At 39.1% G+C, this 107,865-nt stretch overlaps 1 protein-coding gene across 9 annotated transcripts; it reads left to right on the forward strand.

The window, feature by feature from the left end:
• Window positions 1-4,818: 4,818 nt before the first annotated feature.
• Window positions 4,819-71,111, forward strand: arap1 (ArfGAP with RhoGAP domain, ankyrin repeat and PH domain 1). 9 transcript variants are annotated; one of them, XM_008425458.3, is made up of 35 exons: window positions 4,822-4,975; window positions 17,237-17,339; window positions 18,148-19,279; window positions 28,382-28,545; window positions 31,985-32,073; window positions 32,158-32,240; window positions 34,624-34,782; window positions 34,975-35,044; window positions 35,142-35,262; window positions 35,361-35,545; window positions 35,712-35,818; window positions 37,604-37,803; window positions 38,564-38,649; window positions 39,323-39,505; window positions 50,438-50,612; window positions 50,993-51,127; window positions 51,303-51,438; window positions 52,865-52,967; window positions 53,393-53,585; window positions 53,712-53,757; window positions 53,910-54,073; window positions 56,610-56,822; window positions 58,338-58,443; window positions 58,527-58,674; window positions 59,051-59,137; window positions 59,648-59,725; window positions 59,882-59,993; window positions 60,705-60,818; window positions 60,906-61,051; window positions 61,143-61,225; window positions 61,829-61,888; window positions 66,583-66,646; window positions 67,293-67,451; window positions 68,643-68,688; window positions 69,953-71,111. In XM_008425458.3, the coding sequence occupies exons 3-34, from the start codon at window positions 18,255-18,257 to the stop codon at window positions 68,661-68,663; spliced, it is 4,815 nt and encodes a 1,604-aa protein (XP_008423680.2). In that variant the 5' UTR covers window positions 4,822-4,975; window positions 17,237-17,339; window positions 18,148-18,254; the 3' UTR covers window positions 68,664-68,688; window positions 69,953-71,111. The 9 variants fall into 9 exon arrangements, with proteins under 9 accessions (XP_017163805.2, XP_008423681.2, XP_008423682.2 ...); XM_017308316.2 differs by lacking the exon at window positions 17,237-17,339 and having other exon boundaries at window positions 4,819-4,975; XM_008425459.3 differs by lacking the exon at window positions 17,237-17,339 and having other exon boundaries at window positions 4,819-4,975; window positions 69,957-71,111.
• Window positions 71,112-107,865: the final 36,754 nt, after the last annotated feature.

The raw sequence follows: 107,865 nt of genomic DNA on the forward strand, positions 1-107,865 counted from the left end.
GATGTTCCTTATTGCAGCATGCCTAGCTGCTGTTCATGACAGCGGGCGTGCAGCCACACTGAACAGAAACCGTTCCGATCTGGTTTTCTATTAAAATAGCTCAGGAAGTGAGAGGAACACAGCAGTTGCCTGTTTATGTGGTGGCTTGGCAATAAATCTTTTGCATCTCTTCCTCTCTGTTTGCTTCCACATTTTTACACCAGTCTCCTCTGCATATGCGCTGCCTTATAAAGTATGAATGATGAAGGGAAGTGTATGCAAGAAATTCAAAAATATCTCAAGCTCAACACCACTGCTATTATTGCTCAATGGCAGAGGCCTCCCGCTCTGCCATTGTAATGTTCATGTGTGTGTGTGTGTGTGTGTGTCAGAAGGAAGAAAGAACGGTTTGCAACTGCACCGCTTTGCTCTGTCGTGTCTCAGTGGTATCCCCGTATTGTCTTCCACCCGCCTCCGCAGCGGGAGGAGACATAGAGGCAGCATGTTGGCCAGAAAACCCTCTGTGGATCTGTATGTGTCACACTACCACCCCCACAGCTACCCGGCCCACCGGGAATGATAGCCTAGTGATGACTCATCGCCACCCCACCTCCTCCTCGTGTCTTCTCCCACTCCCTCTCCTGACATCTCTCGTGTTCACCCCTCACTCTGCTCCTCATCTTCTCGTTCTTTTTCCATCCTTTCACGCGCTCAGCCTTCTCCACTCCCACTCTGCTCTTTTTCCTCCATATTCCTAATCTCAACCATTTGTTCTCCCTCATTTACCCTGTCCTATCTTAGCTCCATTAAGACTCTTTGTGCTCTTGTATTGCATCGTGCGCTTGTCTAGTGTTTTCATTCTTTCTTTATTCACCGTCAGTCTTCTGCATTACTCTCCCAATGCTGCAGCTCAGCTTTTGCCACCTGTTTTCTCCCCCACCCCTTCCACCCCTAACCACAAGCTTCTGCTCCAGCTCCACCTCTGTCCTTTTCCCTGTAGGTTTGAGATGAAATGACTAACACGCTGCCAAATCACGGACTTGTCGCGGAGTAGATGTGTAGTTCATTCAGCCTGGAGGGGGAATAAATCTTGTACGTCTCCTGACTGACAAGAGTCCCTGATTGTGACGTGGGGAGGGGAGCAAATAACAGAGAATCATAATATGAGTGAAGTGTGAGTGACAAGACTGAACAATTTTTTCGCAGTGATGAAAGTAATTATGTCAGACTTATTGTAAAGGTTTCTATTGTCTTGCTAACTATCCTCCCATTTAATGAAGTAAAAGGAATCCTGTTCAATAGTTTAATGATCATTCTGGTACAAACCACCCCTGTGGTTCTTGAGAAGCATTTTTAAAAAGATAATCTGTCAGTGTAGATGGTAAGAGGTTGCCCTCTTCTGGTTTCACTGGGACTCTACAAGTAGCAAATTGGATATAGTCATATGGTGTCTTTATTATAGTCCTTGGCAAAAATATTCATGTCTTCGTGTTTGTTAACTCTAAGTAGCAAAAAATTGTCAAGTGGAAGAAAAATTTTACATGATTTTTGAAACGTTTTTATGAAGAAAAACCAGAAAATCTGTGCATGCATTTGTATGTTGCATCTAAAAACTTTATTCCACAACTTTGTGTTGATCAGTCACATAAACAACATAAAACACATTGAAGATTTTGGGAGTAACACGGAAAATTGCAAAATAAAAGTTTTCTAAAAGTTTAAATAATATGAATACTTGCAAAGTGCTGTATGGTTTTAGCTCTGGTAGACTGTGCATAGCATGTACATCCTGTTAGCAATGCTGACCTGAAATAGACTGGATTAAAATTAAAATCCAAAGTAAATTCCCTCTGTTAAAGCATTTCCCATATCTGGCACATTTCTTGAATATAAATCCAAAAGGACCTTCTGGGGCACTTCATGGGCTAAAAATAGAGTGAGCACCCTATAAACACAGGCTGTAGTCAACGCAACCATTCTGCATTCAGCTCCTGACCCTGAGACCGTTGCTGCATGCCTCATCAAGTCCCATTGCCTTTCTGGTGACTGAAAACGAGGCCTCTAGAGTCAAAAAGGATCTTTAAAGAGAGACCTTGCAATACATGTAATAAACAAAATACACACACTCACACGCACAAATCTAAAGTTAAAAATATCCAAGTCACTAAATTGTGTTTTTATGGTTTGACTGCCTAAAATAGAAAATAATTAACTTGATTTTTAACCACAGGAAAAAAAAAAAAACAAAAAAAAAAAACACGAAACTAAAACAGGAAACTGCAAGCTGTGTTATTGGGTGGGTCTTACAGTAAAATACATAGGATTTACCTAAATAGGACATGAGGAACATTCTGTTATAATTTGACATAATTTATTCACTCTTATTGAAATTAATAATACAATTCAACCATTTAAACATTTCATGTCAGACAGGAGGGGAAGTGGGTAAAAGTTGAGCAAACTATAGCTTGTGAATGATACCAAAGACATTTTATTCCCGTTATCCTGTTATATAGTTTAAAAGCCAATTCTACTGAATACTGCAAACGTGTATGTAAACTTCTAAATTTTATTAAAGTAAAAAATATGTATCCTTCTCATTAACTTGTAGCTAATGGAAACCACATTTTTGGTGGCAACTTAAAACTGGTTAAGTTCTGACTGTAGAACAATTATTTTTAGTACTAGAGAGAGAGAGAGAGAGAGAGAGAGAGAGAGAGAGAACAGACCAATATATATAGGTCTGTTCTCTCTCTCTCAGTGTGAATCTACTGAAGGGATTCACACCTTCAGTGTGAATCCCTTCAGTAGATTCACACTGAAGGTGTGAATCTACTGTTCAAAACTATGAATTAACACGTTAACAAAAATGTGTGAAACAACTGAAAATACACCTTATATTCTAGGTTCTTCAAAGTAGCCACCTTTTGCTTTGATTACTGCTTCGCACACTCTTGGCATTCTCTTGATGAGCTTCAAGAGGTCGTCACCTGAAATGGTCTTCCAACAGTCTTGAAGGAGTTCCCAGAAATGCTTAGCACTTCTGCTATGTAAACTTCCCCCATTGGCCCTTTTGTGCCCCATTGGCCCAAAAGGGCCAATGGGGTGAGCGGTCCAGCTCACCCCAAACCATCTCGATTGGGTTCAGGTCCGGTGACTGTGGAGGCCAGGTCATCTGGCGCAACACCCCATCACTCTCCTTCTTGGTCAAATAGCCCTTACACAGTCTGGAGGTGTGTTTGGGTCATTGTCCTGTTGAAAAATAAATGAGGGTCCAACTAAATGCAAACCGGATGGAATAGCATGCCGCTGCAAGATGCTGTGGTAGCCATGCTGGTTCAGTATGCCTTCAATTTTGAATAAATCCCCAACAGTGTCACCAGCAAAGCACCCCCACACCATCACACCTCCTCCTCCATGCTTCACGGTGGGAACCAGGCATGTAGAGTCCATCCGTTCACCTTTTCACAAAGACACGGTGGTTGGAACCAAAAATCTCAAATTTGGACTCATCAGACCAAAGCACAGATTTCCACTGGTCTAATGTCCATTCCTTGTGTTCTTTAGCCCAAACAAGTGTCTTCTGCTTGTTGCCTGTCCTTAGCAGTGGTTTCCTAGGAGCTATTCTACCATGAAGGCCTGATTCACACAGTCTCCTCTTAACAGTTGTTGCAGAGATGTGTCTGCTGCTTGAACTCTGTGTGGCATTGACCTGGTCTCTAATCTGAGCTGCTGTTAACCTGCAATTTCTGAGGCTGGTAACTCGAATGAACTTATCCTCCACAGCAGAGATGACTCTTGGTCTACCTTTCCTGGGGCGGTCCTCATGTGAGCCAGTTTCTTGTAGCTCTTGATGGTTTTTGCGACTGCACTTGGTGACACTTTCAAAGTTTTCCCAATTTTTCAGACTGACTGACCTTAATTTCTTAAAGTAATGATGGCCACTCGTTTTTCACTACTTAGCTGCTTTTGTCTTGCCATAATACAAATTCTAACACTCTATTCAGTAGGTCTATCAGCTGTGTGTCCACCTGACTTCTGCACAACACAACTGATGGTCCCAACCCCATTTATAAGGCAAGAAATCCCACTTATTAACCTGACAGGGCACACCTGTGAAGTGAAAACCATTTCAGGTGACTACCTCTTGAAACTCATTCCATATGTGTGCAAAGCAGTAATCACAGCAAAAGGTTGCTACTTTGAAGAAACTAGGATATAAGGTGTATTTTCAGTTCTTTTACACTTTTTTGTTTAGTACATATTTCCACATGTGTTAATTCATAGTTTTGATGCCTTCAGTGTGAATCTACAATGTCAATAGTCATGAAAATAAAGGAAACTCATTGAATGAGTAGGTGCGTCCAAACTTTTGGTCTGTACTGTATATATATATATATATATATATATATATATATATATATATATATATATATATATATATATATATATACACACAGTACTTTTAGACCTAATTTTTAGGTTGATTTTACTATATAAATGAGTGAATTCTTACTTGATTGCAATTGTTTATATGTACGAAATGTCTCACTATAAATAGTTGTGTTTGGGACTTTCCAGTTAGCCTAGTTTCCTGATCATGGACTTCTAGTAAAAGATGACAGTATAACAGCACACTGGGCAGTCCAAATGTTCCTCTGAGTCACATGATGGACTTACGGAAGTTTTGTACGTTGTTCTGCATAAATTGGCCTCTAGTTAGCTAGAAATGTACTGGAAAAGTCTAAAAAGTAAAGTTATAGACCTTCAAAATAAAATTTGATGCACTTATTCTAAAAGGTCTACCCGGAAGTGGAATGTTTCCGTGTTTGCAGCTTGCCGTCAGAAGACCGTGAGTTGTCGCCTGAGTTGCTGCTCCGCTGTGAGAAAAATGTTAGGAGCTGTTTGGGACTGCAGTCGTGGCCTCTGAGCCCATTTCGGGGACAAAAGAACAGAATAAATTCGCCGAGTGGAACACCTGTTAATGCTTAAAAAGGTAAGTTGATAAAACCATTTCATGCGTCTATTTTTTTGTTTTGGTCATATAAAAAGTTTTTAGATAAAAAAACAAACAAACCCTTCCAGAGTCCAGTTAACAGAGGAGTAGTTTCCTGTTAAAAATAAACGGGTTGTCTAGGTTACTCTGTGCCACTGACCGGTGTTTTGAACTGTTATGTGTAGACTTTACGCTGGGTTAGTTTGGCAGAAAAGTCACAAATCATTTTATCCGCCGAGTACAGTTCTGCTTTTTGATGTCTCCTTATGAACGAAGAAGAGGAAACCATAATCAGCTTTTATTGACTTCATGGTGACTTGTGAGGCACGTCTAGCTGTTGGATGCAACAAGTTTCTCTCTATTATGTCTCTGCCTGTGTGACTGGACTGTTTACCCCCAGAGGAATTCATTATTCCTAATCTGATTGCATGGTCGTTGTGGCTGTTACTGTTAGAGGTTCTGGAGGATTACGCAAAAATGATTCACGAGTTTTGTGTAAGCAGATGGATTGTTATTTCCAGGCTTTCATCTACAGTTCTGAATCAAGAGTGCAGCCCCATCGCCCCTAACCACAGTGCATGCTTCTGAAGATCTCTCCATCAGCTCATTTCTGCTTTTTGTTTTTAAGCTAGACCAGCATGCACGACATGCAACCCCAGTTTATATAAATTAGCCTTTATCAAGAGAGAAACTGTCTGAGTTTATCAGTTATGATTTTTAGATCGGTGGAAACTGCTGTTTTATATCCTGTTTCTTTCAGATATGTGGACTACTTGTTGTAGTTCAAGAGGCTCAATATAGCATAAAACATTTTTGCATGACATACTAGCTCAGTTGAATATTTAAAAAGCAAATCTGTCATGCTTATATAAAAATATTTATATCTTATCGTCAGTTTTTTTTTTACATTAACCACAAACTTAAGTGGATTTTGTGTGACATACCAACACGTAGTGCGTAATTGTGAAATTGAAAAAAACGATAAATGGTTTTCAAAACTTTTGTTATTTGCAAAAAAAAATCTTAAAAATATGATGCGCATTCATATTCAGGCGCTGTTTTTCTGGCACCTCAACATAAACTCTACTGCCACCAATTGTTTTTAGATGTCAAATTATATATTATAGGCCTGGTTGTAGTTTAACTTCTGTATAAATGTAGCTGTTCTGTAAAAACCTCAGCTATTTTTTTAGAAGATAAAGACCAAAGAATACACCGCACAGGTCAGGTATATCATCTGATGATGGAAAAACTTGACAAGACATGTCTGTCCATCTCAATCGGCACAACGGGCAACTGGCAACAAGACCCATAATGACTGTGGATGTACAGCTCAAGTTGGAAAATTTGTCAACAGAAAAGTGGACAAATTCAAATCTTAATGTGGCAAGAAGAAGAAAGTGAATAAAAATCCCTTTTGCTGTTTACCACATGTCATGTGGCAGTCACAGCAGACGTGCAAAATGGTTTCTGTGGCAAAAAAAAATTTATGCTGCACAAAATCCGTTGTTTCCTCAATGTGCTGTCAAGTGCCTGTTAATCACCTATTTGTTTAAGTCAGCTTTGTGACTGTAGAAAAGACCTAAACATGTAGAACAGCAGGTCTTCCAGACCAGAGTCGAAAACCACTGTTGTAGGTCAAAGCACGCACTTGATAGAATGGCCCAGTCAAAGTCTAGGCCTAAATTCAATTAGCAATCTAGGCCAAGACTTTGAAGTTGCAGTATACTCTCCATCAAGCTACCTGGAACTATTTTGTTAAAAAAAGATGTATAGAAATGTCAGTGTAGATGTGCAAAGCTGGTAGGAACCCAAAAAGAGCAGCTGTAATCACAGCAAAACGTGATTCTATAAAGTATTGAGTTACAGAGACTTAATGCAAATGTAGCCCTCAATTTTAAAGGTTTTTACTCTAAAAACAATCTTTACAAATCTGTGCATCTCTTTTCCTTGTCTTTTATTCTGCTTTTTCACCACATGTGCCACTTTTGTGTGTCTCGAAAAACTCTAAAATGGAAAAGCTTGTGGCTGCAGCAGGACAACATGTAAAAAACAGTGGCTGACATACAGGAAGTGAAGAAAGTCTTTTCTCACTCCGTATTAATAACACTACTTTCTGTGTAGCAGAATCCGACATGATTCTGCTGCTTAAAAAAACAGAACCAGGCATGGTGAGTTTTTAAGTTTATTGCACTTGAGATAAAAATAAACATGAACTAGTGAATCGTTTTATGACAGACTTGTAATGTTAACTACCTAACAGAATTATCACCCCTCTGACTTTTTTTATTTGCGGTAACTGAGAACTGTTGATAAGGAAGGCTATCACACGTTTTATACAGGTGCAAACCTGAGAGCCCCATCAAGCAGTGCTGCAGTTTATGGTGTATTAGGACATGAACTCTTTGTATGGCTTCCTCCTCCATTATATGTTGAGTTGAGCTCAAGACTCGACTTCTTGTTAACTCTTTAAATTATGTCCTTATCTTTCTTCCTTTTAATCTATTTTTCCTTCTGCCATCATCTGTCTCACAAGATTACTTCCTTCTGAATCACGTCATAATGAGGGGAGAGGTGAAAGGAAAGCTGATTATTGTTTCAGAGAAATAGATCACCCTATCCAATTCAACTATTTGAAAATACCTGCTAAATGTAGATTGTTCTATGTAAATTGCATGTACCCACTCATCACACAAAACCAAACAGTGTCAGACTGAGAATGGATTTATTCTTGTGAACAGCTGACAGGTCTGTGGTGCTGGACTGTCGGGTTGAGTTAGAAACATCTTCTGGCATCCTGAAAAGAGACGGACAAGTGCATTTGTTCGCGCACAAGGTTGTTCACTAGAGGATATTGTTCAGATGCGTCGCTGTACTGGCAGGACTGAGTCACTATTCACTCCTAATTGAAAGTGGGCTGAAAGCAGCAGTGTCTCTGTTGATGGGTACATGAGTCACGTCCTTTGTGTGTGCCTGTACTCTGTAGCAGCTCTTCTTGTGGACAGCATCTTGGTAGAAACGTGAAGTCAAATGGCAAGTTGTGGGAAAGGCTGATTACTGGAACTCGGCGTGATGAAGGAGCTGAACTATGCAAAGAATTTCTAGCCAGTCAAGACTCTGTAAACATGACGTAACAAGTTTACCACTAACTAAAATATACTAGCAACCACATAGTGATTGCCCCAAACTGCCCAACCGGTTATTTGCAGTAGAACCAGAATTGCTCCCAGTCAGGAATCTGCAAAGTGGCTGTGCAAAGTCACCTGCAACAAACAGAACTACCAACGTGTTCATGGAGCAACAACTATGGAGAGATGCAGAGTAGAGGTTGGAAAACACCAGGATGCACAAGTGAAACGTTGGCTTTGTGATTGTTTTGTGCCGCTGTGGTATTTGTTGTGGCTGAGATTTGTGTGTTGATGGTCGATCAGTTTAAAACAGGAGTCCGCTATTTATATACTCATGACACTTCAGCTTTATTAGTGTCAATGAGCAATTAATTCACAACAGTTACCTCTAACATGTATCGTCAAGCCAAACGGTGATGGTTGATAATGAAAAGTCTTATAAAAAAAAAACATAAAATAAATGCAATAAAGCCCGTTTGTTTTTATAAAAAAGAAATATATAAGGTGGATATTATTCAGCATCCTAATAGATGTGAGAATAAATGCCATTAGCAGTTGTCTTGGCTACAAACAGCTCATCACTATCAATCCATTTATTTCAGCTAAGGATAGTTTGAAAATCAAGGAATAACTAATGTTTTAGTCACAAGCAGTGGGTTGAAATTAAAGTCAAAGTGAGAGAAAACCTATTTTATTTAAAAGAAATTCTCAATTTTGAGCAGTTATAAAAGGCAAAATATGGAGCTACAAGATAATTAAAGCTTACATTCAGCTGCTAAACAGACAAACCATTTGCAGCTTTAAACTTTTGTCTTTTCCGTGTTGCTTTCTAAACAGCTGACTTTCTTGTAGGCCAGGAAGAAGAGAGGTAGGGCGGGGTGAGCAAAGCTCCAGTCAATCAGGCACTTTCTCTGGCATCAATGAAAAGGATTTGAACCGCAGGAATAGAAGATTCAAGTAGTTTTGAAACTGTAACTTAATAATAACCTTGGTGTACTTTGATAGCAAAAAGCAGTTGATACATTTTAATTCTCTCCTGGTTCCCTGAACTCTGTCCTGCAGTCCTTTTTAACCTCATCACTCTCATCGCCAGCTTGTCTTTGATTTTCCAAGACAACTTCTTCCTTCAAGGAAGTGAGACTTTTGACTTCCGAGAAAGAAGTCAAAAGTTGTCCTTTTGACTTTTAGTACAAGTCAAAGTACATAGTTTTTTTTACTCTGTTTAATTACGCTTGCTATTTCAGTTTTTTATCAAATTTGATTTAATCTTATTATGTTTTTGTCAACAAATGACTGTAAATCATATCAATTAATGCACATTTCAGAGGGATGCATTTTTACATTTCTATCTGTATTCCAACTGTGTGTACAGGAAATTACTACTGCAGCTCAGCATTGATGGGAACAGAATGACTGCTGTGCTTTAGACTATATGGTGTATCAGAATGACACAAGAGAAAAGGAAGAATGAGGAAAATGTGGGTTTAGTTCAACAAGTAGTGTTGCAGTTACATGTTTTCTTAATACTGTGCAATCCTGATTTGCACAAACAGTTTCACTTCAGCCAGTATGTTGCTCGCATTTTAAACCCACAATGCATGTCGAAGACTTCTACTAGAGGGCATCAATCTTTTATCTTAAGCCACTTTTTAATTTCCTGTTTATGTCATCGCTACTGTTGCACAATGTTAGAAGTTGCTTAGTTTGTTAAGGTTAAAGTTATGATCTGGGAGTCATCTCCACATTCAAGGCGGTCAAACGTTTAGTTAAAGATCCACCTGTTTCAATTTTTTACTGTTTTGCACTATTAATCTGATAATTTGATAAATAATAATAATAAAAAAAGCTGCACGTTACTTTTTGATGCAGTAGTATTAGACTTTCCCAGAACTTAATTTTAGAAAAGGAGGATTTTTTGCACCGGTTTTTACAACAAACCAGCCAAATGCTTATAGATTTAGCTGTAAAAGTGGCAATTATGCATAGTGCTAACACTGAGGTAATTATTTAAACAAGCTGTGTTGAGCTATTAAACGTTAATGATCCTCAGCTGCCAGACCTTTTCCTGTAGCTGCCTCTAGGGAAGTTGGGTTTTGATGTTCACACTTTAATCATCTACGAATGACGAACGGTAGTTAGATGGGCTGATAAGGTTTTGCATCCTTTCGCTTTTTATCAGAAACCCGTAAAAGGATGTCGTAGCGTGTTTCTGAGTATTCTCCGAGATTAAATGGTAGAAGGCTGATCAGAATATCTTCTAAGATTCAGACTAACAGTTATTGTGATGAGAGGCACAAAGGAAAGATAAACAAAGCAGGAGACCTATATAAACTCTGCTTCTTGTCTCTGTTATAGCATTCCCTTTACTTCCTGTGCTGTAAGTCGTTAAGATACAGAAAGAGAAGTAACAGCAATTCCTGATAAGTTCAGTTTATTTTAGGAGTTAGCTCATCGTGTAAAGGAACTTGGAGCTAAAGTTAATTTCTAATATTCACCTGATTTTGAATCAATTTGTGATGTTGGATAACCAAAGAGTTTTACAAAGGAAAAACTTTTTAAACTAAAAGTAAATCAAATGCAAATAAGATCAGATGAAGCTGTCTGACTGAGTAAAACCTTTGTTTTACCTTTGCTTGCAAAGTTTTCGTGCATCTGCATCTTCTGTACATTTTGTCACGTTACAACAGCAATTTTTTCCTGTGTTTCATTTGGATTTTATTTGCTACAATAAAAACGACGCATTGTTTTAAAATGTAAAATATTTTAAATTAAGTGTTGTGTGTTTTTCTATTTAACTCTATTTACCCGTGCCTAAAAACAAGCCTTGGTATAGAACTACCATCCGAAGTCACCTAATGAACCATGTGGATTCATGTGGAGTGAATCCACATGGTTCATCAAAATATCCCACCATCTCTTAGAGCAGCACTTTTCAATTTATCACTTGAACATGGAAGAAGCTTGTGAAAACCTACCAAGACGTGTCTAGTCTATGGCAGAGGCCATTACATACTACATTTTTTAGATTTGTAAAAAAAAAAAGATAACCACGTTATTCACTACTTTGTGTTGCTCTGTCACGTAGTCCCCCTGATTCACCGATGCTTCAGGTTTTAATGTGGAAAATGTCAAAGGTCATGAATACTATTGCCAGTCAGTGTATGTTTTAGCTTTCAAATGTGAAGTAATGTTCTGACGTTTCTGCAATTGACTTAATTTTGTGTGATGTAGAACCTATTTATTATTTTCTATGCTTTTATTGTGCTGACGATCATGAAGTTTTTTTTGTATGTTATGTTTGTTTCTAGAAATATGTCACTGATTGTCTGAAGATAAAAATACTCCTAGTATGAACATAAAGTATAAGTAAATATAATAAGACACATTATTTTTTTTGCATAGGTTTTATAAAGAGCAAGTTCAGTATTAGTCAAAGGTTTTGGGTAAACCCAGAAATCTTAACATCTTAGCTTCTGTAGTGGCCAACAGCTCTTTTATTAGTACCGCTGCTCTATATAGTACACTGCTCAAAAAAATAAAGGGAACACTTTAACATTTAAGTGAACACTGAAGTGTTCCCTTTATTTTTTTGAGCATTATATATTTAAACCAAGTGATGTAAATACAAGTGGAACCACTGAAAGCAATAAAATGTATAGCCTAAATCTGCCTTTCACAGTCTTATGAAAATATGTAGGGTTGAATGGCGTAAGAAATTATAAAGACAAAGTTCCAGTGGTGTGTTAAAATGAAACAAGGTCAAGGGTTATTGTGGCTGGGTGAAACCACACTGACACTCTCAGACACCTGCCTTAAAAGACACATAACAAGGAGGCAGGAGAAATGTCAAAAGTTTAAGAAAGTAAAACGTTTCGTTATGAAGATCAGGTTTATTCACAAGGTGTGCTCTTCTTTCCCTTGTCACTGGAATGTAAAAAAATAAAAAAACACCAATGCAAATAGTATCTGAACTGGTTACACTAATAAGCTAACTGAAATGGAGAAACAGAAGACAGAGCATCACAGTTGTGTTTCTTTCTGAGAATTTTAAAAAGGATATGAGACATGAACCACAATTTAATAGGAATCCTGTCTCTCACATAGTATGATTAGGGTAGCGCTTGTTTTAGAGCGTGAGCCTAGTCGAACAGCGGACCCCCACCATGACTCCTTCCTTCTTGTCAGTCTCGTCCTCTATCCCAGGCAACAGAACCGTCCATTGTGAGGGCAGTACAGAGAGTCTGTTTATTGCCAGCTCTGTGTCGGAGGGAGGGGGAGACGTACAGAGGTGGGGAAGAGTCGAAAAATGCAAACAAAAAAAAGGGGAAGTTTTAAAATACTGAGTAAGAGATTAAGAAATGGAAGTCAGTTTGGTTTGGTTAAAAGTTCAACAGCTACTTTAACATGCCGAACATATTTAAGCAATCTGTAGCAAACCCAAATTTCTTCCTTTTGGGAAGTTAAGAAAATCAAGGTAGAATATCAAGAGTTCATACTGTACTCTGACTCCCTCCGGCTTGCAAAACAGCAGTAATGATGTATTAATGTTGAGCTTGAAGTGTGTATTGTTGATTGGTTAAACAGCATACAAAATATTTGCTCGCCTCATCCTTTGTCTTATTTTCAAATATAAGTTTTAAAATGGTTTATTTAGCTTAAGTGCTACTCATTGACCCTTTTAGTCAGTACACATATTAAATTGGTTTTTGACTGAAATATTGAGTCGTCTGATCAAATGGCAACATACTATGATGACTTTTCTTTTTTTTTAAACTTTTCGTATAAAACAAAAAAAAAGCCTTATGTGATTCCTGTCAAAGATCTCTGAGTTTCTGATTGCCTTGGGGCTGTTTTGTACTTGGTTTAACAACTGAAGATTTAAAACAATTTTATAGTGGTGTTTATATGCTTCAATAAATCACATTGACTAGGAAGTCGCTTAGTTATTTTTTATTTGACCAGCGTTCCAAATCTGTCATATTTTATAACAGTTGGTTGACCTAAATAGGGATTATGATGAGCAGTGGCTGGGCAGAAGAGGCAATAGCAAATCTTTATTAAATAATTTACAATTACATTAAAATTTGTGCAGGATTTGATCTTTTTAATTCACATGCATCTCAACTATTCATACAAATATCTTGCTACACATATTAAAACAGTCATGCACTGGTGACATGCAAGAGTATGAAATGGTTTGTGAGATATAAACTGAAAGTGGGAAGAGATGAATGCGATGCCTCAACATCGACATGACCTAATTAACCTACGGTGACAGTGGGCATATTTAGAATCAAAATAATGCAGGAAGTCTGCAGCAAGTAAATATTTCAGAGTTTGAATGACGGCTCAGAATGTCAGTGGCAGCCTGAATCAAGCCACCCAAATCTTTCGGGCAACAAATGTAGCCAAGCTTAATTTTAAAGCCTCGGTAATAACAAACTGAATACTTTACATGCTCATGTTTTAAATCTTGCATTCTTGAAGGAGATTACATATTTTGCGTTATTTTCTTTAATCTTCTAAAGACTTGAGGTACGTGCTTCTTGTCTCGACTTTTTGCTTAGTATCTAAAAAAGAAAAAAAACATTGCCTGGCTGCAAACGTTCAGACATTTAGTAAGAAGGGCAGAGGCCTAGGCATTTGACATTTTTTTTTAGTTTTTCTCACCCAGTAGAAAAGTTCCTAACACTTCTCATTGCGGTTCACAGTCAACACCCACACAATAAGAACAAAACTGTAGGCTGATTAAGAACTTAGACAAACTGCTTGTGTAAAATATATCTAATTCCTGGTCAAAGATGTTAAAATCCGCTTAATAAAATTGCGTTCGTGCTAAAATGTTACTTTTAGACTTTGCATGCTTGGGTGATTGTGAGTAACTCACCAATGTCTGCTGAAGACCAATCATACTGTAATTGATTGCATGAACAGTTTTGAAGTTCCTCAATTCAAAAAATAGGAACTGTGTTTTATCAGAGAGCTGACAGCAAGAGACGCAGTCCCTGTACACTGTGGTCTCTGCTTTAGTAGAGAAAACATTAGACGGGAGAGGACATGTATTAACCCTTTAATGCATGAAGTATGATCCTTTGTGTCAGGATTTTTTTCCCAATTTTTCTTTGGTTTTTTTAAGGCATAAAAAAAAGGTAGGAAAAAAAATTGTAAAAAGAAGTATTTTTTTTTTAGGTGATCAGTTGTAATTTTCTCCAAATACAAAGTTGTTATAAAAATACATCAGTAGTATTGTTCTTTAGGGGTTATCTGATGTCACAATATTTTTTTTTACCTGGAAGAGTCGTCTACAGTAGAAGGAGGGACCGGGTCGGTCGGCATGCTTTTTTGTCTGTCGGCCATATTGGATTTAACAAAAATAATTTCTTGCATTTGCAGCTGATGGCCAGTAGTTGATAGTGTATTTTATGATGCAATAGTGTCCACTTCAGTGGTCTGTGTGCATTTATAACATAAAAATCCACAAGAAGTGCAAGAAAATGGCTTTTAGATAGCTGTCCACTGTAGTGACCACTATGCATGAAAGGGTTAATTTAAACACCATCACACATTGACAAATGTTTATTTCTGACACTGGATAATCCTGGGTTTCACTCATGTTTATTTTCTTCATTGCCAGCTATTCCAGTCCTCACATAGTTTCTGTTTTTAGAATCAATTCACACCCAGGACCTGTTAGAAACAAGAATGGCAGAAATTCTGAGCTCTTTGCATTATCTGGATGACAATTTTTATTCTAGTTCAGTGCTTTTACAGATATACTCACGCTATTGTGAGTGACTTGCCAACTCGCAAGTATAAGCGTTTCCATCGTAAACTAACTTATTTGCCTTTCAAGTTATAGTAAACTAAGTTAGGTTATGTGCAACGCATTCGTGGGGGAAAACAGCCACACTTTTCTGAGTGAGATCCCAAAGTTTTGCTCAAAAACTGAGCTTCCCTGTGTATTGCACTGCAGATATTTATGTCGCTTTAGTTGTGCCACCAGTTTGAGTGCACAGTGAAACTAATCTGAGCGCAAATATCAATGTGTACAAACAATTATTTGTGGTGCGTGCAATTAAAACTCACACATGCTCACTCTAAACGTCCATGTACCTGCACTTGGCCCAATGAAGGCAGTAGTTTGACCCATTTTGCTGGCTAAGATGCAGTACAGCCGACACTAATGCACTGCACATACTGTAAAGAGTGTGGGAACATCATGGATGGCACAAATGCATTTGTGACTGGTTCTGATGCATTCTTACTGAAAAAAACTTAATACATCTATAAAACACATGAAATGCCGCAGCTGCCCAGGCGTCCCTCTCAGCACTGCCATTCAGCGGCAGGCAGCAGCAGGTGCATTATCACACGAGGCTGAGATGACAATCAAGTTAAATGTTGCTTGCAATATTGCAAAAGAAAAACCTCGCTTGCAAAACTGAAGAGACAAATTATTTCTTGTGAAATAATTTTTCGAAAGAAAACGGTTTGAATTTAGTGAAATGTTCAGTTTGAGATGTGAAAAACGTAGAACTAGATCACTTAAAAATTGTAATTACTTTATTTCATTCCATTTCATACCCTCCATTTCACTGTGCTGTTGGAAAGGTGGTGAAATTCGGGTTCTTTTCCACCAAATTGGATCTAGTGCTTAAGTGATGTGAGCTCTACCTCAGACCCTGAAAACTGGTGCTAATGTGGCACCAGTTTGTTGCAGGACCAGTATAAGTGACCGCTTTCGTCAGAAGTGAGAGGGGGGCCTACACGGAACAGCAACCAATGAAAGCATTGTGAGATCCATGTTTGAAACTTCATGTCTAAAATAATAAAACGTATAAACACTATGCTTCAACAGGTAGTCAAATGTTGGATTAACATCAGCATAACACAATCAGACTTCTATGCTGTGTCTTACAGCTGTTGTTTTTTTCTCTCAAGTCATAAGTGACACCTAAGAGGGTCAGTCTGCCACTCACTGCTATACTTACAAGAAATTATTTTATTGTTATGAAATGACATCAAACCTACATAACGCTTTTACTAGGACACTCAAAGGCGCTTTACATGAAATTAGTCATTTCCATTCACATACTGATGATGGCAAGCTACTGGACAGCATTGAGGCTGCCATATTGTGTCTTGAACAGAGGCGGTTGGAGCGGGAATCGAACCTATCTACCACTGTTGTCCCAATAACTATTACCACCATAATAAATGAAGGTGGGGATGTCAGATCATCTTTTCGCTGGAAAACTGGGGTAAATAATATTTTTCTGCAGTTAATGTGTCTTAATGTGCTATAATCCTTCACAAAAATAAAGAATAAAACCGGGAGGACCCAACATTATCTCGGTAAAACTTTAATGACTCAACGATATTGCTGCAACTTAGCTCTCAGGCTCTAGCACCAGCCCTGGTTAAGGATTGGAATCACTTTGTTGGAAAAGCCCTATTTCATTGTTGAGTATCTTTGTGAACATGTGTGAAATCACCAAAACCATCCAGCTGTCTTTTATACTTGTATTCAGTTAAGAGCCCTGTGTGCACGGAGGGGAAACGGTGTCTGTGGTTATGTGTGAAGAAACCAGCAGTTTCCCCTTGTTTCAGTGTGTGTGGCTTTCAGATAAGACACTAAATGCATCAGGTGTTTGTTTATTGACTTGAAAATTTTGGCTTCTTTGTATTGCCATATTTATATTAAATATGAATGTGTTTAATGGGCTGCCACATCAGCCTTGTTAATCAAGGTCACACTTTGATATTATGCACATCATTGATATTCCAGGACTCAGTGCCTGGCAAGGTGAATAAAATCCCAACCGGAGAGAAAGGGAGACATAAAATGCAGAAGAGTACAAAAGAAAAGGGCCTGTGGATGCTGAGAATCAGCCAAGTGTGAGTTATAGAGACGTATAAGGAGAAGTTACCAAGTCAGTGAGAACATTATTTGTATACCAGTTCTTGTGTCATTCACACTTCCTCACATAGTGCTCTGTAGTGACAATGCCAGCATACCGAGTACATGTTGGCTTGTCAGGGGTCATACTTGGTAAGATCACAAATTTTGACGACAGTTTATACATGCATGTGGGCAGACCAGTTTAATCTGACAACCTTATTTGTATCACAGGAAAGGAATGTAGGCGTTACAGTGTGCCTTCCTCAGCTGAAGACGTGCTGATAAAAATGACAGCCCCCGTCGAGGCTTCAACACAACTTCCTCTTTCACGAAAGTGAGACTTATACTATGACAGTTTATCATAATAATCTTTCACAAGACTGTTTGCACTTGATTTTAAATATAATGACCTCTGATGGCAGCTTTTACAATCTTCATTATCCATCATAAATTTACGTTCTGGATTCAACATCGTGTCATCAAGTTGGCAACAAAGTTTGTTTACCAATGCAAAGTTTCAGGAAACGCCATTGCCATCATTTGGTTAAAAACGTGATTCAGGTTTGCCGAAAGGACATGGTTGAATGGAGCATCACTTAACATTTCCTCTAGTAGCACCTGAATTTTAGGGGAACAAAGCAAAAACCCCTGACAGTTTTGTAAATTTATTCCTGAGAAAAAAATTAATTTATTATGGCCATACGATAGCAAGAAACGTATCCAAAGAAAAAAATAGCAACTGATTTAAACAGTCATGTATTTGTCACAATCTGAGGTCACTTTGTAATTGATTTGATGATATGATCAAGGTTGATGACCCTTCTGTTCTCAAGCTTTAACTTTCTGAGGTAGATTCTTGCATATCATGCCAAAACACATCTCTGGGAAATAGAATCGAATCTTACACTTCTTTCTAAAATATATGATGGCTGGACATTCCCAGAGTGTTTATACTTGCATGCAAATAAATGTGTCAGGCATCTGCAAACTATGTCCAGAGATGAATTTGCCTTTGATACATCCACATGCTTTCACCATGTTCATTGATGTAGATAGTAATGGTTTAAGCAAAATAAAAAACCCTGAAGCTGCATAATGTGGTTGGTTGAAATTGACATGTTGATGTTTTCTTTCTTCCGCAGGTTGCAGAGCCATGATCTGAATCGCTACGATCAGTCTTTTCCTCATGAAAGCAAACCAATATGGCATGTTGACCCTCACACATGCTGCAAACACATACTAACAAGCCATGTCTCTGACCGAATCCAGTGCTAACGTGAGTGACTGGCTGAGCATGCTTCGTTTGGAGCAATACGGTGAGGCATTCCAGGAGGCCGGGCTGACAAAGTTGCAAGACTGCCAGAACCTCACGCCAGATCAATTGGACCGGATGGGCATCAACCTGCCAGGTCACCAGAAACGAATCCTGGCAAACCTTAACAAAATGACCGCTAGTTATGTTGCACATGCTAATGTTGTAAAGCCAGAGAGTTCTGAGCAGACCGGTCGTCCTGAAGTTAAAAGGAAAGAGAAGCCTGTGCCTGTTCCCTTGCAAAAAAAAGTAGAAGAAGGGAAAATGGATGGCGAGATAACAAGACCTACACCCAGGGAGAGAGACAAACCAGTCCCCAAGGAGAGACATTTGTGTAATACACAAGACAACAGTAATGGAGAAGGAAAACCGAAACCTGTTCCTGTGCAAAGACACTCTGCTCCTGTAGGAGGAAAGGAGGAAGAGAGGAGTGGAGCACCGGATGAAAAAAGGGCTAAGCCTGTACCAAAAGAGAGGACTAAGTTTCGTTCTAATTCTTCAGTGAACTGTCACCCTACACCCATTGTGTCTGCACTGCCTGATGCATCTTTGCCACCTGTTCCCCCACGCAGCACACCTAACTGCCCCCCACAGCCCTTCGTCTCATCCCCTGCTCAACACTCTGGCTCCTTGAGTTTGGACAGGATCGTTGTGGTGCCACCTCCAGAAGTAAAGTGCAGATCTTCATCCCAGAAATCCACCCCCACCAGCACCTTTGTTTCCACAGAAGCGCCCATCCAAACTCCCAGCATCCAGTCGTCCACACCCCGTTCTAATTCATTACCCATACAGCCGTCTACCCATTCTTTCGGTGAGGATGAAGCCAGGAAAGCTTCTCCCGTCTCCTCAGCCTCCTCTGCCATTGAGGACAAAAGTGTCCCTCCTCTGCCTCCAAAAGCAGGATTTAAAGGCCCACCACCAATCCCACAGCGGGTTCCTCTACAGTCTCCCAAAACTCACAGGTGAGGTTTTCATAACAGCATTAATTTCAGTCTGAAGTGCAGCATTACCATTTACATGTTGGTATTAAGCAGATGTTTCTAGGTGCAACAAGTAAGGGACATTGAGGTTTGAAAGTAGTAAGAAACCATGATTTTAGTACTAAATGACATCTTAAAAGATATAGAGGTATAGAAGAAATATATGATTTTGGGTCTACTAGCTGTTTAGATTAATTAAGAAGAATTCATGGATGGAGTAATAGGAAATAAAATAGGCGGATGACTACATGTGTTAAATACACAGCTGGATCTGAGTTGAAGTAAAATCAGTTTAAAGTATTTGGCACATTCCTTTGTCCTGTTTTGAAAGCCCTGCACCACCTTCCTTTTCCCCCCATCACTTCCTGCATCTGCCTTTCAGAGTGTAGCGTAAAAGAGAAAATGTTAAAAAAAAGCAAACAAAACCCCCCCCCTACATTTTTATTCCTGATATAATCTTTTTTTCATCTACCTTATTCATTTTAAAGTAATTTCTTATCTAATTTTACATGTTGTTTCCAGTATTTCCAGGATGCTCTTGGAGTCAGACCGGTTGCTCAGTAAAATGTATGCAATGCAAAAATAAATAAACCAAAAAATGAATGGTAATCACTTGTTGCTGTTGCTGTTAGATACTGTAATTAAGAGTGGGTATTTAATGTTGTTTGAGCTGTGCTGCCACCTACTGGTGTAATGGAGACAGTGCACCCTTTGTCAGCTTCAGACCGTGCAGAATATTTGAAAATGTTACAGTGTAGTTTATAATACTTCCTGAAAGTAAAATTAAGCACTTCCTATTACCGATTGACTGTAGCACGCCAACGTGGTGTGTTAGTTGAAAGTACACCCAGTTCATTCTCTGATTCAATGTTTCTCCTATTTTTCCAAAGAGTTGTGTTTGTGTGTGTGTGTGTTGGGGGGAATAAACAATGAAAGTTCACAAAGAAAATTCTGTCTTATGTTTTTAGACATTTATGTAATTAGTGTACACTGAGCGGTGTTTACAAATCCATATTTTGCTCTTAAAGCAGAAGAGCAGTTTTTTTTTAAAGTCAGTTTTATAGCATTTTGTTTGCATGTTTTGTGTTGATGGCACATCAGATAAGATAATCCTTTTTTCTGTCACTTCATCTGTAAAGGAAACCTGAACTTAACATTGTTCGTGTGCTTGCGGGTCGCTTCGATTATGACTAACGCACATCTGTGTTTTGAAGGGAAACTAGCTTTAGAAAGCGTGAGGAAGTCACAATGCAGAACAACCAGCAGCAGTTTTTAAACTCTTCTCCTCCCCATCACCCTCTCACAGCAACCCTGGGAGAAAGAGAGAGTGAGAAATATAGATTGACAAATCTAAAGTGTTTCTTTTTTTTTTCTGCTGGGGAGTATCTCTTGACTTATTGCAGCCCTTGTCGGAAAACATTCACACGCTCTCTTGATGGTAATTTCTTTCTTCCTTGTCAGTGTGGGTTTCTGCCCCCTCCCATTTTCTCGTCACCAAGTCATTTCCTCCTGCTTTTTTGATGTGTCTGTGTTTAAGATGGTATCATCATGGAAGAGGACTCCTCACAAGCATGTTGTGGAAGGTAATGTTTATATAAAACATGTTTCTGCATGTGTTGGATCTGTGGTGCGTTCAGGTTGGGGCTGTTTTTTTTTTTGTCGTCTTTTTTTTTGGTCAACAGAAACGTGTTTAGAGTTAGAGTTGTGTCAGTCCGTAAGTTAGTTTTATCTTGAAAAGAGTGTGAAGGTTTTCATGTTTTTTTGGGGGGGAGCTGGGGGGACCAGATCCCTTGTTTGGTTCTGTTTGGCAGTGGGAAATGTAGTCTGAAGTAGCAGCATTGTTGGTGTTTTACCTGCAGATCTGTAAAGAACAGAAAACAAACATTAAATTTAAACCTGAGATTTTTGGTTGTCTGCTGTCGAGCTGCTACAAGTGCGCCGTAGCTTATGTATTCTTTAAAGGTTTTATCTTGTACATCGTTTTTGAGAGAAATATTACGAATGCTATTTATAAATGCACCCATTGCTGAGGCGCTGTGCTACATTTAGCTTGCTTTTAACATCGAAGGTTGCAGCAAGTGCACTTGCTAATTTAAAACGCGCCCCTTGTTTGCCAAAACCATTGTCTGAGTTTTTCAGCCGCTGCTTCAGAGCAATTGTTCTGAACTGCCTATAAAAACACTCTTAAACTTAAGCGTGGGAGAAGAAAAGAAACGGTCATTGTTTCTTCAGCCTACAGTCATCGTTATTCAGAACAGTTTGTGTTAAATATAGAGCAATGCTAGCAAACCCCACTCAGCATTCTTCCTCTGAGAAAAAGAGGGAACTGGGGCCTGTTTCCCGTCATTGTCCGTTTTTTTTCTGGTGTTCTGTGGTTTAATTTAAGAAAAAAAAGCTGAGTAGTAATTGATGTGTATGGTGAGTAATTTAGAAAGGCAGGGTTGTGTTTTTGACGTTCTACTGAAGTGCTATGGGGTTAAAAAGAATTGCTTCTTCTGGGGTAGAAACAGCATAGCAAACTTGTTTTTCAATTTCTTACTTGTTTCACTTATTGGAACATGTCAGCCATACATTTCAGTGTATTTAACACAAAGTAGTGCACACTTGTAAAGTGGAAGGGAAATTATACATGATTTTCTTTCCATATAAAAAGTTTGTGCACCTTTTTTTTCAGCTTCCCTGAGCCACTAGTTTGTAGAACTACTTTTTACTGAAGTCTGACCTGCAGATATTTTGTTTTATGTTTCAACTACCTGCACTCATGAAGATAATTAAATATCTCCCTTTTCTTCTTTAAAAATAGCACAAGATCAGTCACTAATTCAGAATCTAATTCAGAATCTGAACTCCAGATTCTGAATTAGATTTTGGCAACTCTTAACACCTGAATATGTTTTGATCTAAACTGTTCCACAGTAGGCCCGACTGTATGCTAAGTTTCGTTGTCCTGCTGAATCGTGACCCTTTACATCTCTGAAAGGGTTTCTTCCAGAATTGCTGTATGTTTAGTTGCCTTGTTCAATATCCTTGCTGAAGGAAAAGCATCTCTACAACATGATGTGCTCTCCACTTTGTTTGGCACTCGGACCGGTATAGTCGGGGTGTTAGTTTTCCCATCACACATAGGGCTTTCCATATAGACCAGAAAGTTACAATTTAATCTCTTGTTAAACAGAGTGTTACTTTTCCATCAAACTAGATTTGCACAAGCAGTAGTTGTCCTGTCAACAGATTCCTCCCTCCTGGGGATTTTTGTGGGTCCTCCACATTTACCATGGACACCTCACCTTCTACTCCGACTAATGAGTTCCTTTCTTGCCTGTCTGTTGAAGTTGAGCGTAATTTTATGGCAGGTTAGCAGTTGTTCAAAACACTCTTCATTTGTAATAAGCACAATGTGAACATTAACACCCTTGCAAGGCACTGTAAAAATTATATCGCCACCATTGAATACCGCATAAACCCGTTTTCTTTTCTTTTTTTTTTACATTGACCTAAATACAGTTCATATACATATCATAATATGAGCCAGGTTGTTTGTGGTTTACTGTCCTGGAGCTGATAAATCTTTCTAGTGGCGATTAAATAGGCTTTGTAATTAGGTGAATTTTAATTGTACATTCTATTCTGCAGCCTGTGACGTCCTAAAGGGAAGCACCAATTGTTTTTTTATTAGAAGACTGTCGGTACAGAACTGCACATTTGATCACTTGGGAACATTGAAGAGTTGACAGTTATTATAAGCTGGATTTTAACATACTGCAAGAGAAGGGACAAAAGAGGAACTTTCACAATAGTGGACTGACAAACATCTGACTGAGTGCAATTCTTATTATAACTTTGGAACTTATACAGTGGGGAAATAAGTTTTTGATCCCCTTTTGATTTTCCAAATTTGCTCACTTAAACAAAAAACAGCCATTTTATGGCAGTTTAATTTTTGTACAGGCAGAAATATTTTTACATGAAGTTATTTGACTGTATAACTCAAGAACTTGGTAGAGAAACTTTTTTCCAGGTCAATCATGAAGACATATTCTGTAACTTATTACCACCAGGTTTTGATGCGTCTCAGAGGAGATTCTGACCCACTTTTCCACTTCTATAGGATTAAAATCTGAAAACTGACTTTAAAGAAGGGCTATTATGTAAAAAATACTTTTTTGAGCTTTACATCATGTTAGAATGTTGTTCTATAATCAGAAAGATACCTGAAGTGTTGCTTTGATTCTTTTATGTGTGTTTGAAGAATTCTTGAATCTCCTCTGGCAGCCGTTTGAGGGTGCCTACAGACTTACTCCAACAAGGATCTGTTCACCTCAGACATTTTTATAACAGCTGAAGTTAGATATAGTTACTTGATTGTGCTATAAAATGATACTATGTGGCTGGAAAATGCATAATACATTATACATTATCTGGGCAGTGTATATCGAGTTATTATCCAGCTGAAAGACTCATCCATGACCTATTGTTGGTTTCCTCATCCTAGATTTTACAGATTTTAGTCCCTTACGCTGTCATTGGTCACCAGTGGTGGTCTTGGCAAATACAGTCGCATTGCCGTCATATTATAAATAACCCTCCTCACATAACTGCAAGCTGATTTCACAACATTTTCATGATCAAGCTCACCAGCCAAAACCTTGCATGAAGTTCCAGATTGGGCTTGACTGATGGCCAGTTTATATTTTCTTCTGTTCTCTGTTGTATAGAGCATCCAGCTTTGTTTTGTAGAGGGTCAGACATTGATTAAGTTTGTGGACAAAGTAATGAGACAGTGATGTCAAGGGAAAAGTTACTTACTTGTTAACAACTTGTTAATGTTAGGTGATTTTTTTTTTTATCACCTTTCGATATTAATATGCGTTTGTCTATGGTGACCTCGAAAATCAGCTGGTGAGCTCTTTTTAGGGTATATCCTGCCTGTTGGCTGCTGGAAAACACTTGAGTGAATCCTGCAGCTACACAAAGTAAATACCAATGTTTATTAAAAAAAAAAAGCGCCATGTAATATCTGTGAGCATAAATGAAGGGCAGTAAATGCTGGTAGTGAATGATCTTACTGATGATAACAACATGGAGATAATGCAACAGAACCATGTTGCAACCACGAACGTTTTTAACCGAATTGCACAAATTACTGATTGGTCAATGGATTAATCAAAAATAACAGTGAAACACAGTTTGCTTGTCTTTGTGTGTGGCTAAGAGTAGAAAATATTCATTTTTTTAGTGGAATTAACATTTGGTAGTTTCTGTACATACTCTCTTTTAGGAAGGGAGTAAGTGATGATAAAAAAATTATTTGACATTAACTAATTGTCTTCAGAGAGGTAAAAATAAATGTACAAGTCTCCCTGTTAAAACTTAAAAAAAAATTAAAAAGTAAGTTGATTTTCTTTCTGAAACAAAATTCTCGTGGCCATTGTTGTAAATTAAACTGCAAGTTTCATATAAATTATGTCAAGAATAAAATATTTAAATCTGTAACATGTTAAGCTAGTTAAATACATTGCATAATGATTTGTACAAATAAAACGAGTAAAGACCTTTACATCTGTGGCTCTGTGGGCAAAGTGGTTTTCTATCAACCAGGAAGTTGTGGATTTGACTCTACTTTACTGCTGCCGCATGGCAGTGTGCCCCATGATCGAGCCACACGGCCCCAAGTTGCCTTCCAAGCTGCATATCAATGAATTTGTGCATGATTGTGAATGTGAATGGATGAATGTGGCTCTAGTGTAAAGTATTTTGAGTGGTCAGTATGGCTGGAACTACACTTTTAACATTTTTGTCCAATAATTGTTTTTACATTTTCACCTACTATTTTCTACCCTCCTTTATACACTCCAGGAAGGCAAGTGTTGGACAACACTTGAGGGGTCATTATCCAAATGATCTTATCATATCTGTTGTCTGACATAGGACCTTAAGACTAAGATGACACATTTCATGTTCTGATGAAATAAATAGTCCTAACGTCCTGTTTCATGACTATTTGAAGTTTTGTTAATGTTGCGTGGCTGGTTCGAAGTAATTTTAGATGTGTCTTGTCTGATTTCATTAGCAGGGGGAAGTTGGATGATGAGTAAATATACATTTTCACATGGGTTGGATTAATCAACCACTAGAGTCAGAGTTTAACTAGGCAGCTTTCATCTAAGGCCTTAAAGAGAAAGAAAGAAAGAAAGAAAGAAAGAAAGAAAGAAAGAGAAGATGACCGCTATATTTTGCTGTATAGAAATTGAGTTGCAGTGATATTGTATCTAAATTGATTTTGTTTAAATCTGGTCCTGATAGATTAATGTGTGCTGGTCCCAGGGAGTGGAGTAAAAATCTGCTTAATGAAGGTCAGGATTTTAGATTTTGTCACATTTTGGACTTTGTAATTTTTTGGGGGTTTTTTGCAGACCAACCTTAAAAAAATAGTTTTGATATTTATACTGCTTTGCGTATTCTATGGGCTTCAGTGCAAAAACCACTTGGTTGGCTTTTATCACCTACTGTAAACTAGTTCGCCAAAGTGAAAGAAGTAAGCTGTCCCTTGGTGTGGTTCACACTACAGTGAGTCTAGCTGAAGATGCCACACTTGTAGTCATGTGCTTGTTGTTTTAAGCGATGACTGTACATAATGTTGTGAAAAGTAGACTTTTTGTTCTGAGCATCAGTTCAGTCTAGTAGGTAACTTCTCTTTTTATAAGACGGAAACAGAGGCTCCAGTGTCTTCATCTCTGGATCTCTATCAGGAGGATTTCAGAAAACCGAAACCAACGTTAATAGAAAAAAGACATCATACCAATTTGGAAATAAGATCTTCAGCTAACCACATGTATCTGAAGTACGGAAAAATAACATTTAGAGGTGAGGTTGACTCTTTTGAAAGAATATGCTGTCTTTAATGGTTTTGCTCTTTAGGAACTTGTCTTTTCAGGTGCTCTTAAACTAACCTCTGTTTAAAAGGATTTGCAACATGGTGGTGGAAGGTATTTATGAAAAACTCAGGGTGTTGTTGTTGTGTTTCAAGGTTTGTGTTTTAAAAGTTCTTAATGGAGATTTATTGTGATAAATTAACTTTTTTGAGCTTTACATCATGGTATTATGTTATTTTACCAGTGCAGCCCTGATAAAAATGTTGTTATGGGGTTAATAGAGGATTGATGATGTGATGACTTCCTGAAGGTGGAGTTTCAGAAAGAGCAGGAGTTTTTAGATAGAGACCCAATTTCAAGGTGGAAGTCAAATTTATTTTAAGTCATACTTGACATAGCAATTTATAGCAGCTGAAGCATTGTTACTTGATTGTGACACAATGCGCCTGGAAAATACATAATACTGTTCTTTTAAGCAGTTATAAAATACCACCCAAGCCATATTTATATAATATATAATATTAATATATTAATATTAATTAATATATTAATACTAATTAATATATTAATTAATATTAATATATAAAATACATAATATTTATATAATATAATTTAACCCATATTTTACATTGATATTTTCAGAGGTAGGTGTTAATTTAGACTAAATTTAATCTTAAAGTTAAGTCCAGAATTATCTCTGACAGATTTAGGTTTTATGTAATTCTTTAGTTCCTTCTAATCGGATGTTTTGCAATAGTAGTCCTGAAAGAATACCAACCTTAAATCCTATAAAAACAAATCTGTGGTATGATCTAAAAGTTAGCACAATGGCAAGGAGGCCGTCTAATCTTATGCCCAAAGGTAAATCGTCAAAATACCAGTGTACATTTATGTGCATCATGGAGAATGTATTGGTTATCTTTAATCTGCCATTTTTTTTGTTTAACTTTAACTAAAAACATATGATCTGACAAGGCTATGAATAATAAGCTCACTGTAATGCCTGGCTGTGCCGTTCTTGCTGGCAACACTTGACATAAAGTATTTGCAAAGAGTTCACATTGCTGTGGAGGACATTTGGTCTAATGTTTGCAGAATTCTTCTATTTGGAGAATCTTGGGACATGAACGGTCTGTTACAGGTCATGGCAGCTCTAAAAATACACATCTAACAATTATTCCAGTTTTTAACTCACCTTTCCACAGAATATTTTTACAAAAAGTCCTATTGTTGAATCACAAACACTGCTCTTAGTTGAAATAAGGGAGATATGTTATCTCCTGGAACCCAGATGTGGTTGCTCTTGGTAGGTTGGACGTTGCTGCGAAAGTTCACCTCTGTTCCACGTTTTCTATATTTGTGGATAATTGCTCTCACTGCAGTTCATTGGAGTCCCAAAGCCTTAGAAATTGCTTTTTAACCTTTTTCAGACGGACTGATTGACCGATTTGCTCTTCTTGAATTCCTTAATATTGAGTAACGACGTGTTTGTGCTGGAGTTCTTTCATCCACCTTCATGTTGTTAGATCTGTAATATTTAGGAGATTTCTTGATTCTGCAGGTCTTCGAGTACAGTGAAGCAAACCAAGTGGATCAGCTGAGGATTATTTAATATTAAATTAGTTGTGCACATTGTCCTCTACAAAAGTGTAAAGTATTATATTATTGGAAATGATTGGTTTTTCTTATCTGGCACCAGCAAACATTCCCAGGACCTATTCTGTGTGTGTTTATGTGTCACTAGTGGAGCAGCAGGTAAGATTTATTTAGACTAAGACTGTGTCCCACAGCTTGAGCAGGTTGGGACCTGCAGCTTATTAACCAGGAAGCAGAAAAGGAAATCCAAAGAGTCAAGGGAGCAAAGGAACCTCCGTTTTCCTCTTGGATCACTTTGTGTGCAGCTGTAGAAAAATTCAGCTTTTTTTTTTTCTTTTTTGGGGATTTACTTTTTTGATTGAGTTCTGGTCATGTATATGTGTGTATATGGATATGCAGCAATTATACTGAGTATGAAGTCTCACTTGCAGCGATTTCTGCAGTTTTAACACAGGGAGGAGGAAGGTGACAAAAGGAGAACTGCTCAACAGAGGATGTTTAAACTCGCTGTTCTACGTGGATTATTTACCCGAACTGACACCTCAATGGGGTCCGAGGACTCCTCCTCTTCCCCCCATTGCTCTGCTGACCTGTCATGTTCGTCTTTACCCCCCAGCCCACCTCTGACCAAGAAAGGAACCGAGGAGCTGATTCAGACAGACCCCACTCCACAGGTTCCACTACGTAATAGGACACCACAAGCACAGGAAATCAGCAAACCGTCCGAGCAGACTGAACTACAGCCCGCTCTGCCTGCGAGGAAGATCTCCAAGCCTCCTCGTGAGTTTTAGTAACATTTATGATCTGCAGCAATCGGCTAAAATATTTTTGATTCGGCCTCAAAATGAAAGTCGCATTTCCTTCATCATTCTGAAAGTCATCAGTTAATTTACTGAAATGAAACCAATTCAAATTCTTGTCATAGAAATGCACAAACAGAAAAGTTGTTTAGAATATTTAAAAAACTAGCAGTTACACAATAACTCAGTTAACCAATTAAATCTAAAGTGACCTTTTTGATGACCCAGATCTGTATGGTTTAACTGATGATGTAACCAAATAGCAGTGTAGTCTGGTTAATATCTGGGTTTGCACTGCAGAGCAGACTTTTTGGTTTAACTGTGTGCTACTTTACTGTAGCAGCTTCTATCTATTGCATGTAGAATACTTACTACTTTTTTCTCTTGTCTTTTACTTGACATTAAAGTTTCTGCTGTGTTTACAGTATTACCAGCCTGTAAAACCAGCAGAAAAAAATAAATCCTTCCAGCAGATGAGAGCTGTCACGCTTTTAGTGATAGGTTACAGTTACCCCAGGATTGGCATCAAGATTACTTATGTAAAGGGAAAAAAACTCCCCTTTAGTTATAGTACTTCAGTTCCAAGCAACTTTTCAGCAGGAGCCAACATCTTTGCTGGTTATTTCTTGTATGTCCTATGAGTTCAAAGTTTTTCCAATCATCTCTGTACTTTTTTCCCCTTTGTATAACCGCAGGATGTGCTTCACTACATCCTGCAAAGTTAAAAAGAAAAACAATCCAGTAGCATTTATGTCACAAGTATTGTTCTCTTTTCTATGCTAATGTGACTTGCGTACATGCTTATGCTTTTAAATAGAATGCTCTTTTTATAATCACTGTAGAAATCTGCAATCTTATCTACATGGAGCTATAAAACTATGCCTAAAGAAGAAGTATGCATCCTATAATATACAAGTGGTTATTCATACACTGTACCTGTAGATATTGTTCTGTTTTGCTGTAGGAAAATTTGTGCAGAAAGACAACTGCAGATGTGTAAAACGGCTCTCTCATTTGAAAAATTGAGAGAAGTATTAGCTGTATGGTCTACCAGCGGTAAATAAAAGACAACATTTGATCTATTGTTCTGGCTGCACTAACCTGAGTAGTGAGGAGAGCAAAGGTAGAAGTAGCAGAATGCATTAAGGTTCATCACTCTGGTTGTTTCTGTTTAACCTGCAAAGCCACAACTTGTTTCGCTCCCGGCCTGCAGCAGGCTCCCAAACAATGACAAAAGAAACAAATTAGCATGGTTTGTCACTTTTGATCATTAGGACTTGCAAGGACATGCATAACGTCAAATCCAGTTATGTGTGCATAACATCCTGAGCCACGCACGCACGCACGCACGCACGCGCGCCCGCGCGCCCGCCCGCCCGCACGCACGCACGCACGCACGCACGCACGCACGCACGCACGCACGCACGCACGCACGCACGCACGCATGCACATCTCCACAGAATTTATTGAGCTTGAATCTTTGAGGGAACATGTGGCAACTCTTTTCTTTCACTACAGAGCACAATTTAAATTTGGCACTTCATTTCAAATAAAACGAGCGTTTGTAAGTTTAAAATTCTCCAAAAATGTTAACACCACTCATGAACGTGCAGCACTTACTCTAGAGTATAGTATTCAGTGTTTTTTTGTTTTTTGTTTTCATCTACGGGCAATTTCCCAGGGCAGAATTAGAATGGATAGTTCAAAAGAACTTGATCATTTTTTAAAATCTTATCTGCTAGTTCCATCTTGGACGAGTTTTATGTTTCTTTTATGCATGAGCAGTTAATAGGGAGTTGGCGCCCACTCTTTGTATTTGTAATGTATTTTACCTCAGGCATTTGATCACATTTGATTGCTTGAGAGGCAGGAGGAAGAGCTTGCCCATTCATACAAGAATTACTACTGAGCTGAAAAATATCTTATCTATTTGTTTCAAGTACGAAATTATACAAACTCCATTTTTATTCTAGGTTCTAGGTATTCTGGGTCATATTAACAAACGGGTTGGACCAGATATGCTGCATATCTTGCCAAGAGTAGATTGCAACTGCAACTTTTAGTGCTACCATAGCCAATAAACAAAACAACAAGATGAGGAACAATTTGAGCTGTCACTCCTGGCTGTGCTGCTTCTTCTGTTTTGTCAGTCAGCTCTTTGTGGTGCAGCTTTAAAGTAGGTGGGACTCTGGTAGCTTCTCGAAAGGAACACAAAAACTGCCTCACAGTCGATGTTAGCCAGCCTTAGCAAAAACACACAAGAGTTGAAGTACGAGGACATTTTTGGTTTGAGTTAAAGACAAAAGAGAGAGAAGTGGGACTTTTCCTGTGTGTGAGCTGGTAGGCCAACCTTTCTACTGTGATTGTAATTCTATATATAATTAAAACTGCTTACTAGTTGGTGACTGCAGCCTGCAGTTAGTGAGTTCAGTTGCTTTTATACTGGTCAATCATTGTTCTTTTTTGCTATTATATTTGTACTATGTATAGCATACATAGTACATATGTATAATATACACATGTTCTGTCCTACATAGTACATATGTAGGATAAAATGGTACCAAAGTGACTCATTTTATTTATTCTGATGTGTTTGAGATATAAATAGAAAACAAAATATTTGTTTTTAGTCAAAATGTACGCCATTTTTGCAAATAATCTTCTACTTTCAGCATTTTTCACAGTTTCAATCAGTTGATTTGACTACAAATTTGTATTCTTCATGTCATATGGCGTGCAATTGTGCTTAACATTTGACACTTAGTTCAAATCCCAAATCTGAAAAACAATTATTGGTGAAGGAAGAAACTACGAGAGACAAACTTGTCACACACTCAAATACTTTTAGACTATTCTAGCTCTTATCCAGAAACAAAATAAACATATGTTAAATGGATTTAAGAGCAGAGTAAATGCAGGTAACTAGAGGTCATATGAGGTGTGTTAATGTCAAGTTCAGCAGGAATTTCTGCTTTTCCCAGAATGGTATTTACTGTAACATCAAAGAGATTTGAAAGTATGTATGTAATGTAGTTCTGCATGTTGATGTGCCCTTGGGCAGGTCACTTAATCCCAAATTGCCTACCGATCTGCGTATCGGTGTATAAATGTGTGAGCGTTTGTGAGTGCGAATGGGTGAATGTGACTCTAGTGTAAAGCGCTTTGAGTGGTCAAAAATGATTGGATAAAGCGCTATACAAGTTCAGTCCATTTACCATTTACCATGTAATGGATGTTGCTGCCAAGAAAGTACTGAGTGGGTTTGATAAAAATATCCTCTGACTTGAGTTATTAAATGAAAAAATAATGATTATTTAATGAGACCAAAAACCTAATTATTTGCATCTGTAAACTTCTTCTTTTTTAGCATAAACTTTTTTGCAACTCCATTTCTTTTCATATCCTTTGCCTTTTTCTAGTCTTGGTTCCAGTTGATGATAGTTCTAATGACTACATTGATACAGACCTGCTTAACTCCAGTGTTCAACAAAGGAAGGTGACAGACAGGGTAAGGGGATGTATTACATGTTATAACTTTCCCTCCTTTTGATTTCTGCCGTGCACTGTGACCATCAATCATTTCCTCCAACAGGACATGTCCCTGCAAGTACCCATTCACCACCAGAAGCGGGTTTATTCTTTGTGTAGCGATGATGAGCTGTTAGATGAAGATGAGTGAGTAATGATGTTTAAGTATTGTGTTCATTTCAATCCTCATTGCAAATGATAAGAAAAATCAGTAGACCCTTTCTTAGTTTCATACACATCATTCTCAGCAGGTCTTGGACATGCGTAAATAAATTTGGTAACACTTTATTTGACAGGGTGTGCATAAGACTGACATGACACTGTCATAAACATGAAGGAGTCTTTATGGATGTCTATGACTATTGTCATGAAGAGTAATGACAGTTTTGACAGTAATGACAGACAGAGTTGCTCTAAAAGTTGCATTGAAAGTCCATTAAAAGTGCCAACTTTGCATTAAATTGTCATTATTTACCAAATGGCACTTCATGACAACAGTCATAGATATTCATAAAGACTTCTTCATGTTCATAACAGGTGTTATGTCATGTTTATGACAGTGTCATGTCCGTCTTATGCACACCCCGTCAAATAAAGTGTTACCATAAATCCTCAGATGAACAAAAACACCTGACATGCAGTAAGTATTTAATTCATCAGTTGGGGCTCATTAAGCAACAAATTGGTCTGTTCTGTTCATCAGCAAATTCCCCCCCTGCATCACCAGTTGGTTCTTATAGCATTTTTTCTCTGTTTTCTCTCTGTAATTCTCTATATCAGGTTAATGATATTGAGCCATACTTTAACTGAGATTGCTCTAGACTACTTTGCTATACAAAGACATGATGCACTTGACAATGGCTTTAATTAGCATTAGTGTTATGTGAACAACCAAGCTAGTTGGACGGTTTAAAATTCATCCTGCACTGACACGACTGTGAGACAGGAACTGTGCTGGTGTCAACCCTGAACTGGCACATGTAAGTGTGAAATAGTGGGCGAAGCATGCAACAGTGGTCTGATCATCTGTATTGCTGTCACCCAACTCATTCTGCAGTTTTAGCTTGTTGTGTGTAAGCTTAGCCGAGGGACTTTAGTTTGCTGTGTGTTAACTGTAAATATTTTTATTGTTGAAAAAGTTCAGGTATGTGTGGAAATCACTGTAATGTGTGGAAATCACTGTAATGTGGAAATCACATGCAGATCCATTGGATGTAAAAAAACAAACCTTAACTCTTCACCACCATACTTGATAGAGAATATGAGGTGTCAATGCCATAGTGTTATGCTTAGCTTTTGTCTGGTATTTGTGCGATTGAGTCTTTTGCATCAATATGGGGGTTCATATTTCTCGAGCTCAGGGCCACAAACCAAGGCCCAGATATTCTCCTTCAGGAGTTTCTGATGGAGAGCAGAATTCATGGTTTCCTCCGTTCCTGAATCAGCAAAGCAGCCCCAAGCGGTCATAATATCACTTTATGCTTAGTTGTCAGAATGGATGTTTTCTTTTTGTGGTGCTGATTGTTAGATATGTTGGGACACCACAGATTTCTACTTACATTTCGTCAGTTCACAAAATATTTTTCCAGAAATTTTGGAGATTATCAAAGTACTTTTTGGCAAATATTGGACTGGCTACTTTGTTTTTGTCTTTCTTGGACATTGCAGAATCTTCTAACTCTGCAATGGTTGCCATTTTTGCCCAGTCTCCTGTTATTCTCGCTGAATCTTGACCACTAATCTTAACAGAGGCAATTGAGGACTGCAGAGCTCTACATGTTGTTCTTTTGTAACCTCCGGGTTGAGTCGTCAAATTGTTCTTTGAGTTGTTGTGGTTGGCCAGCCACAGCTGGAAAGGTTCACTGTTGTTCCGTATAATAGCTCTAACTGTGGTTCACTGGAGCCTCAAAGCCTTATAAATGACTTTGTGACCCTTTTTAGACTGATAGATGTCAATAACGTTGTTTCTAAACGGAGATGATGTGTTGCCTTTTGAGCTTTTTTTTGCCTTTTACGTGTTAACTTATGTTTCATAAACTGCTTTTTGTTACTTTACTTGCCTTAGGAGTATCAAAATCCAGTCCTCAGGGACCAAATCCCTGCAACTTCTAGATGAGTCCACCACAGTTGGACCAGGAACTAGGCCATTAGCAGGACTCAGTAGGACTTCACTGCAGTCTGTTTTTTTTTCAAAGCCTTGGGATTCTAGTATGTCAGACCAGGGACTTTTCAAAAGTTTCAGGACAATGGCTCTCCAGGACTGGAGTTTGACATTCTTGACGTTGGTTGTCAAGTGTGGGGGGAAAAAAGCAATAACAGAAGAAACCTGTAAATTTACTTTTCACAGTTCTGTATTCAAACTACAGATTCAAATCGTAACTAATTTTGGCTTTTTACATAAACATTTGATCAATGTATGTATGCATTCTAAATAATTAGAGATGTTTCTGTTTAGCCTTTTTTTTGTGAGTCATCAAACTAATTTTATCTCCAAACATGTGCATGTGCTTGTTTGGACATTTCTGTACAGCCCAGATTTTCCTCCTTGGCAGACTGAACGCATCGCCAACCTGCCTGGCAGCTTTTGCCTGCCCGACTCCGGGAGACTGTCCACACCTGTTAAGGAAGACAGTTCCCAACTTTCTTCTGTCATCAAGATGGGGTGGCTGGACAAGAATCCACCACAGGGGTAAAAATCAAGCTACATATTCAACTTTAAAAAATAGTGTTTTAAGAACGTGGAGTTTGAAACTCTTCATTTATAATGACAGTGAATTAGCAAAGAAAAAAAATCTACCCACAGCAGAGTTTCTTCAGCTTCACTTGGTTTATGGTATAATAGATTAATATCTTGTTAATCTTTATGCTTCCTCACATACAGGGCTCTTTATTACCAGAGACGATGGGTGAAGCTAGAAGTTGACTACCTAAAATACTTTGACAATGAAAAGGTAACAAAAGACACAGAGTTTTAAATCTGGTAGAGCAGCATGTGCACAGAGTGAGTGTTATGTATCTGTGTAACAGATCTGTTGTGTTGTGTTGTAGGAGGTGTATTCCAAGGGGTTTATCTCCACAGCCTTTATCACCAATGTGTCTAGTGTGGGAGAGTTGAAGTTTGAGGTTGCCACAAACAACCGGACATTTATCTTCAGAGCTGAAAACGAAGGTCTGTTTCATTTCTTTTCTTTGTCATAATGTGATCACATTAATATGTCCGTTTTAATTTGTGCACACTGTGATTTACATGCGTTTGCTCGTCTGCAGATGAAAGGAACGAATGGGTGACTTTACTGAGGAACTGCACTGGGGGGCCCAAGCGCCCTATATCTTTGATTGCAGGCTCACCTTTGACCCCAGACTATTTTGGCTATTTGGAGCTCAGAGGGCTACGATCCAAACTTTTTACTGTTGTTGCTTCAGATAAAGTCCTTCTCTATAAGAACGCAGATGTAAGAGACTTCTTAGGTCAAATAAATATGTATTTTGGCTTTTTTTTTTTTATTCAAAAAATTGTTCCAGAAAAGTTAATGAGATATCCTTTCATCCTTTTTCTGGACTTCACTTAGTATTATTTTCTTGGGTGATGAAATAAGTAACTCTTCATCTTCCTTCTAGGATTATCGCATCGGAGTGGGAATCACATTCATTGACATGAACGTTGGAAATGTGAAAGACTCGGATCGTCGTAGCTTTGATCTCACCACACCTTACCGCATATTCAGGTAATCTGATTAGGTTTATTTAATAGCAACTTTAGGTTTTTCTTTTTATTTAAGCTCCTTTTTAATGTTTATAACTGAAGGCTAATGGAAGCCAAAAAATTCTGTTTCTCAGAAAAAGAAAATGCAAGATTATAATAAATAAATGTCAGCCTGCTGAAAGCCCCGGTACAGCACGGTTTAGTACATGTTCTCAAAACTTGGCTTGCACAAATTACTGAGTGACATGACATGGTGGTTGCTGCTGCTCAGCTGACGTGTTCAGGAAGCCTCAACTAGTGACCTGTAGCTCTGCATTGTTGGCTCTCTTGTCTCGTCCACCACAGATTTTCTGTATGGTTTCGATAGTTGATGCTGTTCCAATATATTGAAATGCACCTGTATATGCAAAATGTTGGGGGTTTTTAAGCTCACTGCGCAACTGTCTCATATTGGTAAGGGTTTTTCTTTTTTATTGCCAAATATACATAATCTAGTTGTGTTTTTTGCTGCTTTTGTATGAATTTTATATTGAAATATTACTTCTGAGCAAGCAAAATATATCCAAATGGTTCCTCAGATGTTTTCATTGAGATTTTCCACTTTGAAAATAAAATCATGTGTCATTCTGGCGAAGCTTCTTTTATAATTACTATATGACAATAACATGCAGTAATTACGTGTTACTACATGTTGTCAAGTTGTAGTTGGGCCTTCGGAAAAATGAAAAACAAGATACAAATTTGAATAAACCAAAATAACAACAAATAACACATTTCAAGTTAACCACAGGGTGGTGCTATGTTGATTTACATTCTTTCAAGCCAATGCTGTACACTTTTATTTTTTTGTAGATAAAAGTAATAGTAATAGTAATAAAAGTACATTCTGTTTTACAAAAATCATGCTTCCCAGGGTACAATTTTGCAAATTTTTACACATTTTAAAACTAGGAAACAATCAACTTTGTTTCAAGTTGCTATGTAAATGTATTTCTTAATCCTAAACCAGTGGCTGAATATCTGAGTGGTATTGCTAGAGTGCTTATATAAATGAGATCTTCATATCTTGCTGTCAAATTGCCCTGATCTGACCTGTAATCATTCGGCTAGGTTTCTGTCAAGAATTTTAAAAAAAGCTTTTTAAATGTGGGAGGATAACTCATGTGCACAAGCATGCATGTTTGTTGTATATGTGGTCTTCTTTTGTCTGACAGTGCAGCCTGACAGGATGGGGACCTATGAAAAACCCTGCATTTATTTATAGATTATTTGCTGTGAGTGTGTTGTGACTGAATCACTGTGGCTTTTTCTGTTGGTCAGTGTCAGATCACATCAGAGACTTATGTCCTGTTTTTAAGATAGTTTTTGTTGAACTACCAATCATTTTTGGCATTTCTTCACATGTTTTCTCTCTTAAAAGGTTATTAAAATTCTGCTGTTTTTCAGAAGATTTTGGAAAATAGTTTGTTTAAACTCTGGTTAATGCTGCATCTTTTATCCTGAAATAAGCACCACCTTTAGACACCACTTTTTAAAAAATATTATTTGGGACACTGCGCTTCCAATTAATTAATGATACATGTCTTTACATGTCTTTGACGCTGCTACACTTAACAGTAAATAATTTTCCATGTGGATCTAACATTTTTTTTTTTTTATCAAAATGCATTTTCAGTTTTTATTTTACCATGACTGTAGCTGAAAGAAATGCTGGAAGCATGTCGAAAACAAAAATAGTCATAATTCGTATTTGGATGAATGGTCAATTCAGCATCATTCCATGTTCTTGGCTTGCCTGTTTCCACAGTTTCATAGCCGAGTCGGAGCAGTCGAGGGAGCAGTGGGTGCAGGCCATGAGGAACGCCATAGGAGAAGCGCTGTCCAACAGTGAGGTGATTGAGCAGTTCTGGACGGAGCCTAGCAACAGCTTATGCGCCGACTGCGGCGCTCCGAAGCCAGACTGGGCGGCCATCAACCTTTGTGTGGTGATCTGCAAGCAGTGTGCAGGTTGGTTTGGATCCGCTTCAAGTTTTGGATTGTTTTCTATTCGTGTATTCATGTATTCATGTCCTCAATTGAACCGTTAATGTGTTTACTGTTTTGTCTGTGAGCAGCAACATGAGCTAAATGCTTACTGTGGAAAAAGAATGTGCGCCTTCTTTTAATTAATGGGCTTTGCACATCAGAACGTAGAATGTTTTTTGGTCTTTTCCAGGTTCCAAGATTATTTTACAATACATGTACAAGATCACACCACACATTCCACATTGTCAATATTTATTAAACCAATGAATACTAAACAGAGAATCTTTGGAAAAAACTAGATGGGACACATGATAATCTGAAGTAGTTGTTGACTTTATTTGGCTGTGGAGGAATTTTACTCCATTATTCTCACAGCATGGGGCTTTGCAGGCATGTTTTCTATGCACAGCCCTCTGGAGCTCCAACATCAGTTTCAGTCAGGTGGAGTTTAGGACACTGATGGAAGCCTTCCTTTTTCAAACATTGTTCAGATTTGCTGAGGTGTCTGGCATGATCACCGTTTCTGACCTCACTTGGGAAAACTGTCAAATCTCCAACAAAAAGTGTTACATTTTATGGTTAGGAAACTGCAAAATTCTAGTAACGAAACAGAGTGTCATTTATTTTTTGCCACAACTGGAGTAGTGTAATTTGACAAGCCATACTTTGCTTTGTGGCACAGTTAAAATATTTAAAATAAGTCATACATGATCAAGATTTAACTTGCATTTGGATGCTGTAGGAGAACACAGAGGACTCGGTCCAAGTATCTCCAAAGTACGAAGTCTGAAGATGGATAAGAAAATCTGGACAGAGGAGCTTATCCAGGTAAACAAGCGGAAAAGTGTCACAATCATTATTTGAGACTTCATTGTGCTTCATGAGTTTGTCACAAACATAGTCAGTCATTCATTGAGGATGATCCCAATTATTTACACTGTAGATAGTCTGACAAACACTAAATACCTACTTTCTTCGTAAGAGCCCTATATCTCTTGAAAGCTCCCTGGTAATTTGAACTGGACATTCTCAAATGAAGTGAGAAAATGAACCAGCTGAAAATATTTTAGGACAGGATGCCCACCTTCAGTCATTTAGAGCCACTTTCCTGCAATCAGAGGTGTGTTGGAGAAGCGATGCATCTTAAATTTACAGGATTGTAGCGCTGAAGGACTGGACTTGGGCTCCCTTGTTTTAAAGTGACCATAAAACTACCAAATTTTATGGAGCAGTAACTGTTTAGTCATGCAAGTATCAGAAACACGTGTACATGGGAATTGTTAACTTGTTCACTCATGTCGCACGATTTACATGCATTAATAATTAAGTTTTATTTCAGTGGATTGGAAACAGTGAGTAGAGAACAGGTTTACATTACATAAAGAGCTCGTTCCAAGATGAAGCTCAGAGCTCTAAAACTGTTAAACCCATGATTATCTAAATTGTTATTTTTTCTCTCTAAAGTTTCAAATTTAAATGGCTCTATTAATCTATAATACAGGTTTTCCTAAAACTCGGGAATGAACGGGTGAACAGTTTCTGGGCTGCTAATGTCCCGCCAAGTGAAGCCCTGTCGCCGTCTAGCTGCAGTGAAGACAGACGCCGCTTCATCTCTAACAAATACCGCCAGGGCAAGTACAGAAAGTACCATGCTCTGTACGGGAACCAGAAAGAGCTCAATAATGTAAGTTGAAATTACCTTGCAAAGCTTTTGCTTCGTGTATTTCAGCAGGAAGGCTGGTCAGAGTAAGCCATCATTCCTGTTTCATTCATCAGTCTTTGCCTGTAATGGAAAATGTTGGTAATCTTTTGAAAATCTCGTTGGGAGCGTTGGGATGCACTTTTTTTTTTTGTTTTTTTTTTTTAAATATGCACATAGACAACCACCATGTTTGCAAAGCTTTAACTAGATAACTGTGTTGATTCGTCTCATGAAATGTGTTTGGTTGTTTATTTTGGTTAACACAAATTACACACAAGCTTGTTACTTCTTTAACGTCATTGTTGAGATAAGCAAGGAATGACGTAGGCACATCCAAAGCAATACTGGGTTTGGATCTTTAACAGCAATCACAAAGGGACTCCAACCCTCGTCAATAATGAATTGGGTCAATTGGTTACTCTATTTTGCCCTTAAGTGCGCGTGTGTGTATGTGTGGATGGTTGTTTGTCTTGTGTGATGGACTGTCCAGAGTATCTTACTTCTTGGTCAATTGCCACTTGAGACGGGTGCTAGTACATGATCCTGCAAAGACAAACAGGTGTAGTGGATGGATGGACGAAAAGAGAAGGAGCTTCTGGCCAACATCAAGGCATCAACCTGCAAAGTCAAATTTCTTTTAAGTCATATTTGATATATACAAAATTTTTTATAATAAAAAAGGACTAAAAGGTGACGTAGTTATTTTATTGTGCAATAAAATGGCACAATGTACCTGAGAAATACACGATACCGCCCCTTTAAGATGTGGCATATATCTTTTGTTGTTAACCAGCCTGGGGTGTCGAAGGTCACATAGATGAAGCCAACCTCAAAAACGTCTAGTTTCAGCTGGCACCCGTAATATTTTTTTCCTTGTCAAAATAGAGGAACATGTATTCATCCTCTTTTTCCTAAAGATTGATGCTCATCTTTCTTTTACAATCAACAAATAAGAATTAAATGGTTCCTGAAATTGCAACACATTTCCTATTTTAGTTAACTAAAACATTTAGTAAAGTTAACTGTTTTCTAAAAGTCATGTAACAACTGCAGCTCTAAATGAGTTTCATTTTGCCGGATACAGTGCAAAAGCATCTTTTATTGTAAAGGTTGCTGCCCTTTGAGGATTCATGTACATTTGTGAAATTTAGTGTCAGATTAAATTAAACAAAAATGATTTCATACTGGTGAGTGTTGTGTTCTTGCTCCTTTTACCTGGGAGATGATGTTGCAAATCAGCTCGGATATAGAACTGCAGCAATCCTCTCCAGTGACTGTCTTTCTGTCTTTGTGTCAGTTTGAGAAATGACTCTCTGAACCTACAGTCTTCTGTAGGACATTGTGGATTTATGAAGGTTTTTTTGTGGTTTTGCTGAGATTCATGATGTGTGGTCAAAAGTCTTAGCGCTTCAGTTTAAGTTGGGTCTCTTAATCGCGACTTAACCCACATGCAGCAACAAGGTCACACACAGTATGTTGTTGACTCACATTTAACACCTGACTATGAATTATTGTTTTCCCTCCCTAAAGCGTGTATGTGTGTGTATGTGTGTGCGTGTGTGTGTGAGTGAGTGAGTCAGGTGTTTGCAATTTGCAGAGGGAGATAAAGGAAGTTAAAACATTTTTTTAAGCTTCTGGTTCTACTGTTTTTTTCTGTTGATGCAAATTTACACTCTTCTGCATTTTCAAGTAATTCAGCTGAATTGGCTTTTGACAAATGGCTGACAGATATTCTACCTGTTTTATTGCTGTCAAGGCTGAAATACTTGAAATTCTTTAGTCCATCACTTGTTCTTTTCCAATTGGGTGTGTCTTCAGAAAATATTTGTTTTTGGCAACTTTGTAGTTAGGCTGGAAAAGTTTAAGAATAAGTACACAGTAAGTTCAGCATTAAGGGCATTTTATGTAACTATCTGAGTACATTTTACTAAATACAGGTATATTGGTTTAGTCCTGCCTTATTTTACTGTTTCTGTTTTTTCTTTTTTTTTTCCTGAATATGACATCACTACTCACTGATTTAACTGGAATGTGCTCTAACTCCGCCTCTCCCTCCCTCCACTGCTTTTCGTCCTTCTCCTGTCCTCATTGTTTGACTGGAACTGCTCAAGAAAGTTGATCTGCTCCCCATTGGCTTTTTGTCTCATCTGTAAGTTGCTTGTGAACTCTGTCTGATTTAAACTTTTCCAAAAGTGTATTTATAAGAGTTTATTATAAACCTGTTGTTAACGTCTATGAGTTGACAGTTAAAGTGAGCTGTGTCTCAAAGGAACTGAAAACTTGAAGCTAAAATCTGTGCTTGCAGGAGAGGGTAGTGAGAATGTTTAGTGTGCCTGCAGTCTGGTTTCCACACGGTTTGCTAACAATACGAGGATGAATGTCTTCTTAACCAGGGTCGACAGTGTGTTAGTGGACTTTGAGTCTGAATGCTATCTCTGTGAAACTGTTCAAATGCATGTGAGACTGTGGCATAGTTTTGAAGCTGCAACAAAACTGTTATGTTGGTTTGTGCTTGTGAGAGCACAGCATACTGAAGTGATTGTGTGTATTTTCTTCACTGGAGTGGGCTGGGATATGTTAACATGCATATTAATGTGCATGTGTGGGCATGCTTGTGTGCCCCTTTTTTGTTTTAGTGCATGTATACTCATAAGTTAACACCATTTCACTGACATTTGCTCTTTCATAACTGTTTTTTCAGCATGCAGCCAACTATAGATCACTAGTTCAATTAATGTTTCATGCAAGAGTGATTCACTACTAAAAGTCATATCACTCTGCACTCTTTACACAGAGAAGGCCTAGCTCTGTTTTGTCCATAAGGCATCTCTAGCAGAGTTAGATTCCTCAACTAGTTGGATGATTGGGATCTTCAGGAGGAGGAATGGGCAAAAATGGAAGGAAGACGGGGTAAACAAGAACAAGCTTTATGCAGGTTGGTCAGTCAAGTTGTAGATGCTCAGAACGATAAAACCAGATCTGGCTGAAGAAGGTGGAAAAGAAGTCAAAATAAGAGGGTAATTACATACATTTATGGGAAACAGAGGTATTTTATTAGCCTGAGCCTACAGAAGCAGAAAGGGTAAATTTTTTTCACCTGTGGATATTGAAGGTGCCCAGGAGAATGTGTGGTCAATTTGGTTCAGATCTCATCCTTCTGCCGCCGGTCACATGCTCCTTCACAGCGAGGGACTTTCTTTTGGAGATGCTCTCACCCAGTTGGAAGTCTGATGATGTTTGGAGTGTCAGTCTGTGGCTCCCAGGAGGCAGGACAAAACGCAGGAAATTACAGCTGTGTTTTTCTTTGCAACATGTTGGGTCAACCAGATGTTGTGTTGATTGGACAGTCTCCACAAGGCATTTCACGGGAATGCTGCGTCCGCTTGTATTTGCACAGCTCCTTGCAGCGCATGTTTAAAGCCTGACTTTAAAGTTTTGATTTAGTTGCACAGTTTCAGCCAAACCAAAGCTGGGTGACGGCTCTATTGTAAATTTTACCAGTGGTCTTCATCAGTGTGTGGGTAGAAGGATTTAATTTTGTTCTGGATTGAATTCTGAATTCTGAGTGGAGAGCCAATAGCAAAATGAAGCTGAAGAAGGGATGGTCTAACTTCTAAACGTTTTAGAAAACTATTTTGATACTTAGGACACAGGGTGGGGGAAAGCTCAGTGATTAATTTATTGAACTAAATATAAATATGAGCCAGTTCCCCTTTGAAATTGCCGATGCCCAAGATTGGTAAGATGCATGCAAAATAACCAACCGTTGCTACTCCCATTAAGTTATTTATTTGCTTTTATGGTGGTTTGTGTCTCATTAATCCAACATGACACATAGTGAACTACCTGCTTATCTTTCTATGTTCCTTTTCTGCTTAAATGCATACAATGGAGAGAGATATAGTACTTTGTACTGCTAATATATGTTGGTTTTCCCACATGCAGCCAGATCATTCTCTACTGGAGTGAGACGTCAGCTTTCACTTCCACATCACTCAAATTGACAACATTTGCTTGGGAGTCCAGCTGCTTTTAAAGAAATGTCTCTTGTTGCTTTCTAACTGTATTCAGAAAGTGAGTACTTTTTTTAAAAGCTAAAGGTGGCGCTCTTTTGGCCTCCACATCATAGATGTTTGTTTTTCGGAAGTAGAATTATTTGAATAGAGTCAAATTGGTCTTTCATGTAACTAAAGGAAAAGTGTAGTAGGCTTGTTTCAGTTAGTTGAATGGCAGTGACAGCAACATATATAGTCTTAATACGCTGATAAAGTAGTTTGAAGCTATTATAAAGGCTTCAAACTCAAATATTAAACATAGGCGATCGATGAAGACGGAACCACTGAAACAATGATATTATACCAGTGTTATTGGTTACCCAAACAACCCTAACTGTCTTTGAACAGCTAAAGAAATCCCCCATGTGTCTGGCAAACTATTTGTTTTTTGAAGAGGACACATGCTGGTTTGGCATCATTGAGCTGAGAGTCCAATGACAACCATTCACTGGTCTAACATCCTCTTTAGTGTGCTGTTACGTAAACCTTGGCATAGACTTCTTGAATGTACAAAGACAGTCTGTGTCTGAAAATAAACAAAGTCAGAAAAAGTTGTAAACAACAAATGTACAGTATGACACTCAGTTTTTGATATCCTGACCAAGTGAGAACGTATCTACATAACTTTGCTACAAGTAAGAGAACTTGAAAAAGAGCCAAACTTTTTCAAGCTCATTCTTCTGCTGTTTCTTATTGTATATGGGCTGATTTAAACATAAGCAGAAGCAAACAAAGTGCAAAAGGGAAAACCTGAAGTCTGTTCACATCTATGAAATTTGTAATAGTTCCATTTTGTTTACTCTGTGTAAATTGTGTAAAATTATTATTGTGCTTTAATCAGAGCATAATAAGCTACTTTTTCCTGTGACGTCATGCTCTTATGTTGGTTGATGTTTAATTGTCAGCTGTGTATCTGGGGATTAATTTTCAATGTGCTATTTATAGAGTATTAGTGCTCCAAAGCTTGTCAGGTGAATCACCTGAATTAATCAGAAAGTTGGTCAGGCTGTCATCAGTTGGAGCCGCTTGTAGCATTTGACTTGCTAAAGGAACGCGAATCTTGACCATTGCACATAGAGTCTGCATAGTGTGTCATCATATTTAGAAGCATAATTATAAAAACTTACTACATGTTATATTCCCTCTTTAGTAAATTCCACGTTAGTGTTATTTATGCTGTATATGTTGTATGTGTGTTACAAGGCATATTTCACAGAGATTTTTGACATCTCTAAAAACAGATCAGTGGCAGCACAATTTAGCTGTTGATCATATTACTGTAGATATGCTGCAGTGCCAAATGTATCAAAAGGTAATGCTTGAACAGATGCGCAACAGTGTTACAGAGTATTACTATCTGCTGTATAAGCAGGCAATTTTAGTACATTCTCAGCACATTAAATTGTCTTGTTCTTTGACAACAAGACAATTCAAAGTGCTTTACACGATTAAAAGGAAAAGAAAGTGTATAAAGACTCTGCTGGTTATAATCTGAATGTTTATTGTATTTATTAAAACAAACTAAGCCCAGAGGTTGTAAAATATGTGTTTTTATTGGCTTGTTTTTTTGTCTTTGGGGTTGTAAAGTTAGGTTCTCAAAAGAAAATCTGGTTTTCAGTTGGTTTACTGTTGCTAATTTTATAACATTACCTTTTTTTCTGTTTCAGCAAAGTGACTCATTTTCCCATTCAGACTTTAGGATTTCAGACAATTATTTTTTCCCTCTCTGCTGAGATCGCCTTTATATTTATTTCCCCAGCTTTTTACCCTCTCCCTTCTCCTTGTGGTGTTTCTTTTTTTTCTTCATTCTTCTTTTTTTTAAATCTGTCTGTATTTTCACTCCTCCCTTTCTCTGTAAATTGTTCCTGGTGACATAATGCTGGAGCAGGCTTGTGTTGTTCTCATCTGGAGTTGATACACAAGCGTAAATACAGTATATGTGTGGCTGCGTGGGCCTAGTTTCAACATATTGTGTCTTTGAATGCGTTGGTGTCTGTTTCTCTATAGTGAGTTTGCAGCCAAGTATAATCATTGTCTGAATGAAAATGGAAACCTAAATCCTTTCATCTTCTTTTCATGACATTTTCCTTTCTTCTGTTTCCCCTCATCTTTTCGTTTTCTTCCAACTCTGTCCAATGGAGCAGCAAAGGGCAGATGGAGGTCTGTGATTTTTGAGACACACCCAGATAAAAATCTCTCTCTGCCTCTTTTTCTCTCTGGGGAAACTGAGCAAGATTCTTGTATTCCCTTCATCTGTACGTGTGCGTGTGTGTGTGTGCGCGCGTGTGTGTGTGTGCGCACGCTAATACTTTGCTCTGTTTCATTTGGAGCAGATGTTGAAGGGTGAGGTCTTAAACACTCAAACAACCCATTTCCTCATTGTACTTTGCTGTAGTTTGTTCATGTCAGTCAGTCAAAGGGAAGTTGATCGGCTTTATCTGAGCAGCACACTGACCCACATGCACTGCTCTCACACGTGCAACCACATGGAACAGCAGACTGGATTTGATTAGTTTAAAAAGCGCTGTACACAGTTAATATCATAACAATCTCATAACATTATGATACAGTTTTCCATATGTCCAGTGAGTGAGTGTTATTTTTCCATTACAACCTCCACTGAATTACAGTCTGATCATGTTGATCAATTTGGAAAAATCAAAGAAGTCCTCAAAATGGGAAGTATTTACACACTTTTCAAAACTTTTATTCCTTTAGAACTCTCCCTAAATGAGTTAGCAATTTACTAAATTGCTAAGAGAAATTTAGAAAGACCTATATAATAAAATGCATGTTTTTGGACCAGTCAAACAATAGTTTTCTTATAGTTGTAACTTCATCAGACATTGTCACTCACACTCCCACCCATTTCCTCTGGCATATCTGCCAGACTAATGCCAGACCAATGGCCCGCTAATGATGTTACTTTATCTCAAACTATGTTATGCAGACACTCTTTCTGCGCTGATGAAGATTGATTTACCGTGGCATGTCAAATGCTTGAAGTAGCTGCCAAAGCTGTTACGTTACCACGTCTTTTTTTAGAGTACACCAGAATTCTGCTAAACAAATAAATAAACACACTTAAATGTGGTTGAAGTTTCTTCAACACAAAACATGTGTTGCCAGCCCAAAGAGCAGTCTTTTGTTTTTAATCAGCTTTCTCAAGAAAGCATGGGAATTTGAAAACTTCTACTTTTATACTTCAAAATAAGAGTTTCATACCTAAAGACATTATCTTTTATAATCAGAGCATATCAGCAGCAAGATTGTTCTTTTACATTCAACATTCATTCGCTGTCTTGTTATTCAGCACCACCAAAATTACACTCACAAGCAGTATAAAACATATAAAACATTAAGAAAACCCCCCAAAAAACATCAGTTTAAAAAAGAGACAAGCATGAGACAGACTTTAACTTGGCCAGAAATATCATGCTGCTAAACTTTTTGTTGGAGTGATATTGTTTCTAAGTAATGGATTTGACATTTTAGACTTTGCACATCACTTTACTTAGTTAAGATCATAAGATTATTCATGTGGGAGCGGGGAAGACTGGTCTTGAACCTTTACAGGTTCACAGATAATTTTGGTACTTCATATATTTTACTCTTATTTGTATCACCAGCAAGTAACACTAGCAAATATCAGTTTCCTTGATTGTCAGAAACGAGCATCAGACCTGAAATGAATCATCACTGTCAATACAAACCCCAAGTTTGTAGCTATAATTTCTTTGTGCTTCAATGTGTAGTTTTCTTGGGTTGGACCGTTATTCGCCATAAATCATAGTTTAAAACTGAGTCGGTAACTAATCATAGCTGTGTTCCTATGGTAACAATGACCTTTGGGTTAATAGTAGCAGCTTATTTAACATATAATGGAAAGATTTAGTAAGAGGAGAAGGGAGGGAGAGGAAGGAGCGACACTCGCTCCACTGACCAACACTTGTAAATGAATTGCTATTGATCCAAATGGTTCTGAGCATACAGCCACTCAGGTCTTTGTTTACTGTGCTGATAGCTCATCAGCATTCAAAGCAGGTCTTGTGAAATCCTTTTCTTTTCTCCTAACTTCACCATGGTTCAAGTGATCAGTATTATCACTAATTCACTTTATCTATCTTTGCTTATTCCTATTCTAATATTGCTTGCCAGAAAATGTGTCTCCAAACTGCGACTTTGATGGGCTCCATACATAAATGGAACCATTCTTCTATCCATTAAGAACTGAATGACTGATGTATGTGCTGTAAAACCCAAAAGGAACTGTGAAGAAAGCCTGATTTACACACACGCTGTTTGGCAGTTTTATTGTTGCAGTAATGTGGTGTGTATCATGTCGAGTCTCATGAGGATGTGCTCGTCTCCAGATGCCTGACCACAGCTTTTGTTCAGAGTTATATTCTTTTTGTGTCTTCAGGGCGTGTGTTTGTTTGTTTTGTGTGTGTGTGTGTGTGTGTGTGTGTGTGTGTGTGTGTGTGTGTGTGTGTGTTAGGGGTTTTCTTTTGCAATTTTAATCTGTGTTAATTGGTTTGTTTGTCTGGATCTGTGTGCAGAGTTTTAATGGCGCTTAAACATAGGAGAGGCACAGTCTGGATGTGTTGGTGTGTGACGGAGACTTGTGGAATTTCTCAGTCTGATCCAAAACAGCTTATTGGGATTATCCCAAGAGAGACGCATATGTGTGTGTATCTTAGTGCAACTGCATGAATCAGAGGTAACTTCCTGAGATCTTAAAATAAAAATATAAAAATAAATAAAAAAGTAGTTACCAAAATTAATCTGCTTTTATATCTTCGCTTTCTTCGTTTTTCTGGTGTTACTAAAATACCCAGATGTTATCATAGAGTTTCTAGTGTGTTATCTGGTTTTGTTGTGCCATCATAACTTCAAACACATCTTCACGATAAGCTGAGAAAGCAGCTAACATAGTTGTTAAAGGTGGGAAAACCCCCGTCCTGAGTCTTTTACTACGGAGTACTCCAGGGGACATGAGGATTTATTTTTTCTTTTGCGTTCCCTCGCAATACTTTTGCGTCCCCTCGCAAAAGGTTTTGCGTTCCCTTGCAAAACTTATGTGTCCCCTCGCTAAAGGTTTTGCGTTCGGTCGCAATAATCTACTGATCAGTTCATGCGGCATAATTGAATACTTTAAACCATTTTTACGGTGGCCGCCATTCTTTCTGCTTTAATACAAGCTTATAAGGTTTTTCTATGGACTATTGAGTTATTATCGCGGGATAATCAGTCATCTGATTGTGTCTCTGTTGTGTTCGTATCTGAATGGTTTAAATGGCTGCTTTCAGTGCCGTTTCATCTTAGCCTTAACAGACATAAACATGTAGTAAGTGAATCGATTTTCAATCAGTTTTTCGCACCAAAGCGTTAATAATAATAATCACGTTTTATTATTATAAAACACAGCAAACTAATGGTGGTAGAGGGGCTCACTGGGTTAACTCGGGGAATCTCATCTGTCCGTGTATCAATCAACTCCAAACCTCTTCTTTGTTCTGTCACAATTATCGATTTATTAAATTTTTATTATCATGCTCCAAACTTTGCGAGGACTGACCACCCCGTTCACCCGCTTCCTCATAGACACAAAGCCAGCAGCACAGTAACCTTCCCATTAATACTTGATGACAGTCAGGCCACATCGACACGCCCACCACCAGGTGTCAAAGCCGCTGCTTTTGTCATATCAATAACTATTTAATTCATATGGCTCTTATAGAGCCTCAGTGAAAACGTGTTTATTATTATTAACTCTTTGTTGCAAAAAACTGATTGAAAATCGATTTATTTACTGCATGTTTATGTCTGTTAAGGCTCAGATGAAACCGCACTGAAAGCAGCCCTCATTCAGACTTATTACCCTGTGATAATAATTCAATAGTCCATGGGAAGCTTGTATTAAAGCAGAAATTACTGCGGCCACCATAAGAAAGGCTTACAGTATCAATTATGCCGCATGAACTGATCAATAGATTATTGCGAGGGAACGCAAAAGTATTGCGAGGGAACGCAAAACCTTTTGCGAGGGGACGCAAAAGTTTTGCAAGATGACTCAAAAGGAAAAAAAAAAAACCCAATTCCCCATGTCCCCTGGAGGGCTCCGTATTTTACATCAGTTTTCAGTGATTTAGTTTCCTCTGTGCACAAGACTCACTAAAGCTTTTGCTCTTGAATGGACATTCGCTTTGTCAATCTTTTAAAACAATAACTTATCTGAACAATATAATACCACGTTTTGTATCCAGTGAAATTAAAGTGAATTAAATTTTTTGTAAATTGCTTTTTAAATTTTTAGTTTACTTGTTCCAGAAGCGCAAGAAGCCCATGGTCCATATCATTTGAAGAGCAGACTAGGCATTTTTATTACTTGGAGAATGTTGGCATTACTGAGAAGACAGGGTTTTAGTTGTTCTTAAATGAGCATTTCCTTTAATATGCAAGCTAAAAACAACTTTCTTGATCTATGTTCAAGTCACAGGCCAAAGAGATCCAAACTCTTTTAAAGGGAATGGATTTAAATTTCCCAAGTTCTTAAAACAAACACAAAAAACCGCAACTCAAGGACAGGCCAAAATTCAGCATAGTGCAAAAGTGTTCATGATCCTTGAACTTTCTCATGCTCTGCAACTTTACAATCATAAACTTCTCTTTATTGGGATTTTATGTGGAAGACAAGGACACAGAATTGTGTAATTATAATAAAAAAAGGTAATAATTCATGGTCTGAAATTTGGATTTAGCCTGTTTTACCATTTTGTTTTCATCTCTTATCTGCAGTTTATTTATTTACTGATGTGTCTTGGTGTTTGGCTGTCTCCCTCCCTCTGTCTCTCTCCAGGCACTCTGCATAAATGTGCAGTGCAGTGATTTGCTGGAGACGCTGAGCCTGATTTTCTGCGGTGCAGATGTGAATTGTTCAACGGGTATGGCAAATTGTCCGTCCCCTGAGTCCCTAGCCAGTGCACATTCCCAACCTCTGCAGGCTGAGTTAATCAAACACAACCTCAACACAGGTACAGCATTTGATCACTTTCCAGGCATCAGAAACGTGTCAATTTAAAGTTGTAAATACCCATGAAAGTTGAATTGAAAATGAAATTGTCACAGTTGCATTACATGAGGCTGAAATTCCTACTTAACTGATGCATTCTATGTTTGAGTGGGTTAGATAAGAGATGTAGATAAATATGAAGTTATCTGAGTACCTCATAATCATTTCATCTTAAACTGCTATGCCATTTGTGTCAACATCTACAGTTGTGTTTTGGACAAAGATAACAATCTGCGATGAGAGGCAGACTTCAAATTATCTTCAAAGTTTCATCAGTTTTGCAGATAACTGTTCTTTTTCACTTTGCGCCTTTGCATTATTTTGTTTTTATATTGTTTTCAGAGCTGCCCCAGTTACAGACGGAGCCTGATATGGATTTGAAACATTACCCACCGCCGCCTTGCGTCTCTTACGATGGCTACTTGTTCAAAACTGCATCCATGGGGCGGGCTGTGGCGGAGCGCAAAATGAAAGAGGGTATGTGTGAAAAATCTGTGAACCAAAAGGTTTATTAAGTAATAAGTTTGATTTTTGCTATCTGAATATATTTAATTGATGAACAAAGATATTTTATGAACAATCGAATGGGCTAAAAATAAGAAAAGTACTCTTCATGCTGAAAATGTATTATAATGTTTGACATTCTGTTTAGAGTTCAGTCGTCGTTGGTGTATGCTAAATGATGGCACCTTCAGCTACTATGAACACGACAAGAGCACCAATCCCAACGGGACACTTAAAGCATCAGAAATTGTTTGTTTGGCTGTCGATGTGCCTGAGAAACACGGGTAACCGCAAACGTTCCTTTCACATCATTCAGAAATTGCTGTAAATGCATTTTAAACCAGATTCATTTCAATAAAAAAAAACACTGTTGATTGCAAAGGGAAATTAAAATGCAGTTTAAAATTTAGGCGATAAATACTTTGTTCATGAGATGAACATGTTTTGGTCTGAAATGTGCAGACTGACCCCAGAACAGAAGCAAAAGACCCTTACCTGCCTTACATGCCTGAAGCTGGTAAGATAGTGTCATTATCCACGATAAAACAAGTCCTGTTCTGATATGGGCTGAATGACAACTCAGCAAGGAAGAAGCAACATTACTTGCAGAAGCAACATAAAAAGCCTTATTACAGTTTGCAAATACACTACAGGATAAAGACCTCACTTTATTTTTGGAAACTTGTCCTGTGGTCCGATGAAGTTTAGCTTGAAGTGTTGGGCCCTAATGACCAACATTACATTTGGAATAAAAAGGAGGAAGATGGCAAGACTGAGAGCACCATCATAAATGTGAAGTACGTAGGAAGTAGCAGAATCATGTTATGAGGAAGTTCTGAGGAAGGACTGGTGTACTTGATAAAATAGATGTCTCAATGAAGAAAAAACTTTTTGTGGAAATAATTAAGCAACATTTAAAGGCATCAACTAGGAAGTTAAACCTTAGGCAGAACTGGATCTTCCAGACAGACATCAACTTTCATCATACCATCAAAGTAGCTACAAAGTAAATTAAGCACAACAAATCTCTCCAGTTTTGAAGTGGACAAAACAGCGTTCTGATTGCAGTCACACAGAAAATCTGCAAAGCTGGAAAAGTGAGCAAGAGAGCTTACATAACCAGACTCTGTTACGTTTAGTCAGGAGGAACGGGTCAGGATTCCAGCAAGCTATTGTGAGAACCTTTAGGGTGGATAAACAAATTAATGTGTAGCCCAAGTCGTGCAGTTAAGGCAATTCTACCAAAGGCTAAAGAAAAGTAGTCACATTACGCATTTGAAGAAAGTAAAACAAAAGATCTCATACCAGCATTTCGCTGTTAGAAATAATTTTGCTATTTCTAACTGATCTAACATATTTAGTCTGATTTTAATTTCAGACAGCGAGGGGAAACAAGGTTGTGTATTTTTTTTAAACTATATGTAAATGTCTGGTTTCAACAAGTAATTATAGCTTAAACCAAACGCATTGGTAAATATTTTTTTTAGGAATGTTGCAACGACATTATATTTAAAAATATATATAATTCTTTGTCAACTTTCCAGTTCAGGCTAATCAGGAGCTAACCTGGTCATGATTTATAGAATTGGAAACATTTCTTTGCAATAAAATCAGAAAATTGAGTCTTTTTTTTGTTTTTTTTTAAAACAAAAAAAAATTAATCGAGTATCTTTTCTGCCGTTTCACTCATGATCTCTTTGTGAATTACAGGTATGAGTTTACCTTTGAACTCTACTCAGAATCTGAGCGTATTTATCTGTTTGGCACTGATGAACCAGACACCTACAAGGAGTGGGTCAAGTGTATTGCCAAGGTAACATTTCTGCACCACTATGCATAGCCAGCCCTTCCTTTGTCCATTAATTCACCTGAAATGGCAGAGCTCTGATTGGACAGGAAATGTGCAAATCATAGAAGAAAATGGTACCTTGTCAGAAAAAGTGTTTTCAGATAGCATTGTTTAAACATCAAGGCATGGTAAAAGCCCTTCAGAGCTTTTGCTGCTGAAAGCCAGTAAATGTTTCATGCAGAAATCAAGCCATGTGCTAAACTGGGCTATTATTGGAAAATTGGATGTGTCAGATGAGGTCAGGCAGAGAGGAAAAAATGTTGAGGAGCCACATGATCAACGTGCTGTGTATTTTTAACAGCAATACATGTAAGAGTTTTTATCGAACGAGGTATGAGGAAAAAGAGAAATTTGTTATTTCTTTCCAATTCATTTTCTCCCGTCTGCAGACCTTTATCCCAGCCACAGCAGAGCCTTTGCTGAGGCTGAGTTTTGAGCGGATCGGACGGCTGAAGTGTAAAGATGGCTTGAACTTACAGAAATCCAAGGTCGGCTGGTTTGCTCTGGCCGGCTCTACTCTTCATGTTTACCTGGAGAACAGCAAGGGAGAGGAGATCCACTTGCGTAAACTCAATGAACTTTGTAAGTGAGACGTAAGAAGACAAACCTGTAAAGACCCTTTTACTCTATAGAATTAATATATTTGGAACGAGGATGGCGACAGGCTTGTGTTGGTCAGATTCAAAAGTTTTTTTTTTCCCCTTGCAGCAATTCAACAAGACAACGAAGTGTTGGTTCTTGTGGAGAAGGGCAGGTGAGGGCAAGCAGTGGCGTAAATTCCTATTTCAAATTTTCTAATTGCACACACCTTTCTAAATAGAGAAATTGGAGAAACAAGAAAAAATGTTTCTGTTTATATCACCTATTTATTTTACTTCTTTTGCTTGCGTCTCTGTTATTGTTAAGGACTCTGTACATCGAGGGAGAAAGGAAGCTGGACTTTGCCGGCTGGTGTGGAGCTATCCAAGCAGCGGCAGGAAGCGGAGGAGACACACTGAGTCAGCAGCAGCTCACAGACACAGATATACCCGTCATTGTACTCAGCTGCATCGACTACATCACGCAGTGTGGTGAGACGCATCGTTTGGAATTTGTTCAAGTAAAAAAAGATGGAAAAATATAGTTCTGTTGCATCATTATTTCACCATAAAATTAGATTTCTGATAATGAAGAGCTCCAGAAATATTACTTTCTTGGCACTTTGGGTCATGTCTATTTTGGACTTTAACATAACAATGACAACAAGAGGGGGAATGCTTAAGGCTATAAAAGTTTGAAAAGCTTCTGTTCAAATCAAAAGCTGCAAAAATTTCCTCTCAAGACATTTCGATTCCTAAAGTCCTTTTTCCAGAAAAATTAAGCACAGAGAAAACCCTCACGTTTTTGTGAATACCGTTATACAGTGAAAGCATTTTATTTTTTTACAGTGAGAGAATCTCTCTTCAGCCCATGCCTAAAAAAACTATGACTGGATGTACTTATGAATCTGTAGAAATATCTTTAGCTAGATGTTCCTCAGGTAAAAACAGACATCATAAACTTTTTTGAAGGAAGTATTTTATTTATGTCAATACACGTGGTGTGTTTTCTTATTTCATATGATTAATTTCCGTAATTAGTAACCCTGCTGTAATTTCTCTTTGTATTCATGCTAAAAATTGTCTGAAAATGTTTAATCTAAATGTTTAAGTTTGGAAAACAATATTTAATTCTGAAAATTTGATATTTGGACACACACTATAATTCTGAGGAAAAAAAAAACATCCTCATGCATATAATCATTTGCTTAAGTATTTGTACCACTTGATTCCTTTTACATTTCATCTCATGACAGCCGTATTTTTTATTTATTTTTTCATTCATAGACCACAGAGTAGTGTATAGTTGCAAAGTGGAACAAAAAGCATACAATGTTTTCAAAATCCTTTATGAATACAAGTCCTTGAAGTGTACAGTGAACATCAGCGTTCAGGCCTTGCCACAGATTCTCGATTGGATTTAGATATGAATGTTGAGTTATAAATATGCTTTGAACTAAATTATTTTAACTCTGGCTGTATGTTTAGGCTTTAACCTGATGCAAGGTTTTCTTCCGGAATTAGCTTAACTAGCTCCATCTTCACGCCAACTTTGACCAACTTCCCTGACCCTTCTGGAAAAAAAATAACCCCACAGCCTGATGCTGCCCTCACCATGTTTCACTATGGGGATGGTGTGTCCAGAGTGATATACTGAGCTGAGCACCTTTATATACACATTTGCTTTGTCCCCTGCATGGCTGGGAACAAACTTTAACTAGGATTTCTTATTTACAACAATGGCTTCCTTCTTGGTACTAGCATTCTCGCACCTGAGCTGTAGATAGCTGCAGCTCCTACAGAGTTACTATTGTTTTCTGTCACACAAAATCCCAATGAAAAGCACTATTCTCTTAGTTTTACTCCCAGTGTATTCGACTGTTCTGTAGTTATAATCTGCAGTGCTGAGAGAGCCCCACCTGTGTCTGTGAACTCATGTGACTGTAACAAAGGTTCGGTCTGTGGGAGAATCAACCGACCACACGACAACAAAGAAGCTCTGTTCCACCTCCATTTCTCTCCGTTCTCCCTCCACATTTTTCTTTGCTTGTGTTTTGTGTTCTCCATTTTATCTCTCATCTGTAAGGCTTCCTCCCTCCCAACCCCCCAACAGGGAAAACAGATCCCGTTTCCTTGTTCATCTGTTGTTCCAGCTAATGCAATCATCCATTACAACGTGGTCGAGTGCTGCATGTTTATTCATGCTTTCCCACACACTCTCTGTCTCAGCTTACATGAAAGGGGGGGGGGGGGGGGAATTCATGTCATACAGGAATGTTTTTTTCACACAGTTGAGCACAGATTTGGTGAAAACAGATATTTGATGTTGGCTGCTTTTACGAAGCAAACATCAAAGAAGAAGAGCTGGAATATATTATTTTGATTTACTGAAGGCTTTGTTGTGGAAGTGGTAGTTGCACATGTTTTAAATACTGATGTTTTCAGTTAATTCTTTTAGTTTGGAAAAGAACAACAACCAGCTGACTGAGAATAAACTGTTCCTAACACTAGAAACAAATGTTTGACGAGTAGTTAAATCGTCAATTGAGCTTAAGTAGCTTCAGCTTATGGTCGGATGTCACAGTTTTGCACAGTTCTTTGAGCTCAGTTGACTTTTCTTAGCCTGTGCTCAGCCATTTAACTTTTTTTTTTCTTGCCTCTTAAAGTTTGGGAAAGTATAACGCTTGATTTCAATATGATCTGGATGAGAATGAAGGATGGACAAAGGAATATGAAAAGAATACAGATCCTGACTTGGAAATTAAATAATGAATTTCCTAGAATAAAATTACACATATCCTTTTCATTCATTTATATTTAATCGGAGTAAAACTGACAAAGTGTTTGATCTAGTTTGACATGAAAGATGAGTAGGAATCATGCAACTTCAATATAATAAATGCTGTCAGAGGAACAACAGTGTTCATATATATATATATATATATATATATATATATATATATATATATATATATATATATGCGTAGGGTTTTCATACGACTGTTAAATTGTGTTTTATTTCTTCCAGGTATGACATCGGAGGGAATTTATCGGAAAAGCGGCGTGAACTCCCGTGTGACGGCCTTGTGCGACAGATTCCGCCGAGATGCTCGTAGCCTTCGATTGAAGGAGGGAGAGCATCAGGTGGATGACGTCTCCAACACTCTCAAGCGCTTCTTCAGGGAGTTAGAGGAGGGGCTGTTTACATCAGAGTATGCCTACAGCTGGCTCAGCATCACTGGTAATTTGGACACGACGTCGCACATACAACTAGGCTGTGTGAACGATTCAGGACACAGAATATTCCCAATAGACGTAGGCTCTGTGTTTAATCCCTGCTAAATTCCTTCGTTGTACAACGGACATGTTCTCCTTGTGCATGAATCTGTTGTCTCTGGCTTCCACCCAAAGGTCAAAAACATCCGTGTTGGGTTAACTGGATTCACTTGACTATTGTAGGTGTGAATCATGCAGACATGAATGGTCGTCTGTGTCTCTACTGGTGCTGTGATGGACTGGTGATGCGCCCAGAGTTTACTCTGCCTCTCACCTAAACACTGCTGGAGATATGTCACCTTGTAAAAGTATTCATAATCCTTGAAGCTTTTCTGTCATTAACAACCATAAAGTTGAATAAAATTTTGTTAAACTTTATGTGACAAACCAGAACAAAGTAATGCATTATCGTGAAATAGATGGAAAATCTTGCATAGTTTCCAAATGTTTTAAAATAAAATCTGAAAACGGTAGCATGCGCTTGTATTTGGCTCCCTCTGAGTTAATCCTTTGTAGAAGTCCCTATCGCTACAAAGACAGGTGAGGTGGGATAATCTGTCAACAGGACAGCAATTAGACATGCAGTCCACTCATCTATCCTTTGTGGAAGAGAGCATTTGTTGAAAGAAGACCATAAGACATCATGGTGGTAGTTTGACACACGCTTAAAGCAGTGGTTTCCAAAATCCTTAGCTTCTGATCCACAAAGTAACATTCAAAGGCTTGTGACCATTACTGTTGGTTAGTTGTGAAAATATTTTTACTAGGACAACTAATTGGTGCCATGATGAGCAAAAACTGCATAAACAGCCAGTATGTAGCTTTTATCCATTTGTTTTTCGTATTCATTATTGAATACGATCTCAAGACCCCACATTTGTTGATTTGTGACCCCCACAAGCCTCAGCAAATATGTGGAAGACGGTTTTTAGCCTGTATGCAAAGCTCTTGCGTGGCAGTAAACTAATATGGCACATTAACTTCCTCGTAATGTGCCATCCCTACTGTAAAACACTGTGGTGACAACAGGATGCGGTGGGAATACTTTTATTCATCTGGGGCACTCATATTATTCTGAGTCAATGGGAAGATGGATGTGGCTAAATATAGGGGACTGGTTGGGAAAATTGTGTCAAGAGGCTCCAAACCTCTTGAGACTTTAGGAAGGTTAAACTTCCAGCTGGAGAAAAAACTTAAACATGCAGCCAGAGACAAACAGGAGTGCATATGATCAAAGAATGGCCCAGTCAAAGTCCAAACCTAAATTCACATGAACATTTCTGCTAAAACGAGAAAAATTTGCATAAATAAATAAATCAGTCTCCAAATGTGCAAAACTGGTGGAGATTTATCCTGAAATACTTGCTGCTGTAAATGCAGTTAAATGTGACCCTACAAAGTATTAATGCTGTGGAACCGAGTACAATGTAGCCACATTCGCTCCTTTTGACGTCTCTGCTTTCTCTCCCATGTTTTCCAGCCTTACCAGATGAAAATGATAAGATCTCAGAATACAAGGCCCTGTTGGACAGACTGCCTTGCGTCAACAAGGCTACACTACAAGCCCTCATCAACCACCTCTACTGGTAAGAGAGATCAATAGACACCAACTATGAACTTCACTGTGTGTGCGTGCTCAGGTGGCTTATTGTCACTGTTTGTGCTTCAGCGTGCAGCGTTTCTCTGATCTAAATCAGATGAACCTCCACAACCTGGCCATAGTGTTCGGTCCCACTCTGTTCCAAACCGATGGGAAGGACTACACCGCCGGCCGAGCCATAGAGGACCTCATTCAGCACTACATACTCATATTTGAGGCGAGTCTACCACTAAAGGAATAACATGAGGCAGTGACGTTTTTTTTTTTTTTTTTTAGATTCAGTTTCATTCAAACCCTAAAGATCTTTCCTTTTTAAATTACTGTAAGTCCTGTTGCTGCAATTAGTTTTTTAGGGTATGTCTCTAAAATTTTACACATTTAAACACTCATGGTTAGTTTTTCCCCCTTCTTTCCAGTATCGGTTACATATCTCAGTTTTCAAATCCTGCGACAGATTCTTGGTTGGATTTAGGTCTGGATTTCAGAAAAAGATTATTAGACTTTATGCATACTGTTATTGCAATGTTTTTGAAGTTGCATATTGGTAATCTTGTGTTTGTGTGTGAGTGAATGTGTTCATGCTTATTTGGTAGGTGGATGAGCAGCAGCTGGACAAGCAGCTGAAGGAGATCAAAGCCATCATCGACATGACCGATTTGAGAATACGCCCCAAGTTTCCTGTGAGCACCGCTCATTTTTATTCTGATCTCTGCTGCTTTGCTAGGGACTTTCTGCCTCACAGTAAGGCTGTTTTCAAATCTCACATGTCTTGTTATATCTTTATCACCTTCGTGCTGTTCGCTCGCCCATTTTCACAAGCTCAGACTTGGTGGTGCCCTACCAATGTGGAGTTCAAAGTTTAATTTTGACTTGCTTTCTTATCTATTTACACACTTGAAGCACTGCAGATTACCAGTGGAAGTATTGCATTTTTTAGAACTTTTTATTATAAGCCATGTATCATGTGCTTTGGTAGCTTTATAAATAACCAGTGTAATTGCTAAGCAGTTAATGCAGCGTGTTGATGCAACTTATTAAACTGAAGCTAAATTCATTTTAATCACATCTTGATTGCTTCATTTGCTTTACTTGTACTCAGCATTTATTCATCTTATATACATGCTTATGTTGATGCGTTCTGTTGCACTTTATCTGACGTTCTCTGCATGTTTCTGTTTTAACCACATCAGAAACCCGGAGGTAACGGCCACTTCATCTGTACTGTGTATCTGGAGGAACTGAAGGACACAGCAGAGCAGCATGTCAAGGTAAAATGGCTTTAACAACTGGCACAACATCCTATTTTATGATGGTTTAGTGCCCACTTATCTCTCTTTACTGCAATAATAGCTGGCTATGTTAATGAACATTTCAGTCTTTGTTACACTGATTGTAGTTTAACTCTGGTTTTACTCTCCTCTCAGATTCCGGGTTCAATGACTGCAGCAGAGCTGGTGTATGAGGTTTTGGACAGGCGCAACATTCCAGTCAGAGATAAGGATTACTGGAGCTGTTGGGAGGTCTGCGAGGAAATCGGTGAGATAATTGGAAAAGTGACAAGGAAGGGGAGAAAGTGGAACAAATAATGACTTTATTTAATTTTTACGTGTGTGTGTGTGGGGGGGGGGGGGGGGGTGTGCGTGTGTGCGTGTGTGCGTGTGTGTGCGTGTGCGCGTGTGCGCGTGTGAGTGTGTGTACATCAGTGTGGAAAAAATTACAAGGGAAAGTCCATAGAAGAATTTTAGTGAACCTAATTTAAAACCAAATTAATTCTGAAGCGTGTAATTAAAGGGGGCATACAGGGTAATGGAATATTATGTATTTTGCAGGCGCATAGTGCAATTTTGTAGAACAATAAAGTAATCATTTTATCTTCATTTTTGAAGTGCTGTACATATCAAAAACATCTTTAAATAAATTTAATTTTATATCATAACCTCCTACCTTCAGATTATGATTGAACATCACAGTTCTACACAGTTTTGTGAAATCAGTTCTTATCTTTTCAGCCGGGTGACAGTTTGCTGTGCAATCTTTTGTTTGGCTTGGTATGTAGGACTGTGTGGGCCTCTGCCAGGAAGTTTGTTGATGACTTATCAAATGCCAGTAAAACCCAGCTGATTTCCCAGTACGAGTTAGAAATCCAGTTTCCAACTTCCTGTTTCTCCTGTCATTGTTTTCTTAGTGAAATAATTCCTTTCACCATTTTCTGGAATCATTTTGGCTCTAAATCTTTTGCTTTCTCAGAACGTCCACTGCATTATCAGGAGAGAGTCTTGCCCATTCTTCACTCTGCTGGCAATGAGTCCCATCTTCTCATCAAGAAGCAGCCTGCTATGGACGCCATGGTCAACTACCTTGGTAAAGACATAAAGAAAAAAACAGCCTTTCTGTAAATCTCCCAATGTCATTTATGCATAATCAGAAACCCTTGATTCTTCCTCTTAGCCACTAAAGTCGACGTATCCAAGCACGGGATGATGAAATTCAGAGAAGAGCGAAGCATTCTGGGTTTGGGTCTTCCCTCTGGAAATTTCCACGATCGATTTTTCATCCTCAATGTCACCTCTCTCAGAATGTACAAGGATGTCAGAGTAAGAGCAGAGATGCATGAGATAAAAAATGATTCAAGCTTATCCGGATATTCCTTTACAGACACTTAACCTGTTTTGTTCTTTCTGTCAGAGTCACCGTGCAGAACGTGAATGGGTCGTGAAAAACTTGAAGATTTACTTGGGAATCAAGAAGAAACTCCGTCCTCCCACATGGTGAGCAAATGCATGATAACCAAACAGCATATAAACTGGCTTATCTAGAAAAAAAAACACTTTAAGGTAAGGGGAAAAAAAGAGGGATCTCAAATTATTCATCAATGAGCACAAATGTATTCCGCTGCACGTTCATCCCTGCGATGCATTAAAATGGTGTAAGACGGGATCTGAACTCCAGCTTTCAATGAGCCAACATGGAGTTCCAAATTTGTTCCAACACAGGCGTACTAAACCAGGGAAACATCAAACGCTTGCAGTTTATCTGAACTTGAGGAGTGATTTTGGAGGCTCTAGATCAAGAACACTCAGCTTTTCACTTGCTACATTGCCAAGAATTGTGATTCTGTTGGTATCATAAAACAAAAAATATTTTTTTCTTAATGTAGGATTTTTGTCCACACTGAATTAATAAGGTTATAGAGATTTTTTTGTTTTATTTTGGCCTCTAATTATACATGTTTAGTAGTTGAACTGTATTATTTTCTTTCAATTTGTTCATCTTTTGCTCATCCAATAAAACTTGCAAACATTCTGAGCCACCACTAGAGGACAGACCAAGTCCAGGAATAAATCTGATTTCATGTCTCTCTCTGTTTCTAGTTGGGGTCTGACTGTTGTGTATGAGAGCAAGAAACAAGAGAAGCCAGAGAGACAACAGTGGTGAGCTACTCTCAATATATTTTCTAAGTTTTGCCTCCCCGCTGATATCCCAGCGTTCCCGATACCTCAGTTTGTCACTTGGATTTATTAGTTTATCTAAGTGATAAACTAACACTACAACTGATCAGATAACATCACTAAACAACACCATACTCTTCTCACACTGCATCTAGGTAAGAATCTACTATAACACTTAATAATTACCTTTTATAGCCTTCAATTCTACCACAACTCCCTCTTCTCAAAACATCTTGAAGAGTAAACCCAGTTTAGTAATTAATTATTCAATTCTTCTTGAACGCCCCTGTTGTTTATACTTTGCCTACAAGCTTCAGACATTCTTGTAAACTTATTTTAGGACAAAAACGTTATCTCCAGCATACAAACAGAAACCTGGAGATAACTGAGTTTATAGTCATGCTGTCCATATTATGTGGGGAAATACTCTCTGTACTTTAATAATTAATGATTTCAATGCCTCGACTAACAACAACAATAAAAAGAGATTCTTATTAAAATAGTAAAATACTCGAATGATGATAATGCACAAAAAAAGTGTCCAGAAAAACTTTAGAGTACCTTTAAGCAGGCTGGAAAATACGGATGAAACCGATTTATTTTAATATTAGCTGAAATTCTTGCTCTATAAAGCAAAATGTAAAGAAATGAAGGTTGATTTGGCAGTTTTACACAATATATTATAACTAAATTATGAGAAAATATTTTACTTCCTGCAATGCCATGTATCAAGCATTTCTATTTTATTGTTAAAATGAAGATTTAGGTAATGACTTCATGAATTTTTTTAATAGTTTTGATTAACTTTTACTCCTAAGTCTCCCGAAATAATAGTTACTTTGGAAACTTATATCAATGCTACACAATCCTCCTCTGTTGTGCAAAGAGGGAAGACACCAGAAAGTAGTGCAACACCAGTAAGATTTTTGTGTTCGCAGAAGGACACTCCTGTTTTTGTGCAGATGCATTTGCTTTTCTTTATGTGCAGAACGCCATGGTATTTTCTCTCTTAGTGGAAGTTTGATCATATTCATGATAAAGTATGCATGTAAATATGACAAACATCAGAAGCTGGAGGCTTTTCTTCTCTCAGAGAAAACAGGTCAGATCCCTGCATGAGTTTGGTGAGTGAGGCATATGAAAGGTCGGCTCCACCTAGAGGGGAAACACACCAGAATACCTATAACCATGGCTGTGTTGTGCTCCAGGTCTCTTCACATTCCCGTTCCTCTCTATGTGTTTGTGCCTCAGCATAATGTGTGTGTTTGCCTCCCCCACCCCCATTTAAAGTAGACTAAGACTGCACAGTGACATTAAGGGCCTTGGACAGGTTTTTTGGATGCATCTAGAAGGCATGCGCTCTCCTTTACTAGAGAAAGAACATTTGGGTTTCCCATCTTTTTTAGGGCTTTTTCTCTATTTGGAAGATTAGATTGTGATGATAGATTAACTTGGCTGCAGCATATCAGGGTCCCAGATGTTGCATGAAGGAACCCTGTAGCAGCAATGAAATCCCATCCATTACTTTTTACTCTTCGTACTGCAGATGGTTCAAAAATGCTGGTGCAAGACTTTTGACCAAGTTTTCAAAATAAACTTGTGTTACCCCTCGCTTTAATATTCTGGTTCTGGTTTTTATAGGGCTTTTCATGGACAAATGCCAGCATATGTCATTGATTTAAAAAAAAATAAATCTTTATACCGCCTGTCAGTCCCTAAGGTCCAGTGGGCCAAACCTACTGGTTATGACGCTCCCCAGGCTGAAGACAAAAGGTGACAGAGCAATTTTTGCTGAGGCCTCCAAACTCTATTACTCTCCTTCTGAGGATGAGAACTGTTATCTCTCTTAAAAAGTAGCTGAAAACTTTTTTAAACCATCCTTTATGTAAGATCCTGTGCATTCATTTTTTCTTCTGGAGTTTCTTTTTTGTGCTTTTAACTGTGCAACAGTACACTAATATCACTTTCCTTTTTAATAATAGTTTTACTTTGTTTTTTTTTTTCCATTTTATGTACCCCTTTGTATTTTTATTCTGTACTGTGTAGTATTTTGTGATATTTGTATGTGTGAAGATGTTTTTATTTACCTGATTACTTACTTCCCTTAAGCCAAGGCTGCAACCTCAAAAAGACCTGACAGTTCTCAGAGTTATTTTGCATTTTTTGTACCACGGCTGTCATGTGCGTCATGTTCTGGCACTGTTCTCGCTGCAACAAAAGCTATGTAGCCAAGCAGCTAAAATCAAGAAGCTCAGGCCTCCTGCGTATAGAGATCAGTGTGTCATTTGCTCCACGTGGACTGGGACTGGAGGGAAGCGCACACACCTCCAAATTATTCAAATAAGCGAGATTCTGAGAGACTGAGGGAGTTGCTTTTTTTCCCAAGCTGTAAGGCACAAATGCAAAATGTGTTTAAGGAAAACCCTGGCATTCTATTTTCCTCTTGTGGCTTATAATGTCGATTTATGAACATCACAGTGCCACTCGCATAAAACCTCAGGTTATTGCACACAGATTTCCTGCTTTGCAGGGTGCTGTACTCTACACTAAAAACCCTATAAACATTTATTTGTACATTTACAGTTTAAAATGAACATGCGGATAATATAAAAAAGCTTTGAATGAAAAAGAGTAATTGGAAGAAAAGAAATCCTATAGCATACCCTTTCTCTCTCCCTTTCTCTTTGAAAGTCAATTCAGTATACCATAAGCAACTAAGTATAAATCAGCCATATATATATATAACAAAGAATAATCAATATATATTGTCTTTGTAATGATACAGCACTCTACTGAGTAAATACACTTTATTATACCTTGATTATATTTTATTATTTTCTTAAAAATAAAAAAATTGGTCTACTGTTTTTGGTTTCTTTAGAGAGATTGTTCCACAGGTTTGTTTCATTTGGCCATGCTTGTTATAAGCAAAAAAATAAAATAATACTCTGAAGGGCGTTTCCTCCAACACATTAAGATTGCCACTGATGGTGAAATCGCAGAAACCTTCCTTTTAGTGAAATGAAGAAACATCCTAGTGCATCTTTGGAAAGGCTGGAAAGCAGCAGGGAAGCTCCTTGTGGATGAGAGCCCAGAGGCTTTATGATCACCTTCACCTTTAATGAGATTTTCCAAAACTGCCACAATCTAGCAAGGTCTGAGCAATTTTAGAGATTCTGGAGAGTACAGGATTTAGGGATATGTTAGTCCATTAATAAAGCTGATCTGAGAATGTGCTGCTATTGATTCAAGAAATTAAATCCATTTATGGCATTGAAGAGTGGAGAAATTGTCATACGCTCAATTTTCCTAAGGTGGAGCCAGACAACTGAAGGAAAACATATCATGAAGTATAGCAACATATATAAATTTTAAAAACAAACAAGTAAATATTGAAGTCATTCCTAAAATTGTATAGGGTCTGCATGTTTGCACTGAGAGCTTTTCCTATTGGTTCTCCAGAGTTAATGCCTAATGTGTATGCCTCTGCACGGACACCCTGGTGCTGCATGTTATAATGTTCGTGCGCACGTCACGCTGAGGCTGGCATTGTCAACAGCAGTAAACATCTTCACAGAAGTAATGGGAGCCCTGTCCCCCGTCACGCTGTGGGCCATATTATCGTTTTGTTACGCTCCATTGTCACGTCTCTTCCATCTAGAAGCACACCTGAGAGGAAAACACACAGACGGAGAGAGAGAATATGAGGACGTGGGGAATAGAGAAGACGAATGTAGCAAATGCATAAAGACGCTACGTTTTTGTCTTTATTTTCTTGTACATTTCTCAGTATCCAAATCAGAACGTCTTCATTGCTATTGAGAGCTTTTCATTTAATTGCTTTTCTTTTTGCTAAATCTCTATTTAGCAAAAATCAATAAAGAGAGGCAATAAACCCCATTTAGCTCTCGGTTGTTTACAGCTGACGGTGTGGAGCAGTCGGCAATAAATTGTAAGCAACAAACAAATGAAAACTGTTTTAGCAGATATAAACTGTAGGAATGCTTGCTCCTCTTTTGATTCACAGTAACAAGCACTAATGAGCTCTATTAGGCATAATGATGCCAACAAGGCTCAGAGAGGGAATCTGCATACGAGGGGCTTTTGCAGTACGTGTGTCGTCTTAATGTGTGTGCGGTATACCTCAAACGCTGCCTGCTGTTTAGTTTTGTCTGTTTGTATCGCTCTTGTACCTCAAGTGGAGAGCTTTGGAATAATTATCTTGGTTCAGATCGGTGCTGCTAACAGTAGTGTCTGTGTAAATAAAGCTGTTTATTCGTTATCACGACGTGATCGATGACTCAGAGGGATGTTGGACTCCAGCCGAAGTGGCTTCAATCATGCACATGCACACGCCATGGTTGCTACAACCAGCACTTAAACTCGAGCGCAAACAGGCATAGAAAAATAATTGCAATCAAAGTTTTCTTGTGCTTTCTCTTGAAAATTAGCTCGCGCCTCTCTCTGTGTTTTTGCTCCATCGACGTCACCGCCAGGTGCTACAGGGGAAGGCATGACGAAATCAGTTAATGTCTTTGACTAAGTCTTTGTTTTCCTAAATTTTCCTCGGTCTCTCGGGGCTTATCTGCCTCTGCTACACGCACACAAGTACACTCTGCGCCTCCCGAGTTTGTTCCACTGTCTGGCTCACCTTATCGCTATCCATTTATTTACAGGTATCTCTGCTGTGAAACCCAGTCGGAGATGAGGGAGTGGTACGCTACATTTCTTAGTATTCAGGTGGGTTCTCTCTCACATGCAAATGTACACACTGCTCCTGCGAGTCGCTGTAACATTAACTGGCGCCCTGGTAAATGTGTGCAAAAACCTAAGTTAGTAAATAAATTTTTTTCGTAGAGTAGCTTAATCTCATAGTGGCAATTTTACAAAACGCAAGACTTCAATTTGTGTATATTTATTCAGCTGGTTAAAAATTATGTGTTGAGGGAGAATTAATTTTAAGGTCACTGAAGTTTTACTTTTTGACACCTCTAATTATTTCCAACTAGATGTAACTGAAGCATTAACTTTTTAAAGTTGATCAGAATCTACACACACAGAGTTGTCAAAGGTCCCTCTCTCTTTAACGAATTGCCGTTCCTATGATTTTGTTTAAATCCCTACTGAGTAAATGTGCAGTTTTTATGTATTGTATGTTTTGCACGTTTTTACAACGGGAGCCAATACATGTGTAGCAGATCTGCTGTAATAATTTGAAATTCACGAATCTCTATTTTTTTGCAGACAGTTGTATGGCCTCAGCAGGACATTTTAAATGATCCGAATCCTGATTGTGTTGAATCGCTTTGGCACACACACACATACAAAAACAAAAAAAACACAATAAAAATCATCGTTGATTGTCTGCGTCTGTTCTTACTTTTAGAACGATGGCAACCTGTGGCCCCAGGATGGAGTCCAGCAGAACCGGGTGAGCCGTGCGCTGCCGGACACTCGTCACGGTAACGTGTCACTGATCCCGTTGCGTGGCAGTGAGAATGAGATGCGGAACAGCGTAGCAGCTTTCAGCCAAGACGCGCTTGCTGTGAGTCAATCTGCCAATCACTGGGACTAATCTTGGACAAACCGGGACGGCTCGATCCGGAGCTGTCGACTAATCAGGGATATTCATGCTGAACAGGTGGCCAGGAACCTCAAAGCTGATATAGTACAACTTTAATGTCCTCGGAGAGGACTGATTTTAGTTTTTAAAATGGAGCTTGAATGTATTTTCTTTCTTTTTTCCTCTGCAATCCTTTAGCTTAGAGGGAGAAATGGAGCTATGGGTCATACCTGCGCAGCATGAATATGAACTGATCCTATGATTTGACCATGATCTATATATAGTTATAACAGGATCTGGGTTCTTTAAATGTGACGATTTAAACAAAAATCTTTTTTTTTTTACTATTTGGGGTTGTTTTACAAGACTAATTTGTGTCTGGGCCTGGAAACGTTTAAGAACTCAGACAACAGGAGGACACAGCAGCATCTTCACACTGCAGGCATGTTTCACTGAGAGCTGAGAAAACAGACCTGGAGAAAGAATATGTCTGGTAAATATCTGCCAGAGCCCAGAGAAACACAAACAATTGCACATTTTAAGTAAATTCACGTCTCAGACAGATTGCGGTTTACACCGTTTCAGAGCATGGCTCGCTGACTGGTGTCCCTGCGCACTCGGATAAACAAACTTTGACAGAGGGTTTGTTTGGCTCGGTTCCAAGCACACCGACATTAAACCAGACCTGTTCGAGCAGCAGCATCCACATCAGCCTCTCCATCTGTTCTCTCAATTCGTCACGAAACCTTTCAGTGCAGCACCAAACCGTCCCGCTCTGCTGTGACAAACAAATGTCCACAATCTGAAGTTGCTGTCGTCTCCTCCTGCTGTTTTCGGCTGCCACACAACTGCTCATTAGTTGGCTGCACACTGCAGTGGCACACAAGGATTCAAGTTACTTCTGCTGGAACTTCCACTAACAAAAAAAGAAGTTCTAGGTGGCGGTGCTGTTTGCTGTTACCTCCCATTGATGTTTCCTGCTGATCCTGTCCTGTCCGATGTATGAACTGAACAGCATTTCTGATAGGGGTGTGAGAGGAGGAGGAGTGATACAGGAGTAGACATGGGAGCAGGACGAAGATTCACTGAGAAAGTCACACTTTCTCCAAATGGCCCAGTTTTTGATTGTTTCATCTGCTTCTTTGTCAAAAACTTCCTCTATTTATGTTTCAGCTCCTTAGAGATGTGCGATAACGCTCGCAGCAATGGCAGCGGCAAGGTAACTTTCGAACTTACTGTGAAAAATACAGATCGTGTTTTAGATTCACATTCTACGTAATGTACTTCATGAAATACATAAGCTTCACTTCACTGGTCTTCAGAACATCCTTACAGCTCTTAGCTCAACCATTAAAGGCTAAATATGGTGAGGGGAACATCTTGATTTTGAGTTGTCTTCTCTTCAAGGTTAACAGAAGCTAATAAATGAGAAACTTCATAAATGTTTTATAGCAAAGTTGTTCTGCTGGATCATTTTTGTTGGCCTGCATAACAGGGCGGCTGAGTGTAGATGTCATATAAAGCTAGAGAGCTAGCGGAGCATACCGTGCCTTTCAGAAAATATTCTTACCACTGAGCTTTTATCATGCTTTTATCATGTTACAGCCCCAAACCTCAGTGTATTTATGTGAGATTTTACATAATAAACCAAAAAATATGCATAAATTCGAAGTGGAAGGAACATTGTGTTAACATTTTTTTTTACAAATACAAAAAAAATGTGGCCAACATGAATTTTGACCTGCTATGTTTTCGTCTTTAACTTGCCTGGATGTCCAGTAAATATATTACACATCTTCACTTTTTTTTCTTTTCACCCGGAGATGATCACAATAAACACCATCTAAAGTAGAACTACAGCATTTCATGTTTGGCCAAGTCATAACAGAAAAAAAGAAATAAAACATATTGATATTCAAGCTTTAAGAAGCTCCAGTGAAGGGAGGAAGACATGTTTTTTACTTGAACAGGCTTATTACAAAGGAATCATTTAGAATTCCAACTATGGCAAATTAAAAGTTCCATAGCAAGTAAATCATGGATTTAAAAACGATTAACTCCATGTGCTCAGTGCAGGTACTCAGTCTTATCCCAGTTATCTGAAAACATGTAGACTACATATTGCTCTTTAGGACAAAGGCTGAACGGGAATCGGAGTCTCGTCCTTCAGTTTAAAATGCTCGACTGGTGGAGCCGTCTTGCTGCATCTGTGTTTATCTGTCCTCTTGACCACGGCTTATTGAGTCCACATCTCATGAGCGGCCTCATATCTGGTTGCCATGGCTGCGAGACGTCAGTGGTCTGGATGGAGAATTTTAAGCTTGACCTCCCGAGAGACTTTATTAAATACAGTGAAACTGATTTAGCTTCAGGGAGATGGGCTGCATACGTACTCTGACCTTTACTGATGTTTGTGACGGGATGAGTTTGAGATGAAATGCGATGTTCAGTCTCTGACAATGATGGATGTTTGTTGTTCAAAGGTAGGAAGGAGAAGCTCGGCGGATGACTCTGAATAATCTGGGAACTTTCACATTCAGCGATTCTCTGGAGCAGAGCGATGGACACTCTGAGAGCACGGCCTCGTCATTATAAACGCGAACTTGCAGCTTCACTCAACCAGACTAGAATAAAAAAAGAAAGAAAGAAAAAGATAAATCAACAGCAGGACCCTGTGAGAAACCCATCCTGCACCCCTTTCCGTTCACACATGGATGAATGGAGTGTTGGCATTAAAGGAAAAAGGAATAAACCACAAAGACTTCTCCAGCTGTTTCCAGCAGGTTCCACTGGTCTCATTGTTTACTGGAGTCAAAAAAAAAAAGAAAAAGACATACACTTTATTCCCCTCTTGTATTTGTTGTATAGACTTAGTTACTTTTGGCACATAAACTGAGTGCTTGTACTTTTTTTTTTTCTTTAATACAGGTTTGAAAGTCTTTTTGTAGCTAAATGTGTTTTTTATTCACTTTAAATACGATTGCTTTGGAAATGAGTTATTTAATTATGCAGCAGAGAGCTGAGTGGTTGTTGTAAAGGAAATCTGAGATCAGAGGAGGTTGTGATCTAATTTCTCCTGGACTGGGACTCAAACATGTCCGCTGATCGACCGACATCTGCTTCTCTGCTGGAAATCTGTGCAGCAGCTTCTTAGGCTAAGTTGTCACTTCTGCTCAAGAGGGACCGTCTGATCGTATTGAAACCAGCAGCTTCAGGGCTGCAAAGGTAAGTCCGTCCTTAACCAGCAGAGCAACATCATAGTAAAGTCAGAGTGTTTAGCTGCAAATTTGGTGAACTATAAGAAAAACAGAAGTATCTAATTTGTTGTTGAATAACTTTAGAGCACCTTAAAAAGGTTCTTTTTCTTCTAAGCATATGTACTTATTTAAACATGAAGTTTTGTTTTTTATTTCTCAGCTGTCTTGTTTCTCTCTGTTGGTTCTTCGTTTTGCTTGAGTTGCATTGATTAACCAGCAGTATTTCTGAAGGTGTAGATCACAGATTTATTACACTTAATTTAACAAAATGTCTCTTTGTCTATCTGCAATGTGGGATGTTGTCAGTAAAGTGTTTTAATTGAGGCACACATTTAAACTTTGTAAATGAAAAACTAATTAAAATTCTCTGCAGTGTCTTATTTAATATTCCAGGTTTTGGGTCATTCTGTTGGGAAAAAAAACAGATCTGTGCCTTCATCTCGTGTCGTGTTTGTTGTCTGGGTCCCTCCTGTAGGTTTTCCTTATTTCTTATTTTAAAGTTTCATTCATTTTGACAGCAGACGCCGCACCGCCAGTCAGATTTGTTCAACTTTATGATTTTGAACTTCTAACTAAGATGTTTTAGTTGAAACACCCTTTAAATTTGTTTAATATTTAGATAATTGTTGTAGTACTTCTATAAAATATTTATTGCATACAAATACAAGCACTGAATAAGCTCCCATGTTGCAGAATACTATTTAATGAACTTAAATTGGCATTTTTCATTTATTACAGGCGATTTAAAAAAATATATATATATATTTTTTAAACTTGAAGCTACAGTATAACTTTTATAAAAACACATCACGACAGCATAATATAATTTTAACAAATGTATAAAAAAATGTATTTTTTTCTTAAAATCAAAGCTCTGTTTTTTGTTACATGTTCCTGTATTTCTTAGCTATAACTTTTCTATTATTCACTCTTCAAAATGTGAAAGAAAATAGATCATGCCACTGACTTATCTGACCTTTGACATAGATGGAGAGGATACTGTAACAAAACACAAGATTTAAAATGACATAAAATAAACATAAAACCCAATAATCAGCCAATTTGCCTCACTTTCTGTTAAGTACTTGGTAAGCTCTGGAACCACAGGTGTTCTGAAATTTGACACCCAGATCCTAAACTAATAGGTTGAACCAAAGGATTGTCTGCACTTTTAGCATTTATAATTAATATTTGCACGTTTTTTAACCAGCAGTTTGCTACCACTCTACATTTATTTATCAATGCTATCAAGTTCTCCAATGAGATTTCAGCTGAAAACTTGTCATATAGTTGTTGATCAACGTAAGGGTTATTATAATTGGCGTCTGTGAAACTAATAAACGCATTAATCTAGTTGTATATGCACCGTTTCTGTTTGAACATGCATAGTCATGACCCTCCTGTTATTAGCTGCACCAAAAAAAGTTGGTGCCTTCCAGCTGTGGTGTGGCTGCATGGTAAATTCTGTTTTCCCGCCATACTCTTGTGAGACTAATGCACAGGCACACACACAAGCTGTGAAAAGACGAGCTGGACCTCAACTTGTGCCACAACATTTTGCATCTGTACAATACAAACGCATAGAGACAGAAACTTCTGCAAAGCCTGCAGGTTTCATGACAATGTCACGCAAAAGCCCTAAAATAGAAGCCTATGGATGCGCTGTGAGGAAGAACGTCAGCTCTGTCACTGTGTGGTGGGTTACAGTGATCAGTGAGGGGCCCTCAGGATGGCTTCTATGTGTGTGTGTGAGTGTGTGCGCGTCACGGTGGTCCACCAGCTCTTCTTTCATTCTTTTAAGCAGAACTGACACATCAGGGTCACTTTTTACCTCGAGACACCCACCGGAGAGCGCTGTAAGGGACTTGCCCACATGAGATCTTCACTAAACTGTTCACAGGCCTGCACAGAAAACCCATTGGTGGGTGGAGGTAAAAAAACACAGGCACGTGCACACAGTGGAGTGGCCTTTACTATATAGGTCATGGCAGCGGTTGCATAATGCACACAGGGAATGGAAATGGACAGCGAAGGGGGGAAGAGGGATCAAGCATGTAAGGGGGAGATAAAGTGAAAAGTTAGAAAACAGCTTCAGGCGCGGACCTGAGAGGTGTTGAGGTGCGTCAGCCCACCCGCCAGCCTCCTCTAGCCCACCTGACCTGTCCCCCGAAAATAAAAATGTAAATCACCGCTGAGCCCAGAGTGCTGCGATCTCTGAAACTACACAAACAGCTAGAAGGAGAACAGCAGCAGCCACCTGCCTCCTGCAGACACCTGGACATCTTATGTGTGTGAGGCACACAGCAGCAAGAACAGGACTAGAGTGAGACTGCATCATCTGGTTTCCTCCGCATGCAGCGCCGCTTACGCACACAAAGAATCCGTGATTAGAAAGTTCAGGGTAGGTTTAATCAATGCCTGTTTTTTAAAATCTAAATTACTGGTTGACTTTGCACACCTATCTATAGTTGTTTTTTTGACATTATAGATGTTCAGCTAAAGAAAATGTTTAACCTCATTTTCCCTTAGAGTATAAAATCAGGTGTTCCTCTCCTCTGTACAGGCATATGTCAAAAGACACACAGATGTTTGGTTTATTATAGGCTATAACCGTTTAAAAAACCAAAAGTACAATTTCTTGCAAAAAAGGAGTTTTAACAGAGAAATGTGGATTTACTAAACAGTTTGTTCATGTACTGTGCAGTTTAGGTACTCAGAACTTGATTAGGTATTTGCCTGAACTGTTTCAGTGTGGAGTGGCATGGAAGCGATCAGCCCAGGAAGCTTTCATGCCAGTTTTCAGGTCATCTGCATTATTGTGTCTGGTGTCTGTCATCTTCCTCCTGACAATCCACAATGGATTCGCTATGAAGTTCAGGGGAGTCTGCTAGCCAGTCCTGCACAGGAGCAGCATGGTCGTGAAACTAGGCTTTGGTACCTATGGTAGTTTTGGCAGGTACCAACTCCTGCTGGAAAAAGGAAATCAGCATCTCAACAAAGCTTGTCAGCAGAACGAACCATACGGTACTAGAATAGAAAAAAAGCCAAGATAAAGTTTTGTTTTAATGTGCCTTGGTAATGTTTATCAGAAAGATTAGTGGAGCTGCTAATAGAAAATTAGCTTGAAAGCGACCTTGAACGGTCCAGTTCAACAGTCAAACATTTATGGTAGACCCTTCTACGGGAGCTGTTCATGTATAGAGTTGTGATCCTACTGGTAGGTGAACATCCTCTACCACAATCTCAAGTTTTTTTGAAGCTTCTAGGTTTTCTACCAGAAATACTCTGGATTTACATCAGCTGGGGTCAATGACCATCTTTCCTATTTCTGCTGACAAGCATTTTCACAGCATGACACTATCACTGTTTATCATGGGGACAAAGTTTTGGGGGGGAGTGGGGATGTAGAATGTATTTTAACATCATGTCTTTTGCATGTAGCTAAAAAAGTTCAACTTTGTCTCATCTGTCCAGAGCACCGTGGTCAATGTGTTTGTTTTGTTTTTCATGTCCCTTGCTTGACTGGCAGTAAACTTTAACCTGACTTATTTATGGCTGTCTTTGCCATCCCCTGTTAAGGCCAGATTTCTGTGTTCAGAAATAGTTGCCCTGACAAAAACTTCTCCCACTTGAACTGTGGATATCTGCAGCTCTTTCAGCATTAGGTAGGTTGTCGTACTATTTTTCACTTTCAAATGATGGGCTAAACAGGGGTCTTGAGATTTTGCTTGGAATATCATCTTACTCAATATTTCTCCATGTCTTCAACCCTGACCTGCCTGGTGTGTTTCTGGTTCTCTGTAATACTTTTCTTCTCTAATGTTCTCAAATGAACCTAAGAAGCTTTCACAATGACAAAAAGTAAGTGCAATTGTTATTTTGCACTTACTTGCACAGGTTTTTTTACTGTCATCAGTTAAAAAAATCTTAAGAGTCTTAATTGCATCAACCATCTAAATATGTAATTAAAAATAGATTAATTTCTTATGAAACCAATAAACCAAGCTCTGTTATCAATTAAAGTAATTGATTGTCTGCAGGCTGTTTACATCTTTCATGGAGTGTTTCCTATTTCTCTTTCTGGACATTTGTAAGTTTCACTGTTATTTGCTTTTCTAATAATACGTTTTCAAGGATTTTAGATTATGAGAGGCTGTCAGCAACGTAAGTTGTAAATAGAATTAAGGGGCTGAAAATAAAATGTAGTGATATTAGAATTATGGCAGCAAACCAGCAAAACGCAAAGAACTTTGCAGTTTTTCAACCAAACTAACCGACTGAGTTCAAATGCTGTTGGATGCAGTTAATGTTAGCTAAAAGATCACTAGCTGATAACAATACAGCACCTCCAGCTTGTTAACAAGTAGCCTATAGGCCACTGAGGATGTTGCCTATGTTCAAAATTGGGTAGATCTGGTTACATTCCCTTGAGTAACTTTTTTTGAAAAAAAACAAAAAAAACTTATTAGAGTAGTTTTACAGACAGTACCTTTTTCTTTTACTTGAGTCATATTATTGCTTTGACTCTTTTTCTTTTTTTTGTTTTTGTTTCTACGATTCATTTTGCCCCCACCAAAATAAGCCAATGCACTGAATATGGGACTGCAAATTGGTCAAACCTTTCTGGGTTAAACCGGTGGATTGGACGTAGCGGTCCCATTGACAATTACTCTACTATGCCTGTTAGGAGATAGAACCCAAATAAAAATGGGTAGGGCAGTAAAGTGGAGGGGCCAATGGTTCTCTACCCCCCTGTTCTAGCAACGCTGCACAGATCACTTCCAGTTCAGACTTGTGTTACAATATTGCATTTAGTGCCCACAGTTCTATTGTTTTCATAGCGCATGCTCACTGCGTGCTATTATTACCCCTAGCAACAGTTGCAATGCTGCTGACAATGATGTCATCAGCATGACTTCAAATGATGTCTGTGTCATGAAGCCCTGCTAAGAATGACTGTGATGTCACAGAGTCCATGACATCACCAACTGATCAGTTAATTCTCCGGTCAGTCAATTAACAATTCATTTGGACATTTTAGCTCAGCTCAATACAGATAAGTAACGAAAGATGAATAACGAAAGCTCACAGTTCACTTTTTTTTTGTTGAAAAAACATGAAAAAAGGTTCTCCAACAAAGTCCATCCTGGTCCAACAACCCCGGATTACAGGGAAAAAAACTTTCTCAGCAAACTTCTTTGGAAGGTGATTGAAAAATCTGAAGACGGACCAACTCTGCATCATGTCAGAGAAACATTTTTGGAAGAATACCCTGAGGTTTTGATCTTACTTTTGAGAGAAACAGGAGATTAAATGTGGATGTTCTCTCAGAAGTGTTAGAAGAGCCGAGTGAACGGATTTTCCAAAGTATTGCCAAAGATCCTTTCCACTTTGCTTCTGGACTGCATTTAATTGAACTTCTTGATTACCCAGAAGGACATAAAGTTATTGTGGAAGAATTCAAACATCACCTGGAGAATCCTGTTCCTCCAAAGAAAATGTTTACATCTACAAAACGAAAGATCAGAAATACTTTTTGTATTCTTGTACTCAGACGAAAACTGCCTGAGTGAGGATTATACTCAGGCAGGCATGGACCCTGAACGATTTTTGAGGGACGCGAGAGAGATGGGTTTCAAACATGCAACCGAAGAGGAAAGAAGAAATACGGTGGAAAAAATTCTTTGGCGATTGATTCGTCCAAGGAAAATTAATCTTCCACAGGACCATCTCAGAAAGACATGGAAGTGGATTCAACAAGCTTTCTGTTGTGGAGATAATTCAGACGATGTTCAGACTCAATAACCTTCTAAGAGAGGAACAAACATTGAGTTTTGTCCAGTCTTAGTTTGGCCTCTGAGTTTGGGCCATGAAGAGGAGTTAGGACCTGCCTCTGAGTCGGGACCGTCATCTGAGTTGGGACCGACCTCTGAATCCGGATCTGCCTCTGAGTCCGGACCTGCCTCTGAGTCATAACCGGCCTCTTAGTCCGGACCTACCTCTGAGTCGGGACCTGTCTCTGAGTATGGACCTGCCTCTGAGTCCAGACCTGCCTCTGATTCGTGACTGGCCTCTTAGTCCCGGACCTGCCTCTGAGTCATAACCGGCCTCTGAGTATGGACCGGCCTCTGAGTCCAGACCTGCCTCTGAGTCGTGACCGACCTCTGAGTCTGGACCTGCCTCTGACTCCGGACCTGTCACTGAGTCGTGACCGGCCTCTGATTCCGGACCTGCCTCTGAGTCGGGACCTTCCTCTGAGTCTGGATCAGCCTCCGAGTCCAGACCTGCCTCCGAGTGGGGACCTGCCTCTGAGTCCGGATCTGCCTCGGAGTCCGGACCTGCCTCTGAGTATGGACCTGCCTCCGAATTCGGACCTGCCTCTGATTCGTGACTGGCCTCTTAGTCCGGACCTGCCTCTGAGGCAGAGGCAGGTCTGAGTCCGGACCTGCCTCTGATTCGTGACTGGCCTCTTAGTCCGGACCTGCCTCTGATTCCAGACCGGCCTCTGAGTCCAGACCTGCCTCTGATTCGTAACCGGCCTCTGAGTCCGGACCTGTCTCTGAGTCGTGACCGGCCTCTGACCAGACCTGCCACTGAGTCGTGACCGGCCTCTGAGTCCGGACCTGCCTGTGAGTCCGGACCTGTCTTTGAGTCGTGACCGACCTCTGAGTCCGGACTTGTCTCTGAGTCGTGACCGACCTCTGAGTCCGGACCTGCCTCTGAGTCGTAACCGGCCTCTTAGTCCGGACCTGCCTCTGAGTATGGACCTGCCTCTGAGTCGGGATCGGCCTCTGAGTCCGGACCTGCCTCTGAGTATGGACCTGCCTCTGAGTCCGGACTCTGATTTGTGCCTGGCCTCTTAGTCTGGACCTGCCTCTGATTCCGGACCGTCCTCTGAGTATGGACCCCCCTCCGAGTGGGGACCTGCCTCTGAGTCCGGACCTGCCTCTGAGTCTGGATCGGCCTCCGAGTCCAGACCTGCCTCTGAATTCGGACCTGCCTCTGAGTCATCACCGGCCTCTTAGTCCGGACCTACCTCTGAGTCGGGACCTGCCTCTGAGTATGGACCTGCCTCTGAGTCCTGACCTGCCTCTGATTCGTGACTGGCCTCTTAGTCCGGACCTGCCTCTGATTCGTGACTGGCCTCTTAGTCCGGACCTGCCTCTGATTCCGGACCGGTCTCTGTGTATGGACCTGCCTCTGATTCCGGACCGGCCTCTGACTATGGACCTGCCTCTGAGTATGGACCTGCCACTGAGTCCGGACCTGCCTCTGAGTCCGGACCTGTCTTTGAGTCGTGACCGACCTCTGAGTCCGGACCTGCCTCTGAGTCGGGACCGGCCTCTGATTCCGGACCTGCCTCTGAATTTGGACCTGCCTCTGAATTCGGATCTGCCTCTGAGTCATAACCGGCCTCTTAGTCCGGACCTGCCTCTGAGTCGGGACCTGCCTCTGAGTATGGACCTGCCACTGAGTCCGGACCTGCCTCTGAGTCGGGACCGGCCTCTGATTCCGGACCTGCCTCTGAATCCGGACTTGTCTCTGAGTCGTGACCGACCTCTGAGTCCGGACCTGCCTCTGAGTCGTAACCGGCCTCTTAGTCCGGAGCTGCCTCTGAGTATGGACCTGCCTCTGAGTCGGGATCGGCCTCTGAGTCCGGACCTGCCTCTGAGTATGGACCTGCCTCTGAGTCCGGACTCTGATTTGTGCCTGGCCTCTTAGTCTGGACCTGCCTCTGATTCCGGACCGTCCTCTGAGTATGGACCCCCCTCTGAGTGAAGACCTGCCTCTGATTCGTGACAGGCCTCTGAATCCGGACCGGCCTCCGAGTTGAGACCAACCTGAGTATGAACCTGCCTCTGAGTATGAACCTGCCTCTGAGTATGAACCTGCCTCTGAGTCGGGACCGGCCTCTGATTCCGGACCTGCCTCTGAACCCGGACCTGCCTCTGAGTCGGTACCTTCCTCTGAGTCTGGATCGGCCTCTGAGTCCAGACCTGCCTCCGAGTCGGGACCGACCTCTGAGTCCAGACCTGCCTCCGAGTCGGGACCGACCTCTGAGTCCGGACCTGCCTCCGAGTCGGGACCGACCTCTGAGTCCGGACCTGCCTCTGAGTCCGGACCGACCGCTGAGTCCGGACCTGCCTCTGAGTCCGGACCGGCTTCCGAGTTGAGACCAACCTCTGAGTATGGACCTGCCTCTGAGTATGGACTAAAAAACATTGAATGCCAAGACGTAGTAGACTTTGAGAACCAAGACATAAACAAAGACTATTTATATGTGAACGTAGGTGATCTAGTTTTGGAAGACATTGAATCGATAGACTTCGAAGACCTTGACAAGAATGAAGAACCTGAGATAAAGCCTGCTGTTGAGGTGAAGCCTGCTGTAGAGATAAAGCCTGATGTCAACAGAAACAGTGTGTCGTGTTGAAGGGACACTCTCCAGCAGAGAGGATGCACAATGCGCCATATTTCGGAGCACAAAAATATTCCCAATGCAGACAAACTTTGGTGCTGAAAGCAGGACAAAAATACCAAGATTTGGTCTTTTTGAATTTGCTGGAACTGGAGTCAAGTGAGGACCTCCCTCCAAGTGAGGACCATCCTCCGAGTCAGGACCTAAGTGTTTTCAAAAAATGTTTTCTAATTTTTTTATTTATTTTTTTTATTTGTATGTCAGGAGGCCTGCTTGCGGCCCTCAGCAATAATATTTAGCTGAATATAATAATTTACCAAAAATAAACTAGTCTGGCTGTCCTCAGTGAGGACGAGGGGGGAAGGATCTGTGCCCTCTAACTATCAAATTATGGACAAGAATATTTTTATACACTGGTTTGTGAATAAAAACGTAGGTCTGATGAAGTTAGAAAAGTTAGAAACACTGTTTCTATTTATTTTTGTAATTGTCCTAGCAATAGCGGGAAAAAACCTGCCTTCGCCCCGAAACACAGAAACACTTCAGCTGCAGGGAAAACTTCTGACTTTAACTTAGTCAGGCTGCTAAATGCCCGGTTCGCTACAGGCAGTCTGAGTCGGTCCCACCGACAGACATAAAGAATGTCTGTCTTTATATCAGATATCCTCATATAAGACACGGTACTGCGACTGTCACCGCGAGTCGCGACGCAGCTCAAAGCCCCGGTACCACCCGGTACCACCCGGTACCACCTGCTCTCTGTTCGCTCTGCTTCTCCTTAGCGTTTCTACATGGCGGATTAAAGCCGCTGCTGACGGGATCTGGGCTGGAGGTGAGCGGCTGTAAATTGAAGTTATTGCAGGAGGGAGATGACAGATTCCTGAATCATCAGCGACTGAGGACTGTGCCTCCCAGTGGTGGAATCAGGTGCTGCACAGCTGAAAGACATCACATTTTCTGTTTTCAGACATTGTCAATAATGATTTTTATCTTGAGTTATTTCTTGCAAACATGAACAAGAAGCAGCTTCGAATACAGACTTTTTGATCAAACTTTATTTGAGCTGCAGGTTTCTTGGTTAGTATAGATGAAACATCTGTGGGGAGAATGTTTTTTTAACCCCAACGCAGGTGATGAGATCTGACAGTCACTTGGGCTCCACCAACAGTATCCACCACCTCACTGATGCCTCAATCCCACTTAACCTGCAGCTTCTCGGTCCTCCTTCTTACTCTCTTTTCATATTGACCTTTCAGTTTTGGTCCACACAAGATTCTCTCCTTCACCAGCAGACTCAGAGTTCCTCAGTCAGCCCCTGACAGCACCCTGTAATAACAGCCTCTGTCTGCACAATGACAAATACGTCACGCTGAGTCTCCATCTGTCATCTGTACCTGCACCCTCTGTGTCCACTCCAACTTGAAGGATTATTTACCCTCCACCATCACACATCTGTCAAACTGGAACACTTTGTGAATTACCAAAGGTCAGAACCAGACAAATAAGTCAAAGAGACATGGACTTAAAGGTTTTTGAATTTAAGATTCTTCTCTTGTAAATGACAAGAGGAATATGGAGTATTGCTAAAGATGCACTCACAATTTTACTCATTTATTCCATTGCGATATCTTTACTGACACAAAGAACACAGTTTTAAAAGTAAGTATTTTTTTTTTTCACTTCTACAGAAAAAAAAGCTGCTATTAGCAGCAAGGGCACTGAGTAGGCCAGAAAAGGAGCCAAGCAGTGAATGTGAATAAGGAATCCCATAAGGTACTTCTAGTCCTTGAATTCATTCTTGAATGTCTTATTGGAAATCCATAAAAAAAAAATGTTAATGCTGCAGTCAATATTGTCTTCTCTCCCTCTTTTCAGTGGTTATGCCATTATTTCATTCTGATTCAGTCAGAGTTCACTTACTGCAGCTTTTAGTCATTTACAGACTGTCAGATATACTGACCTGTCTGAAATGCATGAAGTCCAGCTTACCTGATCTTTGTTTTGACCTCTAGATTTAAACAAGAAACAGACAAAATATGTCACTTGCACACATATTGTAGTTCAAGTTCAGAAGCTGGAGTTGTTTCTCACACACAGCTTTGTTAAAATGACCGCTTAAAGTCAGATGTTCAAGCAACTAAAAAGAACAAACAAAACTGGAGGAAGCATAGACATAAACGATAACAACAAAAAACTTTAAAATTGCAATTCTAGGATGCATTGGTGTGCACACGGATGCTTTATTGAAACCCCTTTGGATTCAGTTTTCAGTCTTCATGTATTCACCATTCCCATATGTCGCAGTGAATCTAAAACTCTCTCAATTGCTTCTGGAAATTTACTAGTCAAGACAGTCTTGGCTCGAGCACATTTAAAAAAAATTTCTTTTCCGTGCATCCTGCTACCCTGCTAGTCCCCTACCAGCATTAATAATAATGCTAGTCACATAGTCCACCTGTTCTGATTCTTTAGACGAAAGTTCAGTGAGCAAACATGGTTTACATAAATGTGATATTTGTATAATAGAAAATATAACCATTAGAATAAATTAGATACTTTAGTTTTCTTTCAAGGAACTAAAGAGTCAAATACGTGACTTAAGAATACATTTAGCATATGAATTAAAAAGTGTTGTTACCACATAAAAAACTAAATCTTCAGAAAAGCAGGGGAGCTGTTTGATTGTCAGATGAGTCCAGCTCCTGATTTCCAAATGTTTTGAAAAGATTGAATGTACTGAATGCAGAGGGTCTGAAACTAAAGTTTGATGACAGAGACCTTGAGACATTTCATCTCCTTTTGAAAGTGTCACCAGTGTGAGAGGCAGCCTGAGGTTGATTGGGTCGTTGTAACTGCAATTGATTTTGACAGGAAAGGCCCAAGAATCTCACTCGGCGCCCGGCGCTGTCGGCAGCCAGAATCATCGTGCTGTTTGAGCTGCAGTTGTCACAGATCATGGACTGGTACCAGCGGCCTGTTGGCAACCTTTCAGTTCTTGGGGGAAGTCAAGCAGTCACATGTTTAGAGGCTGAGGCCCGACACAAAGTTGGGAAAAATGTGTCTGAGGTTAAACGTCTGTGTTGCTGTATGCAGCTTGAAAAGGTTTAAGGGATGTATTTCATCACAATGAATACATGCTGGCACATAAAATAAGACTTTCTGATAAAAAAAACCCCAAACATACCATGTTTCAGTTACCATTAGTGATAGATTGCTTCAGCTTGGTGGAAGCAGAAAAAATGAATCCCGGTGTAATCTGAATCTCACAACTTCTTAACACTTCAAATCAGCTGCTCTCTCTCTTTTCCAGTGCCAATATATCATGATGCTGGGATGTTTATGTTGTTTTGGGTTTCCTCTTTGTTTTTTATGCTGCGCTGCACAGGGGTTGAGAAATGAGAAACAATCTTCTAACGAATAGAGTTTCTTCTAAGTCCACTGAGCCATTTTTGTGTAAATGTAACTTTAGCTGTCTGAGATGTGTTTGAAGAAAGTCTTTGTTCAAATCTCTTGATCACATGGTTGTTAGACCTCTGGATCATTGGATCACAGATGAAATTTCTCTGAATCTGATCATCTGAACTGCTTTTCTCCATAGGCTTTTTTGGATCTGAAAACATGATCCAACATTTCACAACCAAATGTCATATTTGTGTCACGAGTGCTATGAGGCAGATGCTTGACCTCTTCAACTCGAACCCCCCCCCCAAAACACTCTGCAACATAAACCTGCTAAAGCCACATTACATTTATTAATCTTACCCCTCCACCCGAAGTCTGTTTTTAGCTTTATTGCCTGGAAATTGCATTCAGCAGTTGTTTTGCAGGATGATATAACGGAGCCCGTTTAAGCAGGAGCGCTCGGTTGTCTGAATGATTTGCTGTTTTGTCAGCTTGCTGATGAGCTCGGCGAGTTCAATGATTTAAATGAGTTGATTTAAGTCACATCCCCTCTTTTTTGTCAGATGGCTGTAAGCATTTGATTGAACATGACTTTGATGTTTGGGATGGGAAAGCAATTCATCAGGGGGTTTTATTGAGTTCTTGCTGGAAATGGGAAATGATCAATCCTGTCTGCTTATCACAATTCTATTTGCTGCTCGAAAAATCGGCTCAGTCACTGTGGTTTTGTGAAGATTTTGACAAGGCCTTAGCACTGTCCTCTACCTTATGTCAGTAGATGTGTTGGTTTAAGTGCTACAGTGAAGTATATGAGTTATTATTCAACCTTTTTTTAAAGGACACTGTGTTAACTTGCACAACTTAAGTAGCATTTCTTTCTTGACAATTTTAGCTTTTACTCCACTTGATACTGGTTGTTTCTTAAAAAAACAAATAAACAGCTTATTGAATTTCCTGGTTTGACTTGACAGTCTTTGGTATACTTTCTTTTATTATGGTAACTTTACTCTGTCTGAATGAACTAATTCAATGAAGTATTAGCCACTCTTTCTTTGTTCCAGCACTTTGTGATTCAGCTTGGGTTTCTTAGAATGGAAATGAACTGGGTGATCAATACCTTGTTTGTCAGCTTCAGGGAGCACGATGCTTCTTGCTCCAGAATGATGAGCTTCTGCCCTTAAAAGTTGCACCAAGGGAAAATTGCATTTTAATGTTATGAAAAGCATGCTGGAAGAGGAGAGAGATTTCAGATTTCCCCCACTGATCTTATCTGATCATCAGCTCAGATCAGCTGAATCCTCCGGGTGAGAACAAAGGAAGCACTGGCATTACGATTGGCTTTGCAGGAATTTCTTTTCCACTCTGTGATACCAACTGTTTCGTATTCTGGCTTTACTAAAACCTCAGCAGGGATGCATGCACTGTGATTGTACCGCTTCTCCAGGCCTGCATCTTTAGCAGCTGGAAGGTTGAGGTGATGTTAAGTCACCAGTCCGCCAGTCTTAAGTCTCTGCACATTAACTAATAACATACCCTGTGATCCTGCTGTGCCCTTTGGGTTCCTTTGCACCAAAGCTGCAGAGGTTGCATTCGGAATAATGAGAGACGTGTTTGTAATTTAAACTGGGTGAAAAGTAGAAAAGGTGTCCCGTCCTCTAACATCTCACACAGAAAACAGTTCAGCGTGAAAAGTAGCAGAGCTTTTTAATGTTTAATGTTTACATTCTGAGTTTTAGTGGTTGGTAGAAACCAGAAAAAGAAAGTGAAATCAGTTACAAAGAAAATGCTTTTAGAGAATATTGTGATAAGTGAGATATGATGTTTTAGGATCAATATTAATGAGTGCCTGCTGGAAGCATCTGTTCAATCAGTGGGCAAAGCTTTACATCCTGACATATCATCACTATTCCAACTACCTGCTACTTTATTCCCAGGAGATTCTGAAAGCATCATTAGGTTTACATAAAAAAGATCTCTTCAGGAGAGAGGTGCATGAGGTGTTACATTTTTAAGGAATTGGAGAACACGTTTTCTTGAAAATGATATGTAACCAGTCTCAATTACCTCAGATGTTTTCTGCTTGGATTGATGGATTTATCTTTAAGAGCAGAAGTCCCAGGGTTTATTGTCAGAGTCTGATGCAGCAGAAAAGCTTGACAGGTTGCAATGCATTATGGAGAGTTATTTCAATTGTAGTTTTCAGTGTAAATGTATTTCATGGCTATTTATATTTATGGCTATTTATGGCTATGGCTGCCAAAGACTTTTAATTACTGTTTGTGTCATTGGAAGATAATGTTCTGAGTCAGTTCTTATCTAATTTTACCAATTTACTAACAACACACATTTTACTTCCCAGTTTCACAGGGGGTTGATACATAATAGATATTTTATAATGCTTTGATGTAGGGTTTACTGTTAATTAAGCAAAATTAGAGTAAACGGTTAAGAAACCAAATGCAGCTGTGAACTGAAAGTTCCCCACAGTTTTGCTGGTTACTGCATGGTGGTGCGGTTGTTGGGTCTTCTTTGACGTAAGCAGGTCGAAGAGGTTCAAAACAGGGACAGGCCCTTTCTGCATAGAATTTGCATGTTGTCCTCATGCAAGAATGGGTTCATACCAAGTATCCTGACTTCCTCTTACAGTTCAAAAATAGACACGTTAGGTTAAATGGCGTCTTTAAATTTCCCTTAAATATGACTTGTTGTTGTGGTTGTTTGTCCTCTGTGTTTCTGCGTTGACCTGTGATGGATTAGCGACCTTTCCAAGGTTGCCAGTTGCAAGACCACTTGAGACGAATACCAGAGAAAACACAATCTAGGTTGCTAGACAGTTTTTCAGTGCAGTGACTGAGAGCTTTATGACTGCATATGTAGGCTATATGGTTTTATAGCCAAATTTTCTTTTGTTTTTACTTTAATAACTGTCTGAAACTTACATTTTACCTTCCAGAATTCACAGATCAGTGATGTTTGGGCAGAGGAGGCAATGCCCCACCTGTAATCCCGACAAGTGAAGTAGGTACATGAGAAGTAAAATAGATGCTAAGAATGATGAAAGAAAATCAATTTCTCCTCTAAACTATTCTAAAAATGTGTTGCTTTATTGGTAATATTGACATTTTTGTGATCAAAATCACTGAATTTGCACATTTCCTCTTTAAATACATGGAAGAAATCCACTATGAGGCAGTGCCAGGCAATATCTGAAAGTCAAAGAAGCTCAATGTGCTAATGGCGGAGAAACAGAAACGCTGTCTATCTGCTGTAATCAGTGGCCATGCTAACTAGCCTGAGCATTCACAACGGAGTCTGGCTACAGCTACCTCACTCCTAGCTGTAGCCTGGGTAGGAGTGAGGGAAGGTGTGAGCAGTGCGTACACAAGCATGATTGACAACGCCAAGACATTCCTCCTGGCACTGATTGGTCGTTTCTGACCGGGCGATGTATTTCTGTAGATGGCAGTAGGGCCACAGGGAGTCTGGGGAGTGACTGTTAAAAAACAGTCACCATCTAAGATGCTTCAGCTTTAACAGGAGAGCAGTAAATACTCAGACATAGACTGCACTCAATGTTTCATTCCTATGTCATACTTTTAATCTTTTGAAATCCAGCTGTGTAATCTGTTTTTTTTTTAAACTGCTTTGTGAGAAGAGTTTTAATCAGGAAGCAAAAACGGGCTGCTGTGCACACTGAGTTAACTTCAACTGTTAACGTCTGTCAAGGCAAGATTTTATTTGATTTTTTCCCCAAGTCCAGCCAGTCTTGGTTTGAAATGCAAATGATTTCACACATTTCAATTTTAAGACTACATGGAGCTTTTGAATGTGTTTGTTTTTTTTGCAAACAACACACTGATGTATGTGCCTTGAGGAATATCATTTTTGCCCAAATATTTATGCACAACATTTGAAAGCGCTTTGGTAATTTATCTAGATTCTCTGGGGATTGTTTATTTCTACCCTCTAACTGATATTGTGAAACACGACAGAGAAAATATCACAGGCATAAAATTTAATCTAATTTCTATTTTTGTTGCGATAAGGGATCTGCGAAGTAAACAAAACAGCAAATGGATGTGACATGTGCATTGTCTACCATGCCCCTTTTGTCATTATGCACACAAACTCTCCTCTAGTTTTTTTTCTATTATCAATCTTGGCTAATTTATTCTCATAGTTCTCCATGGCCTTGTCTGCATTTATCCCCTACGTTTCAGCGCCTGCTCCCTCTCATCCTGCCAGGAATAACGTCAGTCCCTACTAAGCTCTAAATCAAGACGCAAAAAGCTTCAGACAAGTTTTGTGGATGAAATCGATGAAATCTCTTTGTTTGGGTAAGACTCTTAATACATGTCGCTCCTTCTGCTTCCAGCCAAAATCATTTTCACCCCAGAAAATTTGATCCGCGGCTTCACTTCCAAGGAAACCAACCTAGCATGAGCTGATCATCATAAAGGTGTTGATCCCTGCAGCACTAAAAATAGCTTTACTGTCAGGGGTCACACTGCGGCTGTGCTCAGTGTCTGGCTGAATTAAGAGGCTGTTTGCAAAAGCAACGCGAGTCTTTTATTGCCTGAAAAAAGGTGAACACGATGATTAAAAACAGCAGGGATAACAGTAAGGACATGTAAAGAGAATTTGACATAATAAGGGAAATAGTGTCTTTATTTTTTTTTTCTGTCATGCAAATCTTTTTCAGAATCGTACTGTTCAAGTTAGGATAATGAGTCGTAATAAACAGTCAGCTTTCACAGACATGTGAATAAAACTGCAGAAAATTCAGTTTTATTGTTGTTGTGTTTTATTTGTGTTTTATTGCGTCTAAAGTCAGAAGTGCTCTAACATCTCTATCAGGGAAGTTCCTTGTGCTGACGAGCTTTATGGGGTGCTGATGTCATTTCCCTCCAGGACTTGGTACCCACCCACCTACTTTAATAGCCATGATTATTTTTATAAATAGTATGTTTGTCTGTGGGTTTGTGGTTTGACCGAAGCTCCAGCAGTGCAGTTATCCTCAGGCCAAGGCTCGATTATTGACACTTCTCCACCGAATACACCCTAAAACCTAAAACCCCCCCGGGGGCTTCTTAAAAGCGGGATCATTTTTTTCTTTTTTGGATTCCCACTGTGGTGTAAGCTACATGGGGATATGGAAAATTGGAGTTTAAAGGAGATGCCAAATTTGAATCTCAGACAGTGAGATAAAGAGGTTCAGTTATATCTTCATGTAACCACAGACTGACCTGCACATTTAAACGATTTGTGGCCTGTTGACAAACTACCTTGTTTCTGAAATGTGCTATACAAATAAACCTGATTGATTGATTGATTGACCTCTCAGTAGTTTAAAAAAAAAATGAAACCTTTGATACAGTCTGATGTATGACATATAATTTAGCATTTTACTGTTCTGTACAAGTCATTTCCTCAGATCCTTCCTCTGTGTTTTTCCTTCTTTTGCTTCCTTTCTTTGTTTCTTGTGTCGTACCTCATTTTGTCCCTCGAGGTAAAACACAAGGAAGAAGAGCGGCTCCTTCCTTAGAGTTTTATCTGTACTTCCTTCCCTGTCCTGCCTCGTTTACTTACTGCTTCTTATGACCAGATGAAGTCTGTCTGCGCTGATGGGAGCCAGGGGGCAATAAGAGGATTAAATGTTTTTCTCTGTAAAATATCTACCATAACTTCATAGGGAACGTTTGTGCTGTTTATTTAAAAGGATGGTTTAAAAGCTGACAGCTATGGAAAGCGAAGTCTGGGGTTTTTTAGATGAAAAACAGAAACTCTTGAGTTATCTGTCAGAGATCTTGGTTAAGTGAATTATAATCCTTTTCCATAATCTATTACAAAAGTTGTCAAACTCCAGTCCTGCAGAGCGGGTGTCTCTCTGCTTCAGTAAATCTAAATCAAATGACATGGATATTATCAAGATGCCGAGCTCAACTGCATGCTGGGGAGGCGATTCGGTCATTTAATTCAGGTGTGTTGGACACCGGCCATTCAAGGACGCGTGATCAAGAATATTACTGAAATGTTCACATATTTTAGTAATTCAATTCAGAAACACGTTGATTATAGTGATTTTCCACTTGCTGAACGCTTTTTAGTGGGAGATGAACTTGCTCCATTATTGGCTGCTAATGACAGACAACATTTAAGATTAGAGTATTACATCAGACCAATACAAAACACATTTTTAATACACAGATATAAATGAAAAGTTTTTTTAATACTTGTTTTTTTTTCCAAGGTACTTGCATATTCTGCTTTATTGAATGTGAATTATTTTCCTCTTGGAGTAAAGTACCATCAGAAATCCAGACTGGCTTTTGAACTCATCTAAATAAGTAGCGTAACTTTTTCACAACATGTCTGAATATATGCTCCCTCTGCGGTGCTTGAAGTAATTTTAGATGAACCAAAACAACGTTGAAAATTTTCCCAACACTATCACAGAGATCTGCATGAAAACTGTTTGATAGCCTTCACTTCAGCGCTCAGATAAACAGGCTCTCTGTGCAGATCATGAGTTATTAAACCGATAATAAATTTCTGTGAAATAACCCAGCTGAGAAATAGTTAATGAAAATATCTTAGACAGAGTGAGTGCATATGGCACAGCTAGACGTCCCATTTGACAGTCAGTCACTGCATGGGCCACCGAGATGAGAGAAGGTCCCGCTGAGCATTTAAAACGCTAAATGTGTCGGCGCACGCTGAACTCTTTTTAGTGAAAGATGAACTTGCTCCATCATTGGCTGCTGTTGATTAGCAATGTTTTCAATAACTGTTGTGTAGACTGCTGCTGCTGCTGCTAGTTTTTTTTTTTTTTTTTTGCATACGGTGCAGTTGCAGATGTGCTAACAGCTGAAATAATTTCTCCATGTTTGTCTCCAAAGTAAAGTTAAATAGACCTAAAATAAAAACTATGTTTTAACAAATCACTAAGATTAAAGTATAAAATCTTAAAGGGATCATATTGCTTGTTTAGATCGAATAGATTTTGCATTCTCTCAATTAAAACTCTAAAGTGAATGATGCTCTTCAAATGTTTCAGCATCGTGTTTTTTTTGTTTGTTTTTTTTTCTCTGGAATTCAGTCCGGAGATAAAACATGAGAATCTATTCAAGACCATTTATTTATTTTTGATGAGAACGTTACAAACTTTGTGTGTAAGAAAAACACAAAATAGAAGCATGTGCACAAGGAATATCCAGCAAGATTGAAAGTTTATTGTGAGGACTGGAAGGTAAAGGTGTAGAATGACCCCCGAGCCACTGCCATCGGATTATGCTCTGAATTAAAACTGACATTTCAGAGGAGGAGAGCATTCTGGAGTCAACACACTGCAGACCACAGGACGGGATTCAACCCACACCTGAAGAAGGAGAGCCTCAGGCTGTGAAATGGATGGAGTGGAGGCCCTCCTTGAAAAACATGAAATAATGAGCTTCCTTTGGAAGAAAGAAAAGGAGACAGAAATGGAGGAAATTGAACATGTTCTTTGTGAATGGTTTTCTTTCCTTCCAATTTCTGCATTTCTTACCACTTACTCTGTTTTAATACCTACTTTGATAAATAGTTTATGATGTCTTGAAAAGATGTGGTATTACAGAATTTTAAATAGATGACTTTGAAAACAAAATTGATCCAGTTAGGAAATGTAAATGTGTCCTCAAACAATTGAATTGTTCTGTGGATTGTTGGAAGTCTTGATGCCAATTTAGATAAGATTAATGAAGATCTGAAAGCATTTAGACGTCGCTTTCCAGTTATAGCATTGTCTGAAACTTGTATAAATGACAAGTTTATCCAAGTTGTGCCTGGCACTGACGGGAAGTGCCAGGCAGCTGTCTGTCAGTCCCTTCATTATTTTGAATCATTGGTAAGGTTGTTTCACTTCTAAATCCTATATTGACTTCAACGTTCACCTCCAGTTGACTAATCTTCTTTTCTATTGCTTTAATTCTCCAAGGAAGCTTGACAAAGTCCTCGATTGTGAACAGAGGCAGCTTGCAGGCCTGAAAATAAAGTAAAAAAAAAAAAATCAAATACTCCTTAAATTTGAAGCAATCCACTTATGGGGGGCAGAAAGTGTAAGAATAACTACAAAATCTAAGAATATTGAATAATGTTTTGAAAGGCAAAAATTCAATTCAATTTAATTCAATAAAATTGAATTTGTTTGAGAGGGGCAACAACAAAAATAAGCACAAGAGACCAGAAGAAGCTGTTCCTTCTTCAACACTCAACACTTTGTAAGAATTCTTCTGAATTAATAATGAGAATTATATTGTTTTCAGCTCTTATAGTCATTTTAATGTGTATGGCTATTACATTTATTTTGTCATTATTGAAAATGGGACAGATTTACATACTCTTCTTCCTGCTCTCTTTTCACTCATGTACAGTAAGTATTTGTGTTTGTGGCGTAATGGTCACTTTTGTTAAATTGAGTGAATAAACCAACTGATTTTGGCTTTTTTTTTTACTACTTTGGATTCAATTCTGGCTGTAATTTAGGTGTGACAGAAACTGAAATCATGTCACTGCATGCTTTCTTTACCAGACACATGGCTAATGAGATACCATCCCCAACACTATTCCTGATTTAAATAGTTCTGGCCACTTAAAAAAAAAGGCTGCTGGATTGTGTTTAATCCAGTCGCATTTACAATCTGCAGTGGATTACCATCAGTTTCATGACTAATAGTTACCAAGCGATAACATCTGAATGTGGGGATTGCATCTGGTATCCAAATAAACAGACAATTCCTCTGAAGTACTTCTCCCTGGAGATGGATACCACAACCACGGCAGACCTACAAGGATTAGATATATATATAGACGGACAAAAATTCCCATAGGAATAATCAGGAACGCAAACCTTTTAAGTATGCAATAACTTATTTTTCAGCTCTGACAAAAGAAAGAAAGAAAAAAAATATCTAAATTTCAGTACATGTGAAGGTTTGTTTGTGAGTTCATAGTGAATTTATGTCTTCTTATTTCTACACATCTGGCCCTTAAATGCTCACCAGCAGTCGCTGGTCTAATTTGTTCACCTGAAGACTTGTTTGAGTCAACAGAAGCCGTTTATTCTGTAAACTTCAGCAGAGATTATCCAATTAGTTCAGTTAGTTCCAGAGATTCCACTAATTTTGTTCACACGTTGTCATTTGGTACTCCTTTTAATAACAAAATGTTCCACAGCTTAAAAACACAATGCGGCACGTTAATGCATTAATCTGTCCTGAAATGAAAAATTCATCCACCTTATTGCCTCACCGTTTCACCTTTGCTGGATCTCAGTGTTTGTGCTTTGCTGCTGGATCCTTCACGCCTGTCCTGCAGGCTGCAAATGAAAAGAGAGCCGTGTGGGTTTGACGGTCCGCGGTGTCGCATGCATCGCTCTCAGCTGGATGCAGTTCATCCAAACTGTTTCTTTTTATACATTTCATTAACACCTTGTCTCCAGTCACCTCCAGCTGACTGGAGGACGCACAAACTCCTAGTTGCACAATAATGACTACTTGCACACAAACCCACACGACCTCAGTGCTGCAAAAGCTTTCTCGTTCCTGTGCGTGTGCTTACACCGCCATCCAGTGCGTCTCTTCTGGTTTATCACCAATTACTGGTACTTGAATAAAAAAAATTAAAAAAAAGAGAGGGAGAAAGCTCCTTCTTTTTGTCCCCATGGCAACCACTCTCCTAATCTCTCTTTCTGTGCAATCAATCAGACGACTGTCTGGCTGTCCTGCCCCATTCTGGCTAAAGGGGAGAAGTTCAGACACCAACTATCACATTCAGAGGTTTGGGTTATGGGTTATTCTTGGTCATTTTCACCCACAAGGACTGCGCCATCCATCTTCTCCTGGACAAGACTGTCACCATTTGTCCTAGAAAACATATTCAGGACAGTCAAAAAGTCTACATCATCTAATTGTGTATTTTTGATGCATTTTGTGGGGGCATGTGGTGAAAAAGGTTTGCTTAATAGGCAATCTGATTGCACTAAAACCAAGGCAGGCGACATGATGTCATCACAGGTTGGACTGTTATCTGCTGACTGATACTCTTGTGTTCAGGATCCCATGATGTTGTGGAGACGACTGTGTCTGTTGGGGGATCTTATCGTCTTTGTGTGCTGCAGATTATTTCTGATGCGTCTACAAGGTGTTTTCTTCTACGTGCAGAGAAGCTTTTCCCAGCCAACTGTAAACTGTCTGAGATTTGACAGCTTCTCTACGTCTGAGGGAATGACTCCATCCACAATGAGACTGAGTTAGCGTCATAGAGGAGTTTAAGTGTCTTGTTAACCAGTAAGGTAAGAGATTGATGATCTGCTGATTTCATCTGGAGCTTGGGAGAAGCTGTTGAAAAACAAGAAGGACTTGGTGGTCCAACAGTAAAATCCCATTTGCAAGCGACTTATACAAAGACGGTCGTTTCAGCCTAATAGGAAGCATAAAAATACTCATTTGGACAGGGAATGTCTCAGGATCCTCAAAATTCTACTCATAAATTTCACATTATGACTATGTGAAAAAAGTTTGAGTATTTGCAAAATCCATCATTAATAGAAAACAAAGAAGTCAAATTTACTGAAGTATTTATGACCTTTGTTGATCCACCGTTGGCAGCGATTAAAACTCAAGTCTTTTTGAATATGACGCAACAAGCTGAGCTCATCTGTCTTTAGGACGTTTGTCCCATTCGTCTGCACATTTCCTTTGAGGTTGGATGGGAGATGTTTTTGCAGCCATTTTCAGATCTCTCCAGTGACGACAAATCAGATTCAAGTCTGGTCTCTGGCTTGGCTGCTCCGGGATGTCCACAGAGCGGTGCTGAAGCCACTCCTTTGAGATCGTGGCCATGTATTTTGGGTCGTTGTCCTGCTGAAAAATGAGCCGTTTCACCAGCCTGAGGTCAAAATATCGATGGAGCAGGTTTTTAATCCATCCTTTAACACCTTAACACTTTAACTAAATCTTTCAGTCTATCACCAGCACAAGACTCTGAGATACTGTGATACAATTTGTTTCTGACACCCAGGTAATCTCTAACAGATACAATTATGGATGAATCTGACTGGTCATTTTGCCAAAGGAACGAAGAGGTAACGTTACACAAAAACAGGAGAAAAAAAGTGGAAAAATAGCACAGAGTGATAACACCAGAAAATAGGATACACAATGGGAAAGATGGATGCAAACAAATTATTTAAAAGAACTAGCTGGGTAGGCGAAGTGGATGTAATGTCAAAATGGAGGTGCAGAGGAAAAGGTGGAGTACTGTTTAGGGAGGGAAAGAAGAGAAAAATTAGGTGTGAAGAGATCACGGAGGCGGAAATGGTGACGATGAAGACATTAAAAGAGAGGGAGAGGGGAGAGAGGAGGCGAGATGGGAAGCAATTTACCCCTCGTGTCAAGGTTTTGTCAATCTTGTTATTTCTCAAAAGATGCTGAACACCCGTACAGCTGAAGGAGCCCTCGAACTGAAATGGATAACGGAGAAGAGGATGCAGAGCAAAGGAGTGCTGCTAAGGATGCAGGAACGGCTGGAGGAAAAAGACGAAGAAGGGAGGGACTGGAAGACAAGTGCTAATAGTGGATTAGTCACTCTAAACATGCTCTGGGCCAGAGCCGGGCTCGTCGCAGCGCGTCTGCGTGCGTGTGTTTGAATATGTGACTGAGGGCGGGACAGGAAGAGCCCAGACTGACGTACTAAGGAATGTGCCCCTTAATCATTTTACAGTTTAATTAAACCTGACTGAGCTGATGAAGCTCCGCACACAAACACACATTGTTGCAGGGCAAATGATGTGTAAGCAGCTGCAGCTGTTACATCATTCTGATGCCAGCAGATTTCTCTGTGACAAATCATATCTCTATAAGCTTTCTGGCAGGGAGCCTAGCTTTTATTCTGATCTGTCCTTGTTTTTGTTTTTGTTTTGTTTACTTCTCCGGTTTTTTTGTTTCTGCTTTTCAGGGACACAGATGACACACTACAGCATCATATTTGCCTATCACCCTAAATGCCCTAATTGGCCTTAGTCAGCATGGGAATGCAACTGTCAGCACGGACACATGCTGCCTGCGCTGGCAACCTTCAAATGTTTGAAATTGCGTTTTAAAACCCAATTAAAGGGTTGCGGTTGTCCAAGGCAGTCTCTGTGTCGTACTGAATCATACACCCATTGTAGAATAAACAACAACCATGTCGCTAATGTAAAAGCACAATTTGACAAAAGAAAATTCCCAAAATTGTTTTAAAAGTTTGATTTTATCTTGGAGGCTTTTAGAATATTTTGCCATTTTATAGCACAATCAAGTAACTCTGTTTATTTGATGTATGTATGTATGTATGTATGTATGTATGTATGTATGTATGTATGTATGTATGTATGTATGTATGTATGTATGTATGTATGTATGTATGTATGTATGTATGTATGTATGTATGTATGTATGTAGGTAGGTAGGTAGGTAGGTAGGTAGGTAGGTAGGTAGGTAGGTAGGTATGTAATGCTGTACATATTCAAAACATAACTTAAAAGAAATTTAACTTTACAATTTGCCTTGAAATTGGGCCTCTGTCTCTTTAAGAACCTTCACCGTATTCCAACACTACCTTCAGCAAGTCACTGCAACAATGCTCCTCATGATCCCATTTACAGTCGTTATTGGACTAGAAAATATTTCTGATGCTGAGCTCAGCAGACTTGGAGTTTTCCGGGTGTTTGCTAATTGCCATTGAAAACTAGTCTGGTGGAGATGAGTGGTGAAGGAATACCAAAAAGTTTGAACTGGTCTAGTCAAAGTTCTGACTTAATAATGTTGAAGTTACCATATACCCTCTAAAGCGACTGAACAGAAATAACCCTGCGCAGAAAAAGTGGTCAAAACTCCTAAATGGTGATTAAAAAATAAAAAAACCTAATTGCCAGGTATTTGCAAATGCTTGATGAGTTATTGGTAGAAATTAATTATATATATTTTTTTACATTTCATTTTATGTTTACTCAGGTAGTCTGGTAATACTTGTTGATCTTATTTTTTTTTAATGTGGCAAATAAAAACCAAAACCAAATTACTTGTCATGTCACCATAATTTAGAAGTATACCAACAAGTCCTCTGGATGTCTCTGGGTGTACAATAATCAGACAAAATATCATGTCTCTTCCATCCCCTCTATTCAGCATTTATTTACTCCTTTCTCAGCCTGTATGTTTATGGACACCTGTGTATGAATAGTAATACCAGCTGAAGGCCCATCCTGAAAGATAAATCCTAAAAAATGGGCACGGCACAGACAGGGAAGACCTTCACAAATCAAATGTCTGCAGTAAGAATTACCCCTGTGAGCACAAAGCTGCATGAAAGCTGTTAAGGGAAGCAAAAAGAAAACAGAGAGAGCATGGATGATGTAGCCACAGGGCATTCTCGTGTCAGGGTTTTCCAGGGTTATGCTCTCTGAATTATGTAAACTGTTTCAGGGAGCAGAGGGTGTGTGCGCGTGCGTGTGTGTGTAGCTGATCTCTGCACAATATAAGATGAATCAGAGGTTCAACCCAAAGAAACGATTTACAGTAACTGAAAATAAGCAACAAACACACAAATGTATGAAAGCTAATTCTACACCCAATAAGATTCTCCAAACTTCCCAGGCACTTTTTTCCTAATATGCACGGAACTTCTGATTCAAAAACGTAATCCTCTTTTCTTTCCCCACTTCCCTCTCATCCGGCTGTACTGCGCTCATCTTGCTCTTTTCCAACTTCATTTCTTGTTTCAGTGTGCCAGTGTTGGCGGAGCGCATGAACGTGTGGCACGGTGCTGGATGTTCCTGCGTGACGCAGGCGAGTGCTGCTAAGCTGTAGAAAAAAGATATCAGCATTTTCCAGCGAACGTCACCATCTGTGCGCGTTTGATGCCTTTGCGACTGTGTTGTGTGCTTGTGCATGTCGCTTTGCTCTTAAGGGATGATCCCTACATCCCTTTGATATGGAGGAAACATGGGATTAAGAAAAGGTTAAAATACTGACGGGCTAAACAAATTGATGCAGGGGTTGGACGTTTTTCCTCTATTTACATGAAAAAATAATAGCAGCTGCTAATGGTAAAATGAAGTCTTGCCAACAGAAACTAGTTTTCAAAAAGATAATCTCTTTGTTACATAAGAATGGGAACTTCACACTTTTCTGTGGAGAGTAGGCAGGCGGATGCAGTTTTTATAATAGAAATGGATCAAATGCTCAAAACAGTGAACACGGCTCGGATTAGCTTTGACTAAAACACCAAAATCATATTTTATTACCTTACTATTTCGTTTGTTTTACTTTTAAATGTACAGTTTAAATACGTAACTTGTGGTCAGATGCTGCTTAACAGGTCTGAAGATTTTTGATGTACAGAAAAAAAAAACGAATGGCATGAAAACCATTCGAAATGCGCAAGTACATATTTATTGAAGTGATAACTGATGTCTCTAATTAATGAAAAGTATTGATCAATATTAGTGTATTTTTAATAACTGCTCAAAATGTTGAAATATAACCATGAAACCATGCCGTTTTTAAACTGCTGAAGTCAGTTTAGAAAAACAATTGAAAAGAAAAGAGGTTTTAAATGCCAAAAAAAATATCTAGTTTTAAATGCTGTTATTAGCTTCTGGTGCCGTTTGGATAAGGAGGAGGACTTACTTTCAAACTTTTGGGTTTTCTTAATTCGTCTGCAGACATGCACAGCAGTATCAAAGCAGAGCAAAAATATTACAGGGCTGTGAATGCTGCTGACTGAGCTGCTGCCGCTTTTAGCTCTAGGACTCTTGAGACTCAAATCTCAAGAGTCCTTTTATCCCAGTTACATAGAGGCAAATTTAAAACACTGGAATAAACACAGTTATTTTTAACAGTTTCATGTCATATTCAAGGAGTGCCAGACACAATAAATCGTTGCTCTAATCAAAATCATAAGATTCAAAGAAGGGATGCAATAAAGCCAAGAGCTTAAAGTCATCATTTGTCAGCATCAATACGGAATGTTGTTTGACAGAGAAATATAACATGCCATCTCACTCCTTCAGCTGCAGGTGTTCAGTGTAAGGTGCCAATTTGCAGAAACATAATTTTTGCATGCAGTCAAATGAAGATAATAGAAATAGGGAATGGCAACAAAAAAAAATCTCTTATAGAGCAGATTTGTGGGCCTCAGCTCAATTTGCTATATTTGTAACGCACAGAATTTTGTAGAATCTCTTCTAGATAATCACATCTTTACACCCCATTTTGAAAATGTCTCTCTCTTCACACTTTTTCTACACTTTCAGAGACGAGGAATGTCCAGGCAGACCTTGAAATGAGTCCAGCTCTCCTCGGTGCTCTTAAAGGGCACTCTGTTCCGAACTGAACGCTTTGTAAACTGGGAGGCTTTTACGACAAATGTCAGCCTTTTCGAGCAGAACAGGCTTGCAACACTTTCCATCTACGGTGAGGAACCTGATGACTACTACAGTATGTATGCACAACTGAAACCAGAGGTTAGCACCAAATAAAAAGACACATACGCATACGAGTTCAATCAGACCAAACTTCTGTCATAAGTCGGATTTCCCACTGGGAAAGCAGGAGCAACTCCGAGTATCCTGCAGTGAGGGGTGAGTGTGTATCTGTCTTTAATGGAGACCCTTTTATTAACGAGCTCCTCTTGCATTAATCACCAATATAGCAATAGAAACTAATTGTTCATGTCCCTAAAACCAAGACTTCAAGATTATACATAATTGTTTTGACCCTCCATTTCTCTTGTTAGTTTGCTGCGGGACCCTGCTGCAGCTTTGTTAAATTTACAATGGTGATTCATCAAATAGGAACCCTGACCTCAGTGCTTAAAAAGTGTTTGCAGTCGATAACAAAGTATGAATGGACATTGTTTAGACATAATCGTGTTAAAATAACTGATATGCTAACTGGGGCAGGATGTCATCATCGACACATTTTTATAAGATTAATAAAGAAATGAGCAAAGTAGATAATGAGTAAAGCAAACATAAACAATTAGCCTGAGTCAATTCAGTTACATTATAACCTGTGTGAACTTAAGGCTACACTTCTATTACTGTAGCTTTCTTCTGTTACTCTCTGTTCAGTGTCTTATTGTGAGTAATAACAAAACAAGATACAACCACTGAAAAAGACCAAAAAGTACAGTAAGAGGATTTTAGCGCATCTAATGCACTGATTTATATTTATCATGTTCTTCTAAGCGTGTAGTGGACGAACATGCGTTAACTAATAGCAGATATTTTCTGTATTTAAGTCCTGTTTTGGTGAAGTATGATAGTGGGAAGATGAGCGCAAATGTCTCATGTGATTTCCTTTAATTCTCGCTGCTGTGTCAGCCTGCAGCCATCTGGCTCCCCCTCCCCGAAACCAACACACTGTGACTTATTCATGGACTTACACAGGAACCTCGGTGGGAGCGACAGCCTGAGGGCAGTCAGAAGACAGAACGATTTGGGCCATAATGACCCCAACGCCTAGCTGATGAACTAGTCAGGCAATTCACAGACAACTATTCCGATACACGACTTACAAAGTGACATGTGTTGACAGCTGCTTTATTTTAGCCATAAAAAGACATTCTTTAATAAAGCCCAGTTTTCTTGCCCGCCATTCAGGATATTGTTAAGCTCATGTGGGCCCACTTAAATTGGCCAGGTCAGTCCATTTTGGCCACCGTAATTAAATCAACTCTTGTTGTTCCTGCTGGTAGCTCTTAGGTCATCCCTCCACCCACACCCCCACCTCCTCCCGTTCCTCTTCTGAAGCGCGGTTCAAAAGATTGTGCTGATACCATTAAAAGCCCTGCATAGCATCTGTAGTGCTGTGCCTCTGGCCGGCGCCAAAAAGGATGCTGATGCTGTTCATTTGACAAGGGAATAAATCGGGTTGAACCCGTGTGCTGTGAAAAATTAGCACCCATGAAGAAGGACTGTTGAAAAGAGAGAGAGAGAAAAAAAGCACAGTTCAGCGTGGGACTGACTGTGGTCAGCTGGCTCTGAGTCTGTGCTGACAAAAAGCTTAAACACTACTGGTTTTGTTGAATTTTGGAGCACCTCCCTCGAAGTAGTTAAGTTTCCATTTCAAATAAAGGCCCGAAAGACGCTTTACAGATGCCCGTTTCCAACACAAACCAGCCCGACTGCAGTTTACATTTTTTCTCGGGACTCTTTAATCCTGAGTGACTAATGGGAGAGAACATCACAGTGTCATGACTAAGTAATGGTAATCTCAGCGGACTGCGTGATCTTAATCCTCCCATCCAAAGACATCATATGGCAACAACTTCAACTGATACGTTATTTATTTAAAATGTATGTTTTGAATGTGTCACAATGACAATTCGCAATGCATTTTCACAACACTGGAAGTGTGAAAAAAAAAGAAACAACTGTGCTGTTTTGTTACCCGACTTGTGGCTTTAATTCATCTCTATGAACTCACAGAAGGCATTTCCACTCTTTCCCTGTTCTTGTATTCTAATAAGTTCTGCTCCTCTGTTTTGAATTGCAAACAAGGTGCACACAGAAATCACTTCATTGAGAGGAGTTGCATAATAAAATGATGGGTATGGCTTTTCCTGGAGTAACTGTACTCTCTCTCTCTCTCTCTCTCTCTCTCTCTCTCTCTCTTTCTGTCTCTCTTGCTCTATCTCTCTCTTTCATTGACTTTATTAGCAGGATTTTCTGCAGTGAATGAAGAGCAATGTCAGAGCAGCTGAATATCAGAGTACAAATATGGCAAGCACATATACTACATACAGTAGATATGCAGCATCATTGTATGACGGCCTTCAAATAATAATATTTATAATAAGTCCACATTTGGGTTTTTTGCACAGTAAATGTACTTGATGCCCTGAGCAAGATGGATAAAGGTACCCAGAAATCAGAGACCGACACATTGAGCAAAAGTCTTAGACTTGGTTATCTCTCGGCAGAGGATAACACTGGGCCATAACTTGTTGCAATAAAACCACATAAGATCAAGTGGGGAAGGCAGCAGCCACCTGGAGTCAAGTTAATTCAGAGTCTGGATTGCAATAAGATGTTTATATGTAATAGAAAAGATGGCACAGGAAAAAGGAGGTGAGGATAACTGAGAGGAAGGACGCTAAGAAGCAATAAGAGGGACATATGGGCTGGTTAAGGGATGGTGGAGGGATTTTGGGATGTGGGGAGGCATTAAATCAAGTACAGCTGCTGAGAGTAAGGACGGATGTGGGGGGGAAAAATGAATGAGGGGAGTTCAGACTGAGAGAAGAGAATTAAGATAAGGAGGGACATATAGGAGGTGTGGGAAATGTCGTGAAAGCTTATTTTATTTGCCAGCTATGGATTAATTTTCTCTCAAGCCATGTCTGGTCAGACTGGAGCCTGGATTGGGTATTTGAAAAACAGGCTGCAGTTAGTGCCACTGAAGGGTTCGGCCTCAGGCATGAGAGGTGAAGGAGTGCTGAGAGCTGCACTTCTTTAACCCTCCTATGGTAACGGGCGTTATCTCTACTATCGCCTGCTGTACTGGGCATGCTCAGTAAGGATTAGTGAAATTAGTGAGGTGAAGATTCAACATCATACACTTATTTAAAGAAAATGTGTGCTTTTTTTAAAAGTTACGGATAAACAATCAGGTTTTAAAGAATGAACGGACTTTACAGAACTGGAGAGAACTTGCTTAAGTCAATTGAGCTAGCTTTGAATTTTAAGAAGAGTAGGAAAAAAACAAACAATTTCTATCTTGGAAGATGAAGAAGAAGAAGAAGAGGAGGAGAACTCTTGAACAGCAGATTGCTTATTGCAAACAACGTTCATTTAGAAGAAGCGACAGGGAGATTCAGGCATCAGTGTTTGAGAAAAGATTTCCTCTTCAGCTAAGAGTTTCTTGGCTTTCTAGACTTCTCAACACGTGTTAACAACACATTGACTGAGTCCTTCACATCCCCTTCGATTTCATCTGTGGACTAATTTGTTTCAATTCCTCTGCGTGTGTAAATGGGTGTGAATACTTTTGAATTGCACTGCATTCTCTATGTCTGATATTTTTTATTCTAAACCCTTAAGCCGATTTTCTGTTGTAGTTAATATGTCGTTGCATAACTTTATTTGTCCACTGATTTCGTTCATCTTTAAAGTGTTTCATACGACTGTGAACAGGCTCACAAAGTACAACGTGGTTCGCCAAACGGAAAACACTGAAGTCTCAAAAGCTCCTGTTCAGGACAAGACAAACAACAAAGTAATCCTTTTTTCATTTAGTGATGATTTATTAAAGGAAAAGAATTAAAGTTAGCTTGTTCTCTGCAACAGGAACAGAGTTTAGAGTGATAGGGATGAGCTACATAAACATTCAGTTCTGCTGAGCTGACTGCTATAAATATGCTTTTTAGTCAAAATACAAACTGGATGATTTAACTTGGAGACAGACTGAGGAAATAATACTCGGTGTTCTCTTTTTTTTTCTTCATTTTTTTAAGAGGTCTGACTGGGTGAGATGTGGCGCTTTATGAATTTTGTGTTAGAGCTCATAATCTAATCCAGGGATGCCTAAATCCAGTTTTTGAATGCTGCTACCCTGAATAATTTAGATGTATCCTTTCTCCAAATCACTTGAATCAAATAAATAGTCATTAGCAGGTCTCTGCAGAGCTGAACTTCATGCTGATGAGGGAATTAAATCATTTGATTCAGGTGCTTTGGAGCAGGGATGCATCCTAAAGCTGCAGGATGGTAGCTCTTGAGGACTGGCACAGGTGAGTTTATCTCTTACAGATCTGGTCAGATTAGCAGCCATCCAGATAGCTAATATAATACCTGCTGCAACTTTGAACACTGAGAATGAATATGAACCAAATGATTTCCTACATGAGGGCTTAATTCTGCTTTGAGAGGACAAAGCAGAATGTCCTGTCCACTCTGACAAAAAGTGTCATAGAGGTAAAAGCAAACTTTGTTTCATCCAAGTGTGCTCACAAACATTTATTGCAGCTGGCAAAAAGCACAACTTTAGACATATTATTTTTTTTATCTAGCTCGATTCTTTGTGTATTTGATTGTTTTATTGTTTGAAGAAAAAGTTAATCTTATAATTCAGGCCCTCCAAGAATACACAAGCATGTTGAGTCATTTTATCACTTGTTACTAAAGTTCAGCCACGGTATTTTCCCCTAATCAAAAACCAAAATGTTACATCAAACTCTGTTTGGAACAATGACCTGGATTTTGTGTATCTTCAGCATCTATTTTTATGTTATTGTAGTTTAATTTATTTGGGTTTCCAGTTGTAGTGCTGTGTAGCTTAGTTACAATTGTCTGTTGTTAGCTCCCCAGTTCAAGCATCCTTAGCGAATTTCACTGTTTTTCCTATTGCCAGATGAAAATGAAGGAATTTCAAATATGTATTTGCTCGGTGAATTGATGAGCCACACTTACTGAGCATAATCCCTAAATTGACAGCATATTTCAGCTTTGCAAAAACACAATTAAGGTCTGGTATACAGACAATGTCCTGCCATTGAAAATTAAATGTTATTTTAGCACATTTTTCAATAAGTGTTAAAAATAAAACAACAACAAAAAACACCACTTAGTGTAAAATTAACATGACATTCTTAATTGCAAGTTGTTTTACAGAATACCTGTTTCACCTCCTTTGTCAAAATGAAAGCAACACAAGAAAAGTTAGATCAAAATAAAGCTTCACATTCAAGATAACTGACTTCGAACCGTACCAATCTACTCGGTCGGCACATATACATTTCCATCTGTATAATAAATAAATCTCTTTGCTTTCACGTCAGAGTTAGAGAGCACTGAATTTTGCTATTACCCTTGGCACATTACAGTGTTTAAGCAACCTTCACAATTTTCTGCACCAGAGCCTCTGATAGAGCCATTATGCCCAGCATTAATAGGTGTGGAGAAAAGTGAGTATTGAATGGGGGTGAACGTTTAACTGCAGCAGAGTCACATATTTCCCCCAGGAGTCGGTATAGACCAGAAACAGAACTGCAAACAGAGCTGCTCACTTTGTCTGAGCAACCAGTATCAGACCTTTGCACTGCTGATGGGTTTCTAATAGACTATTTTCTGTTTAGACTTGGACTTTTCTGTGTAGTGATGTGAAAAAAGAAGGGGCAATTTAGCAAATAAGAATATTATTATAAAAACACCACATACATACATGTACAAAAATGGTGAATGCCAGCTAAAATATAGCTGGCAATATAATGCCGGCTATATATTGCCAGCAATATATGCTGTGTAGGAATAGTTTTGATATAAACATCTTGTATGGCCTTAAAATACTTCCACAGGTATCCCATTTAACTCAGATGTTGTATATCAGCCTACCAAACCTTACAAACATTGTGATCCTCATCTGGCCATTTCCAAACTGCAGACAAATGACCTGAAAGAGGAAGACTTCAGTCTTATGTAATGTCAGACAGAGAGAAAAGAAAGGTTAGGTAACACAATGTATTTAAGCATCTAGTCATAAGAGTAAATGATAAAAATTACTGACCATAATGGTAAAACCCCCTCTTTTAAACCTCAAGTTCTTTAATATATTCCCAGAATATTTTAAAGAAAAAATTAAAAATTATTGTTTTTAAAACTTGTATTTAGGACTTGTTGCTTGCAAATTTAAACCAATCAATTTTTTATTGTTTAAAAATTGCTTCAGGACCTATTTTGCCAAATGGCCCAAGCTGAAAGATGACTGCCTAGGTTTATACGTCTAAACTTAATAGCTTTAATTCCTTAAAACTGCTGTTTTGAAAACAACTGACAAATGTTCTGTTTTGCATGAAGAGACATGAAGGTTTCCCGTGAGGACAGAACTAAACGTTGCCGTCAGCCTTAGAATGGACTCCCTTATCCGAAATGTCTGAGCAGAAAGCCGGAGCAGCTGAAACAAAGCAGGCGACAGACGAAGGTGGCCAAAATAAAACATGAAACGAAGCCACAAACAACAGCAGGAGGACCTTGACAGCACCCTCCACTCAAAAAAGAGCTACAGGCATCTTTAACAAAAGAAAAAGAAAAACACAGTCAGAAGGGACGGGGAAGGACATAGGAGTATTGGTGTTTAGCAACACATGAACAGAGTAAGGAAGATTAATTCAGGGAGGATGGCTGGGGATTTGGCATGTTATAGAGACCTGTTACTGGTGCTATAATTTGATAAATTCTTTGATAAATGAAATCTTTCCAGGACCAGAAGCTGCAAAGATGTTTGACAATATTGCTCTTTTTTTTTCTAAGAAATACCAAGTTTAGAGTTCAGATGAAAAAGCAAAAACCTTTTTAACAATTTTTGCATTGGATTTCTTCTTACTAAACAATCCTAAAATTGATAATAATTACAGGGTATTACGTATTAACATATTTTTTGGGTTCATTTTTATTACGACTATGTGGGCCGTGATATGATCCTCTTAAGCTAAATATGAAACAGGTTTCTTGAAATGCTTAAGAATAATACACTGGGGTTTCTGTCCCTTATTTTAAAAAAAACATGCCTCACATTCTGCCACTGCTTGCTATTCCTTATTTGTTGACGTGAGGGAAGATGTGCAGAGCAAAAAATAAGTGTGTGCTGTTGGGACAAGATGCTACAATCTGCCACACGGAGGTTGTTTTTGTGCCAAAATTGAGTATTGGCCCTGTCAATGAGGACACGAGGGAAAAGTCTGTATATTTGCTGAAGGAATGAAGTAGACAGAGTCCAGCATGACACCAAGAACAAACAACAACCTGCACTGCGTTTTCCCTGCTTGGGAAAAATGAAAACATTTTATCGGGAAGTTTAGAGCACCTTTTTTCCCATCCTCATTCACTAATTTTACAGCCAACCTACTGGTTAGCTACAGGCATTTCGGCTCACAGCCGTCCCAGCGTTCTTCATGCGGTAAGATGCCATCATCGCTAATATTACGGCACAACAAAGCACTGTTTACCAATCAGGCCATGTGCAGAGAAAGGATCATAAATAATTCAGCGTGGTCGGCACTTTCAAATTCCGGGAAGTATCAAAGACTGGTGGATTAGGCCAGCTATAAATGTCAGTAAACACTCCAAGATGAGGACAGTCGGTCTAATCAGGTTCTGATGTAATCAACATGAGGGCTTGATACGGGCGCACAACTCCAGGGAACTCAATCAACCAAAGCATAATGTGCTGACTTTCCTGCGTGGCTTTGTTAAATCGCAACAAGAAGATTTGACTTTTGTGGTCACAAAACTTTAAATTGACGTCGAGGGAATCTTCTTGTCTGACTGTTTTCTTAGCCTTATCTGATTCAAAGGCCTTGATTGGACCTTGCTGTGAGACACTCAATATAAGCAATGAGACCAGGAGTGATATTGATCCCGCGGAGCTGTAAAGTTAAAACAGCTCACACTCTGCTTGGCCTTTTGTTGCCTCACTCAAACGGGACATATTACATGGCTTTGCTCTTTTAAAACGCTCTGACTGGAATTCAGAGTTTTGAATTTAATGAGCAGTGATGTTTGCGGCTACCAGTGGTGGAGAAAGTACTCAAAAAATTTACTTAAGTAAAAGTACAAATACACAGACAAAAATGTACTTAAGTAAAAGTCAAAGTACCACATTAACATTTTACTTAAGTAAAAGTAAAAAAGTCCTGGCTTTTAAAAATACTTAAGTATTAAAAGTAAAAGTACTTGCTGAATGCATTGCTTAATCACTAATATCATTAAGTGAACCAATCGTATTTAATTTTAGTACATCAGAAATGTGCCATTTTAATGAACAATGCCACAGATAAAGCATGTTTTTATTGTGTTTACTGTGTAACATAGTTTAGACTTAGATATGTGATTCTATGCATCATAATTTCAGGGATGGAAACATCTCGTCTCCTGTCCTAACATAACATGAGCTTCACTTTTTTTGCCACACATTTATTTTGAAAGAAATCCAACTGGCAGAGGAGGACATGGAACCAAGGAGCCTCGTAGCAGAGTTGTAGTCTAGACCACCGAACCCAAGACCAAATCAAAACCAGCACCCCGTGCTACATGACAATAACATTAAGTGCACCTATCAAAATTGCTTCTCAAATTGATCTGAAAGATTCACTTTCCCATAAAAACACCTAGATATTAAATACTTAGAGCTGAAATAATTTAACCAGTGACAATTCAAACTCTTCTTCATTCTGTTTTGCTTTCATCTCTGTGCCACAATACACAGAGGTCTCCTGCCATCCCTAAAAAAATAACACCCTGGGCGGTTGCCCATATTGCCAATGTCAGAAATAATAATTGTCTGCCCCATTAAACATAGCAATTAACAACGCTCAACTATGAACACTGTCCAAGGCCCAATAAGCAAGAAGTAACCAAGCAGGAGGAGCATCGTGACTGTTCTCATCCTCCCTCCTGCTGCAACGTCTGCCACAACGACAGGTGACGAAAACAAAGAGCAATGAGCATGCTCTGCGTTCCTACTTTCTTGTTTTATTTATTCGCCAATTAAATATAAAATAAAATAGTTACTGCAGTGTACGCAGAGCATTACAAGAACAAAGAACGGCTCTCAGTGAGGCTTCAGCACTATAGGACTTGGTCAAGATCCGTCCAGAAGAATCGGATCGTCCATGAATGTCATATTACTATATTGCACTTTGGTCACAGCGTTGTCCCATATATGCGACACCTCAGTCAACACCTCCACACAATAATTCAGTGCATGAGTGACAACTTTTTTTCATCGCAGATGCAACATGTGTCTCAGTACAGCTCGCTTTACTAGCATCACGTCCACGGAGCTTACCTTTCTTTAAGCTTTCCTTCCAAGTGACGCTAAAAGTTGGACGAAGTCTCACCGTCTGTGAAAGCGAAGCGCTGCTGATTTTACATGTCGCCATATCTTATGATTTATGCAGCGCTATTATATTACTGACGCTCAGAGGAAACCACTGCGCATGTCTTGGAGCTCCGCGTGCGAGTAAAGGTGGAGCCGATGGGTGACAACAGACACTAAGTCACGTTATTGCTTGGATTTTACGGCGCCACCTTAAATCCCTGAACTTCACATTTTAACGGACAAAAAGCGCAACGCGACTTGGATGTAACGAGTAACGAGACAGTTTGTAGAAATGTAGTGAAGTAGAAAGTACAGATACTTACTGTAAAATGTAGTGGAGTAAAAGTAGAAAGTACCCATTATTAAATCTACTTAAGTAAAGTACAGATACACGAAAATTGTACTTAAGTACAGTAACG

Source organism: Poecilia reticulata, chromosome 13, assembly GCF_904066995.2.
Source record: "Poecilia reticulata chromosome 13, P_reticulata-male-v2, whole genome shotgun sequence".
NCBI classification, from domain to species: domain Eukaryota; kingdom Metazoa; phylum Chordata; class Actinopteri; order Cyprinodontiformes; family Poeciliidae; genus Poecilia; species Poecilia reticulata.

Excerpts from the sequence above, each read along its gene's own strand:
- arap1 (XM_017308316.2), top strand. The coding sequence starts at position 18,255 with ATGTCTCTGACCGAATCCAGTGCTAACGTGAGTGACTGGCTGAGCATG. Across the intron at positions 58,444-58,526 it reads CTCATCAACCACCTCTACTG|CGTGCAGCGTTTCTCTGATC; the intron begins GTAAGAGAGATC and ends TTTGTGCTTCAG. Across the intron at positions 67,452-68,642 it reads TCAGCCAAGACGCGCTTGCT|CTCCTTAGAGATGTGCGATA; the intron begins GTGAGTCAATCT and ends TTTATGTTTCAG.